A 143,050-nucleotide genomic window follows, 5' to 3' on the forward strand; every position below is an offset into this window, starting at 1 on the left:
CCTTCTAGCCTCTTCAGGCTTCTGCATACATGTGGTGCACACACATTTGCTCAGGTTTACATTAAATAAATACTTTTTAAAAAGGAAGGAAGACAAAGCACTGGTTTGTGTGTTTATAAAAAGGTAAAGGGGGGGGGAATGTTCTATGTAGGCGTGGCAAGGTATCGGGGGAAAGTGGTGCTTCATTGGGTCCATGCTGAGGTATCCCTTACCCCTGGAGGGACCAGCCACACTATGGTATAGTATAGAATACAGTTTATTCAGGACATGGGGAAGGGAGAGTGTGAGAGAGAGAGAGAGAGAAGGAGAGAGAGAGAGAGAGAGAGAGAGAGAGAGAGAGAGAGAGAGAGAGAGAGAGGAAGAAGATGGAGGAGGGGGGAGGAGGAGGGAAGTGGAGGCCAGCCATGACACATGGAGAGAGAGCAGGTAAGGAAATGGGGACAGGGGAGCAGGAAGGGAAGAGCAAGAGAAAGAGAGTAGCAGGAGCAAGAGAGCAAAAATGAGGCAAGCAGTCCCTTTTATAATGAGTCAGGCCTACCTGGCTGGTGCCAGGTAACTTTGGAGCAGAGCACACCTGGATGTTGCCAGGTAATTGGGGGCAGAGCTTGCACAGAATGCTAACACTGGTTACTTGTGGGAAGGTTCGAACAGACTTGCCTGAGTCAGTATATCAGATTGCATCCTTTCTGTAACCTCTAATAATATTGAGTTGATATCTTCTGTTATGATTGTTACCCACTTGTTCTTCCTTTATATTAAAAGGTCAATGTGGATGAATTGACTCGTCTTCAATTTAAGAAGCAATGTGCCCACCCAATGGCTAATTTTCAAAATATATAAAGAATGAAAAAAGTAGATATCAAGAAAACAGACAACTCAATTATACAGATATAATCAGAGAATTCTCACTAAAGGAATTTCAAATGGCTGAGAAATGCTTAAATGTTCAATATCCTTAACCATCAGGGAAATGCAAGTCAAAACAACCCCGAGATTCCATTTTATACTCATCAGAATGGCTAAGACCAAAAACATAAGTGACCACTCATGCTCGTGAGACTGGAACACAGGGAACACTCCTCCATTGATGGTGAGAGTGCAAACTTGTTCAACCACCTTGGAACCCAATATGAGGGTTTCTCAGAGAATTGGGAATAAATCTACCTCAAGATCCAACTATACCACTTCTTGGCATATACCCACAGGATGCTCCATTCTACCACAGAGATAATTGCCCATCCATGTTTTTTACTGCTCTCTATATAATAGTGAAAACTTGTAAAGAGCCTAGTGATGTTTCTCAGTATAAGAATGGATAAATAAAATATGATACATTTATACAATTGATTATTACTCAGTCTTTAAATAATGAAATCATGAAATTCACGGGTAAATTGATGGATCTAGAAAAAAAAAGTCATCCTGTGGGAAGTATCCCAGACCCAGAAAGACAAATATGATACATATTTAGTTACATGTGGATATCAGCTGCTAAATGAATGACAACCAAGCCACAATTCATAGAACCACAGAGTTTACATATAGAGTAAGGGACTTGGGGAGTACGGATAGATCTCAATAGGAAAGGAAAATAAATTAATAGTTATACATAGATGCAGGGGCTGGAATTAGGGGATCAAGTGGGGAGGAGTAGGAGAGGGGATGTAGGAGGGGATGTGGGAAGAGAGAACTCTAATTAAGGGCCATTTGAGGGGTAGTATGGAGAACTAATAGAGTTGAAGCTTCCTAAAATATATACATCTATGGAGGAGATCTAAATGAAATAATATGGGAGACAGAGCCCCAACTGAACATCTCTTGTCTCCAAATGAAGCTTCCAGTCCCAAAATTATGTCACATCTAAGTGAGTTGTTGGACAAAGGGGTCCCACAGAAATCCCTAAAAAAAAACCCAAGATACTGCCAAGATTATATAGTTTGCTTTCCACAAACTGATGGCAAGACTCCTCTGCTGGAGGCAATACCTACACAACTCACTGAACATGGAGAAGCCTAGTTGGTGCCTACCTGGTGTCTTCATCATTCCTACGTTCTAGTGTCTTCAGTACAGAAAGGTACTTGCACACTACCAAAGGAGAAATGTAAACACCACCCCTGCACACTACTAAAAGAAATATAAATATCAACCCAGCCACAAACCCTTTGATCTACAGTGGGTCCTGCCTACAAGATACACTAGGGCAATGGTGGCACAAAGCCTGTGGGACTGACCAACTAGTATATGATTTGACTTAAGGCCCACTCCACAAGATGGAACCCATACCTGACACTGCTTGGGTGACCAAAGACTTGAGACTAGATAGCCCAGAGACCTAGGGTAAAACTCAATGCTACTGTTCTAAAAATAAACAAACAAAAATAACACGCACACACACACACAAACCAAAAACACACCAATAAAGGCCTTACTCATAGATTAGTGCCTTGCTCAGCCATCATCAGAGAAGCTTCCTCCTGTAGCAGATGGGGACAAATACAGAGAACCACCCCACCCCACCCCTATCCCCAGCCAGACAATATGCAGAGATTGAGAGCCCCTGGAACTCTCAGTTAAATGGAATGTCTCCATCAACTCCCTCTCCTCAGGGCTTAGGGAATTTCGTGGAAGAGTAGGCAGAAAAACTTTAAAAGGCAGAGGCTCAGGATGAAGGACACCAAGAAAAGAAGACCCTCCAAATCATTGTGATCGAAGCTCATATGAACTTGCAAAGATGGAGGCAGCATGCACAGGGGCCGCAAGGGGCTGCACCAGGTCTTCTGTGTGTGTATTATGGCTTCCAGTTTAGTGTATTTATAGGATTCCTGAATGTGGGAACATGTAGGTCTCTGATTCTTGTGCCTCTCTTGGGCTCTTTTTCTTCTGTTTGTTTGTTTTCTATTCTCATATAATATTTTTTTGTTTTCTCTCTATATATTATATATATTTTCCCTAGGTACCAAAGTAGCTCTGACTATACTATGCCATTTAATCACCAGCATTTCTGAAGTGGAAAAATTAATATTCTTCACCATGTGAAGGCATGTCCAAATGAAAATAATAATTAGCTATATCTACTTGATACGTTTCTGATTCATATTAATTAATACCCTCCCTCATAGTTAGAAATCTTGAAATTAGCAATTAGTTCATTAGTCTATAAGAAGAGATTTTTTGCGGGCTACAATTATTAGCTCTTTTCAGGTCATATTGATCAATTTAAGTTACAGGAATATAGAATTAGAGGAAGCCAAAGCCAGTAAGAGTATGTATTTCAACATCATTGTGTTTGAAGGGGTCTTTTATATTTGAGTCCCAATCCAAGTTTGCCTACATTCTAGTCTGTATGATTGCACATGCAAAACTCTTATAAGTCTGTTCCTTTTTCTGCAACATTAAGAAAATAGGATTTAATTCTCAGGGTTATTGAAAGGATGCATATCTTATACAATTATCTAACAGAGATGGTACTTTCCTATACTAACTCTGAAAAGCTTCTGTAACTCAAAGGACACTGTTATTAGGACAAAATGGCAGCCTACAGATTGCTTAAAAGTCAGCACCCCTAAAAATAGCTTCTAATTACCCACTCCCACTATTTTAACAGCACTTTTTGATTTGTTATTTTACATACTCCATATTTTAGCTCCTCTCTCTCTCTCTCTCTCTCTTTCTCTCTCTCTCTCTCTCTCCCTCTCTCTCTCTCTCTCTCTTTCCAAATTGATAAGATTTATAATCTGGTTCTGAGTATGTGTGGATCCTTCATATCAACAGGTTACTTGGAAAATGCTTAAAATTAAACAATATTTACAAAATGAAGTTGTGTGTCTCTCAATAAGTAATAAAGCCATTAAAGTAAGTTTTGTAATTAATGTTTTCAGCTCTTGTTCGTTTGTTTTTTTTAATTTTCAATTCTTTGCTAGTTTACACCTGACTGTGTGCCTGATGTCTTGTAGAGACCCAATTCCTGTTTTTTCCTTCCCATGTGGAAATTCAGTTTTCCAACCTCATTACTTCCACATCATTAGTACATTTAGTTTGCGGAGACAATTTTGGGTGTATGATATATATGTATGCATGTCTCTGTGTATATACTGTGTGTGCGCCATGTGGGAGAACATATATGAACGGTGGACCACATGTGGTCAGAACACAACTTTGCCTTCCATCTTATTTAAGAGCATCTCTTTCTTGTTCACTTCTGCATATGTTAGAATAGATGGCCCATGAGCTTCTGGGGAAGCTCTTTTCTCCATCTTACATCTTACAACAGGAGTGATACAATTGCAGGTGCATGCAACCATACTCAGCTTTGCATGAGTTTTGGGTATCTGGGCTCATCTTCATGTTTGTGAAGCAAGCACTTTGCCCAAGTCCCCATCCCATGTTTAGTTTATTTTTTAAAAGTCCTCCTGTTTTTTACAATTCCCTGATAATATGAAATAGTATGTAACTTATAATACCCTAGAGTCACTGGTATCATTTAGTCAACTTCTAGATTTTTTTTCCCACGTGCTATCCTGTGTTTGTCTTTGTGCATTTCAGAAAAGACAGAGATTAAATTCTGAAGGTTTATGGGTATAGTGTGATGGCTTCTTGAGAAAGAAAACAAGATACTCTAGTGGTTTGAATGAGAATGGCCTCCATATGCTCATAGATTTGAATATTTGGTCCCTAGGTAGTGGCACTATTTGAAAGGATAAGGAGGTGTGGCCTTGGTGGAGTAGACATGGCTTTGTTGTTAGATCAAGCAAACCAGATTCATTCAGGTTTACTTTGAACAGAAAGTGTGTCACTTGGGGTGTGCTTTGAGGGTCACAGAAGCTCGACACAGGCCTTGTGTAGCATTTACTTCTGATGCCTGCAGATCCAGATGCAGAACTCTCAGCTTACCTCCCCAGCTCAGTGTCTGCCTGCATGATGCCATGCCTCCCACCAGGCTGATAATGGACTAAGCCTTTCAAACCATGAGCAACACCTCCCCCATTAAATGTTTTATCTTATAAGAGTTGCTATGGTCTTGGTGTCTGTCTCTTTACAACAATAGAACATTGACTAAGACGTACTATATTAAGTATATTAAGTAATTAGTTTCATTGAGGTATTTTCAAAATTCTTTGTTCTTATTCGTCTCTCCTTCCTTGCTGCTCCTCATCAAACCCTGATCTCCTTCAAGCTGTTCCCTCCCTTTTCCCTAAGAGTCTCTTATTGTCTTTCCCATGTATTCTATTACCTCTTACTTTCCCCTATTTTCCCCCTAACACTTTCCTTTTACCTCAAATGCACCCCTTCTAGTTTAATGACCTACACACATGTACATGTGTGCACACACACAGGCACAGAAACACATATATGCAAATGCAAATGAGTTCTACATATGGTAAATGGGGCTTTTGAATCTGGTTTACTTTGTGTAAGGAATGACTTCCAGTTCTATCGACTTTTCTGGAAATGTTACTTTATTTTCCTTCTGGATAACTAAAATCCCATTGTGTTTTTACACATTTCTATCCATTAAACTGTTGGTTGATATCTATGCTGGTTCCAGCTTGTGGCTAATATCATTAATGTAGCAATAAAGATTTATGTGCAAGTATTTCTGTGGTGGTAGGACTTAGAGTCCTTAGATGTATATTCAGGTGTCATAGTGGAACTCTAGTAGAATCATTACATCTAGGGTAAACATTAGAATGAAATAGTTTTTCACTGTGTCTAGGATAAACATTGGAATGGATAGTTACTTTCTAGAAGTACTTTGACCGTGAAGAAATCATTTTAGAAAACAGTGATTATTTTCTGTTATCTATAGAGGTGTTTTTCTGAAGGGGCTTTACAGAGTTTGCATGACTTTGGTCACAAGACTGGCCTAGCACATTTGGGATGTCTTGCATTATTGGGTACTGCAAACAGTGCACAATAAGGACTAATGTTGCTGGGCTGTAATGTTTTCCTTCGGGAAACATGTAGCTTAGATTAGGGGCTTTGGTATGAAGAACTTGTTCTATCTCTGCCCCCAAACAACTTTTGTGTAACAATCTGCCACACCAACCCCAGTAGAATCTGCGTGACAAGTTCCACAGACTGAGGAGAGAATTACAAAAGAAGGAGGCCTCCTGGAGCCGGTTGTGGAGCTCTTGGCCAGAGCAAAATATTGAGCCGTAGTTTTCATGGCAATCTATCTGTTTTATTTTCTCTTATTCCTTTTCTTCTTTACAACATGTTCCTGGTAGCCTAGGCCACGATCTTTAGCAAGAATAATGGGTAAGAAACCATCCCTTGAGATGGGGTCACTAACATGACCTTGTCTCTGGGGAAACCAACGCTTTACTTTATAAATCATTTACAAAATTATATAATAGTATTATGCTAGATAAAAACTCTCCCAACAATAAAATTTCATATGACTACACGTGTGTCATCGGAAGTGGGCTTTGGTATATGGTAAAGAAAGCCTTAATTAGAAGGAATTAAAATAGTTTACATTTATGCGTTGAAGATTTATTTTAAAAAGTCAGGCATTAGATGTTAAACAACAATTGACCATAAAGATTTACTAACCTGCTCTCAGAAATATGCCACTAGCCTTGGATGACTGCCTGTACTGGCTAGTTTTGTGTCAATTTGACACAGCTGGAGTTATCACAGAGAAAGGAGCTTCAGTTGAGGAAATGCTTCCATGAGATCCAACTGTAAGCCATTTTCTCAATTAGTGATCAAGGGGGAAAGGCTCCTTGTAGGTGGTGCCATCTCTGGGCTGGTAGTCTTTGTTCTATAAGAGAGCAGGCTGAGCAAGCCAGGGGAAGCAAGCCAGTAAAGAACATCCCTCCATGGCCTCTGCATCAGCTCCTGCTCCCTGCCCTGCTTGAGTTCCAGTCCTGACTTCCCTGGTGATGAACAGCAGTATGGAAGTGTAAGCCGAATAAACCCTTTCCTCCCCAAACTGCTTCTTGGTCATGATGTTTGTGCAGGAATAGAAATTCTGACTAAGACACTGCCCCACTGAATACATCCTTTTAGAGTTGTAACGCTTGGATGATTCCTATTAATAATGAATGATGTTACCTGTTCTGTTTGTGATTCACTGAATACATCTTCTCAGAGTTGTAATGTTTGCTTGACTTTTGTGTGCTACTGTGCCAAATGATAATGATGGTATTTGTGACTGTTTCACTGAACACATCTTCTAAGAGTTGTAATATTTGTTTCCTTTATGTATAAAAACCCCTGCTTGAGAGCTGCAAAATAAACTCAGATTCAAATTGCCTCTGTGTTTGTTTCTGTTTGTCACCGCCAAATCCTTACCCACCTAGCTTCGAGGATCCTCATTCCAGAGACACCCCCCTACACACCCGACTGGGGTGGCCCGTGGCAACAATCAATAAATATACTTTTGTGAGGCTGTTTGAGGTTCAGTTCATTGAGACTGTTCCTCGCTGGTGCTTAATTACATCCTAAAGTGACCCTCTTTCTTCAATCAACCCACATCATTCAGAATATAGATAAAGTATCATATTGCTAGGTCCTGTGACAGAGATACTTGTACGTTTTTTAAAAACCTCCTTACCAACTTTCATAGTGGTTAAATGGTGAACAGTAGTGTATATATGGTCCTCCTTTCCTACATTTTCAACATCATATGCTGTAATTTATTATTTTTTTCTTGTTTGTTTAGGTGAAATATCAATTAACAACATAGGCCGAAATATCCATTAACAACATAGGCCACCAACAGCAGAAGAAGCTGGGATAGGATATCCATCCAACAAAACCTTTAGAACAAAGGAAAGTCCTTACCTTTATAGACTTTAAAAGGGATGGTGTCTGACTAGGCACAAGGCCTTACTAGAAGGAGCATGTGTTTTGGGGCTGTTACATGCTAGGAGCTTAGCAAAGGTATTACATAGGATATATGGCCATTAATCTGATTACCTTGAAACTGGGTGGCAGGAAGCTGATCTTGTTGCCGTACCTTATCTGAGAGCTTATCTTCAATACCTGGTAGGAGAAAAAAGCTGCAGAGGGGTTTAGCTAACACACCCTGCAACAGCAGCATCTGTGACCTGGCTTTTCTTTTTTTGCTGCTTCCTCCCGAATTGGAGCATTTTCAAGCCTTCTTCCCACTTCATCTCCTGAAAATTGGTCAGTTGCTGATTCTTGAGTCATGAGCTGGTATTTTGTATTCATAAAATAGGTGATCCACACGAGTCTGTGGAGCATGCTGGACATTGTTCTGGTTGAATTGAATTAGAGGCAGATTAGAAAAGGGTCTAAGATGCAAGACTCAAAATAGTTAATGGTGTGACAATAGATATGATCAAGGAGATCTTATAAGGACCTTGAAACCCATCTGTCTTGACTCTAATAATGTCTGCTGTCTAATTCTTGAGGCATAGTCAAATAGTTTCTTTGCTGTGTGTTTGACCAGAATGTACTGATTGTCACAGAAACAACATTTACCTTTCCAAATAAAGTTGAAATTCCCTTTTTCTGATGTCTAGAGATCTAGCTTTCTCCTATTTTGGAGTTTGCCTGCTGCTAAGTGTTGGGTTTCAGACCCTGGACAAACAGCTGAGGTGCATATTTAGCATACTAAAGTGGACCTGGCCTCCAAGTTCTCGCAGCATCCCTCAGTCCGTACCTGGTATACCCTGCTCTCTACCCTGAATGTTTTAGACCAGGGGCTGTGATTCCCCTCCCCCAGAGGCACTTTCCTATATAAGCCAGACATTTTTGTCTCTCTTCCCTTCTCTCTTCTCTCCCTCTGTGTGCATGCTCTCTCTCTCTCTCTCTTCCCCCTCTCATCTGTCTCCCTCCTCATGGTGACTTTCCTGGCTTCTTTTCTTCAGACCAGTGAACACAAGCAGGTTGCCAATAAACCTGCCTTTATGTGTACACTAATCTGGCTTAAATGGACTCATTTTACTGGCAAAGAAATAACTTATCACTAAGGAGTCTTGTAGTGATAATGTATAGTAAAGCCTTTATGTCTGGCTTTGAATGAAAATGGTTCCTAAAGCCTTTGTGCCTGGTTTTGAGTACAATGTTTCAGCAAAAGTTTGGATCCATTAGTAGAGGCTGAGAAATCATTTTGAGACTTTTTGAACCTCGATGAAGTGTTGCCTTATAGAGAATATGCACTTGGTGCTACTTGAGATCTTGCAATGCACTAACCTTGTTCCTAAAACACTCCTGGCAAACCTGGAGTTCTTACTTTTGATTATGGCTTGCCATGGCCAAGGGGTATTGAGATTGTGTTGTTGTCTGCTCTCATGGACAGCAAGGGCAAGAAAACTTTGGCAGCTAGAACTATTCCTAGCCCCAATTAACATTGTATGATATTTGAAAAAAGTGACTAGAGTGAGCTAGCTGGGTGTCAGTCTTTTCAAGAAGACTGAACCCCTCTGTCCCTTTAGAAAATGAAGGCTTGTCCTCTTAGTGAACTCCTCTCTCTCTCTCTCTCTCTCTCTCTCTGTCTCTCTCTGTCCCTCTCCGTCTCTCTCTCTCTCTCTCTCTCTCTCTCTCTCTCTCTCTCTCTCTCATCTCTCTCTCCTGCAACACCTATGACTGACCTGATTCTTGGATTTTTTTTTTATCAGAGTCTGAGAGCTTTTATTGTGGCTTAGAATAGAGAATAGTAGTTTACAGGGATGTTCAACTCTGCTAGTTCTCTCTGTGTTTTGATACTGAAGCATTGGAAGCAAGGGAAGTAAAAGGAATAGTCTTAGTCAGGTATAGCTTGGGGATGAGTTTGTGAGGCATAATAGGCTATCCTAGTAGCAGCACAGAATACAGCAGTGCTTAGTGCAATATAGACTATGCAGGACCAGTTTAAGAGGTTCAGAGAGGAACAATAGCATATGCTGTGGAGACCATTCTTGATATGTTGGCAAAGAGTGTCACAGCTTTCTGCCCTTGTCAAAAAAAAAGTACCAGAGGATAAATTGAGGGGTTTTAGACTAACATTCTTGCCAGAGGAGATTTCAAGGTAACCTAGTATTGACTGTGATATGTCATTAATAATCACTGGTATACAGATCTACAAGGAAAGGGAACAAGCAGGACTAAAAGAGACATAAAATGTACAGTTTGAGGAGAAAAAGATCACCAAGAAATTTAATGTTAGAGCCAAGTCCTGTGCTCAGGGAGGTGAGAAGTCTTAGTTGTTGTTGTTGTTGTTGTTCTGTTGCGTGAAAGCAACCCACACTAGCGCTGGTTGTGTTCTAGTAACACCGTTTCCCTGCCCCCAAGGTCTCCATGGTCCCCCTGCATCGACCACCCAACATCTCTTGCTGTGGATTCTGCTCCTATTCCCAGCCATCACCCCCTGGTTAGCTGTCACAAATCCCAGTAATCAGGTAAAATCAAAACTCACATAAACGAACATTTATACACACACACACACACACAAACACACACACACACACACACACACACACACAGAGAGACAGAGACAGAGAGACAGAGAAATAAAATAGAATTCAACACTGGAGAAACACTATGGACAGTATCCATATATTGTAAAGATAGGCAGAATATTTTAAGTAGGAGACATTCAAAGCTGCTAATAATACAACATATTATTATGATTATTAATGATTATTAAAGAAATAATACTAAAGGCCCACAGGGTCACAGGTAGTTTGCACAAAGGGGGAAGTTCTTCTAGATAATGCAAACTTTAGACAGTAAAATGATCCCAGCAGGGAAGCCCTCATTCAGTCTGGAGGAATGCAATTCCACTTGGAGAAAATGGGGGAGGCTGAACACAGCCTGTTTTCAATGCTTCTACACAACGGGACACAATGAGACAAGTGGCCTGGACTACACTGGCCCCATGCAGGAACACAGGTGACAGCACACCTCCACATGGCATGGGGCCATGTCTGTCTGAGAAGGGGTGAAACGTCAGGGATGTCAGAAAGAGAATGCAATTAAATGACTCATGCCAACAAGTCTGAAACTATTTCATGTTTATTAAATCAAACGTTCCCAAGTAAGGATTTCCCAGGGTATCCATACAGGAAATCACAGGACACGAGCTTTAACTGTACACGAGACCTCATATATAATATCCCTGATGATCCCATACTACATGTGCGATAAATTCCACAAACAAAACATTCTAAGTTACTCTTATCCATACAAGTGAGGGATTAATAAATGATGGCGAATTAAGCTGTATTCATGTTCAGAATCACCTCTTAGTGTGACAGATTCATTTAATTGAAAGACCTTGTAAATGTTGTCTGCAAATGGCATTTCCACTGATTCAAGCCACATTACTCACATCTTTCTTACTCGGGAGGTTTGATGAATTCTACTACTTTAACTTTTAAGAGCACACTGCCTTTGGAGGCTGAAGGTCAGTTTCATAGGCTCCATCACTGAACACATTTCAGAGCAGAATGTCAAAGAAAGCCTGTATCTTCTCTAATTATTTATCTGGACACGACAACAATAGCCCACTTGTGTGCCTTCCAATTTGGGGAGATGATGTTCAGGTATGATAATCTACTGTATCAACACCAATGTGTGCTAACCAGTAATTGCGATGCTACCAAGGAAAGCCTGCCATCTCTACCTGAGGGCTGGAGTTCCCTACAGACATATTTGCACTGCTGTCACACAAATCCCAGGGTTTATTTGGATTTAACAGAACGGGGCATCTTCAGGAACAGGAGGAAGACAGGAGAAGATCCAGGCACCAAAGCTGCAATCATCAGCACTAGCAGCTTCACCCAGATGATTATACTGCTCCCCTCATATCGGCTTTTGTGCTCCAAAGTTTTATGAGAATAACACATCCAGGAGAGACTGTGGAGGAGCAGCAGTCTTTTGCTGGTTCTGTTAAGTAATGAAAATATTAAATGGATGTAAAATAAATAGCACTCAAGGTTGGCCTTATCCCCATTTTCTATGGGAAAGGCTAGGTACTTACATGCAGCATCAGAAGTTTGATTTCCAAGGTGGCTATAAGACGTCTCAGCTCTTCAGCGATGGAATTTCCCCGAGAATCCCTCAGTACCTCCAGTTTCTGAAGCAAAAAACATGTGAGGAAATCAGCCCTGGTCATCTTGTCTTTCAAATGGGAACATCAACATTTCAAAGGGAGCAAGTGTGGTAAAAAAAACATGGTTTAATTACTCCAAAAATTACTCCAAAAGCAGCGAGCACGCACCCTGTACAAGAAGAAGATCAAAACATCCACCAAAGTGACACCGACTTTGCCACGTCTCAACCCACTGCTGAATGGTCAAATTGTGAGGGATTAGCTATAGGGGTGGCCCAGGGGAAGGGTGCTTGCCTACCATGTCTGAGAGTCTGGGATAACTCTCCATGCACAGCACAAATGAAAGCCAATGAAGCCAAATGCAAACAGAGCATGAAGCATGAGCCCATTCATTGCCACTCGCCCACTTCTTAGCAAGATGGAATAGCTTGTCCCGTACTATGACCACTGTGCACCAGGAACTTAAAACTCAAGGTTTCCACCTCCACATTCCCTTTGGCACTGAGTGAAACAGCACACACTACAACTACAGTCTTGCTAAATACTGTGGAGGCATTATAAAACTTGGCAGGACCTCTTCCATAATCTTGTTCAGTGACCACAGAAACTGGAACAACACAGAGATCTTAACATTGGAATGGCTGAGCAAGTTTCTAGGCTACTGAGTACTTAAAGAATGATCTTTCATCAGGAACACACACTGGCCCCTAACCCCTGCCCCGTGTGTGCGTGTGTGTGTGTGTGTATGTGTGTGTGTGTGTGTGTGTGTGTGTGTGTGTGTGTGTGTGTGTGCTGGGGTAGGGTTTTTTTGTAGGAGATAGGCATTAAGAAAGCAAGGATGAATTCTGTCAACTTGGTTGTTTTGGGTCATCTGAATTACTCTGGATGAACAAAATTTTAACTGCAACTTGAACAAGCCAATTCACATTGAGTCTGAAACAAAAGTAGAGCGTCCAGTATTTAATTGTCTTGTAGAGAGCTACAAACCTGAAGACGGCATAGGACATTCAACGTGCCTAGCAAGAACTTAGAGAGACTATTATGGAGGACAACTCTCAATTCACAATCTCTCTGTCTTCCACTTACTTTCTTACTGAGGGCTATACCTGGCAGCTGTCTTATGGTTCTAATTGGCCATATGAAGCCATGTTTCAGTCCTACAATGATAGGAAATGAAAATGGATTGAGCAAGGGAAGTAAGTGCAAATATTCTTGTAACTAGTCTGCTTAAAGATGGAACGAGAGGGTCTAGGACGACAGCTGCTGTGTGTAAAAGTAATTCTTGGGGGGTAAGAATGCAGTAGTAGTGGAGGAGCTTGCTCCATAAGCATAAAAGGCCAACGTAAGCCCTTCAGCATAAATACTAAAAGTCAGGCATGGTGACACATCGACCTGTGGCAGCAAAGGAACTGCTGAGCAGCCAGCCAGCCTAGCCATAGTTCCAGGTCCAGGGAGTCATCCTGTTTCAAAAGGGTATCATGGGAGTCCCGCACAGTGGTGCACACCTGTAATCCCAGCACTCAGGAAGCAGAGGCAGGCAGGTAGATCTCTGTGAGTTTGAGTCCAGAATGGTCGACATAGTGAGTTCAGGACAGCCAGAGCTACACAGTGAGACTCTGTGTCAAAATTAAAACCAAACAAACAAAAAGCTAGAGGTAAGAAAAAAAGGATATGATGAAGTGTGTCTGTAAGAGTTGTCTTCCGACATCTACACACCCATGCACAGACAAGTACGCATGTGTGCACATACATACCCAATGAAAAAATGTACTGTGAGTCAAGATGGGATGAGCTGAAGAGCATTAGTGCCCTGTACAATATGAACAGCTCCAGATGAAATGACCAAGGCAGCAAGTCCTGCTTTGAATGATTCTCCTAACCATGAGTGAATGCTAAAATTAAACTGACTTTGTACTTAGGATTACATGGAGCATGAGGAAATGGTGGGAGGTGTTTGCAGGTAACTTTCATAAGCTGTTATCCAAAGCACAGAAAGAATACCAGGATATTCAGTGTCCCCTGTAGAGGTTGTTCAACATACCTCCAAGTATTTTTCACACAGTGATTTAAATTCCTTCATTCTGTTCTTCTGAAGAGTGAGACTTTCATGAATAAACTTCTGTTGCTCCATAAACATATTCTACAAACAAAGGCAGTGTAAGATGTAAGAACAAGTGAGGGGGGGGACAGGAAACTCATAAAAGGCAATTTTTTATTTTATTTATGCAAAAGAGATGGAGTGAAAAACATTTACAATTGTTTTCAATTAAAACAGTGACCACATTTACAGGAGTAACCTAATAGTAGAAAAATAACCTTCATTATGTGAAGCTCACTCATTGAATGGGGAGGGTTCCTATTTAACAGTACTCAAAACATTGCTAGTAGTTCCTGTAGTCTTGAAAACCTACCTACTAGAGGCCTTCAAATCTGCTGGACTCTCTGTAATTTTAGAACCTACCTTGAGTTATCCCCATCATTTGTCACTCCTCCACATAGGGACCCACTCCACTTTGGCCTTTCCAGTAAGAGTAGAGCACACAGTGCCACACTAACAGGGTTATATTCTTTAAGACTGACTTCAGATACTGCCCTGTACCAATATAAGGATACACATCTAAAACAAATCTTTGACAAAATTCTTTCAGATACGTATGGACTTCTTCTCTCCTTCCACTCCCAAGAAACTAAGGCACAGATGTAAATTATTTTTCTGAGTGAGCATAACTAGCAAGAGACTGGACGGTGACTGTGATCCACTTGGTGGGATTCCAGAGTCCACGCTCCTGACCTGAGCTGGGCTGGACAGCATCTCCATACCCCTCAGTAGTTCCCCTTCTGCTTCCCCACCTTTGGAAGTCAGAATCCCCAGGGAGCAGCTCCATCCTCCACCAAGAAGATAGAGCCACCAGAGACAGCACTGAGTCCAGTTACCAGTCCCCCAAAGCCCATTCTCATCTCCAGGCTAAAGGTGACCCTGTCACCATCCCAGGTCCATCCATCACTGCATGGGAACCTTTCCCTCTTCTCCTCTGGGACAGGGACGGTCTGAACTCCAACCACACTGGCAGCTAAGTCTCCACCTGCTTCTCCACAGCCCCATGAACTGCTCTCACTCCGCATCCCTGATCACTGTGTCAGAAGGCTAGGTGGGGCCCTCCTACTCTTTGGCATCTGCACTTGTCGATCCTGAAGGGTCCCCTCTCAGGATACAATCCAGTACCTTCTCCTGCACTCTGCAGACAGAACCTGCTCATCCCCCCACACCTGTACCATGCGGGCTCCTAACCCATCATTACCCTTGTCATCTTCCCACAGAAGGGGGATAAAAAACCAAGTCAGGGAGGATGGCCAGTCTCTCCCCTCCACATCAACCACCCTCCTTGTCTCCCAGAGCTCATGTCCTGTCCCTTCCCTCCAGACCTGCTGCAGGAAGCCTGTGTTGCTACCTCTGATGCTGAGGAAATGGACTCCTTTAAATCTAAGCCTGATACTCACAGAGAGTGTTTCGGCATGTTTCTTGAGTTTGTATGCATCCGAAGTTAACTTCCTATTCAAATTTGTAAACTGAAGAGAATAGTCCTGACAAAGTTTCTGCCTGTAAAAGACAACGTGAACACTGTGATATTCCTTCTCGACATGAAGAAAGCCCATTCAAACACAGCACGACTGACTTTCCTTCACTAAATGCAAGACTGGGAAAGGAGATCTAAAATATTCTGACAGGGAAATGGAAAATGAGGTGGATTAGTTCCTACCACCCTAATAGCATGTGTTCCTCCTTGGCCGAGACAGGAGTCACTTCACAGCTCTTAGTGCTAGAAAACTCAGGATTGTCTTAGTAGCATTCCACAAGTATTAGTCTCTCTGACGAGCACAACCCCTGCTTAATTTTCCCATTATAAAGATAGGTCCAATGAGGATGCACACCCTCGACCATCAGAGAATTCTGTGGACGCCTACCCACTCTTCATCACTGTACCCGTGAGGATTTCAGCATACCTGCATGGTGAACCGGGCTCCTCCGGAAACCTGTACAACATTGGAGGCTAGAGATTTTCATTTCATTTCACACTGAAGAGATGAAGGACTCCAGGATGGATGATTTGAGGATTTCAAGCTCAATGTACCCAGAACTTTCACACAACGCTCACACCTTACTTACTGTTACACTGATTCAACTGCCCTGTGTCAAAACATCTTAGTTCATCCTTAGGAAACGCAGTTGACTGACTTCAGTACAACGGGAGGGTATAAAACAAAACAAAGTCTGTCCTACAGAAAAATCAAGGCAAGTTCACTTGCCAACAAAGCTTCTAGCCAGTGGGGCCACTGGCTATTCCCCCTTCATTGTGCTCACAAACCAACTGTCAACAGCTCTGGGATCAAAGTGACAAGAAGCAACAACCCTACCTCTCTTCACAGTGGGTTTTCAGAACATCCTTAATTTTGACCTCCATGGCACTGAAAGATGAGGTCATGATCCTTGAGAATTTTTCTCTGTTTTCCTGAAGAACTTTGTTACGTGGCTCTGTAAGGGGACATAATCTTGTAGGCATTACTGTGAAAGTCCCTCAAGGTTACTGGAAAGACACTTGCTATCAATAGGTGGAGATGATCTGACGATGCAATGGTTATTTGCCTCCTTTCTTTCCGTTAAGAATTTCAGTGGCTCTGACCTGACCATGAAATTGGACAGTTGGACTTCAGTGTCTAGATATTACATACAAAACATAACAGAGGGGCCTTAACAAGACTTACAAAAAGGTTATCAAGTCACTGTGTAATTTCTTTATTAGATGTCATTTATAAAGTATGAATGTAATCAATGTACTAAGAGTGTTCCAGTCCTAGAACATGCTAGGAGGAACTGTTGGGCTGCTTGATGCAAAGTACAAATGTCCATTTACAACTATCTCCAACGGCTCAGAGATCACTGGACAGTGAGATGAAAAATACAGTAACCATTGTAGCGCTTGAGGCTATTTGACAAATTTGATAAGGTAGACATCATGAAATTTTTTTTTTTTGGGGTTTTTGGGCCAGGGTTTCTCTGTGTAGCCCTGGCTGTCCTGGAACTCACTCTGTAGACCAGGCTGGCCTTGAACTCAGAAATCCACCTGTCTCTCCCTCCTGAATGCTATGATTAAAGGCTTGGGCCACCATGCCCGGCTACATCCTGAATAATTGAAAGGGAAAACTTGACTCATGGAAAACTCTGTGGTATTGGGGATGGAACCCAGAGCCCTGAACAATATGAGGCAATGGCCTCCACATGACTACAGCCCTATCCTGAGGTTCAGGATAGTTTCTAGATGTAACTCAACATCAGAAAAGCCTGCAGACCTCCCAGCTGTTTCTCGGGTTGATAAGTTTGTTTAACAGTTCATGTGACTAACCTCTGACAGCAATTTAATGCAGGACTCAACTGATCATACTAGAGCCACAGGCTAACAGCACTGACTTCAGCTTTCCACTTCCTGTGCTATCTCTTTGCATTGTAAATTGTGGGCAGCTATTTAACCAGGATTGGCCCTCTTCAAGCATTGCCGCCCCCAACCAAATATAGAAGAACAGGACTAGAATACAAATGAGAGAAGTAAAATGTGGTATCAAAAACAGATGCATCACTTGTGTGAATCAAAAACTGGGAGACGGATACTTTCATCCAATTTGTAAATATCTCACAGAGAGTAGGCATGGATCGTCCCACTGCAGGTGCCAGGATCTTCACATGGACAATTAAGGTGAAGTAGAGACTTGGTGAGTAATAAACACTATTTCCACACTGTGTGTTTGAGAACTAGGCAGTAAGCCCACTTCTCTTCTCTGCCAAGTGACAACTCCCTTGCCTTGCACTTCTTTGGCTCAAACAATTTTCTCAAATTTGAATTGTCTCCTAGAACATACCTTCGAATTCTTGGACCAAGTCCTGTTTTTCCTTCCTGCAAAGAAATCACATAAACTCTTTAATTCAATGTATACAAAAGGCCAACTTTGTTGCATGAGCAGGGAAGTAGAGTGTGCCCCACATAGCCTCAATACAGTTCACAGTTCAAGAGCAGACACTGATTCTTCTCGATTTCTCTGTATGCAACAGAAATGCATGTGTATAAGTGTGCAGCCATCAGAGGTAGTAATGTATATGTCTGTATGTGTGGAGGGGGTCCTCCTCTACCAATTTCCACCTTATTCCTGTCAGACAAGTTCTGTGACAGAACTTGTAGTTTGCTGGTAGCATGAGATTTTCATTTTGTAACACACTGAACATCTGATGGACTGCAGGACAAATGTGTTGTGGCCTTTATACTCAATGCATCCAGGACATTCCTGTGATTCACACACCTTACCCACCACTGCATTTGTTTGTTTGTTTGTTTGTTTGTATCTCAGTTTATTTTTAGTAGGTTGGCATGCAGAAAGAAGTTCTCTGCCACACCTCAGCCCTCAGTTCTGGGCTTCAAAGGTGTTAAGTGGCCACGTGTGGCCTTTTCTGTTGGGTCTGAATATGACCTCAGATTCTCGTGTTTATACATAGAGCACCCTTTCACTGAGCCATCTTTCCAGCCTGAGTTTTCTAAACATAGTTTATGACTGGGCACAAAGAAAGAAAGAAAGAAAGAGAGAGAGAGAGAGAGAGAGAGAGAGAGAGAGAGAGAGAAAGAAAGAGAGAGAGAGAGAGAGAAAGAGAGAGAGAGAAGGAAGAAAAGAGAGAAAGAAGTAGAGAGAAAGAGAGAAAGAAAGAACGAAAGAAAGAAAGAAAGAAAGAAAGAAAGAAAGAAAGAAAGAAAGAAAGAAAGAAAGAAAGAACCAAACAAACGTGATCACCTGGCCTGTTGCCTCTCTGTTCCTGAGGAAATAATGTCCTCCCTACCAGCATCAAGGACTTCTCTGTTAGCTGTATTTAAAGAAAAAGAGGAAAAAAAATGTTTTGAGACAAAGTGAGCTGCTCCCATCATCTCCCACTGAAAACTGAGTCACGGTGGGGTTTCTAGAGCCAATAGCCACCTACAGTAACTTACACTTTTAAAAGAAGTCATGCACATGCACTCCCATTCTTATCCATGCATGAGACAGAGAGTCACTAAAAGCATGCACAGACAGAGAGGGAGGGAGCGAGAGGGAGAGGGAGACAGAGAGGGAAAGGGAGAGGGAGAGGGAGAGGAAGAGGGAGACAGAGAGGGAGAGGGAGAGGGAGGGAGGGAGGGGGAGGGAGGGAGGGGGAGAGGGAGAGAGAGAGAGAGGGAGAGGGAGAGAGAAAGAGAGAGAGATTGAGAATACCACACAGAATTACAGACACAAGCACAGACACACACAAAATTCATTAGGCTTGAGTGATTCTTGGACCAGATGTTGGAGGCATCTGCACTGCCCTTCCACATGTGACCCATGTGTTCCCAGAGAGGCACACTGCATATTGCCTGTAAAGAACTGTTTTATGAGCCTTGCAGGATTCTTGTGTGGTAGGAATTTCAGGTGGGGAAAGCAAAAGCCACAAACAAGCTTGAGTAGCAGTTAATTGCATCTGAACCTCCCCACCCCCACTAGACCAAGAAGAAAATGTCCACGCACCACCACATCCACTCAGTGTGTCACATGCCAAGGGATTTTAGGATGTCTGCTGGGGGTGGACACAGCCCTCTGAAAGCCCCTCTGGTTTGTTTGTTTGTGGGTTTTTTCATGATGTTGTTTTGGTTTTGTTGTTGTCTTCTGTTTTTTACCTGCTGCGACTGCACCTGGGTTCTGGCTGTCATCTGAGGAGAGATTTGGATCCATCCTTGAGTGCCTGCCAGCAGTGTCAGTGGCCTTCCTTTTTCTGCTTGACATAGCTAGAATCTTCTTGTGTTAGATAGGAGTCCTGGAAGTAGAGATACCGGGAAGAATTGGAAGAAGGAAATAGGAACAGGGAACAGGACACCATGGGTGTGGCTGGGTTTCCTGGCACTTGTGCTGGAGCAAAATGAGGACAAGAGCATGCCACCAATGTCCTGACCTGCCCCATTTCTGTATCGGGACTTGGAGCTCCCAGACACACTACCTCTCAAGATCAGTACCCTCTGCTGCTCTCCTACCCCTATACCCTCACCCTGATAATACAAGGACCTAATGATGTCTGTTTGGGAATTCCAACTCACTAAGGTCCTACTCATCAGTCAGGGAGGCCATGTCTCACAGCCCACTTGCTGTCCCATTTAGCCCTCCCAATCCATGCAGCCCCATGACTGCTCTCTTGCCTTGCCCTCTGTGGCCTTGCCAGGCCTCCTTTGGAAAGTGAAGGTCCTAGGATGGTCCCACCGGTTTGGTTTGGACCTGCCTCTTTGTGATCCCACTGCCCTACCACACGAGCTAAGGCTCCTTTCTGAACCCTGTATCAACTGGAGAGCCCCTAAACAGAGTTCCCCAATAGCCAATCATCCACCCAGGGTACTCTTCTACCCCTGGAGCCTCCTCCTTTTCAGAGGGTGGTTGGTCATACCTATGTAGGAACCACCTCCCAGTGCACATCTCTCTGACTGGCTGGGAAGGTGTGTATACCCAGGGTTAAGTGATTTCAGCTAGTATAGTACTTGTGGGATTTGGATGGAGATGCTGCCCTTTGGTGAAGGGGACCAGTCCTGGCCCATCCCCTTCAACATTCAACACAGATTTTAGGAATACCTCCTATGGCCCACCAATATTCTAGATCTTGACCAAATCTTGACACTGAGAAAAACATACAAAAACACAGGCATTTGTGTTGAGGGAGGCAAGGCCCATGGCTGCAAAGAATCAGGACCCCGATGTGTCCACTGAGGACCCCCGGAGGACAGGGGAGAGTCACTACTTCCTTTTCTCCACGTCACTGTCCCAGCCAACTCTCTTCAAACCTGCAACCCTCCTGGAACCCTTTTCATCCACTGGTCTCACTGGTCTATTTTACTACCAGGTGCAAAGTCTTCCAAACATCTCATCACAGCTAAACCTGGTCCCTTCTGCCTCAAGACCCCACTTTGCTCCCCAAAAGGCCAGATACACCAGACTGACTGAGCTTTCTCACCATCAGAGGCTCAAGACTGACTCTGCTAATTCCCTGTCACTCACCCAGGTGACCACACTTCAATACATTCCTCTGAGAGGCTATTTCCCCCGCCCCTCAGATAGAGGCCCCACATTCTGGAGTAGGTCTCTGATTATCAGAAACACAACTGTGCAGGCATGCCTGAGGCTGCCTACAAGTACTCCCAAAGGTGTGAGGCCTGCCAATCAGGTACCCATTCCCAGCTTGGTCCCTGTCGTTGCCCATGTGTTTGTGCAAAGTGCCCAGGGTTTCCCCCTTCCGCTTCAGACTATCCTGCTCAGATACTGCTTATGGAAGTGTCACAGGAGGATCCAGGTGTGCAGTCAGGAACCAACCAACCAACCAAAAAAACAACCAAAACAAACAAACAAAACAAATGAACAACAAAAAAAAAACAAAAACAAAAACAAAAAAACAAAAAAAAAAAACCACCACCACCACAAAAACTAACAAAACCAAAGAACAAGGAAAAACAACCCCAAACTGGGAGTTTTTCTCATTCTCGGTTTCTCATTTTGGGCTCTGGCGCCTCTTACAGTAAAAGAAAGCTCCGGAAGTCACCTCACAGGCTTCCCGGGACCCTCATGTTCTGTGACCCCACTGTCCCACTACAACGACGACGAGGACAACAAGGGTGCCTCCTAACCACCCCCGGAGTCCCACCGTGGGACGTCCCCCCCGCAAAACTCTTCACCCACCTAGTCCCCTCGTCTCCACAAGGCAGCCTCCTTCCACTCCCACTTGGTCGGGCCTCGGCTGATATAATGTTCTCCGATTGGCTGGTGTACCAGCTTGCACATGCGCACTGGGTACCAGCACTCTGCGCATAAATCAAGGGGCCCAGCATGCCTCATCCACTCACATTTGCTTTCCTGGTGATGGATGGCCCGTGGCTTCATTTCATTGGGCCACAGCTACAGTCCATCTCCATTTTGCCCATCTCCTTATGTAAGTATCTCTGATTGGCTGCAACAGAAAGAGGCCTAAATGTGCATCAGCGAGAGGTCCATTGGGTCCTGTGAAGCAAAAGAATTTTCATGTGCAAAGATGAGATGCTCCTGTAAGCTTGCGCAAACAGAGCTCAGCCAATGCTCCAGGGATAGGAAAACCTACCAGTCCCAAGTGTACACTAGGGTGCATGCCTGAAGGGTCCTGTGTCCTTTTCTCTCCGATTGGTGCTCCCATTGCAGGATGCCCTGGGCTGTATCTCAGAGGCCTTGGGTGTAGAGTCTGGCCCTAAACAGTACAAAACGGGCAGATGTTGGATACTATGAGCCCATACCTTGACCGCAGTGTCCAGCTCAGACATCCCAGGCTCTCTATCTCTGCAACTTCTGCACTGACTCTCCAGGGGTTACTAGTCGAGTCAGAGGCTAAAGCCAGACTCAGGCACATTACATCACAGGCCCTCTTAGGCAAGTCTCCTTGTGATCCACACCATCCTCTCCCAAAGACTGTGGTCCCAGCATTACTCTTCTTAACTCAGCTTAGCTGAGGATGCCCTTTCACCCAGTACTTCACCTCGGCAAACCAAACCCACCACACCACTGAGCCACTGACTGCATCCTTCCCTTGAGAGAGCAGTCACAGCTACTTAGTCCCAGCCTTTCCAAAGAGGTGCATCCTTTCCGAGGATGTGGCTGACCCCTACAAGTTGGGGCGATGAGAACAAGACAGTATTGGGAGACTTCTGGTTTTCTACAGCCAGGACATTCTAACATCTACACAACAGGGGATACAGTATTCAAATGTCCGAGTCAATGGGACACATCTCACACAAACCAGCACACAGGTGAAGCTGTAGAGGAAATTCCACAAAGGTCCCTAAACCTCTGCCTCAACCCTGACGGCCCACCCCCACATTGGCAGAAAACTGCTATTTCTCCTTCAAACATAAAAACCGGTTAACACAGTAACCAGTAAATACCACCTATGCTGACTGACTGAGCTTAAAACCTGCACTCATGCTGCCCTCTAGTCCATTGCAGGATACTGTGAAAGCCTTGAGGATGCAGGAATGCTCTTCAAAGGACCTGCATTCTCTTTACTTTTCTATCATAGGAAATACCTTAACACCGGGGGCGGGGGGGGGGGGACAAAAAGAAAAAACAAAAACCTCATATTGGAAAAATATAGGCCCTCTATAAACCCACTATAATAAAACTCACCAGAAGCCAAGTGGGCCTTCAGCCCCGTCTGATTCCTCACCCCAGTCCCCAGTGGCACAACAGCATTCTGCCAGAACACTGCCAAAAGGCATGGACAGGGAGGAGAAAGGTCCTCTCAAGAAAGCTCAAGTGCACACACATTCCTGGGCCCAACAGGGATGTGCCCTGAGTCTCCCAAAAAAAAAGTGACTTGGCCTGGGGCAGGGGCACCAAATTTGACAGCTGAAGTGAGTGGCTGGAAACCACAGAGCGGGCCAATCCCCCAGGCCAGGCATGGGTGGCAGTAGGTCATCAAGTTAAAGCTCCAGGGCAGAGCTGGCCAGAGTGTGCCTACTTGCTGCTTAGCAGCTTTTCAGCTAAGGGCCACACAACTGCAAAACCTGAATTACAAGAATAATGGGCAGAGTTTTGCTGATGAAGATGCAGCTCGAGATGACATAGCTTAGAACAATGCAGCTGGCCAAAAACTTAGAGTTTTCTTGTTCCTTTGTATGGATGTGTTTAAATGGTTTTTTGGTTTGTCCCTAATAGCAGAAACAAGCAACTGTCAATGGTCTCCTTATGACACATATTGACTAACTGGTTGCCGCCCACAATCAGATTAACCATTGGAAAGCCAAGTAATTTATGTCAAACCTCACTAGGGGATTCACACTCAAAAACACCAAGAAAGTTATCACCTGAGCCTAAAAGAGAATTGTCTTTGCAGGAATAGACATTACAGAGGACACAGATGGGTCACATGGATCCAGAAATCAATTGTATTTTGATTTTCTTCCCTGCACTCTGTCTTTACTCTTACAAGGGTACTTAATGTTACAATATCACATTTAGGAGATTTTAAACATCTTTAAATTTAAAAAAGTTTATATCATTAGAAGGGTTAAAAATCAATGGCTTAAAATATATATATATATTATATATAATTCCTTTTTATAATATTCCACAAATATTTATTTGCTAATGAAATTATTCCAAAATTTTATCAAGAATCAAAACAATAAAATTAATTTTGTTTCTTCTTATGTTTTTTAATTATTAACATAATATATGTGTATGTTAATACATAAAAACATGTACAGATAAAGTACTATGAGAGTAATATATTATGTATTAATAAGAGTTAACAGGTTCTTTATTCAGAGAATAAACCTTGTTATCCTACTCTTAAATTTTCCATACATTCTATTTGTAATTATACTTATAAGATTATGTTGAGTGCTGATGTAGCAGAATAAAACAGATTTATATATTTAAATATATTAAAAAAATTCTTTTTTTTTTCCATTTTTTATTAGGTATTTAGCTCATTTACATTTCCAATGCTATACCAAAAGTCCCCCTTACCCACCCACCCCCACTCCCCTACCCACCCACTCCCCCCCTTTGGCCCTGGCGTTCCCCTGTACCGGGGCACACAAAGTCTGCGTGTCCAATGGGCCTCTCTTTCCAGTGATGGCCGACTAGGCCATCTTTTGATACATATGCAGCTAGAGTCAAGAGCTCAGGGGTACTGGTTAGTTCATAATGTTTTTCCACCTATAGGGTTGAAGATCCCTTTAGCTCCTTGGATACTTTCTCTAGCTCCTCCATTGGGAGCCCTGTGATCCATCCATTAGCTGACTGTGAGCATCCACTTCTGTGTTTGCTAGGCCCCGGGATAGTCTCACAAGAGACAGCTACATCTGGGTCCTTTCGATAAAATCTTGCTAGTATATGCAATGGTGTCAGCGTTTGGATGCTGATTATGGGGTGGATCCCTGGATATGGCAGTCTCTACATGGTCCATCCTTTCATCTCAGCTCCAAACTTTGTTTCTGTAACTCCTTCCATGGGTGTTTTGTTCCCACTTCTAAGGAGGGGCATAGTGTCCACACTTCAGTCTTCATTTTTCTTGAGTTTCATGTGTTTAGGAAATTGTATCTTATATCGTGGGTATCCTAGGTTTTGGGCTAGTATCCACTTATCAGTGAGTACATATTGTGTGAGTTCCTTTGTGATTGTGTTACCTCACTCAGGATGATGCTCTCCAGGTCCATCCATTTGGCTAGGAATTTCATAAATTCATTCTTTTTAATAGCTGAGTAGTACTCCATTGTGTAGATGTACCACATTTTCTGTATCCATTCCTCTGTTGAGGGGCATCTGGGTTCTTTCCAGTTTCTGGCTATTATAAATAAGGCTGCTATGAACATAGTGGAGCATGTGTCCTTCTTACCAGTTGGGGCTTCTTCTGGATATATGCCCAGGAGAGGTATTGCTGGATCCTCCGGTAGTACTATGTCCAATTTTCTGAGGAACCGCCAGACTGATTTCCAGAGTGGTTGTACAAGCCTGCAATCCCACCAACAATGGAGGAGTGTTCCTCTTTCTCCACATCCTCGCCAGCATCTGCTGTCACCTGAATTTTTGATCTTAGCCATTCTCACTGGTGTGAGGTGGAATCTCAGGGTTGTTTTGATTTGCATTTCCCTGATGATTAAGGATGTTGAACATTTTTTCAGGTGCTTCTCTGCCATTCGGTATTCCTCAGGTGAGAATTCTTTGTTCAGTTCTGAGCCCCATTTTTTAAGGGGGTTATTTGATTTTCTGAGGTCCACCTTCTTGAGTTCTTTATATATGTTGGATATTAGTCCCCTATCTGATTTAGGATAGGTAAAGATCCTTTCCCAGTCTGTTGGTGGTCTTTTTGTCTTATAGACAGTGTCTTTTGCCTTGCAGAAACTTTGGAGTTTCATTAGGTCCCATTTGTCAATTCTCGATCTTACAGCACAAGCCATTGCTGTTCTGTTCAGGAATTTTTCCCCTGTGCCCATATCTTCAAGGCTTTTCCCCACTTTCTCCTCTATAAGTTTCAGTGTCTCTGGTTTTATGTGAAGTTCCTTGATCCACTTAGATTTGACCTTAGTACAAGGAGATAAGTATGGATCGATTCGCATTCTTCTACATGATAACAACCAGTTGTGCCAGCACCAATTGTTGAAAATGGTGTCTTTCTTCCACTGGATGGTTTTGGCTCCCTTGTCGAAGATCAAGTGACCATAGGTGTGTGGGTTCATTTCTGGGTCTTCAATTCTATTCCATTGGTCCACTTGTCTGTCTCTATACCAGTACCATGCAGTTTTTATCACAATTGCTCTGTAGTAAAGCTTTAGGTCAGGCATGGTGATTCCACCAGAGGTTCTTTTATCCTTGAGAAGAGTTTTTGCTATCCTCGGTTTTTTGTTATTCCAGATGAATTTGCAAATTGCTCCTTCTAATTCGTTGAAGAATTGAGTTGGAATTTTAATGGGGATTGCATTGAATCTGTAGATTGCTTTTGGCAAGATAGCCATTTTTACAATGTTGGTCCTGCCAATCCATGAGCATGGGAGATCTTTCCATCTTCTGAGATCTTCTTTAATTTCTTTCTTCAGGGACTTGAAGTTTTTATCATACAGATCTTTCACTTCCTTCGTTAGAGTCACGCCGAGATATTTTACATTATTTGTGGCTATTGAGAAGGGTGTTGTTTCCCTAATTTCTTTCTCAGCCTGTTTATTCTTTGTGTAGAGAAAGGCCATTGACTTGTTTGAGTTAATTTTATATCCAGCTACTTCACCGAAGCTGTTTATCAGGTTTAGGAGTTCTCTGTTGGAATTTTTAGGGTCACTTATATATACTATCATATCATCTGCAAAAAGTGATATTTTGACTTCCTCTTTTCCAATTTGTATCCCCTTGATCTCCTTTTGTTGTCGAATTGCTCTGGCTAATACTTCAAGTACTATGTTGAAAAGGTAGGGAGAAAGTGGGCAGCCTTGTCTAGTCCCTGATTTTAGTGGGATTGCTTCCAGCTTCTCTCCATTTACTTTGATGTTGGCTACTGGTTTGCTGTAGATTGCTTTTATCATGTTTAGGTATTGGCCTTGAATTCCTGATCTTTCCAGAACTTTTATCATGAATGGGTGTTGGATCTTGTCAAATGCTTTTTCTGCATCTAACGAGATGATCATGTGGTTTTTGTCTTTGAGTTTGTTTATATAATGGATTACATTGATGGATTTTCGTATATTAAACCATCCCTGCATCCCTGGAATAAAACCTACTTGGTCAGGATGGATGATTGCTTTAATGTGTTCTTGGATTCGGTTAGCGAGAATTTTATTAAGGATTTTTGCATCGATGTTCATAAGAGAAATTGGTCTGAAGTTCTCTATCTTTGTTGGATCTTTCTGTGGTTTAGGTATCAGAGTAATAGTGGCTTCATAAAATGAGTTGGGTAGAATACCTTCTACTTCTATCTTGTGAAAAAGTTTGTGCAGAACTGGAGTTAGATCTTCTTTGAAGGTCTGATAGAACTCTGCACTAAACCCGTCTGGTCCTGGGCTTTTTTTGGCTGGGAGACTATTAATAACTGCTTCTATTTCTTTAGGGGATATGGGACTGTTTAGAAGGTCAACTTGATCCTGATTCAACTTTGGTACCTGGTATCTGTCCAGAAATTTGTCCATTTCGTCCAGGTTTTCCAGTTTTGTTGAGTATAGCCTTTTGTAGAAGGATCTGATGGTGTTTTGGATTTCTTCAGGATCTGTTGTTATGTCTCCCTTTTCATTTCTGATTTTGTTAATTAGGATTTTGTCCCTGTGCCCTTTAGTGAGTCTAGCTAAGGGTTTATCTATCTTGTTGATTTTCTCAAAGAACCAACTCCTCGTTTGGTTAATTCTTTGAATAGTTCTTCTTGTTTCCACTTGGTTGATTTCACCCCTGAGTTTGATTATTTCCTGCCGTCTACTCCTCTTGGGTGAATTTGCTTCCTTTTTTTCTAGAGCTTTTAGATGTGTTGTCAAGCTGCTAGTATGTGCTCTCTCCCGTTTTTTCTTGAAGGCACTCATAGCTATGAGTTTCCCTCTTAGAAATGCTTTCATTGTGTCCCAAAGGTTTGGGTACGTTGTGGCTTCATTTTCATTAAACTCTAAAAAGTCTTTAATTTCTTTCTTTATTCCTTCCTTGACCAAGGTATCATTGAGAAGAGTGTTGTTCAGTTTCCATGTGAATGTTGGCTTTCTGTTATTTATTTTGTTATTGAAGATCAGCCTTAGTGCATGGTGATCTGATAGGATACATGGGACAATTTCAATATTTTTGAATCTGTTGAGGCCTGATTTGTGACCTATTATGTGGTCAATTTTGGAGAAGGTACCATGAGGTGCTGAGAAGAAGGTATATCCTTTTGTTTTAGGGTAAAATGTTCTGTAGATATCTGTCAGATCCATTTGTTTCATCACTTCTGTTAGTTTCAGTGTGTCCCTGTTTAGTTTCTGTTTCCATGATCTGTCCATTGGTGAAAGTGGTGTGTTGAAGTCTCCCACTATTATTGTGTGAGGCGCAATGTGTGCTTTGAGCTTTACTAAAGTTTCTTTAGTGAATGTGGCTGCTCTTGTATTTGGAGCATAGATATTCAGAATTGAGAGTTCCTCTTGGAGGATTTTACCTTTGATGAGAATGAAGTGTCCCTCCTTGTCTTTTTTGATGACTTTGGGTTGGAAGTCAATCTTATCAGATATTAGGATGGCTACTCCTGCTTGTTTCTTCATACCATTTGCTTGGAAAATTGTTTTCCAGCCTTTCATTCTGAGGTAGTGTCTATCTTTTTCTCTGAGATGAGTTTCCTGTAAGCAGCAAAATGTTGTGTCTTGTTTGTGTAGCCAGTTTGTTAGTCTATGTCTTTTTATTGGCGAGTTGAGACCATTGATGTTAAGAGATATTGAGGAAAAGTAATTGTTGCTTCCTGTTATTTTAGTTGTTAAAGGTGGCATTCTGTTCTTGTGGCTGTCTTCTTTTAGGTTTGTTGAGGGATTACCTTCTTGTTTTTTCTAGGGCGTTGTTCCCGTTCTTGTATTGGTTTTTTTTCTGTTATTATCCTTTGAAGGGCTGGATTCGTGGAGAGATAATGCGTGAATTTGGTTTTGTCGTGGAATACTTTGGTTTCTCCCTCTATGATAATTGAGAGTTTGGCTGGGTATAGTAGCCTGGGCTGCAGTTTGTGTTCTCTTAGTGTCTGTATAACATCTGTCCAGGCTCTTCTGGCTTTCATAGTCTCTGGTGAAAAATCTGGTGTGATTCTGATAGGCTTGCCTTTATATGTTACTTGACCTTTTTCCCTTACTGCTTTTAGTATTCTATCTTTATTTAGTGCATTTGATGTTCTGATTATTATGTGTCGGGAGGAATTTCTTTTCTGGTCCAGTCTATTTGGAGTTCTGTAGGCTTCTTGTATGTTCATATGCATCTCATTCTTTAGATTTGGGAAGTTTTCTTCAATAATTTTGTTGAAGATGTTTGCTGGACCTTTGAGTTGAAAATCTTCATTCTCATCCACTCCTATTATCCGTACGTTTGGTCTTCTTATTGTGTCCTGGATTTCCTGGATATTTTGAGTTAGGATCTTTTTGCATTTTCCATTTTCTTTGATTGTTGTGCCGATGTTCTCTATGGAATCTTCTGCACCTGAGATTCTCTCTTCCATCTCTTGTATTCTGTTGCTGATGCTCAAATCTATGGTTCCAGATTTCTTTCCTAGGGTTTCTATCTCTAGTGTTGCCTCGCTTTGAGTTTTCTTTATTGTGTCTACTTCCCTTTTTAGGTCTAGTATGGTTTTGTTCATTTCCATCACCTGTTTGTATGTTTTTTCCTCTTTTTCTGTAAGGACTTCTACCTGTTTGATTGTGTTTTCCTGTTTTTCTTTAAGGACTTGTAACTCTTTAGCAGTGTTCTCCTGTATTTCTTTAAGTGATTTATTAAAGTCCTTCTTGATGTCCTCTACCATCATCATGAGATATGCTTTTAAATCTAGGTCTAGGTTCTCAGGTGTGTTGGGGTTCCCTGGACTGGGCGAAGTGGGTGTGCTGGGTTCTGGTGATGGTGAGTGGTCTTGGTTCCTGTTAGTAAGATTCCTCCGTTTACCTTTCGCCATCTGGTAATCTCTGGAGTTAGTAGTTATAGTTGACTCTGTTTAGAGATTGTTCTTCTGGTGATTCTGTTACCGTCTATCAGCAGACCTGGGAGACAGATTCTCTCCTCTGAGTTTCAGTGCTCAGAGCACTCTCTGCTGGCAAGCTCTCTTACAGGGAAGGTGCGCAGATATCTTGTATTTGGACCTCCTCCTGGCCGAAGAAGAAGGCCCAAAACAGGACCTTTCTCAGACACTGTGTTGCTTTGGCAGTTCCCAGGTGGTACAGACTCTCACCTAAGCAGACTAAATTCCTAAGTTCCTTGGAGTCCCGGGACCAAGATGGCGACCGCTGCTGCTGTGGCTTAGGCCGCCTCCCCTGCCGGGTGGGCACCTGTCCTCTGGTCCGGAAGGTGGCCGGCTGTCCCCGGCCCACACAGGGTGCTGCCTCAGCGCCTCTGTGCTTCTGCCTGTTCCAGAAGCTGTCAGGTTCTCTGGCGCACCCTCTCACCTGTTCAGACTAATTTCCTAAGTTCGGCGGGTCTCGGACCAAGATGGCGACCGCTGCTGCTGTGGCTTAGGCCGCCTCCCCAGCCGGACGGGCACCTGTCCTCTGGTCCGGACGGTGGCTGGCTGTCCCCGGCCCACAAAGGGTGCTGCCTCAGCGCCTCTGTGCTTCCGCCTGTTCCAGAAGCTGTCAGGTTCTCTGGCGCACCCTCTCACCTGTTCAGACTAATTCCCTAAGTTCGGCGGGTCCCGGACCAAGATGGCGACCGCTGCTGCTGTGGCTTAGGTCGCCTCCCCAGCCGGGCGGGCACCTGTCCTCCAGTCCGGAAGGTGGCCGGCTGTCCCCGGCCCACACAGGGTGCTGCCTCAGCGCCTCTGTGCTTCCGCCTGTTCCAGAAGCTGTCAGGTTCTCTGGCGCACCCTCTCACCTGTTCAGACTAATTTCCTAAGTTCGGCGGGTCCCGGACCAAGATGGCGACCGCTGCTGCTGTGGCTTAGGCCGCCTCCCCTGCCGGGTGGGCACCTGTCCTCCGGTCCGGAAGGTGGCCGGCTGTCCCCGGCCCACAAAGGGTGCTGCCTCAGCGCCTCTGTGCTTCTGCCTGTTCCAGAAGCTGTCAGGTTCTCTGGCGCACCCTCTCACCTGTTCAGACTAATTTCCTAAGTTCGGCGGGTCTCGGACCAGGATGGCGACCGCTGCTGCTGTGGCTTAGGCTGCCTCCCCAGCCGGACGGGCACCTGTCCTCCAGTCCGGACGGTGGCTGGCTGTCCCCGGCCCACAAAGGGTGCTGCCTCAGTGCCTCTGTGCTTCCGCCTGTTCCAGAAGCTGTCAGGTTCTCTGGCGCACCCTCTCACCTGTTCAGACTAATTCCCTAAGTTCGGCGGGTCCCGGACCAAGATGGCGACCGCTGCTGCTGTGGCTTAGGTCGCCTCCCCAGCCGGGCAAAAAAATTCTTATTATACATCCCTGTAGACTAAGAAAGCAACAAGTCTCAATACTTTACCTGACAATGATAGAAATCCAGAATTATTTGCTACAACATACTATATAAAGTTCAGAGACTTTATCCACCATCAGTGGATTTCTGATAATATCTTATTCACAGGCTCCCTTGGTTGCCTTTTAAGTATAGACCCATGATGCTTCTCTTTATTCTAAATGTATATACACCCAGTCTTCTGGATAGAGAAGAGAAAAGCCCTTCCTTCATGGATTGCAGTCAAACTAAAGAATGTTCCTGCTGTTAACCCCAAACTGTTTCCCAAGCTGCTACTATGCAACAAAGGTTTGAATCTATTGCCTTCTCTAAGCTGTGGGTTTCAATAAACTTAAAAAAAAAATTCTTGTAAGCTTCAGAAAATCATCTTGGATCCACATCTCACTGGGTCTAATGTCATACAGATTGTGTACCTGTAGAAATTCTATACATCAGCAGCTAGGATTTAGGTCTGTCTTTAAGAAAGGACTGAGTAGCACTCACATTAATCTGATCAGTACACCTTGGTTAATATGAAACTGACATTTTGCCATTTGGAACTAAACTTACTAGCGCCCATGTAAAATTAACCAACTAGCTGGTACATGTCCCCTTTTCCAAGTGCAATGTATAATTTCTGAATTAACAAAAGCACAGAATTATGATTGATAAAGGGTGCCAAGTTTCTATTCCACTCCATAATGCTCTTGGGAAACTCTCTGTAAGCATGCTGTTATAAATAGGTTTGCTTCTGGAAACAATCAACCTAATTAAAGGTCTCTGTTCTTTAAAAGTGCAATTTAATAGAAGGAAAATGTAAACTAAGTATAATGGTATATTTTCCAGTAAGCACATTGAAAGCTAACAAAAAAGATGAAAGACATTTTCGTACATTTCTTCTTCTTCTCCTCCTTCTCCTTCTCCTTCTCCTTCTCCTTCTCCTTCTCCTTCTCCTTCTCCTTCTCCTTCTCCTCCTCCTCCTCCTCCTCCTCCTCCTCCTCCTCCTCCTCCTCCTCCTCCTTCTTCTCCTAATTATTATTTTTTTGGTTTGTTTTGTTTTGCTTTGCTTTGTTTCGTTTTGTTTTGTTTTGTTTTTTGAGACAGGGTTTCTCTGTGTAGCCCAGGTTGTCCTGGAACACACTCTGTAGACCAGGCTGGCCTCAAACTCAGAAATCCTCCTGCTTCTTTTTCTCAAGTGCTAGGATTAAATGCGTGCACCACCACTCATACATTTCTATTTGACTCACCAATCAATATATCTGATGTGTCATTTCAATAAGAAATAGGTACAAAAATGAATAGGGCGGTGTAGCCATAAGTTTTTTGCAACCTACTTTTCATAAGGGTCTAAGCTGTCCTCCATCAACAGTAGTCGAAGAGAAAAGTCATTAGGATAAGGGGGAAGTGGACGTGTTTAGCAATACTTCTTTGGGGCAAGCTCCATCTTCTTTGGCAGCAGTTCAGTCTTATAGCAAACAATAAATATCACCCAGCAGCTGCAGACCAGTCCTTTCTGCAAGCAGACACCAGGCCTGAACCAGCAGCTACAGTCCAGTACTGTTGGCAGGCAGACACCTGGCAGGAGCGACAACCACACTGAGGCAAGGCCACAGAAACTGGAAGCTGCTGCAGGAACCTCACAAGCAGTTTCTGGGCGAGATTCCTCTCTGGCGTCACCACAAGTGAGGATCAACAACTCTATGTAAGGCGAATGGACACATGCTTGTTATTAGTGGAGAATAGCCAGGTGGAGAAAACCAAACCAATGCTCAGTGCTCGTCTCCCGCCATCTGTGCGGTCATATTTATACTCCTTCGTCCCAGGTCCTATCACGTGTTTGCCATATGAAAACATCCTTTCACCTGTGTCTGCTTCAGGAAAACATTCTTCCCTGTGACTGTAGGACCACGAACGGCAGCCTGGTGCCTGTCTGAGCCAAGGCTAGAAACCCCAGTGACCCTAAAAGGGATGGGAGGCATTTTCGTCCAGCTCCCAGGGAACCAGGCTCCTGGCACAAGGCTTTCTGTCATAAGGGCAACACCCTGAGCCCCTCCATAGCCTCAAGACAGATCTCCATTTTCATGAGGTACCTAAAGGCCTGGAGGCTTAGCCAATAAACTCTCCTTCCAGACATTCCTCCCTGCAAAAGATATTTAACCTCAGGCTTGCCCTGAGAAATGGGGTACAGTCTTACTCATCCACTTTCCTCCATGACAATTAATGCCTTAAAACCACTGACTGTCTGTCTGTTTCCATCAAAATCTGCCATGGTGAGCCATGGAGAAGGCCTTTACTTCAAGAGCTGCTGTCTAATCTCCAGTAGAATGCCTCTCTGCACTCCCAGCCACAGCAGCCAGCCACCAAGCCCAAGCCAAGCCAGCAGCCTGCCAATGAGCCAAAGACACTCCTGGAGGGATCCAGCCAGCTGCCAACTACCATCCTGAGCTCTCCCCTCTTTTGATTCTCTAGATCCAGCCCAAGTGGGGGAGGGGAGAGGAGAGAGGGATGTCACTCCATCCTCAGCTCTTCCACTGCATCTACCAGTGCCTGGGTATCCCAGAGCCTGAGAACCAGATGGCCCCAGCCTCCTTGCAGGCCTGAGGGGCACCCGTGCCATCTCTGTCTGTCCTGTGCCTCAGACTGCACTCTGTCACCCCCAGACAGTGTGGGGTAAGCACAGTCAAAACTCCCATGTGCATCCTGCCTCCCCAGGTGGCTGAGCTTGGTGGTGGAGCAGACACAGGACCCTGTGCTTTTAGCAAGACATCATTTCACCTGTGTGCCCCAGCAAAACATCATTGGACATAACTGTGTAAAGAAACTAGAAGTTTCCACTTCAGGGAGATATGTTTTGCCCCTTTTAATTTGGTTTTTATTATTTAATCTTCAATTGATGTTAAAAAAAAAAAGAAGAGAGGTGAAAAGGCCGTGTATTTGAGACAGTTTATTTTACACAGACAAGACATTACTGACTATTCCAAAAATATTGTATATTGGCATCTTGCCATCTCTCGTATGAAAAATGTCTAATAACTAACACTGCCTATGACATGTCCTAGTAGCTAGCATAATCAGACTAATATATTTCCTTCATGGACGTGAAGTTAATTCCAGGGACTTAAGTTTCTAAAGTGTCTGAGTTTTGTGCACTCAATTTTAAAGGATTACCAAAACCCACCACCACTCCCACAAAATGTTGCCTCTTAACTAGGCCTCTCCAGGATTCTATAAACAGGTCACACAGGTTGGCACGGTGTTTCCTTTCTCAGCCACTCTAAGCAGGAGGGTCAGTTGATGCTTTATTGACTTCGTATGTTCTTAAGTGAGACAGGTAACACAGCTGCTAAAATTCACTGGGTTTTTAGAAAGGACTGAGGAATTAACTCAGCTAACATACCTTAAGGATGTGTTAACCTCAGAATCAAGTCAAGAAACTTGTTGCTTTAGGGAAGAGAGTTTGTTTTTTTCTTCTGTTGTCCCAATGGGAAGTAAAGGGCAGCAGATCTCTTCAAAGCTAATAAAAATTAGATTTAACCAGGAGGGACCTCCTGAAAATCTCGGCTACAGACAGGAAGATATCCAGACATGCAAACAAAACCCAACAGGTGATGTAAATACTGTTATTTCTACATGGGAACAGCTCGAGAGACCCACTGAGACATGAATGCCCCTACATAGCCAACAAATCCCTTCGGCTGCCTGTCCTCATGACTTTTTATATATGCCATCCTTTCAAATAAGGCACAGATAGAGATTTATAGTACAGTCTGCTTATGCAGTCCAGTGGACTCATGGATTTTGATACCTTGTACTTCTTCAAGCACATAGCAGAGAATCATCATTAGCAGAACTGTGCATACTGTACATTCCATACATGTGCTAATGCAGAAATGTACTTACAATGTTACCTTTAAAGTTTGTGTGTTTCAGAGCAAATGGACCAGACACAACACCTGGCCGACAGCTTCCAGGACAACAAGCTTCACCGGGCCGTGGCTTCCCCCGCAGACAGCCCTGAGTCCCTCCAGCAACAGAACACCTCCCTAGAGGGGGTTGCTCTACAAAATCAGAAAGCTCTGCACTTCACTGATTGCAGAGGGACTTGCATTTGGCTGGGGGATAAATGATGTTTCTATGCCAATGAACCTGGGCTGGTGGAATAAAACATACAAATGCTCAGAGATCTCCAGTGAGATCTCAGGGCTCCAGGGCAAGGTCTGCGACTAACATCCCTACCTCATGGTACTAAAACCCTCTGGTGCATTGGTATCTCCCTCCTTGGCCCATAACTGGTTAAGGGCGCCCTATTCCTCCAGGCACCCTGCCTCATCCAAATTTCTAAAAGGGCAGATAAGTAGCATTGAAAAAGAATCACTGCCAATCAGTTTCTGGTTCAGTACCAAGCCGTTCCCAGCATAGAGGCTGGTGTGTAAGATGCTACTTTCTTCTCTATAAAACCAAAGTGGGGAGGTGTGGGGCCGGAGAGCCTTTTGACTGGGGGAGCCAGTCCATAGTGAGGTGGAGACATGTCCAAACCCCGAAAACCTGGTCCTGAGACCATGTGGAGCAGGACTGTCTTCCTCCTTGCTCTGGGCCTGCATGTCCCAGGCGATGGAGACTGTGTGACCCCCTACCTTCCCCACCCTGGAGGTAGTCACACAGCCAGCAGGCCAAAGTTACAGGTCTAACTTCCTCTCTCCCTATAAGTCCATGTCCAGCATGCACCTGGAATTACTCTTCATGCAAATGAAGCATTTCCAGCACCTCAGACAAGGTTGTGCACTCAACCCCCAGACCCCTACCCACTCCCCAAGGTTTATATAATCTGTGTTGTTCACTCAACCCCCAGACCCCTACCCACTCCCCAAGGTTTATATAATCCTTGTTAGCCCCCAGTAAAGGAGAACTGCTTCACTGAAAAACTTCTCAGAGAATGCTGTTTGTGTGTCCATCCGGCACTCACAGCTGCTGACCGACCAGTTCTTTTCTGCTGAAATCCAACTGGCCCAGCTAGATAGACTTCATTCCTTCCAGTTCTGCCCAGTGCACAACACCTGCAACATACTGGTCATTTGTGTAGGTGTATGATGTGCCATGAAGGCACAAGTGCAAGCCCGTCTGGTCTACCAGGCCTGCATAAGTGGTGTGAGAGCTTCAGTCATTTCTCCTCCAACAAACAGATTTAATTTAAGGCTGCTGTGTCTGCTTTTTCCTGTTCCCTCCTTTCCACAGAGTTCCATTTGTTTTTCCTTTTGTTACATAAGCATTCTTGCAGGAAAGCTTTCTGGGATTCATGAAATGCTTGCACACCCAGTCATCTCTAATTCTACATTCACCCATGTTTCTCCATTTCTAAATGTTTCACATTCTCACTTAAGAAAAGACTGGAAAGTTGTGCCTCAGCTAATAATGAGCAGCCAAGAACCTCCTGTGAAGGAAGAGAAGAAGCCACCTAGACCATGTCATTTCTTACTGTCTCCCCACACCTCACAAGCACCATCCTGCACGTCACTGCCTACTTTGAGACCTTGGCATCACTATTTTAATTTATTTATTTTACAGAAAGAAATTGCCTGCTAAGGTACATTCAGTTCGCTCCTTTGTTCCTTTATGAGATACCAGGATTATTCTATTACAAATGGCGGGCCCCCGTTTCTGTGACTGTGTGGTTCTGGCCCACCTGGACCTGCAAGGTGCCTGTGTGGCAATGAGCTTGCATTCGTTCTTGCATTAGGTAGATCTCTCCAGAGATCTCTAACATCCCCTGTTATGTTACTGAGGCATCTTTCTGAGGCCTATGTTTCAGCCTCCCGAGGCCTGGGCAGGTACTTGGTAGGCTTTCACAATTCTCCTCTGGGTAGTTAACCCTGGGATCAGGAGAATGTGACTGGCCCCAGCCCCCACACCTGGCACGAGAGCTGAGGTGAACAGCAGGACAAACCACCTCTGGACTCTTATCATATGCCATCCTCAGTCTCGGTCCCTGGACTCTTCTACAGTCCCTTTTTCTTGGCCCCAACAAGCTTCAGATGCACAGAGCTACCTGCATCCAGTCACCCTTCTGGGCGATCCTACATAGCCATATTCCCCTTTGAGCCTCCTTCTCTCCCTTGGGGTGAGCAAACATACCTAGTTATACTCTACCTCCCTGGGTGTACATTTCTGATTGCCTGGAAAGAGTTGAATGAGCACTCCTGAGGAGCTTACCAGTGAGGTGGGCCCAGTGGCAGGCCTGCATTCCTGACATGGTCCTAGCATAACCCTTAGCATGAGGTGGCCCCAGCATGGGGGCCTGTCAGGTGTAAATGAGCAAGTAAACAATAAACATGGTGCAAGCTCCAGGTCCAGATGAAAGTGAAGCTCTTAGATATCACCTAGGAGGCCAGTGTGGGCTCTGCTTACTTCTGACCCCACTGTCACCTCTGAAAATTTTGGACCCATCTTGGCCTCTTGGACCCATCTCTGAAACCTCAGCACAGGGTACCCTGATATACAGTTTCCCACTTACCATTCTCACTCTACTGCCTCACACAGAACCTTCGTCCTCAGAAAGGGAAGATATGCAACCAGTCCCTCTCTACCCCAAGAGTGTATCCCTCTGACTGGCTGGAACAGGGTATATCTGAGGATGCTCTAGCAGGTGGGGCTATCCTTGTTATGGGCCTAGCACATGGCCATGTGAGTGGCTGCGAGCGCAGGCATGTATGACAGAGGCTTATGTGTGAGCCATTCCTGAGAGAGGCCTACCAGGTGTGGACACATGAGGCAGACCAGATGAATGTGTGAGGGTTCTCCATCAGGTGCTCACAAGGAAGGCTGTCTAGCATGTGCTTACATGCATGAAGCAGGGACCAGCAGGCTCCATGAATTAGACCTTGTGCAGGCATTCTGAGGCTTGGCTTTGAGAGTTTAAAGCAGCAGTTCTCCACCTTCCAAATACAGTTCCTCAGGTTGTGGTGACCCCAGCATCCATAAAATTATTTCCATTGCCCCTTAATAACTGTAATTTTGCTACTGGTATGAATAGTAATGTAAATCTCTGTGTTTTCCAGTGGTCTTGGGTAACCCCAAGAAGTGTCAAAGGCTCCTTCGATCCCCGGTGGGTCATGGCCACTCTCAAAGGGTGCCATCACCAGTTTCAACTCCCTAGTCCAGGCACCAACATCAAGGGCACCAAGTATCATCTACCACCCTGCCAGCCCCACCTCCCTCTTGCTGAAAGTTCCTTACATTCCAACACTCTCTGTAGTGACCTATATGACAACAGCTATCATCTGGCTCACAAGTCACAGAGCATTATGAAAGAAGTGTTGGCTCTTAGGCTAGTGAAAGGTTCTTGAGTTCCCCAAACATTTCCCATTCAAACTCATAGAATGGGAGGAATCCTCTTGCATATTCAATCACATGCCTGCTCCTAGGGATGCAATAATGTTGTCATTCTGAGAAATGAACTCACTTGCTGCTGTTCCAGAAGACCCAAGATCAGGTAGCATCACCCACTTTGGGTAGCTCAAGACCACTTTTAACTCAAGGCCCAGGGGAAATCAGGCCCTCTTCTGGCCTTCAGGGTACTGACACACACATGGGAAAGTGCTCACAGAGACTCAACAAGTACACACATTACAACAAAACCCCAAATACCTCATATGTGCTGAACACAGACTCTAAGCATTCATTTTAATAAATACAGCATAGGGCAAGGATAAGAGAATGAATGACTAAGGCGTTAGACAAACACACACATACAGGCAGAAGGACTTGATGAATAGTAGACTCTCTAAGGAGAACCCTAGAAAACACTCATGTAAAGACCCCTCCAAAACACTGGAGCCACAAATGCTTACACAGATACAGGCTGATAAAATGCTTTCAATCCAAAGGTAACCAGTGTTGAAGACAGCTTTGAAAATGAGTCTGGGTGTCTTTGGGAAATGCCACAGCCCCACAACTAGCACAGAGTCAACACATTAGGAATGGCTCTGTCGTGGGAATCGTGTTAAGAAGATTTTTTTTTAACACTTCTGAGCACACAAACATGAGTGTGTTCAGCAAGTCTCGGTGGCATGTTGGGTTGATTTTCCCATTGCAATGGAACGGTCTCTGTGACCTCATGAGAAATGAAAGCATGCACAGAAAAATGGGTCCCATCTTTATTCACTTCTTCCTAAAATAAGTATGGTAACATTCACTTTGGAACAGTGACAGAGAATCAACCACAAAGTCAAATGACATTTGCTTCCAAAATGTAATTGCCACTACTGGGCAGAATGAATCTCCCTTGCTGTCATGGGCCTGGATGATCCACACTTAACTGTCCTCGCTACTCACAGAGCTGCTGGGAGTTCACTTAATGATTAACAGTGTCTCAGTCTCAATTGTAACAAACAAAGTAAAGAGAAAGATGCTGCACTGACTACTACCAACATCTTCTTAGCATGGCTAACGCTTCCTTCCCTGTGTATCCTATGTGTGATCTTCAGATGGTTTCTTCAGAGCTTTCATGGATCAGGGACTGAAGGTATGTTTCAACCATGGATATGTCTTGATCTTGCTGTTTGAAAAGAAAAAGGAGATTTAGAGGATCTTCATTACATCTCTGCTAATAGGAAGGTAGCCCAGGGCGTAGTGTTACAGACACACGACTTACGGTTTCCATGATTACTCTGTTCTGCACCTTGGAGATTTCCTTCTCCACAATAGTCTGCTGACCACCAATAAAGGTTTTTTGACGTTTACTCAAGTCGTTGGCTTTCTGGAACAAACCACAACAAAAGAAGGTACTTGAGCAGGAAGCCCCAAGCCCCAACTTGACACCTCACCTCATTTAACTTAAACTACGGACTTTGCGTATCCCAAAGGATCCTTGTTTGGAATCAAAGTAAGTAACAGTGGCTACTTCTTGTGCATCTATATGAACTCTCCACCAAAAGATGCAGTTCCACATTTGAGCTCACTATCATTATGAGAAGAGAACACCACCTAAGGCACTTATCTCAGAATATGGACAGATGGGCAGGTAAAGGCCATATAGACCAGGCATGGAAAGAAAGAGGCACAGGCATGTGCTGGAGACCCCCAAGGTTTCCCAGGGGAAGGAGCCATTCATTTGCTGTGTCCATGGAATGCAGTTTTCACAGAGAAGACAGAGCATGCAATCACATGCCCTTTTAAGCTAAGACAAGCTGAAGTGAGGAATGTGATCACATCTCTCAAGGAATGCTGCAGTGGTGGATACAGAGGAGAACAGACTGTGTCACCTGTCCATACACCACAAAATGCCTGTCCATTCTCTGCCCTATTGCCAGGGCCCAGAGGAGTTTAAGAGCATACGACATGTATGCTGGCTGAAAACGGGTGTGCAAGGGGAGCCTGCTGGCTATGTGACTGAAGAGGACACCCATGGCAACTTCCAGCGATGAAAACAGAGGATTTCCATAGGGAAGACAAGGCACGGGGATCTATATCTGGGCCAAGAGCAGAGGCACAGCATGGACAGGGGACAGGAGTCGCTTCAGGGGAAGCTGGTGCATGGCGAGGAGGGAAGACAAGACAGAAGCAGCCAGAGGAGCTTTTGGAGGAGGGGTGTTTGCAGAGGACAGAGCAAAGAGGGAGAATTAAGAAGGAAGGCCACTGGGAACTATGGGAGAGGGAAAGGCCCTGTTTGAGGACAACAACTCCTCAGCACTGAGGTCTAGGGAAGTACAGAAGCTTGAGAGAAGCGGCAGAGGGAGATCGAGAGAGCAAATTCCCAGTCAGCAGCTCCCATGCTACAACACTCTGCACTAAACATCATCACTTTCCCAGGCTAAACAAAACCTAGCTTTTTTCCTACGTGTGGGGAAAATATTCCCATGAGAACGTGAAATTACTTTTCCCACAAACTGAGAAAGGGCCATTTATTCTGTCTCCTGCTTTTAGAGACACATAGTGTGACATAAATATGTGCTCTGTTCTCAAGTTCAATCTACCAGACCTTCAAAAATGTGTCACACATATCTTTAGCGTTTTTGAGCTTGGTTTCATGGTCCTCTATAGCCGTCTGTAAAATCTTCATTTGCTGCTGGGTTATAAACTGAAATAGAGGAAATCAATGATAAGATGTCAGCAAAACTGGACATCCAACCCAGCTGCTTACAGCAGTTGCTTCCCGTGCTGTTTTGTGGGTTCTATCATTCAAGATCGAGGTTGAAGACATGGCCTTCAATACCAAAAACAACCTGACAATGTCTGACGGGTCACAGAGGGAGACATTCTGTCCCATCTGGGCAAAATTCCCATGAAAGAACTACTCATTTTGAAATTAATCTAAGATCCATCCAATCTGTAGATTCCCACCTCAACAAAATAAAGTAAAAAATTAAGGTCTCTTGTGGCTCAGTTTTCTTAAAGGATGAATCTTCTTGTCCAACTCAATGGGCAGGTAGATTAGCTTCCAAGGGAACAACACCTCTTTCCAAAGGAGTTTTTCACCTAAACCTCCCTCATCAGTCAGTGTCTCCCTACATTGTGACACCCCATGACTACAGTATCAACCAAATGAGGACAGAGCAGACCAATAGCAACCATATATCAGCTCCTGCTGTTGAGCATTCCACAGCAACAAAAATTTCAAGAGGTGAAACCATTCAATACACAGGTCTAGAAGGCAGGGTTTCTCCACCAGTCTGACTTTACTTCTACGAAACTGAGGCAGACAAGTTAATGATTTTCCTGAGTTTTCAAAATGAGCAAGCCTCAGGACTATGGCTGCATCCTAATCAGTGGGTTCTGGAGAACATGTTCCTCACCGCCAGACTGGAATCTGTCTCCATCTCCATCAGTCAGAATCCCCAGGAGACAGCTCCATCCTCCACCAGGAAGAAAGAGCCCCCAGAGACAGCACTGAGTCCAGTTACCAGTCCCCCAAAGCCCATTCTCATCTCCAGGCTAAAGGTGACCCTGTCACCATCGCAGGTCCATCCATCACTGCATGGGAACCTTTCCCTCTTCTCCTCTGGGACAGGGCCTGTCTGAACTCCAACCACACTGGCAGCTAAGTCTCCACCTGCTTCTCCACAGCCCCATGAACTGCTCTCACTCTCCATCCCTGATCACTGTGTCAGAAGGCTAGGTGGGGCCCTCCTACTCTTTGTCCTCTGTACTGGGTCGATCCTGAAGGGTCCCCTCTCAAAATACAATCCCATACCTCCTCCTGAACTCTGTAGACAGAACCTGCTCTTCCCCCCACGCCTGTACCATGCGGGCTCCTAACCCATCATTACCCTTGTCATCTTCCCACAGAAGGGGGATAAAAAACCAAGTCAGGGAGGATGGCCAGTCTCTCCCCTCCACATCAACCACCTTCCTTGTCTCCCAGAGCTCATGTCCTGTCCCTTCCCTCCAGACCTGCTGCAGGAAGCCCTGCCACTAGGGAAACTGACACAGCAGAGGATCTGTTGCTAGCTGAGACTGCTACTCACACTGAAGTATTCTTCTTGGTCCCTTGTTCTGTCCATCTCAACCAGCCAATTGTGGTACACCGACCCAAATCTTTCACAGTACAGAGACTTAAGCTCCTGCCTGTAAAACACAGTACTGATTACAAGCATGGTCACACTGGTTGAGGGTAAGGGAATGACAAACACTCATAATTATGAAACAGGGACTAGGAGCAAAAGAGAAAAGGGGCATGAATTACACGTGACTCTCAACCCAAGAACTTTGTCTTAAGCTGCTACTAGAGACATTGTTTCACATGTCTTCCCTCTCAAACACTGAGGATGCATTTGTGCATACCTCACCCGAGATCGCACTTCTGCCTTAAAATTAGACTCATCCTCCCTTCCCTTATGGAGTAACCTATAAATTCTGAGAGCCCAAGTCCTTGTCCTGAAGGCAACATACCCTACAGTGTTTTACAGACAGAAAGTGTGCACAGAACACTTTCCACGGTGGGACTTGCATGAGAGAGCTCTGGTGATATCTCCTAATAGGTACAGTTTTGTAGACCATAAAGGACTGGCCTTCTGTTATCCTAGAGGGGAGAAATGGCTGTCTTGCCAGTCTTGCACCTGACACATCTGAGTTCCATAAAAGGGGCGGGGGTTCCCATTGGTTATGAATAGGACCGGGTCATAGGGAAAAAGGCAGTGCTCCAGAGATCCCATCAGCTATTCCATTCTGTGCACGATCAAGATGGCAGACAGGAGTGACTCGGGAAGAAGAGGAAAGGCTCTACGGGTGCTCAGAATGTTACCTTGAATTCTGCTGAGCTTTCAAAATGCTCTGGAGGTTTTCATTCAGACTTCTGAAAGAGGCATTTACATCCTCTTCAAACTGTTTCCTCTTTTCCATAAGAAGTCCTGTACCATCATCACCTGTGTGAGAAGGGAAAAGGCATCATTTAAGTCAAATATACAGAGGAAGAAGAAGAGTTGGTTCATCCCAGACACACCACCTACAGGACAGCACGAATAACTATGCATCTGCATCGGTTGATCTTTTTTTTCTTTTTTAAGATAGGGTCTCTTGTAGCCTAAGCTGGTCTCAAACTTGCTAGTAACTGAGGCCAACTTCAAGATCCTGATTCTGTCTCTACTCCCTAAGTGCTAGGAATACAGGAGGAGGCATCCTGCTTGACTAAAGAATGCCACTGACAAACAATTTTCTGGACATGTCAAACCCAAGCAGTTCCTCTGCAACCAGAAAGAGCAATGCTGTCAGACTTCCTTGCTTGTATGAGCTGGCTCTACACTCTGGCTAAGAATTGATGATGGCTCTCTAGTAATGCTGTCTGGGTTCGCCTATAGAAGTGAATAAAACCTGCCTCAGTTGGAGGGGCATGTGGTACACTGGGGTTGTTACCGTGGACGACAGAAAACAAGCTAGTGTGGCATGCATGATGTGCACAATACAATCTATCTCGCTTTTCTTCCCAGTGCTGCCTTCAGAGTTCCCTGACAGGTTCCTAAATGTCTACAGACTAAAGGCTATTTTACCAGCTCTCCTTTTGCAGGGGTTCCTGGAGGAGAGCAACTTTGGAAAGGCATAAGAAATGACTTGCTTCAGAACTTGAAAGAAAGCTGTAGAAATCTGACATACCACTCCTGCAGTAAGTTAAAGAGCAGAGATATATCTGCTTGCCCATCATCTCTAGTGACAGTCTCCAGCCATGCAGGAAGCAGGAAGCAGCCTGGGCTACAGCTCCAACCTTTCCCCTGCTCACATCAGCATGTTAAAGGTAAAGGAAACCCCCGAAGGCCAAAGGACAACTTAGTCTTCAGAAATAGCCTCTGAGCCACAGAACTGTTCCAGAGTTCTCTTGTCTCTCAGCGACCACATTCTCACTGTGCGTAAGTCAGAGGGTTGGAAAGAAAGTTCTGGGACTACCAAGGTCTGCTCAAACCTACCTTTGAAATCCTGCATCTTCTTCTGAACAGGCTCCCTGTGGGTAAAACAACACAGAATTATTTTTTTTAATTAGGTATTTATTTCATTTACATTTCCAATGCTATCTCAAAAGTCCCCCACCCACTCCCCCATCCACTCCCCCACCCACCCACTCCCACTTCTTGGCCCTGGAGTTCCCCTGTACTGAGGCACATACAGTTTGCAATACCAATGGGCCTCTCTTTCCACTGATGGCCGACTAGGCCATCTTCTGATACATATGCAGCTAGAGATATGAGCTCTGGGGGGTACTGGTTAGTTCATATTGTTGTTCCTCCTATAGGGTTGCAGATCCCTTTAGCTCAGAATTCTTAATTGAGGACAAGCATCCTAAGTTTGCTTTGAAGGAAAAGGAGAGGCGTGCCGTTTTGCAGAGGCTAGAGCTCATGTGGGGTAAAGTCGGGTTTTCCTCTCTGGGTCAATAATTTTATTACTTTGTCCTTGTTTTCGTACTGAGCCAAAGCGTCCTTTTAGATAGATACATATGGGTGCATGGCTAAGGGTTACTTCTTGTAGCACAATTGACTGAGAGCCTACTGTAGTCCCAGGAATCCCACCCCAGCTGGGTTTGGGTGACTCATGGGAAATCACACCCCAGGTGTTCCCTGCCCAACTGCAGGCAGCTGCACAGAAGTAGGGGATTTTATAGTAAATGTTCACCAGGATCCTTTCACAGTGCAGCACAGGGTTTCATAAAGGCATCTTCACCCATGTGTCCTGCACTCCAGCCTCATTCACTCTCCTTCTTCCTCAAGCCCCTCCTGCAGCTATTCCTCCTACATCACCCAGACAGTGTCTCCTTAACTTTTATCCCAGGTGACCGTGTGCCACCCCCAGAGTCTGCCTCGAACCACCTCCCCTCAACTCCTGCAAACCTTCCCCTCAACTGGGTATTGCCTGCCTCTTGCCACTCTCCCCTCTGAGTTCAGGTTGTATCATTTTAGGGACCTACTTGTAATCCAGGATCCTCAGAGGAGAGACAACAGGAGGCAGGAGTCTCTCTGATGCTGGCCTATTTCACTTAATAGCAGACCCCGCCGTACCCCAGCCCCCGCCACTTAGATCCACTTCCTGGGAGAGGGAACTTTTTGCTTTCTGTATCTGCATACAACCACACTGAAACTACCTCACGTGGGGAAAACTAACCCTTGAAGACCTCACCTGGCCTCTTGCATGTCTGATCCTGAAGAATGGCTGCCCATCCCACTGGTACCAACTGCTGGTTTGTCAGCTGCACGGAGGGGGAAGGAAAAACCATTGCAAATGAAGCATGCTGCTCTCATCATACTGCATGGGAAACGGCTCCACTCAAGAGTTGGTTGAGCCCAGATCCAACACAAAGGTTTAGAAGCAGTCTTCCAGGAACTCACACCATTCCCCCACCCCCACAGGTGACACTCGGCTTGGCCCCAGTCTAGGGACAGCAGATACATGTACGTGCATGAGCCTTACAAGAAAATTCCCTGTGACCCCTGGGCTTATTCAGAGGCATGTTGGTGTCTGTGAGCCTTGTATCTATCTCTGCCACGGGCTGAGAATGTCACGTGGGGACCAAAACCCAGAGAATGCATGAGAATCAGAGGTCAGAGTCTGAATCGCCCCACGCCCCACCCTGTCCTCCATGCCCGCCCAGCTTCAATACCATGGAATGGCCTGATGAGTATCGGACTGCCCCCATGTTCCCTGTGCCAAGTAGTAGAGTGTCCCCACGGTGGGGCCCAGCCCCAAAAGCCCCATATCAGTTGTTACCAGGGTTAACTGCATCTGAGTTCTTGAAGTCATCTGATGGGAGGGTCTTATGTACCCTCTGGTGCTTGCCACTTTTCTTCATGTCCTTCTGTTCCTTGTTTGACATGGCTGGAACCTTCCTGGGTCAGACAGGACTCCTGAAAGTAAAGACACTGACCAGCATGGGAAATGGCTCCACTCAAGTGTTGGTTGAGCCCAGATCCAACACAAAGGTTTAGAAGCAGTCTTCCAGGAACTCACACCCCTCCCCCCACCCCCACAGGTGAAACTCGGCTTGGCCCCAGTCTAGGGACAGCAGATACATGTATATGCCTGAAAATTTCATGACCCTAAATGAAAACAGGGACCAGGACTCCACAGGATGTGACCACGTGTGCTGAAGCAAAGAGGAGGTGGGAGTGTGACATCAATATCCCGCCAGGTCCAATCACATCCTGCCCCATTTTTCTGGCTGAACGCAGATCTGCCACAAGCCAGTAGCCCTCAGTCTCAGCTCTTTCCCCTGATTCCTTGTCACCAGGTTAGGACAAGCTGGACTAGACCCCGAGATCCAATGTTGGTGTCTAGTCACAAACACCAATCCACTGGTGGCCAAAGAGGTCACTGGAGCCGTGCCCTGGCAAGCAATGGTTGAGCCCTGCTGCGCAGTCAGGTGAATTTCGAACCACTCTCAGTCTAGATGCTTTGGAAGAAACTCAGGGACCCAAGCCTCCAGGAGAGACCCAAAAGAATACACCAGAGGCAAATGCAGAGATTCCCCGATGCAGTCACCCAAGATGACACACAGCCTGTGGAGGGCATGAAGTCTCTGTGCTCACAGACAAGGAATATAGAAACCAGGGATGTGAAGCATGCAGGCAGGCTTGTCTCTTCAACAGAAGGAATGTATATGCCTGTTTTCCACCCAGAAGGCTGGGAGTGGATTTTGTTAATAGCCTGGTGGTCTGTGCCACCTGTGTGGTCAGGTCACACCCAAATCCCCCTGACTTTTACATTTCTCTCAGCCTCTCCCTCCCCCACCCCCACCAGACCCTCATCCTTAGTTTTGTTTGTCAGTCAGTAGAGTCCTGTGGGACATGTGGAGCTGTGTCACCGGACAAAAACTGGGAAGGCTGAGCGCATACAGAAGCCCCTGTAAATTCTCATGTAGGAGAGTGGGAGGCGTCCACCGGGTTCCTGTACTGGAACAGGTGATCACAACACCCCCACGTGGATATCATGAGCACTAGTCCCATAGCCCAGAACACTCAGTGCTCCATGCTAACGAGGTATCCAGATGGACAGGCCTCGGAGTGTTCAGCCAATAAGCTGCCCTTCACCAACATTCCTTCCTGCGAGATGTATTTAATCTCTGGTCCACCCTGAGTGAGTTGCATGCACCCATCTTCCACAATGAACAGTGAATAAACAGTGTGGACAAGCAGAGATCGTCTCATCAGGAAGGGCTGTGGGTGGGGGGAAGCCTTCTTCATACAGAGTCCTTGCCTTCTAAGTCTCCTGCAGAAGGACCCTCTGACCTTTGGACAAGGATACTCCGTGGCCCTGGCCCTGGGCTCATCACTGGCTTGTGCAGTTCCCTCTTTCCAGACTCTAAGATGTTCTCAGCAGTGACTTGATGACTGGGATTTGGGGGACCCCTTCTCACTGGCCTCAGCCTCACAGCAACTCCCACCCCCCTCCAACCCCCCTCTTGCCCTCGAGGGTCCTCACAGCTGGTGAGATGCCACTTTCTGGAGTGTATCACCATGTGTCTCGGGATGCAGAGACACTAAGGAAGGGAAATAGGCTCAAAGCAGTGCCCGGGAAGACCCTCTTCCCCTCGAAGGTAGTAAAAGCTAAGGAGACATCTCTCCTGGAAGGGTTCTATCAGAGGTCTCGCGATACCTTGAGTCTCAGCTGGGAAGAACCTCCCCAAGGCGGTCTGTGTCAACCTTGATACCAGCCAGGGCAAAGTCACTTGCAGAAGTGACTGCTGAGGGTCCCTGATACCTTGCCACCCTAGGGAAGTACACCTCCTAAAATCCCCCAAACCAAACCCGTTACCCTCCAGAGTAGGTAAAGACATTGCATGTTACTTCCGGGAGGGTCTACCTTGGGTCTCGAGACATCTCCTCGCTCAGCTGGGGAATTAAACCTCCTACAATCCTCCCCCCACCCCACCCCACCCCGCCGTCAACCCGTTTCCCTGGAGACTGCTTGCAATGCTCCTCCATCACTTAAGGAAGGGTTACCTCCCATGGGGCCTACGATAGATACCTTGTCGCTCTGCTAAGGACATACACCTCTTCCAACCCCCTCCCCCCACGTCCCTTTGACCCTCCAGAGAAGGCTGACACATTCCAAGTCAATTCCGGAAGGGGTTTCCCTTCACTGCTGTGATACCTAGTCACTCAGATATGTAATTACACCTCCTACAATCCACCCACAATCCTCCCCTCCTCCCCTCCTCCTTTCCTACCCTCCTACCCTTGGGCCTCTCCTGGAGATACCTGGCCGCTCAGCCAGGGAACTAAACCTCCGAAGATCCCACAAAGCCCACTCACCCTCGCGGGTGGGCACGGTCATTGGACATCACTTCCGGAAGGGTTTTACCTTGAGTCTCGCGATACCTTGTTCCTCAGCTAGGGAATCGCGCCCCCCACAGTCCCAAAGAACCCCTCTTACTCTCCAGGGTGGGCGGGCCATGGCATGCCGGGGAGGGGAGATGATGCTTCCGGAAGGGCTTTACCTTAAGTCTCGAGATGCCTTGTCGCCCACCTAGGGAAATGCACCCCCACAGTCCCACCGAAGCCCTCTTACCCTCGAGGGAGGCCACAGCCAGTGCAAAGTCACTTCCAGAAGTGCTGTGCCAGGATGGAAAATGTGTGCACAATGCAGGAGACTCGCCAACTTGGTTCCAGGCAGAGGCCCGTCCAGCAATCATGCATGTGTGACTTGGGGCTTGGGGTTACGCGTATGTCCACCAAAAAAATCCGCTGTCTTAAGGTTTTCAAGGGACCCGAAGAACCCACACTGTTTTCAAATAGCCCAACTGTAGACACGCGGACCCAAAGAACTTGTGCAGTACCCAAAGACCCCAGAGAGGCCCATGCAGAAGGTCCCAAGTCTTTCCCCATGCATCCCTGCTGCCCGGCTCACTCCTCTCAGTCACTGCGACCCTCAGAGGACATTGTTAGACAGTCCTCCGGGGGCCTCGGCCCCTCGCTGTGGAATTCGGGCACCAGACATTACCTCGCAGAGGCTATCCTGGGTCCTAATATCTGCTCACTCGCCTAGAAGACACACACCTCGCCACGGTTGCCCAGAGCCCTGCTTCCCCTGGAGGGTGGTCACAGCTGGTTGGCCCTCATTTTCAGAGAGTATTCGCCCTCTGCAGACAAGCGTGGGCACATCCGTGCTCCTGTCCAGTCCTTGTCCTTGGTTAGGCTTGTTGGAGTTCAAGAATCGGCACACAAACCACGTGAACCACTGACCTCAGTTAAGTAAGAATAGTTTACGGAAAGCACACCACAGTGCTGGTCAGACCAGGGACATAACTCAGGGTTATCTGAACTATGACAACGGATATGTTTTTCTGTCAGCTCATAAAGGAAAAGAAAGCACACAAAATCCACAATGAGTTCATATGCAGGTGCAGGAAGTGCTGCCTGGTGGTCAGCTCTGACTCAAGATTTTTCACATAACAGTTCATATTGACCTTTGATTTGATGGGGCCTATGTAAAGCTTTGTGGAATTTCTTCAGATTAGCGGATCTCATCCAGAACATCCAGAACAAATCTGGCTATGTGGCCAGCCTGTCCTTGCTCTGAGCCGAGTCGCTCCTCCGTGTCAATGACTGGCAGGCATGTTAAAGCCACAATATGAAATAGCTGGCAGGCATGGAACAAAATGGCTACAGCTATTCTGGGCATGGGGGATCAGGCCATAACAGTCCCACCGACCACCGCGCATGCGTGCGTGGACAGGAAACGGTGCCCTTGAGGCCTGGGAGGACCTGAAACACCCACACACCTACCTGTTTTGAGTAGGCCCAACTGTGGAAGTGTGGACCTGGATGAATGTCTCCTGTGCCCAAGGACTTCAGACAGGACCATGTGGCAGATCCCTAGTCCTTCTGCAAGCACACGGGCTGTCCTGCCCACCCTTCTCAGTCTCTGCTTCCTTGTATCAAAGCTTTCCCACACCACCCTTCCCGCCTCCTCCACTCCTCCACTCCTCCACTCCCTGTGGAATTCAGGCTCCAGAACTTGACCTCAGTCAGGACTCTCCTGGCTCTCCATGTGTGATCATTTCACCTACTTCATCTACAGGGACACATGTAGCTCACCACAATATCTAAGACCCTCTTTCTCCTCCAGGGTGGTCCCAAGTATTCCTCACTTCCTCTTGCCCTGTGGAAAACCATGTCTGCCCTGTGTGAGCCTGGCCAATGTGCACCTCTGCCATAGCCGGCACGGCCTGTAATAGCGCACGAGTGACTTGGAGCTTTCAGTTGTGCATGCATAAACCTGGAACTCACCTAGGAAGAGCCTAGTGTGTCAGGAACATCTCCGCTCCCTGCTTTCAGTCACCCTTAAAGTCTGACTTCATGGAACTTGTGTTCTGAGCCCCCAAGCTTCGTGCGTGTGCATCCCATGATGTGATGATGAAGCATGATGCTACAGATGCTACACGGATACCCTGGTTTGTGGGCTTGAACACATACTTGGTATTCCCAGGTATGCTTTCTAACTGAAATTAGAATTATTTGGGGCTGAGAATGAATTATGTGGGGCTGAGAATGCCCCACGTGAGGGAAGCAGAAGCATGTGCAAGCCTGAGAAGGGTAGAAGGCGTAGTGTACTCGATAGGTGTGCCTCGGGCATCTGTGGTTTCCAAGTGTACCCTGTGAGGGGTGGGTGGGCTCTCACGTGTTCGAGGCATGATGCCTGGATGGTCGAGAGGCATGGTTGGACTTGATGGGGGTTCATTTAGCCTTGCTGGAAAGCATGCGCAAGGAAGGTCCAGCAGAAGGCAGCCTAAAAGTAACTGAAGCGTTCATGTTTTCCTCCGTTTCCTCAGGAGATATCCGTGTGACAAGGCCCAGGACTCCAAGGGTGCTGGATCTGATGAAACCAACACCAGGAGATGACACAGCCTCCTAGGATGAAGAGCCACTGTCTCTGTGATCCCTAAGTTTAACTCCATACCTCCACAGTACACGTGTGCTATTGCATCATCCAGAAGGTGTGCCCTGAGACATTCCTAGACTGCTTTATGTAGAAAGCCACTTTAGGCAGTGTGAACTCGGATTTGAAGTCAGTAAGACATGGGTGGGAATACAACAGAAGGGACACTGCACGTTTGTGGAGTGAATTGGGAGCTAGAGTGTACCAGCAGGTGTTTGTGGATACAGAGGGAGGGAAGGGAAGGACCGAGGGGATCACGAGAATATCATCTGTCCTCCCCGCCCCCATATTTCTGTATGGTTGGAAATTCCCACAGATAAGGTCTGGAGTCCCGTGATGAGCTCCGTTGGCCCATGCTCACGGAAGGGACAAGGGTAACAGGAGTTCACAAGAAGAGCAGCGTCCTTAGGAAGCTGTTTCAGGAGGCCAGAGTCCACCAGTGCTCTGCCTCACTGTGCTTGCTGGGGCCCAGGTCATGACCTGGATCGCTTGCTTCCTGGCATAAACAGTGAGCAGCGGTGGCATGTGAGCCCACCCTGATCCTTCCTCTGTGTTGTAGTCCATACTTATCAGCAAGCACAGTGGGCCTCTTTTGAGGATCAGACAGGTGAGGAAATTGTTTCACACAGGCATGCATGACATACACACTGCTGATAGGAACCAGACTGGTTCAAGGCAGAGGCAGTCAGTAACACAGTAGCCAACCTGCCCTTCACACCCCCATACAAACCAGACACAACACACACACACACACACACACACACACACACACACAAAACACACATCACAAATACACAAACACACAAAACACAGACATATACGCAAAACACACCACACCAAAAAGACACACAAACATCAAAACACAAACATCACACGTATGCAAACACACAAAACACAGACATATACGAAAAACACACCACACCAAACAGACACAGAGAGAGAAAGAGAGAAATGGGCCAAGGAGAAGAACGTAATGAGATTCCCCTGAGATGGCTGTGGAGGAGGAACTCTGTTGAGAGGCAGAGTATGGGGAAACATGAACAGAAGAGCTATGTTACAGATGAGTGTGGACACTACTGGACTTAGGGATGGGCAAGGTACCATCCAGGCCATTCATTTTCTATGTGTTTAAGACCGTGTGGATTAAGATTAGGCCACAGAGCTCGTGTGCAAGAGAGCTCTGTGGTCTGGGGTCTCTTGTTAGAACAGTGCCCATCACAGGCAGATAGGGATGTGCAGGGTCTCCTGCAGACTTGAGGTTGCAGCATGCGGGTGCACAATTCCAACAGAGGCACTGGCTTATTCTGTTGAGCTCCACCTGATCCTGCTGAGAATGCCAATTAGTAAGCATTTCTCCACAATGAAGTGCTTTCTCTTTGGGGCTCTCCCCGGGTGTGCCCTGCGAACACTTGATCCCATAGTGAGGTCCATGCTGGAGTAGGGAACAAGAGCTCTGACCAAAAGATTGGCGTCACAGGGGTGGGGATTGGGGTCGGGGACTGGGACAGAAGGAAGCCAGCAGCTATGACAGCAGCCACACTTACTTGCAAATCACCATGAACATTTCCCCAGCCCCATTGCTCTTTAACCTGCTAACACACTGGCCTGGAAGGCAAGTTCCCTAGGAGTCCAAGGGCTCCTGGTGTCAGCAGCACAGGGCTACCTCCCTAGGAAAGAAAACAGTGAGGATGGCTCCCCCACCCCCAGGGAATCCCAGTGAGCCCCAAGACACTGACTGGGTGGGCAAGAAAACACACAAGCCTTGTAAAGACACCCATCTCTCTGGGAGGATGTTCGCCACCCCAGCCTCAGGTCGAGGAACAAAATTGTTGTGACTGTCTCCCACAGATGCTCTGGAACCTTCCATACCTTCTCCCACATCCTCCATTCTGTAGAACAGACTCTGTCAGCTCCCTTGATTTCTCATGCCTTGCCTCACTGAGGTGCTGCTTCCTTGTCCACTAAAGGCGATCTCCTTCCTAATGCAGCTCTGCTTCCCTCTCCCACCCTACAGGATAAGCACGCACCACCCTGAGCGACTTCGGTCAGTTCAAACTTCTCTACCAGATTCTGGAGGGAGAGCAGCGCCACAGGCAGGAGAGCAGAGCCAGAGAGGACCGGCGGGCAGTCACAACAGTGCCCAGAACAACCAAAGGAGTCACCCTGTCCTGATCAGCACAGCCCCAGAGTTCAGTCACCATGGACTCTGCAGAGTATGTACTCTGTGGCTGGAAGGGCCAGCTGTGGCCTGCAAGGGTGTTGTCCAGACCCAGGACCCCAGCCAATAGTAAGAGGAGAGGGGCGCCCTTCCTGGAGGTCCAAATACTGCCTGTGGGTGAGAAGATGAGAGTGAGGAGCTCTGAGGTGAGGCCCCTAGACAAGTCTGAAATCATAAGCATCGCCTCCTTGGCAGGAAAGGAGTCACGGGGCAGGGGCTCGCCAGGTCAGACCAGGGCATACAGGAGAGCCCTCAAGGTGGCCCTGGATGTTCTGGGCGAGGGAACCAGCTTGTTTCAAGGAGGAAGAGCAGGTGGCCAAAGAACCAGCACCGTGGCTCCAAAGGTTCCAAAAGAGCAGGCCAGCTCCAGCAGCTCCAGCCTAGGTCAGCGCCTGCGCCTCCAAGGGCGCAACCAGAAAGGCCAAGGGCTCTCCCAGAGGAGTCCTGGGAAGCAGGGCCGCCCAGGTCAGGGTCCTGCGATGATGGGCTCCCAGAATGTGCCTGCAGTGCGAGTGGGGGAAGCCCAGGACCACACTGCTGTAGGCCTCCCGTGCTCTGAAATGCAAGGGGATGTGTTTAGAGGCACCAGAGTGTGGCCAAGTTACTCGGAGACACCCTTGGGAAAAGCTGGCGGTAATCCAGGGAAGAGAAAGCCAGGCACATCCAAGCTCAGATCTTTGAGTGCCCCAGCCTCCAGGGAGGGTACCCGGGCTAAAAACGAGCAGCAGGCTGCCTCTGGACCACTGAGGCACATCTCTATCTCACCCAAAGCTCTCAAAAAACGAGTTCAGTGTGCTGGCCTAGAGATCCGGGCAACTGGAGCCCAAAGGAAGACCGCCCTCGCAGAGAACAAGGACCATCCTGGCCCGGGGACCCCGAAGCCAGACTCAAAGGGGGCATCGGCAGCCTACACGCCTCCAGTCCCGAAGCTACGCAGGTCACTCCGCATAGCTAGTCAAAAAAAGAAGCCCTATGTGCTGTGTGCACTGTGCGGGCTCCCAGAACGGGAACCCCAAGTGCATTCAAAGGTGACCAACACCAGGTTCAAGAGGAGAGGGGCCCGAGTTCAAAAAGATGCCAAAGCCACCAACGTGGCTTCTGCCCAGGGGCCCAGCACCATTGAGCGAGGAACGCTGGTCTGGTTCAAATTTCAGGACCTTCCTTTCTGGCCAGCGGTGGTCAAGAGTGTCAGCGAAAATGACAAGATGGCGAGGGTGCTGTTGATCGAGGGCAACATGCAGTTTGAGCGCAGGGGTATCCGTGTCCCTCTCCGCAAGTTGAAGCACCTGGACTGTGGGGAGAAAGTATCACTCGTGAGGAGAGCCAGCAGACTGTACGCCCAGGGCATCAACTGGTGCTTCTCAGTGATCGACCACTACAGAGAGGGCCTTGCCCATGGCTCCTTCCTGGGCTCCTTTATGGACTACTACACCACCCAAGCCAGTTACCCGCTAAGGAGAGCCGTCCAGGAGGGCGACCTGCATATCGATTTCCCCAAGGTGAGCTATGCTGAATTGGAAGATTGGGAGGAGGAGACCGCCCTGGGTGGGAAGGGGCCCTACAAGAAACTCCTGCCCGACCGCATGAGGGCCGCTTGGGACAGAGCCAACCAGAAGCTCGTGGACTTCATCGTGAAGAGAAAGGGGGCCGACCAGCACCTGCTGGACATCGTGAAGGGCAGAAAACCGTCCAGGTGGCTGGACGATCTTTGGAAATCAAAGAGGGAAGTCTTCTGCATTGAGACCTACCTGGAGGACGAGGACCAGCTGCATCTCGTGGCCAGACATTTGCAAGAAGTGGCCAAGGAAGCAGACGAGGCCCTGCTCTCGCTGGCAAGAGGAGACAAAGTGAGGTTTACCATGGAAGTTCTTTTTCCAGAAGCCATCATCTGCTCCATCGCTGCCCTGGATGAGCTCACCTACAAGGAGGCAGAAGAGAAGTACCTGCGTGGCCCACCCGTGCACTACCGTGAGAAAGAGCTATTCGACAAGACCATCTTAAAGGCGGCCAGGAAGAGGTCAGCAGCCAGGATTCGGGCTGCCAGGGACCCTCCTGTGCCCACTCCTTAGAAGGGATCGTCCTCCTTTCAGCTGTCACCCCTGAGTCTCCCAAGACAGGAGACAGGAAGTGCCTCCAAACTGGAACATCTGGGAGACCGTGGGGGCACACAATGGATGCTGTCAAAGCTCCTCACTAAGTGTTTCTTTTTTTTTTTTTTTTTTTTTTTTTCCATTTTTTATTAGGTATTTCGCTCATTTACATTTGCAATGCTATACCAAAAGTCCCCCATAGCCACCCACCCCTTCTCCCCTACCCACCCACTCCCCTTTTATGGCCCTGGCGTTCCCCTGTACTGGGGCATATAAAGTTTGCGTGTCCAATGGGCCTCTCTTTCCAGTGATGGCCGACTAGGCCATCTTTTGATGCATATGCAGCTAGAGTCAAGAGCTCCGGGGTACTGGTTAGTTCATAATGTTGTTCCACCTATAGGGTTGCAGATCCCTTTAGCTTCTTTGGTACTTTCTCTAGCTCCTTCATTGGGGGCCATGTGATCCATCCAATAGCCGACTGTGAGCATCCACTTCTATGTTTGCTAGGCCCAGGCATACTCTGACAAGAGACAGCTATATCAGGGTCCTTTCAGCATAATCTTGCTAGTGTATGCAATGGTGTCCGCATTTGGAAGCTGATTATGGGATGGATCCCCGGATATGGTAGTGTCTACATGGTCCATCCTTTTATCTCAACTCCAAACTTTGTCTCTGTAACTCCTTCCAAGGGTGTTTTGCTCCCACTTCTAAGGAGGGGCATAGTGTTCACACTTCAGTCTTCATTTTTCTTGAGTTTCATGTGTTTAGGAAATTGTATCTTATATCTTGGGTATCTTAGGTTTTGGGCTAATATCCACTTATCAGTGAGTACATATTGTGTGAGTTCCTTTGTGAATGTGTTACCTCACTCAGGATGATGCCCTCCAGGTCCATCCATTTGGCCAGGAATTTCATAAATTCATTCTTTTTAATAGCTGAGTAGTACTCCATTGTGTAGATGTACCACATCTTCTGTATCCATTCCTCTGTTGAGGGGCATCTGGGTTCCTTCCAGCTTCTGGCTATTATAAATAAGGCTGCTATGAACATAGTGGAGCATGTGTCCTTCTTACCAGTTGGGGCATCTTCTGGATATATGCCCAGGAGAGGTATTGCTGGATCCTCCGGTAGTACTATATCCAGTTTTCTGAGGAACCGCCAGACTGATCTCCAGAGTGGTTGTACAAGCCTGCAATCCCACCAACAATGGAGGAGTGTTCCTCTTTCTCCACATCCTCGCCAGCATCTGCTGTCACCTGAATTTTTGATCTTAGCCATTCTGACTGGTGTGAGGTGGAATCTCAGGGTTGTTTTGATTTGCATTTCCCTGATGATTAAGGATGTTGAGCATTTTTTCAGGTGCTTCTCTGCCATTCGGTATTCCTCAGGTGAGAATTCTTTGTTCAGTTCTGAGCCCCATTTTTTAATGGGGTGATTTGATTTTCTGAAGTCCACCTTCTTGAGTTCTTTATATATGTTGGATATTAGTCCCCTATCTGATTTAGGATAGGTAAAGATCCTTTCCCAATCTGTTGGTGGTCTTTTTGTCCTATTGACGGTGTCTTTTGCCTTGCAGAAACTTTGGAGTTTCATTAGGTCCCATTTGTCAATTCTCGATCTTACAGAGCAAGCCATTGCTGTTCTGTTCAGGAATCTTTCCCCTGTACCCATATCTTCAAGGCTTTTCCCCACTTTCTCCTCTATAAGTTTCAGTGTCTCTGGTTTTATGTGAAGTTCCTTGATCCACTTAGATTTGACCTTAGTACAAGGAGATAAGTATGGATCGATTCGCATTCTTCTACATGATAACAACCAGTTGTGCCAGCACCAATTGTTGAAAATGCTGTCTTTCTTCCACTGGATGGTTTTAGCTCCCTTGTCGAAGATCAAGTGACCATAGGTGTGTGGGTTCATTTCTGGGTCTTCAATTCTATTCCATTGGTCTACTTGTCTGTCTCTATACCAGTACCATGCAGTTTTTATCACAATTGCCCTGTAGTAAAGCTTTAGGTCAGGCATGGTGATTCCACCAGAGGTTCTTTTATCCTTGAGAAGAGTTTTTGCTATCCTAGGTTTTTTGTTATTCCAGATGAATTTGCAAATTGCTCCTTCTAATTCGTTGAAGAATTGAGTTGGAATTTTGATGGGGATTGCATTGAATCTGTAGATTGCTTTTGGCAAGATAGCCATTTTTACAATGTTGATCCTGCCAATCCATGAGCATGGGAGATCTTTCCATCTTCTGAGATCTTCTTTAATTTCTTTCTTCAGAGACTTGAAATTTTTATCATACAGATCTTTTACTTCCTTAGTTAGAGTCACGCCGAGATATTTTATATTATTTGTGACTATTGAGAACGGTGTTGTTTCCCTAATTTCTTTCTCAGCCTGTTTATTCTTTGTGTAGAGAAAGGCCATTGACTTGTTTGAGTTAATTTTATATCCAGCTACTTCACCAAAGCTGTTTATCAGGTTTAGGAGTTCTCTGGTGGAATTTTTAGGGTCACTTATATATACTATCATATCATCTGCAAAAAGTGATATTTTGACTTCCTCTTTTCCAATTTGTATCCCCTTGATCTCCTTTTGTTGTCGAATTGCTCTGGCTAATACTTCAAGTACTATGTTGAAAAGGTAGGGAGAAAGTGGGCAGCCTTGTCTAGTCCCTGATTTTAGTGGGATTGCTTCCAGCTTCTCTCCATTTACTTTGATGTTGGCTACTGGTTTGCTGTAGATTGCTTTTATTATGTTTAGGTATGGGCCTTGAATTCCTGATCTTTCCAAAACTTTTATCATGAATGGGTGTTGGATCTTGTCAAATGCTTTTTCTGCATCTAACGAGATGATCATGTGGTTTTTGTCTTTGAGTTTGTTTATATAATGGATTACATTGATGGATTTTCGTATATTAAACCATCCCTGCATCCCTGGAATAAAACCTACTTGGTCAGGATGGATGATTTCTTTAATGTGTTCTTGGATTCGGTTAGCGAGAATTTTATTAAGGATTTTTGCATCGATATTCATAAGAGAAATTGGTCTGAAGTTCTCTATCTTTGTTGGATCTTTCTGTGGTTTAGGTATCAGAGTAATAGTGGCTTCATAAAATGAGTTGGGTAGAGTACCTTCTACTTCTATCTTGTGAAATAGTTTGTGCAGAACTGGAATTAGATCTTCTTTGAAGGTCTGATAGAACTCTGCACTAAACCCATCTGGTCCTGGGCTTTTTTTGGTTGGGAGACTATTAATAACTGCTTCTATTTCTTTAGGGGATATGGGACTGTTTAGAAGGTCAACTTGATCCTGATTCAACTTTGGTACCTGGTATCTGTCCAGAAATTTGTCCATTTCATCCAGGTTTTCCAGTTTTGTTGAGTATAAGCTTTTGTAGAAGGATCTGATGGTGTTTTGGATTTCTTCAGGATCTGTTGTTATGTCTCCCTTTTCATTTCTGATTTTGTTGATTAGGATTTTGTCCCTTTGCCCTCTAGTGAGTCTAGCTAAGGGTTTATCTATCTTGTTGATTTTCTCAAAGAACCAACTCCTCGTTTGGTTAATTCTTTGAATAGTTCTTCTTGTTTCCACTTGGTTAATTTCACCCCTGAGTTTGATTATTTCCTGCCGTCTACTCCTCTTGGGTGAATTTGCTTCCTTTTTTTCTAGAGCTTTTAGATGTGTTGTCAAGCTGCTAGTATGTGCTCTCTCCCGTTTCTTCTTGGAGGTACTCAGAGCTATGAGTTTCCCTCTTAGAAATGCTTTCATTGTGTCCCAAAGGTTTGGGTACGTTGTGGCTTCATTTTCATTAAACTCTAAAAAGTCTTTAATTTCTTTCTTTATTCCTTCCTTGACCAAGGTATCATTGAGAAGAGTGTTGTTCAGTTTCCACGTGAATGTTGGCTTTCCATTCTTAATGTTGTTATTGAAGATCAGTCTTAGGCCATGGTGGTCTGATAGGATACATGGGACAATTTCAATATTTTTGTATCTGTTGAGGCTTATTTTGTGACCAATTATATGGTCAATTTTGGAGCAGGTCCCGTGAGGTGCTGAGAAGAAGGTATATCCTTTTGTTTTAGGATTAAATATTCTGTAGATATCTGTCAGGTCCATTTGTTTCATAACTTCTGTTAGTTTCACTGTGTCCCTGTTTAGTTTCTGTTTCCACGATCTGTCCATTGATGAAAGTGGTGTGTTGAGGTCTCCCACTATTATTGTGTGAGGTGCAATGTGTGCTTTGAGCTTTACTAAAGTGTCTTTAATGAATGTGGCTGCCCTTGCATTTGGAGCGTAGATATTCAGAATTGAGAGTTCCTCTTGGAGGATTTTACCTTTGATGAGTATGAAGTGTCCCTCCTTGTCTTTTTTGATAACTTTGGGTTGGAAGTCGATTTTATCCGATATTAGAATGGCTACTCCAGCCTGTTTCTTCAGACCATTTGCTTGGAAAATTGTTTTCCAGCCTTTCACTCTGAGGTAGTGTCTGTCTTTTTCCCTGAGATGGGTTTCCTGTAAGCAGCAGAATGTTGGGTCCTGTTTGTGTAGCCAGTCTGTTAGTCTATGTCTTTTTATTGGGGAATTGAGTCCATTGATATTAAGAGATATTAAGGAAAGGTAATTGTTGCTTCCTGTTATTTTTGTTGTTAAAGTTGGCATTCTGTTCTTGTGGTTGTCTTCTTTTAGGTTTGTTGATGGATTATCTTCTTGTTTTTTCTAGGGCGTGGTTCCCGTCCTTGTATTGTTTTTTTTCTGTTATTATCCTTTGAAGGGCTGGATTCGTGGAGAGATAATGGGTGAATTTAGTTTTGTCGTGGAATACTTTGGTTTCTCCATCTATGGTAATTGAGAGTTTGGCTGGGTATAGTAGCCTGGGCTGGCATTTATGTTCTCTTAGTGTCTGTATAACATCTGACCAGGCTCTTCTGGCTTTCATAGTCTCTGGTGAAAAATCTGGTGTAATTCTGATAGGCTTGCCTTTATATGTTACTTGACCTTTTTCCCTTACTGCTTTTAGTATTCTATCTTTATTTAGTGCATTTGGTGTTCTGATTATTATGTGTCGGGAGGAATTTCTTTTCTGGTCCAGTCTATTTGGAGTTCTGTAGGCTTCTTGTATGTTCATGGGCATCTCTTTCTTTAGATTTGGGAAGTTTTCTTCAATAATTTTGTTGAAGATGTTTGCTGGTCCTTTGAGTTGAAAATCTTCATTCTCATCCACTCCTATTATCCGTAGGTTTGGTCTTCTCATTGTGTCCTGGATTTCCTGGATGTTTTGAGTTAGGATCTTTTTGCATTTTCCATTTTCTTTGATTGTTGTGCCGATGTTCTCTATGGAGTCTTCTGCACCTGAGATTCTCTCTTCCATCTCTTGTATTCTGTTGCTGATGCTGGCATCTATGGTTCCAGATTTCTTTCCTAGGGTTTCTATCTCCAGCGTCGCCTCACTTTGGGTTTTCTTTATTGTGTCTACTTCCCTTTTTAGGTCTAGTATGGTTTTGTTCATTTCCATCACCTGTTTGGATGTGTTTTCCTGTTTTTCTATAAGGACTTCTACCTGTTTGGTTGTGTTTTCCTGTTTTTCTTTAAGGACTTGTAACTCTTTAGCAGTGTTTTCCTGTTTTTCTTTAAGGACTTGTAACTCTTTAGCAGTGTTCTCCTGTATTTCTTTAAGTGAGTTGTTGAATTCCTTCTTTATGTCCTCTACCATCATCATGAGATATGCTTTTAAATCCAGGTCTACCTTTTCAGGTGTGTTAGGGTGTCCTGGATTGGGCGAAGTGGGCGTTCTGGGTTCTGATGATGGTGAGTGGTCCTGGCTTCTGTTAGTAGGATTCTTACGTTTACCTTTCGCCATCTGGCAATCTCTGGAGTTAGTTGTTATAGTTGTCTTTGTTAAAAGATTGTTCCTCTGTTGATTTTGTTACCCTCTATCAGCAGGCGTGGGAGACAAGCTCTCTTCTCTGAGTTTCAGTGGTCAGAGCAGTCTCTGTAGGCAAGCTCTCCTCTCTCAGGGAAGGTGTACAGTTATCTGGTGTTTGGACCTCCTCCTGGCTGAAGGTGAAGGCCCAAAACAGAATCTTTCCCAGAAGCTGTGTTGCTTTGGCCAGGAAGGTGGCCAGTTGTCTGGAGTCGAAGATGTCGCAGCCTCAGAAGCTCTGTGGCTCTTGCCGGGAAGGTGGCTGGTTGTCTGGAGCTGAGGATGGTGCCGCCCCAGAATCTCTGCGACTCTCTCGCCCGTCCCAGAAACGGCTGGCACTCTGTATTCCACACGGTCACCCGTGCAGCCTGCCCTCCGCGGAGTCCCGGAGCCAAGAAGGCTCCCGCCGGCGCCTGTGCCACAAACCTCTCAGGCCAGGCAGACCCCCGTGCTCTCACCAGGAAGGTGGCCGGCTGTCTGGAGCTGAAGATGGCGCCGCCCAGAAGCTCTGCGACTCTCTCGCCCGTCCCAGAAACAGCTGGCACTCTGTATTCCACACGGTCACCCGTGCAGCCTGCCCTCCGCGGAGTCCCGGAGCCAAGAAGGCTCCCGCCGGCGCCTGTGCCACAAACCTCTCAGGCCAGGTAGACCCCCGTGCTCTCACCAGGAAGGTGGCCGGCTGTCTGGAGCTGAAGATGGCGCCGCCCAGAAGCTCTGCGACTCTCTTGCCCGTCCCAGAAACAGCTGGCACTCTGTATTCCACACGGTCACCCGTGCAGCCTGCCCTCCGCGGAGTCCCGGAGCCAAGAAGGCTCCCGCCGGCGCCTGTGCCACAAACCTCTCAGGCCAGGCAGACCCCGTGCTCTCACCAGGAAGGTGGCCGGCTGTCTGGAGCTAAAGATGGCGCCGCCCAGAAGCTCTGCGACTCTCTCGCCCGTCCCAGAAACAGCTGGCACTCTGTATTCCACACGGTCACCCGTGCAGCCTGCCCTCCGCGGAGTCCCGGAGCCAAGAAGGCTCCCGCCGGCGCCTGTGCCACAAACCTCTCAGGCCAGGCAGACCCCGTGCTCTCACCAGGAAGGTGGCCGGCTGTCTGGAGCTAAAGATGGCGCCGCCCAGAAGCTCTGCGACTCTCTCGCCCGTCCCAGAAACAGCTGGCACTCTGTATTCCACACGGTCACCCGTGCAGCCTGCCCTCCGCGGAGTCCCGGAGCCAAGAAGGCTCCCGCCGGCGCCTGTGCCACAAACCTCTCAGGCCAGGCAGACCCCGTGCTCTCACCAGGAAGGTGGCCGGCTGTCTGGAGCTAAAGATGGCGCCGCCCAGAAGCTCTGCGACTCTCTTGCCCGTCCCAGAAACAGCTGGCACTCTGTATTCCACACGGTCACCCGTGCAGCCTGCCCTCCGCGGAGTCCCGGAGCCAAGAAGGCTCCCGCCGGCGCCTGTGCCACAAACCTCTCAGGCCAGGCAGACCCCGTGCTCTCACCAGGAAGGTGGCCGGCTGTCTGGAGCTGAAGATGGCGCCGCCCAGAAGCTCTGCGACTCTCTTGCCCGTCCCAGAAACAGCTGGCACTCTGTATTCCACACGGTCACCCGTGCAGCCTGCCCTCCGCGGAGTCCCGGAGCCAAGAAGGCTCCCGCCGGCGCCTGTGCCACAAACCTCTCAGGCCAGGCAGACCCCGTGCTCTCACCAGGAAGGTGGCCGGCTGTCTGGAGCTAAAGATGGCGCCGCCCAGAAGCTCTGCGACTCTCTCGCCCGTCCCAGAAACAGCTGGCACTCTGTATTCCACACGGTCACCCGTGCAGCCTGCCCTCCGCGGAGTCCCGGAGCCAAGAAGGCTCCCGCCGGCGCCTGTGCCACAAACCTCTCAGGCCAGGCAGACCCCGTGCTCTCACCAGGAAGGTGGCCGGCTGTCTCACTAAGTGTTTCTTTACCCCCTCGAAATAAATGTTCACGTTCCTGCTTGACAGTGTAGATGTCTAAGACAGCTCTACTGATCCTGTAAGCTTCAGTCCAGGCCTGGCCTTTTGGCTCTCTTTCGCCGGTGCCCCAACACGCACAAGTCCCGTGGGGGTGCCTCTCTGGAAAGTCATTAGCCCTGTGTGGAGTGTTGGCGAGCTAGAGCACAGGCTGCCGCCTCTCTGCACGGACCCCATGCACCTAGACAGCACACCAGGTTCCTGACGACACTGGGTCTCTGGCACGTGTTCCCCTCTCCAATCTTCTTTCTCTCTAGGGTGCTGCTATAGATGGGGCTGGGCTCCACTCTTTTCTCCATTACTTCCTCCTTCACTCACTCATGCCGAGGAAGAGAACAGATGTGTGTTTTGAGGCTGTGCTTTGAAGTCATAGAAGGGGTTGGAAATGTTGTGACCCTGGAACAACAACAATGCAAAGAACAAGAGGCAACAAAACGCAAGAAAACAGTCTATTGTGCTTTACAATCTCTCTCTCTCTCTCTCTCCTGTGTGTGTGTGTGTGTCTGTCTCTCTCCCCCCCAACTCTGTGTGTCTGTGTCTGTCTGTCTGTCTCTCTCTCTCTCTCTCCTGTGTGTGTGTATTTGTCTCTCTCTCCCCCCAACTGTGTGTGTGTGTGTGTGTCTGTTTTTCTCTCTCCCTTTCTCTCTCTGTATCTCTCCGTATTTATGTACAAGTGTGTGCATGCACAAGTGTGCGGGAGTCATATATCAAGATCTGATGTCTTCTTCAGTTATTCTCTCTAGTTTTTGAGACAGGACCTCTGACTGAACCTGCTGCTCGCTGATTTTTCTAGAATTATGGCTTGCCAGGCTGCTCTTTTGATCCCCCTGTCTCTGTTACCCCAGTGCTGAGATTAAACATGCCTGTCTGCATACCTTTTTTCCCCCTTTTGTATGAGTACTGGGTAATGAACTCAGGTTTTCACCCCATGCAGGAAGCACTTTACATTCTCAGCCATCCTCCACATGCCAGAGACTTCATACTCTTAATGAGAGAGAGAGAGAGAGAGAGATTGATTTGCCGACCTTGTGGGCTCTGCACCAGGCATTGGCATCTCAGCTTTTCTCACATTTCTGAGATCAGAGACTTCTGGTGTCTGCAGGAAAGGGAAAAGGCCTGCCTTTCTTTGGAGTCACTGTTCCTGGGGTGTACTGATGAGAAGCAGCCCTGACATGCCTCCCAGAAGGTCCTGTTTCCTCCTCTTTTGATCTTTATGTTTGTCATATTTTGTTGATAGGGTGCTGAGTTCTTTCTTCTATGAACTCTGAAGTACATCTTTATAAGCACCTGAGTCCACTCTCCAGTTGTTCTCTGCTGAATGCCTGTGAAATATCTATGTGTTCTCCAGCCTGAGTGTCCGAATTTACAATACTTCTTCCCCTCCTGTTGATTTCGGGGAATGGTTAATGTTAGGTTTTGATGCTAACTACTGGCTTTCCTTTATGCACACATTGGGTTCTTACATGTGTACATAGCCAAGCATGGTGAAGATGATTGTACTCTTAGTAGTCAATCTATAGAGACAAGAACAAGGGTCTTCCTAACCAGCAGGTATAGCTCAAGTGGCAAGTGCCTGGTTTAGTGAGAGACCTTGTCTAAAACACTTTGTGGAAAATAAATGTGGAAGGAACCTGATGTCATCTCACTGTCGCATTTAGTACATTTGTGCTGATGAGAAGCAGCCCTGACATGCATTAGTAGCATTGTGTACAACCATACACAACGATAACCATGTACACACCCTAAATATTAACAATGTATAGAAGAATTTTAAATTGAACCAAATTTCCCTCTGTGCTGTGAACTGTCTCTCTGTAAAAGCTACCAACGCAGTATAACTCAAGCCTTCCTTTAAAAATATATAAAGCACTGATACCACCTTTCTTTCTGCTTTCCAGTCTGCCTAGGTTAGGAATTAATAATTCCAGTCTGTTAATGGCTTTTGCAAGAGAAGGCCACACCTAAAGTAATTGTGTTCTATATACCCAAGCACCATCTTGTGCAATAGTCAAGAGGCTACATGTCAGACATATTCTCACCTGAATACTCAGCCTCTCCTATGACTTTAACTGTCCCATTGTGCATATGTTCTGACAACAAAACCCTCCCTTCTTACCATCTGCCAGGCATGGGCCTATTTGCCCCAACAGCACCATTTTCCCTATGTACAGCATCCTCTTCAAGAGTTAGAAGACAATTTATCCTTCACATTTTGCAAGTGAACTTGCTCCCATTTTTCATATTCTGAGTGCCTGCCATGGAACAAGAACAGGTAAGTTTCCTAAGTGCCACATTAATCTGCTCATTAGCCTGTTATCTCCTGTCCTTTGTCTTTTCCACCACTACTTCAGTCTTGGCTTCTTGAGACTCTGGAGTCCTCAAACCCTATGCAATCCAGAATGGACCTGAACCCTCCATTCCTTCTTTTTCTCAACTCCTCAATGATTTTCCCGAAATTCAACCTCTGTCATCCACTCTCATAGCTAACTTTTCACTTCTTATTAGCAACAACTGGTATATGGACCTTGCTCTCTGTTTTACCTTAGCTAAACAGATCTGATCTCCACCTCCCTCTTTATCTCCATTTTCAGCAGAAGCTGGACATCTTAATTGTCATTCAGTGTTAAAGGGGTGTCCCACATGTGAGTGAGGGTATGAGAAACCCAACCTTGGCCAGCACAGCACTGACCACCAGCCATGTCTGAGAACTGATGTAAGTCTAGAATAGTCTGTGGCCTGTGTGAGCTGGGCCCATGGATGATGCTTGGGACACTCAGATATGGCAGCAAAAAATGGTAAGCTCATGGGTAGCATGATCTTATGCCCTTTCTTAGTTTGGTTGTGAAGAGACACTATGACCACAGCAATCTTATAAAAGGAAACATTTCACTGGGGCTGGCTTACAGTTTCAGAGGTTAGTCCATTGTTGTCATGGCAAGAAACATGGCGACAGGCAGGCAGACATGGTGCTGAAACCGAGTTCTACTTCTTGATCTGCTTGCAGCAAGGAGGAAGCTAGATTCCATACTGGGCAGAGCTTGAGCATAGGAGACCTCAAAGCCCCCCCACTTTACCCCTTCATGGTGTCCTATCTGCAAACTTTCCACACTTTTTTTTTCCTTCTCATCTCAGCCAGTGATTCTAATACTCTATCACCCTGCTCTTGTTTTCCTATCTACTTCTAACTGCTCCTTTTCATGCTCCTAACATTAAAATCTGAACTTCATGTGCCTTCTGTTCCTAGCTACATTCAGACCCAGGAGTGTGGAACCTGCAGTATCAACATTTCCCAGGAACTTTGTGAGAAAGATCTTGACCTGCTGAAAAGGAGCTCCAAAGAGAGGAACCCAGAAGACCATATTTTCACAATCCTTTTCTTTTCATTCTGACGAAACTTCAAGTTCGAGAATTGCTCTGCTAGACCATATCAATCTCCTGGCTTTAGATACCATCACTTGAAATTGAACTTGGTTGCCATCAACAGCAAACTCATCAAGAAAGCTTCTTTAACTTTATAAATGCGAACAGGTACTTAACAAATTTGGAGGACTGTATTCCATTAGAAATGCATCTAACTGGCTAGTTTAATTTACTATTTGCCTCTTTTTATAAAAAAAGATTTATTTATTATTATAATTAAGTACACTGTAGCTGTCTTCAGACACACCAGAAGAGGGTGTCAGATCTCATTACGGATGGTTGTGAGCCACCATGTGGTTGCTGGGATTTGAACTCAGGACCTTCGGAAGAGCAGTCAGTGCTCTTACCCGCTGAACCATTTCGCCAGCCCCTGTTTGCCTCTTTTTATCTCTACTTCTTTATCTATGAATCAGGAAGTACTGCCTATACATTTCATATATTTGAAATAAACTCAAAGGGTCAATGTAAGTTAAAAATAAAAAGATACTGTATGTAAATAATTTACCAGAGTACAGAAAAAACAACGCTATAGTTTGGGGAGGTAAAGGAAGTGAACTAATAGCTCCCAGCCTCATCAGCTTTCTCCAGAGGAGTCCAAGTAAGAAGAGGGCAGAAGTGTGAAACAAAAAAGAGACAGTGCACTGGAACTAGGATATTTTTTACATACATTAAGACTTCTGTATTTTTAAAAATGAATCCTGAGCTTCGTTTGGAAGTTAAGTCCATCTTAGTGTAGATTAGAGATGGTTGGTGGCCTGTGGGTTGGAGAATGTGGCCTGAGTAAGGCAGCCTGGTATCCTTTACTTAACTGGTACTGAGACCAAAGGAAAAAAAAAGTGACCCAATAAAACAAATAGTACAGAAGATAAGCCAGGAAGTGCAGCAGATATTCTGACAGCCAGCAGTTTCCAGTCAATTGGTGACCCCCAAACTAAGCCCACATCACAAAGAATAGGGGCTTGACTTTGAAGGGGAAGTTATGTTCGTCCTTTCTCAGGGATGACTCGGGGCAGAAGGACTGATTCAGGGACAAAAACAAAGCAAATTTGGAAGCCTAAAGAATCAATCCATAGACACCATGATTCTGTTTTCTGATGAAATTAGATTAGAAAATCTGATTTCTGTGTACTAATCTTCAGTGGCAAGCCTGGGAACAAGCAAGGGAAAGAACCCAGGAATCATAAGGAATAGAAGATATCCCTGGAGACTGCAGAGACTCATACACACAGAAGCAGCAGCTAAGAACAACCCACACTCCTGATAACCTGAGGGCCTGTCAACACTCAGTAGGTCTAAAGGGGGGTCTAAAGAGGGTGAGAAGAACTTAGCTCGATGGATTCTCAAATGTTTCTTTCAGGAGGACTGAGGGAGATTTCACTGAGGATATGTGCAAGGGATAGCATAAAGATGCAAAGAGATGAACATAGTGACCAAGAAACAAGAACATCCCCCACAAAGGAGATGGTAAAAAGTACACAAAGAACTCAAAACAAGATACCAGCATTGAAGGGTTCACAAAGTCAACAGAAGAGGGCGCTCCACATATGTGAACAGAGATAATCAGCCTGTGCTGTACTATTCTTCCCTAAAAACAGGAAAACAAGTTTCACTTCGTATGAAAATGAACTAACAGAAGATAATCAAAGACATATCTTATGCAAAGCACTAACAGGGGAAAGGAATAAAAGCAGAAAAACACCTTCCTAGACTCCCTCATTTTAAACTAGAGTAAAGTCATTGAAAAAATAATCCAAGTCGTGTGTGCTCATCGAACATATGAAATCTCAAGTACTCTGGAGGCTCAGTCAGGAGGATCACACATTCAAAGCTTGCTGAGGCAACAATGAAACTATTTCTCAAAAATTAAAATTATAGTAATAGCCTATTAAAAATAATCACCGTGCCCATGCCTCCCACCCTTTCTCCACTTACCTCACTGGTTCACTGATGGCTCCAGTCTCTCCTCAAAGCTAATCACAGGCCAAATACACTAGCTTTCAGACCATTGCTAACCTCAAGCACACCTGCATTGCCATCAAGTCAGAAGGCATACAACACAGGCTAGTGGACAAGATCATCAAAGGTTTCAACCAGAAGGGATTCCTCATAATGACCATGAAGCGCCTTTGGGCTTCTGACCAGCACCTGAAACAGCAGCACTACAATGACCTGAAAAACAATCCTTTCTTCCCCAGGCTAAGAATTTAGGGTTTGTGGAGGCCATGGGAGGAGCTCAGTGTGATAAAGCCTGGCCAACTGATGTTGAGTAAGACCAATCCTGCCGATTCTAAAACGGGCACCATTAAAGGGGATTTCTACATTCAATTTGTCAACAATTCAGAAAAAAAAATGCTGAGAAAAAAAATCACTGTATGGTTTAAGCCTGAAGAACCAATTGACTACAAGTCTTGTGCCCATGACTGGGACTATGAGTAGATGTGGATAAACAAGGTCCTTTCCAGCATTATTCATGAATATACCCCACTAAGCAGATGTGTCGGTTTTTGGTTACTTTGTGTTGAGCCAAAATGAAAAAACAACCCCCATGAAAACAAACCTTAAGTAATACGTTGTGAATAGTGGACTAGGAAAAGATTGAGGAAGAAAATATATATAGAACAGAGAAGGGTAGAAACATAGGAAGGAGCAGTAAGGCAGACTTGCCTGAAAGTAGACAGAAAAGGTATACAACCAACCAAATGATATATGTTATTCTTAGCTTTGAAGAGAATAAGCTACTGAGATCCAACAACCTGGCTAGTCTATGTTCTTTGGGAGAAGAAAAAAAGGCAAAGAGTAAATACACATACACACACACACAGAGAGAGAGAGAGAGAGAGAGAGAGAGAGAGAGAGAGAGAGAGAGAGAGAATTTTTAGACAAATTAGAAGCAAAATTGTCTAGGAAAACTAAGTGAATAGGTAGGGTAAGAAAGGGGAGAATTTGTTCAAAATACAATATGTATCAGTAAGAAATGGCTAGATACCTGTGAGCACAGATAAGACCACCACTTCTGCTCTGGGGGACTTTCCTAGAGCCCTCAGGACACAGGAACCAAGGAATTACCAGGGACAGGATCCTTCAGGTTTCTATCTGCTCTGCAGAGCTGACCCTGTGCCACAACACTCCATACCCAAATTCCTCCCGGAGAGAACTAGTCTACCAGGAATACTGACACACAGGCCATAGTCAGAGACAGCAAGACCAGCTAACACCAGAGATAACCAGATGGTGAGAGGCAAGGGCAAGAACCTAAAGAAGAGAAACCAAGGCTATTTGGCATCATCAGAAACCAGTTCTCCCACCACAGTAAGCCCTGGATACCCCAAAGCACCAGAAAAGCAAGACTCTAATTTAAAATCACATCTCATGATGATGATAGAGGACTTTAAGAAGGACATAAATAACTCCCTTAAAGAAATACAAGAGACACAGGGCCCCCAATGGAGAAGCTAGAGAAAGCACCCAAGGAGCTGAAGGGGTCTGTAACCCTATAAGTGGAACAACAATATGAACTGACCAGTACCCCCAGAGCTTGTATCTCTAGCTGCATATGTAGCAGAAGATGGCCTGGTCTGCCATCACTGGGAAGAGAGGCCCCTTGGTATTGCAAACTCTATATGCCCCAGTACAGGGGAACACCAGGGCCAAGAAGTGGGAGTGGGTGGATAGGGGAGCAGGGCAGAGGGAGGGTATAGGGAACTTTCGGGATAACATTTGAAATGTATATAATGAAGATGAAATAGATGAAGAAACCAGGTCAACATTTAAAATAAAATGGCAAAGAGAGGAAGAGGACTTGAGAGAGAGGACAAATATAAAACTATGCTGTAAATAGTACTTATCGCCGAGATGAAAAATAAATAAATAAAGCAAATGAAAAGGACAAACATGAAAATGCTTAATTCAATGAACATTTCCTGTGCTTTCAAAACCACAAACAGAAAAGAAACAAAAGTTACCTAAGAAAACTAGTTCATAACAAGCAAAACCAAATTGTATTTTAGTGAAATTCTTGAACTTTAAAGGAAAACAAGTCTGGCTATGTAGCCAAAGAGGTTAAGGGTATAATAAAAAGAAAATTAAATTCCCCTTAAAGTGCCCAAAAGCAATGCTCTTGGACAGAATGAAATTTTAAAAGGCGGTCGGGGAGTCATAGCAAAGGATTTCAAATCCAACCAAGCTCACCTTCAGAGTGTGAATGCAGCAAAGCCTCATGGACATGCAATGACTTGCAGAATGGTGTTGTCATGACACCTTTCTTGAGAACCTGTACAAGAATAAGCTTCAAGTGAACAGAATGACTGGAAGGAAATTGGGAAACTATATGTTTCCCTGAATCAACAAATCCAAGGCTAATGAGGAAGTTTACAGTATGTACCTCAGGGTAGCTCTATACAACACATCCTACAATGAATAAAAAGCAAGAAAAGGCCAGATGTGCAAACACTCTTTATATCATCTTTTCATTACTGTGGTGGAAGATTACCTTTGTTATTATTATTTATTATTGTTGTAAGTTTTATGTAAGTTATACTCTAAGGGCTATGAGACAGCTTAATCTTTCCAGTGTGTATGTGATTTCTAGAACTGGACACTATAGAACTCTAAAAGAAATAATGAACGCAGCAGCAAGGAACTTCTGAAACACCCAGATTGTTCTAGAAATTATATTCCCCACATTTAAAAAAAAAAAAGGTTTTGAAGGAAAACTCAGCAAGGGTTCCCTAGGGGAGATGGTTTCAGATCAGGAGGAAAAAAAAAACAGCAAAAAAAGTAGAAACAAACAAGAAAAAAGTAAGAAGAAACAAAAGATAAGCAAAACCCAAGGATAACTTATTTTTTTTTTAGTTTTGTATATTTTATGCATATCATATGAATGTTTTACCTGCATGTATCTATGTTTATCACATGTGTGCCTGGTGCCTGTGGAGGTCAGAAAAACAGAATTGGATCCCATAGAACTGGAGTTACAGTGAGACACAATGTAACAGTCCTCTACAAAAGTAGTAAATAATTTTGACTATTGAACCATTTCTCCAGCTCCCAACAATGGCCAGTTCAGAGGTCTTAGGAGATAGCTATCTCAGCTAAAGAACTACAATTCAGTTAATGGAATATATTAATGTGTATAATTGGTATTTGTCTAGAAAATCATCCATTTCATTTACATTTTCCAATTTTCCATCCATTTCATTTAGATTTTCCAATTTTCCATCCATTTCATTTAGATTTTCCAGGCTTTTGAAATAAGACCTAATGATTCTTTGGATTTCCTCGGTGTCTGTTGTTATATCTCCATTTTTATCTCTGATTTTGTTTATTTGGGTACTGTCTCTCTGCCTTTTAGTTAGGTTGACTATGGGTTTGCCTACCTTGTTGATTTTCTCAAATACCAACTCTTAGTTTCATTGATTTTTTTTTGTATTGTTCTCTTTGTTTCTAATTGATTGATTTCAGCCCTGGTTTTGATTATTTTCTGCCTTCTACTCCTCTTTGGTGTGCTTGCTTCTTTTGGTTCTAGAGCTTTCAGGTGTGCTGTTTAGTTGCTAGTGTAGGATCTCTCCAGTTTCTTTATTAAGGCACTTAAGTGGTATGAATTTTCCTCTTAGTACTGCTTTTTCATTGTGTTCCATAAGTTTGGGTATGATGTGCCTTCATTTTCATTGAATTCTAGAAAGTTTTTAATTTCTTTCTTTATTTCTTCCATGACCCAGTGATCATTGAGTAGAGAGTTGTTCAGTTTCCATGAGTATGTAGGTTTTCTACTGTTTCTGTTGTTGAAGTCCAGCTTTAATCCATGTAATTTGATAAGATTCATGGGACTATTTCAATCTTCTTGTATCTATTGAGGCTTGCTTTGTTACCAATTATATGGACAGTTTTGGAGAAGGTTCCGTGCATGAGGTGCTGAGAAGGTATATTCTTTTGTGTTTGGATGAAATGTGGGAAATGTTCTACAGATTATCTGTTAAGTCCATTTGATTAATAACCTCGGTTAGTTTCATTATTTCTCTGTTTAGCTTCTGTCTCAATGACTTGTTCATTGGTGAGAGTGTGGTGTAGAAGTCTCCCACTATTAATGTGTGGAGTGTGATGTGTGATTTAAGCTTTAGTAACGTTTCTTTTATGAATGTGGGTGCCCTTGCATTTGGGGCATACATGTTCAGAATTGAGACGTCCCCTTGGTGGATTTTTCCTTTGATGAGAATGAAATGTCCTTTCCCATGTCATTTGATAACTTTTAATTGAAAGTCTATTTTATTGGCTATTAGAATGACTACCCCAGTTTGCTTCTTGCTTCCATTTGCTTGGAAAACCTTTTTTCCAGTCCTTTAATCTGAGGTAATGGCTATTTTTGTTGCTGAGGTGTATTTCTTGAATGAAGCAGAATGATGGACCCTAGTTATGCATCTACTCTGTTAGCCTGTGTCTTTTATTGGAGAATTGAAACCACTGATGTTGATATTACTGACCAATGATTATTTGTTTCTGTTATTTTGATGGTGGTGGTACTGTGTGTGTGTGTGTGTGTGTGTGTGTGTGTGTGTTACTTCTTTTGATTTTGCTGGTATGGAATTACCTATTTCTTGTGTTTTCTTGGGTGGAGTTACCCTTCTCCTGTCAGAGTTTTCCTTCTAGTATCCTCTGTAGGGGTGGATTAGTGAAAAGTTATTGTTTAAATGTGGTTTTGTCGTGGAATATCTTGTTTTTTTCCAATCTATGGTGATTGAACATTTTGCATGGTATGATAGTCTAAGCTGGCATCTATGATGTCTTAGAATCTGCAAGACATCTGCCCAGGCCCTTCTGGCTTTGCAGTAACTATTGGGAAGTTGGGTAATTCTGATAGGTCTGCCTTTATATGTTACTTGGCCTTCCCCCTGTGCAGCTTTTAATATTTTTCTTTGTTCTATAAATTTAGTGTTTTGATTATTATGTGGGGGAGGATTTTCTCTTTTTTGTCCACTCCATTTTGTGTTTTATAAGCTTCTATATTTATAGGCATCTCTTTCTTTAGGTTAGGGAAATTTTCTTCTATGATTTTCTTGAAGGTATTTTCTGGGCCTTTGAGATGGGAATCTTCTGTTTCTTCTATTCCTAGGTTTGGCCTTCTCATAGTGTCCCATTCCTGCATGTTTTGTATTTTCTAGAAAGACACCAATAGCCAAAGTTAAATCAAGTTCATGTAAACCATGTAAATAGTCCCATAGCCCCTAAGGAAATAGAAGCAGCCATTAAAAGTCTCCCAACAACAACAACAACAACGTCCCAGGGCCAGATGGTTTTAGCATAGAATTCTACCAGACTTTCAAAGAAGAGCTAATACCAAAATTTCTCAAACTATTCCACAAAACAGAAACAGAAGGAACACAGCCAAACTCATTCTATGAGGCCACAGTCACCCTGATTCCTAAACCATACAAAGACTCAACAAAGAATGAAAATTTCAGACCAATCTCTCTCATGAATATTGATACAAAAACATTTAATAAAACACTCACAAACTGAATTTGAGAGCACATTAAATACGTCATCCACCATGATTGAGTAGGCTTCATGCCAGGGATACAGGGGTGTGGGGTGGTTCAATGTATGAAAATTCATCAATGTAATACACCATATAAACAAACTGAAAGAAAAAAATCACATGATCATCTGATTGGATTCTGAAAGAGCCTTTGACAAAATCCAACACCCCTTCATGTTAAAAGTCTTGGAGAGATCAGGGATACAAGGTGCATACATAAACACAATAAAGGCATTATAACAATTATCACTTGAATTGCTTTAATTTTTCTCTCCATTTAATTTGATATTGGCTATGGGCTTGTTGTACATACCTCTAATGGCTATACTTGGGAGGCAGAGGCAGGAGGATTAGGAGTTCACAGTCAATCTTAGGATAGCAAATATGCCTAAAACTGCCTGGATTATGTTATTTTTTGACGTTATTAAATTGTATATTTTTGGGTTGTATAATTTATATTACAAATAAAATATGTTAAGGAAAAATATAGAGAGGGAGTCAGTTTGAAGACAGTATTCTACAGTGAATGGAAGAACTGAAAAAATATAAGAAGGAAGTGTGGATAAGGCTGATCAGTGTCTATGGTTAGCAAGAATTTTGGTGTGCTACTGCACAGGAAGGTGACTATAGATAGCAACAATGTACCATATATATATTTTGCTAATTAGTGAGGGCTTACTTAACAAGCATGTGGACCTGACTGCAGATCTCCAGCATTTTCAAAGCTGAGCACTGTGGTGTGATCCTGTAATCCCAGTACTGAGAAGCAGAAGTAGAAATGTCCAGGGGAAATGCTGCATAGCCAATCTAGCTAATTGGTGAACTTTGGGTGCAATCTAAGATCTTGTCTCAAAAAGTACTATCTCTGAGTATCAAAGGGAGGGATCACCCAAGTGAAAACACCTACCTTAAATCAGAATGGTGGTAATCAACCTTAAAGCTTAGTGTTTGTGGTAGCAATTGGAGAGGCTGAATCTGCAGCAGGTGTTGTTGAGTAGATGTAGGTGTGAGTGCAGCAAAGGAACTGAAGGGGCTGAACAAAGATACATTGGAGCTCATTCCTGCCCATCCTTTAGAGGTTTTGCTCCATTGTCAAGATGTATAAATAAACTTTGGAAATTATTTTACAACAGAGTTAAGTCTGTGGAGGTGGGAACAGGAAAAGATAATGGGAGTCAGGGGTTGCAATCAAAGAATATTATATACATATGTGAAAATGTTATGATGAAGGCTATTGCTTTCCACAATAAATATGCTAATAAAAGTCAAGGGGAAAAATAAACAGACAAACAAAAGAAAAATCATGGGAAAAAAGGAACAGGAGAATCTAGTTTGATACAAGATCACACTTTTCAAGAAACATTACTAGTGTAAGGCAAAATGCTGATTTTTGTTTTGTTTCTGCCAGAAAACCATAGCCCTTACCTAAAAGAAATAATTAATACTACCACCTAAGGCTTACTTACCATTCTGGTTTCCACTGCAGGAAGTACTTTGTGGTCAGTCGGATGATACTTACAACACACCTTCAAAGGTGTCTGTGTTCTAATCCCTGGAACTTTTCAATATATTATTTTACATAGCAGAAAACTCATTGCTGTTGTAATTAACTTCACAGTTTTGAGATGGGATATCATCTTGGAGGATTCTGGTTACCAAATATGATCGAGAAGGCCTTAAGTGGTGAAGGAGAAGGCAGAAAGCACTGCGTCAGGGAAAGGGTAAACATAAAAGTACAGGGCTGGAGAGATGGTGAAGTGGAAACTTAAGGGGTCTTTGTAAAGTCAGTTGGATGGTGTTTTGTTAAGGCAAACATATGAAGGAACACTTCCCTGAAGTGGACAGAGGTGAAAGAATAAGGCAGACTCTTTTTTTTTTTTTTAAAGATTTATTTATTATTATATGTAAGTACATTGTAGCTGTCTTCAGACACACCAGAAGAGGGAGTCAGATCTTGTTACAGATGGTTGTGAGCCACCATGTGGTTGCTGGGATTTGAACTCTGGACCTTCGGAAGAGCAGTCGGGTGCTCTTACCCACTGAGCCATCTCACCAGCCCTAAGGCAGACTCTTGAAGGAACTTTTAGGTGAAGCAGACACAGGAAAGAGGATGTTCTGCTAAAGCAAGCACATGAAATGGCATATGATGAAGGATTCTTTGCTAAGAACACACATGTATTGGTCTGCCTTACATTATGTAGTTGAACTGCATTTTCTGGGACTCCACAGAAAGAAATGCACCAAAAACCTTCTGGTGGTGTGCTGCAGTCTCTTGCCTCTTCTTCAGACTCAGGGTGATTGGCAGAATGATATCAGCTAAGACAGACACACTTGCTGAGGCAAGACATGTGGAAGACATGTGATGTTTGGAGGGTATAAATAGGACTCACCAGACAGTGAAGGAGGCTGAGCTTAGCTTACTTATAGAGCTAGCTGTGCAATGTTTGTGGATCTGTCTTTGCTGATCTTCCCTTCCCTCAGAGAGGGACAGCTGAGAATTTCTGGTATTGCTCCAGGTCCCTCCTTCTGACTCTAGCTGAGGCTGAGGCCCAGCTGTCTCAGCTAGGTCATGTCACAGATGTTGCTATCCCAACTCTACCAAACTGGACTGCTGGTGTATCCCTGAAACGTTTGTGAGTGGATCGGGCTGCCGCTGCCTGCTTATCTGTGAACTGAACTGCCAATTTCCAGACAACACAGACGGGAGTTGCTCCAAAGAACCTTTCTAAGCAGGTCCACTTCCCTGTATCCTTTCTTTTCCACTGCCTCTGGTGGGTGGTGGGCTACAAGGGAGGTTAAAATATTTAAGAACCATCATTAAAAATAAGAGTCAAAGAAATTAAACTTATACTGGTTAAATTATACCAGTTACAGTGATGATGCTGTGAAACGAGGAAAATGACCTCCAGAATTGTAAGACTAGTCAATGACCCTGCAGTCCTATACTATAGCAGCATAATGGATAATTTTGGTTGTCGACTTGATTTCGTCTGGAATCAATTAAGAACCCAGTTCTGGGTGGTCTGTGAAGGTATTTTACTTTTGGAAAAGACCTGTAGAGTTGGTAGCCCCGAAATAAAGGGTCCTGAACAAACAAACAAACAAAAAACAATGCTGCTTTTGCCTGCCTGTCTTTTTTATTTGTCTAATGGATTTATGCTGCTGCTGCTGCTGCAGTGGTGGCAGCAACTGCCACCATCACTGCCACTTCAACCATCCTTTGCTGACATGGGAACTCAGCTTCTTTGGTCTTCTAAAGTCAACTGAAGAACAGCAGTTCTCCAGGAATTCTTCAACCTGTGTCAGCCTTGTGGACTGAGCAGCTACCAGGTTCTCATGGAGTTTAGTGCCATGACTCCGTGCTCTTGGTCAGTGGCCAGGGTCAAGAATAATGCTTTGGTCAAATTCAGGTCCCTAGAACATAATATAGTGCCAGGCACCATATAAATACTAAAGAGATTGCTAATCCAGAGAAAGAAAGTCATGCAGGTAAATATGTTTAAATCATTAACAAAAGTCAAGAAGATGCAAATGCACAACATTGGAGGAGCAATGCAGCTGAAATATCAACCCTTCTTAAAAAATAGTAACTTGTAGATTCGATGCAATCCATGTCACTAAACTTCTTAAGACTTTGCTAGACAGATTCTAATACTCATGAAAAATGTAAAGGGGCTAGAAAATGTGGGAAATATTCTATACCAGCAACTTAAAGTCATGGTAAATCCTATGAAGAAATTTTAGGACTGTGGGCCCTAGTGGCATCTGTTCATCTCAGGAGGCATCTCAGAAGCAAACTAGGAGGACAATGCTACTGTATCAACATCCTTGTGTAGGCTTTACCCATAATCCCATGTACAGCCATTTAAACTCTAGAAACCAAAAAGAAAGGCTCTTCCACTGTTCCATGAATTTTCATGCTCTCTCAGATTTCAGGAAGAGGCAGTGCCACATTATGGAACAAAAGTGATAAAATATGCAGCATGCAGCTGTTTTGAGAAGGAGACGTGTAGTGGGACATTGAAGAGGGAAGTGTTCTCTATTTGCTTGCTCTCTCTCTCTCTTTCTCTTTTGCTGGCAAGTTCATTCCTTCACTGGCATCAGAGCCCATTTCTCTAGGAATCTGTGTATACTGAAGACCAGCTGATACATTCAGCCTTGTGGACTGAACAGCTACTGGATTCTTGGACCTTGCACATACATAGGCAACCATTATAGGATTAGCTGTACCACAGACTTAAGTCATTCTAATAAATTTCATTTACATATATATATTCATTCTATAGGAACTGTTGTTACTCTAGAGAACCCTGACTAATAGAGGGAGTCATATTATGATCTTCATATCAATTGACATATATTAGCCAAGTATGGGTGAGGGAAGAGAGTACATTACATACAGTACAGACAGGAAGGGTAGGGAAAGAGCTGTGTGGTTCAGCCTCTCCAGGCTTAATTTATGAGACAGAAATCGAGGGGAAAACCTTCAGGATGTGTTTTTAAATGTCTGATTTTACTTTTAGCATATAATAAAAGATGTGTGGGAACATATTTCATCTAAAGAGAGAGAATTGGCATTTATCCTATATGTAGTTAAGTAATCCAAAAGTAGGCCAAAGATGCCCTTTTCTAGGGGACAGAGGAAATACCTCTTCAGCTATTGTTTGTTACTGACTTTAATCTGTTTGTGGCTTCAGACTCTTGTGGAAACCTAGCATATTGTTGGTAGCTGCTTGTGAGCCACATGGCACAACTGAGTGATTGTAATCAAGGATCTGAGCTGTTCTCACTTTAAGGTAAAGAATACTAACACCTGCATTTTCATGTCTCATGAAACAGTGGTTAAACTCTGGAAATCAGTCTGGCGGTTCCTTAGAAAATTGGACATAGTACTACCGGAAGATCCCGCAATACCTCTCCTGGGCACATATCCAGAAGATGTCCCAACCCGTAAGAAGAACACATGCTCCACTATGTTCATAGCAGCCTTATTTATAATAGCCAGAAGCTGGAAAGAACCCAGATGCCCCTCAACAGAGGAATGGATACAAAAAATGTGGTACAATTACACAATGGAGTACTACTCAGCTATTAAAAAGAATGAATTTATGAAATTCCTAGGCAAATGGATGGACCTGGAGGGCATCATCCTGAGTGAGGTAACACAATCACAAAGGAACTCGCACAATATGTACTCACTGATAAGTGAATATTAGCCCAAAACTTAGGATACCCAAGATATAAGATACAATTTGCTAAACGCATGAAACTCAAGAAGAATGAAGACCAAAGTGTGGACACTATGCCTCTTCTTAGAATTGGGAACAAAACACCCATGGAAGGAGTTACAGAGACAAAGTTTGGAGCTGAGATGAAAGGATGGACCATCTAGAGACTGCCATATCCAGGGATCCACCCCATAATCAGCATCCAAACACTGACACCATTGCATACACTAGCAAGATTTTGCTGAAAGGACCCAGATGTAGCTGTCTCTTGTGAGACTATGCCGGGGCCTAGCAAACACAGAAGTGGATGCTCACAGTCAGCTATTGGATGGATCACAGGGCTCCCAATGGAGGAGCTAGAGAAAGTACCCAAGGAGCTAAAGGGATCTGCAACCCTATAGGTGGAACAACATTATGAACTAACCAGTACCCCGGAGCTCTTGACTCTAGCTGCATATGTATCAAAAGATGACCTAGTCGGCCATCACTGGAAAGAGAGGCCCATTGGACACGCAAACTTTATATGCCCCAGTACAGGGGAACGCCAGGGCCAAAAAAAATGGGAATGGGTGGGTAGGGAAGTGGGGGGGAGGGTATGGGGGACTTTTGGGATAGCATTGGAAATGTAATTGAGGAAAATACGTAATAAAAAATATATAGTGGAAAAAAAAAAGAAACAGTGGTTAAAATGCCCATTAGATCAGAACACAGATGGCTGAATTGTCTGTCAGAGGATTTCTTTACTAATCACCTGTGTATTTCTCACTCCTGTCATGTGTTAAGATTAACTATCCCAGGGGCTGGAGAGATGGCTCAGTGGTTAAGAGCACTGACTGCTCTTCCAAAGTTCCTGAGTTCAAATCCCAGCAACCACATGGTGGCTTACAACCATCTGTAATGAGATCTGGTACCATCTTCTGGTGTGTTTGAAGACAGTTACAGTGTACTTATATATAATAAATGAGTAAATTTTTTTAAAAAGTTAAACAAAAAGATTAACCGTCCCAAGCAACATCAGGGTGACTGAACACCAGTGAGAAACTGCTGATAAGTGGGACACCAGTGGGTTGCACAATGGGACCACAGACTCCCAAGTTCTCATGCAGTGGCCAAATTACACATTTTCTCTGTTTTTCTAAAATGAAAGAAAGCTCTTGTGGTTTTACTGCCTCCTTAGTATTGTCATAGTTTGAGAGATCTCTGAGGTCCAAATTAACTGAAGCTGCTGTTCCTCCTACAGGCTTGCCCTTCTCCTCAGCTTCTTTCAGCCTTCTCTAATTCAACAACAGGGGTCAGCTGCTTCTGTCCATTGGTTGGGTGCAACTATCTGCCTTTGATTCTTTTGGCTGCTTGTTGGGTCTTTCAGAGAGCAGTCATGCTAGGTCCCTTTTTGTGAGTGCTCCATAACCTCAGTAATAGTGTCAGGTCTTGGGAATCCCCTTGAACTGGATCCCACTTTGGGCCTGTCGCTTGACCTTCTTTTCCTCAGGCTCCTCTCCATTTCTATCTGGGTAATTCTTTCAGACAGAAACAATCATGGGCCAGAGTTGTGACTGTAGGATGGCCCCCCATCTCCCTCATTTCATGCCCTGTCTTCCTGCTGGAGGTGGGCTCTATAAGTTCCCTCTTCCTACTGTTAGGCATTTCATCTAAGGTCCCTCCCTTTGAGTCCTGGGACTCTCTCACCTCCCAGGTCTCTGGTGCATTCTGGGGGGGGGAACCTCCAAATCCCTCTCCAGGGGTTTAGGAATAGGAGATGAGTTAAAGAACACCAGCACCAACAGACTGCTACTAAAATAGAGGAGAGTGCTGTGTGTTTGCTAAAGCATCCGTCTGCTATCACTTCAGTTGGCTCCTGCCACAGGACCTTTGTCTGTTCTATGCTTTGGCTAGACTACTCTTCTACATATGTGCGGATGTCGATCTTTCCTCTGGCTCTCTGATCATAGGCATGTTCTCAGGAATTTTTTTTGCTAGTCACTGGTTATAAAGTATAGCAAAAGCAGTCCATTACCTTGTGCTTCTTAGCACTTGGTTCTGCTCTCTGTTAATTCAGAGTACTACTTTGCACTAAAATTTTTAGTTCAGATTTGCTTCTTAATGCCTATTCTTATGTTTGTATGGCATTAGCTCTGGGAAGCAAAGAAACATATTTTCCTGGTTTTGTCACTTCTGGATCACCTACATCATACATCTTGAAAGAATTGAGATGCTCCTTGGATTCAGGGATTTATTCACTAGCACCACTCCTAAGAACTCCCCCTGTACTGAGGCTCCATCCATTATTTGTGTCATTCTAATCTCTGCCTCCACCTCTACTTGGCCAGTCATCTGTGCTTCCATTTAAAAGACATTGAAAGCTTAATAACTAGCCTCAGACTGTTCCATCTCTTCATTTCAAGCCCATTAGAAGGCACTACCTTCGGAATGTCTGTTAGAAACCTAATTTGTTTAAATTATCTTCATTACTTCCCCACAAACCTGCCATGTTGCCTGACTTCCTAGAGGCAGAGGATGGTGATCTTGTCTGGAGCTTTCCTGACTAGAGCTACTGAAATCAGACCCTTTGGCTCTCTAGCTTTGTGACCCTAAACCTTAGTTTTCTCATCCTCAAAACAGAAGCCATAGCTTAGAACCTCAAGCATGGTTTAAAGAATTGTAAAATCATTCATGTTTGTGCCTAGTCCCATCAGAAGCAGTTGACATACGGGAGGTGTCAGTATCCCTGAATTCTTCCTCATTCTACCCATTCAATTCAGACCAATTTTTGCTGACCTTTCCTATCAAATTGTTATAGAAATAGCCATCTGTTCACAGACCTACCAGTTTAGAACAGCCACAAGCATGTAAATATAAACTCTTGAGAAACCCAAAGAGGTTTCTCAGATTCCACTTTCTCCCACATCAATCCTGTCTTCCATCTGACTGTCAAACTGAGAGTGATTGTTATTCTTCCTTATCAACCTGACTGGATTTTGAATAATCTAGGTGTGTGTATGAAGGTTTAACCACAGACAGAAGACTCACCCTGAATATGAGCCATGCCATCCTATGAGTTGGAGTCCAAGAATGATTTCTAAAAAGGAAACAAGAAGCCAGTTGATGACCAGTGTTCACTTCTATTTCATGACAAAGGCTATAATATGACCAGCTTCTTTAGGCCCTCACCTCCATATCGTCTCCAACATCATTAACTTAATTTCTCTGAAATATGGGTCAAAATAAGTCCTTCTTCCCTTAAGTGACTCTTTGTCCCAAAAACCAAAAAAGCAACTAAGGTATTACACATTCAAAAAAAAAAAAAAAAAAACCAATATAGTTGACACATGACTGCTTCAAAGACTTCCAAACACTTCTCTTGCCTACAGCGCACAAACCTGAAGTCTTGAAAAAGACCACTAAGTTCCTCTGTGATCTGGGTTCTCCAAAGCTGTACCCAGAAGCTCTGTTGCTTTCTGATATCACCATTCTGGCTCAACCCCAAACCTGAATTAGAACTGTTCCATTCAGGGCACTGCTGAATACCTATTCTGTGATAGGCATTATGTCAGCTGAAGGAAAAGGTTAGGGTGTGCTAGGGCACCACAGAAGAAGATCTTCCTTATTAAACAACGTGCATCTTCAGCACCAGAACTAACAGGTGAGAAGGGGTGGGGTCAAGCAAAAAGCATTAGGTAACATCATATCAGTATTTCCTCATAGTCATTGCCACAAAACGTCACCCTGGAAGATGCTTAAGCTAAGCGTGTCTTCCTTTTTTGCTTGCACATGCCCATCACAGTTCCCTCTTCATTTTTACATAACCTTTGTCCCTTCTAGGTAGTAGTGCCTCTTTGGAGGAAGCCATGATGTTTGCCAATAGTGGATAATTTAGGAGTTGGGAAGACTTCAGAGAATGGATAAATGGAAGGTAGACCCTTGATTCATAACACACTTTGTATATCTGTGTACTGATATGGCTGACAAAGTGTTTAGAACTGCAAACATGGGCCAGATCTTTGTATACTCACCCCCTACTGCCCTGAGAGCCTCACTGTTTTATGGCTGGAGCTGTAAATTGCCTTATATGGTTATCTGACTAACACCAGTTGTCCCTTTGACAACACAAAGGACTGTGGTTTTATGCTTGCTTTTTCTCAGAGTCTGACACTATCTGGATCTTGAAAGAATCTCATGCAGAAATGCTTGCAGATAAATAAAAGTGGAACAGGTTATATCACCCATTACTATTACATCTCCCACAGTGCTGAGAACTAGAATAAGCATTCACTAAGTAAAGAGTGATAGAGTTGAACTTGTTGAATTGTATATATTTCAACTTGGCCCCAGTGGAAACAATTTCCAGAAATGAAGTCTGGTAAGAAAACTCTTGATTATATAGCTATGCTCCACTCAGTACCCTGAGAGCCCCACAGACCATTCCTAGTCAGAATCCCATGCTTTCTAGAGCTTACAGGAGATTACACAGTGCCACTCAGCCAAACATGGGCCATTTAGACTGAATGACAGGAGAGTTTCTCACTGCTGCTTCCCACAGTTGACATTGTTCACTGAGAACAGTGTGTAGTGCAGAAAAAGAGTGAGAATGCTGTTCAGTCCCAGAGAAAGTTCATGTAGGCAAAACACTGGGCCATATAGAAGAACCACCATAGTAGCTAAAAAAAGGAAGGGAGGAAAGGATATCCTCTGTAAGCAGTAGATGTTTCCTGAACTCATTCCTTTTATTACTGGATATTATTAATTATTTAATTGATATTATTAATTATATATTAAATATAAAATCTCTGTGTGGTCATGTAAGTACAGGAGCTCATGGACATTTGTGTGGAAATCAAAACACTATCTAGGGTATCAATCCATACCTTCTACCTTGTTTCAGATAGGGTATCTTGTCTGCCTTTTTTTTTTCTCCAGGATGTCTGGCCCATGAACTTCAAGAGGTTCTCTTGTCTTCTGCCTCCCATCTTTCTGAGTGATCACCAGTGTTACAGATGCATTCTAACAAGCCTAGCTTTATATGTTCTAGGGATCTGAGGTCCGAGTTTTTTCATTCTTGCACAGCAAATGTCCTAAGTGCTGAGCCATTCCTCTAACCCCTAGGAGCAAATTCTATAATCCCCATCCTACAAATGAGGAAACTGAGGTGCCAAGAAAAGGAGAGAATGGTAATCATTGAGAAAAACTACACAATAACTCAAAAGCAAGTAAACTGAGGGATAATGGATGTTCTCTATTCCATATCAACAGCAGTAATGTGGGTTCAAAGGAAGTGCTTCTCAGAGTAACGAAGGATTAACACAAATGTCCATGTGGAACACTGAATGCTTTATGCACATTGCCCCATTCACAGTCCACACATACCCACCATGTCTTCATTATGGTCATTCTATAGATGGTGAAAATGAGCTTTTAAAGTTGGGGTAGGGAGGCTGGGCTTGGAATAAATACTTTTGTTGGACTGCAGCAGCTCTGAAGCCTTCCATAACAACTTGGAGAGACTCCACACTTCTGAAGGTTCAAGGGTGATCCTAAGGCTGTTGTTCCCAGCTCTCTAACTCCTCTCTGGTCATACTATCAACATTGACCCAGGCAGGCCTTGTTGCTGAAGGCCTTCTCTTGTCTGTGTGCTTTAGGGTATCTCTTTTTTCCATATCTGGAATGCCCTGTCCCTTAGTCACAAGACAGTCTCTCCTTGTTCTATCTTCCCCAGCAACCTTGACATCTGTTGCTACTATAGTGACAATGATCCCCATTTTTTGTGAATACTCAGTATTGTTTTTATCTATTCTCTGTGATAAATTTTTACTTTCCCATGGGTGGTGACCTTGTCCTATTTACTTTTTATGCCCAATTACAAATAGAAGTTTGTAGAGATGTTTAATAAGTGCCATGTTTCTCTACACCTCTGGACTAATTAATTTAACTCTGAGCTTTCAGTATTATATTGACACACCTACATTCCTGCCTATTATTCACAAATTAGCAGTATCATATAGGACATATGGGCCAACAAATATCTACAAATACAAAATGCATAGTTAACGATAACAGTTACTGGGGACAGTTCAATATGCACAAAAGCTGAGAAGTCTGGAATAACAATGCAGTTCTCAAGGGATTCTGGAAAGCCCTGAGCACAGACCTTGTGACCTTCTGAGGTAGGGTCTAGAAAATTATTTCTTTGTAGTGAGGCTAAGATAGTTTTGCCTTATGCTTTCTCCTTCTTTCTCAAAGGTATGAAGGAATGTTCTGAAGTTTATTCAAGAAGGTTGGTTATTCAAGGTGATATCATGGTAGCCTGAAGTCAGAAAATCCAACTATGTTCTTAGACATCAAAAGGAACCACAAACATGTAAAAGGGGAGCTAAGGAGATGGCTCAGCTGAGTAAGTGCTTGAGTGAGAGATCTGGTTTCAGTTGACAGACTTTGTCTCAATGAATAAGATGAAGGGAAGTCAATGAAGACTCCAAATGTCAGCCTTGGGCTCCCACATGCACCTCCTACACATGTGTGTCCATATATATGTGAACACATACACATGTACATCAAACACATACACAGTTGCAAAATTGAAAAAAGAATTGTTCTTACTAAAGTTCATTTTATATAGTTTTTATAAAATAATATTGTCAATATATTTTAATAATGACATTTTAAAATGAATAATTATTTTTATATTTCTTTACATTTACTTTTTACTTCAATGTAGTAAATTTTATCCTGTATTCAGACATGCACATGCATACATATCCAATATAAATAAGACTTCTTCTGGGTTCTCTTTTTTGTTGTTGTTTTGTTTGTTTGTTTGGTTGGTTGGTTGGTTTTTTGTTTTTGTTTTTGTTTTTGTTTTTGAGACAAGGTTTCTCTGTGTAGCCCTGGCTGTCCTGGAACTCACTCTGTAGACCAGGCTGGCCTCAAACTTAGAAATCTGCCTTCCTCTGCCTCCCAAGTGCTGGGATCAAAGGCATGCGCCACCACCGCCCAGCTTCTTCTGGGTTCTCAATAATCTATACAACTTCACAAGGGGCTGGTCATGGTGGTACAAGCCAGTAGGGTATTCTAAAGAGGTAGAAGTAGGAAGATCCGGAGTTTGAGGTTATCCCTGGCTACACTTTTAGGTCTGGCACAGTGGTGTGTGCCTTTAATACCAACATTCTCTAATCCCAGCACTTCAGGAGGCAGAGACAGGCAGATCTCTATGTGTTTGAGTCCAGCCTGGTCTACATAGCAAGTTTTGAGCCAGCCAGGGTTACAAGTGAGACCCAGTCTCAATTTAACAGCAACAAAACAAGAATGCAAAGGAGTTGTAAGTTATAAGTTAAAAGTTTTGAATGTGTTGGTTTTAAGAATTGGTAAGTTAAAATTGTTTAATTTGATGCTCCAAATTTATATTGGTAGAGCCTGTTTTTTTCTATGGGTGCTCTTGTAAAAAGTATCTGTCCCATGCCTCTCAACTCCTCCCTTCTGGTAGGTACATGGCTTGCTCCCCCTGCCCCCGTGTGTGTGTATGTGTGTGTGTGTAAACAACACTTACAAAATGTTCTCTCCTTACAAGGACACCAATCCTATTGAGTTCAGGACCACCTTAATGACCTCAAAGGAACTTGACAACCCTGTTAATATTGGATCTGTAAAGATTATACTCTGTATCCAAAGTTTCTGGGCTAATATCCACTTATCAGTGAGTACATATTGTGAGAGTTCCTTTGTGATTTGGATACACAAGATATAAGATACAATTTGTTAAACTCATGAAACTCAAGAAGAACGAAGACCAAAGTGTGGACACTTTGCCCCTTCCTAGAAATGGGAACAAAACACCCATGGAAGGAGTTACAGAGACAAAATATGGAGCTGTGACGAAAGGATGGACCATCTAGTGATTGCCATATCCAGGGATCCATCCCATAATCAGCTTCCAAACGCTGACACCATTGCATACACTAGCAAGATTTTGCTGAAATGACCCAGATATAGCTGTGTCTTGTGAGACTATGCCGGGGCCTAGCAAACACAGAAGTGGATGCTCACAGTCAGCTAGTGGATGGGTCACACGGCCCCCAATGGAAGAGCTAGAGAAAGTACCCAAGGAGCTAAGGGGAACTACAACCCTATAGGTGGAACAACAATATGAACTAACCAGTACCCCGGAGCTCTTGTCTCTAGCTGCATATGTATCAAAAGATGGCCTAGTCGGCCATCACTGGAAAGAGAGGCCCTTTGGACTTACAAACTTTATATGCCCCAGTACAGGGGAACGCCAGGGCCAAAAAGGGGGAGTGGGAGGGTAGGGGGTGGGGGGTGGGGGTGAGTATGGGGGACTTTTGGGATAGCATTGGAAATGTAAACGAGGAAAATACCTAATAAAAAAATAAATTAAAAAAAAAAGATTATACTCTGAGGTACCAGGGTTAAGATTCTAACACTATTTTTAAGTAAAATCCAACTGAACTCATAACAAAGCTAAAGAACTTATAAAGGAGAAAGAAGAAGGAGAAAATTAGGGGCTTATGTTGAGGAATCCAATTTCACACTTCCATCCATGGTAATGAAGAACCAAGAAAATTTCCCTGTGGAAAACCTTACAAATACTTTGCTGTGTTTTACCTGTAAGTGTATGAAAATGTTCAGAGATCCAGGTCATGCTCTGAAGCTCTTTGCTTAGCTCGAGGCTGGCTGAATAGAATGTGCTATGCTGAGCAGGAACTTCATGTTCTTTGAAGATAGCCCTGATCAAAGAACAGTGGATAAAGAGAATAATATACAACTGAAAGTTTTAGAACCAATCCAAACATCTTTGTGTCAGAGGCTTGAGAAATCCATGGAGGAGGAAGAAAAGGGTCTTTCTAACACTTTAAAATCTTCTATGCTAATAGCTTGCAATGACAAGAAATGTTTCTAGGGAAAAATAATTTTACTTTGTAAATTTAGAGAAATAAAAGACAAAGCAAGGCTGAAAACATTACTGGAGTTTCATTGTTGCAGCCATGCTAGCCAGTTCAGCAAGGAACCCAACATGATACTGTGGGACACTGAGCCCTACACCTCATGGTCTTAGAAGTAATGAGAAAAGCCACATGCATTAGAAGAATCCTCACTTTAAAGGGAATACCATGTCACCTACCTGATCCAGCGTGACATAGCCAATCACTGTGAACTTTGAAGCTTAATTCAACACCTATTTAGTAATTTCCACTTGTCCCAAGTCATGAGTGCAGCCTGTATTAAATGGGTTCCTTCGGTTCTGGACTCACAAAGCTGCAGTTAGGGTGTTGCTGGCTGGATTCTGATCTGAAGGCTTGGGGGAGTCTGCTTCCAGAGTCACTCAGAGTATCTGAGTAGTCAGTTCTTCAGGTTGTAAGATTTCAGTCTCTGCTTCCTTGCCAACTGCTGCCTGGGAGTGGTCCTTCAGCCATTCCAGATACCTCTTTCCATTCTCAGTCAGCAACTGTGAACTGAGTGAGTCTTCTCCCACATCTAAAGTCTATGATATCCTCTTTTGTTCCCACTTACTACTTACCAGGCAACCAAAAATCATCTCCATAGTTTAAGCATAGCTGATAACCTCCATTACATCTGACAAATCCCCTCTGCCACACAGCCTGACAGGTGTGGCTGTAACATCAGGCCATGCTGTGTCTCTGGAAAGCCCATATCTGGAGACTATATATTCCATTCAGCAGAAGGTTTCTCTCTGCTCTATTTTCAAAACCTCTTACCCCTTCTAAATTGCTTCCTAGCTGCTCTAAATGATTGCAGTGGTTCCCTTAGCAACAGCTGGAGCTGGCAACCTCTTTTATAGTGCAGACCACTCTAGTGTACTTTTCCACTGAATATGCTTCCACAACATATTTAAAGACATCCCCCTCTCTACTTGCTGTGCAAACCCTTCACTCTTGTTTGTCTATGTGCATTTCCAGCCTGGTGCCTCATTGTTGTATTCTCTCTTTACTCTACCTCTACACTTTTAGGCTAGCTGAGTCTGTTTTTACCAATCTCAAAACAGTATTCTCTATTTCCCTTTAAGTTCTATAAAATGAGTTTTGTGCCATTGTGTTGCTCTCAGTCTAGTCCAGTGCCCAGTCCCACCTGTGTTGGTTAGGGTTTTTTCTTTTTCTCTCCTCTCCTCTCCTCTCCCTCTCCTCTCCCTCTCCTCTCCCTCTCCCTCTCCCTCTCCCTCTCCTCTCCTCTTTCTTTTCTTTTTCTGTCAACTTGAAACAAGCTAGAGATCATTTGGGAAGAAGGAACGTCAACTGCAAAAATGCCTCAATTAAATTGCCCTGTAGGCAAGTCTGTGAGGACATTTTCTTGATTAGTGTTTGATGTAGGAGGGCCCAATGCACTATAAGAGGTGCCACACTGGGTAGGTGGCCCTTGGTTATATTTTCAAAAGCAAGCTGACTGAGCTATGAGCTGGATGAGCCATAAAGAGTAAGCCAGTAAGCATGGCTTCTCCATGCTTCTGGTTTAGTTCCAGCCTCCAGGTTCTTTCATTTTTGTTCCTGCCCTAATTTCCCTTCAAGCCAAATAAATCCTTTCCTTCCCAAATGTGTTTTATCCCAGCAACAGAAAGCAAACTAATACACTACCCTAGGCAGACTCCATGCACCCCAAAGAACCAAATACTTGCCCCAACAAAGTATACAGCAAGCATAAATATGCAGACTCCTCTGAAGACCCAGCAAGCAATGAAAGCTAAGCAAGGGCCATTGGACAACTATTCAAATTCTAAAGTCCCTCAAAGGACAGAGCCTGTGGTTGGGGAGCCCGAGTGGAAGCTGTAAATCTGGAGCTCCAGGAAAGGGAGGAGCTATAGGAAAAGCATAGGCATATGCTGGGGACTGCTACACAACAAGGGTGAGGACCTGCAATAGCAAGTTGGCTTTGGGCCCAGGAAACATCAGGTAGTTGCTGTTGGCTGTGGGTGGGTGGTGGATGGTGAGTGGTAGAACTACCTGACAGGGCCCCGAGGATATGGATGTCTCTTACACGCGTTCTCGAGACCGGCCAGGAAAGACGCAACAAACCGGAATCTTCTGTGGCAAAAGCTTTATTGCTTACATCTTCAGGAGCCAGAGAGCAAGAGAGCAAGAGAGCAAGAGCAAGAGAGAGCAAGAAAGCAAGAAAAAGAACAAGAACAGGAAAGCAAGAGCAAGAAAAAGAACAAGAACAAAAAAGCAAGAGAAAGAATGGCAAAACCCCGTCCCTTTTAAGGAGAATTATCCTCCGCCTAGGACGTATTACTCCCTGATTGGCTGCAGCCCATCGGCCCAGTTGTCATCACGGGAAAGGCAGAACACATGGCGGGAAAACTGCCCCTGCACGTGTGCAGATTATGTTTACCACTTAGAACACAGCTGTCAGCGCCATCTTATAATGGCAAATGTGAGGGCGGCTTCCCACAGATGTCACCTGGAAAGGTGGCTCTGCTGCTGTGTGGGACATTCCCCAGGTACAGTCCAAAGGCAAACCCCGAGAACACTGAGTGGATATGGTCAGATGCATGCTGGGCCTTCATGGGAAAGGGATGTCTTTGTCCTCTCATGCAGCTTTATCTCACTGCTTTTCTGCACACTCTGGGGCCCTCTTCTTGAGACTCCACTAGTGGCCATGGGGAAATGAGTCTCCCATGATATAGAATACAGATTAAGGATATAGTGGGGTACCCATCATATGACTAATTCTCTTTTAGACAAGTTGCTGCTCATTTCTAGTAGTGCAGCTCCTCTTCCTGCCTTACTTGTTCCTTCCTTATCACTCTTGCCTCATTTGTGGCTCCTTTCTCAGCTGTTCCTCCTGCCTCGCCCACAACCCCTGTCTCATCTATGTCTCCTTCCTCAACTACAGCCCCTGACCTGCCCGAGACCCCTGCCCCACCTGAAGCCCCTTCCAAAGCTTGCCCATGGGCCTGTGCAGGGAAATTGAATGTATCCTGTGACTCGACTTCAGGGACCGGAGGCAGGAAGATCACACTCCAGGACCCCCTATTATTTGGTATTTGTTGGGGGATCAAACTTTGGTTTAAATTGTCGGCGAATTCAACCAAAGCGACCTTTGCTCCAATCTCCTTTCTGAAGACCTTGCCAAGCACTCGGTACCTGCCCAGGGGCCTGAGGGCAGCCTCCACTGCGTCCTGAAATTCTTCTTCTTCACAGTCATCGGGGATGCCCAGGATAAGCAGTGAGCGCTGGGCATTGACCCCCATCCACCCACACCAGTCCTGCAGAATCGCCAGTGCCATAGCAGTGAACTTAGGAGGTACCATGACCAGTCAGGGATGTGTCTGATTGTACTAGTCTCTTCCTCAGCCTGTGAGTGAAAACAAAATAAAACAAACAGAAAGGCATGTTAGTGTCAGGCAATTCAGCACCCACCCTACACACACACACATAGCTGGCATCTCATGATCCTTTTATGAAGCCACTGCAGTATCAAGGGGCCCTTCCCTCTTCTCCAGCATTAATACTGTTGTCTCCCACCCACCCCAAAACTGTATATAAGAATCCTATCCAGAAGGATTAAAGGTGTGCAAGAACTACTCTGTAGTCAGAGAGCTTCTGTCCTAAAAGTTGTAACACTTGGGAAGAGGTCTGCTCTCCCGAAATGCTGCCTGAAGCTCTGCTGCACTCCTCACTGGCTAGTCGGTCTCTGTAATCTCAGACCAACAGGACTCAGTGCAGGACGGCACTGAGTAACCTAGAAAAGAGAAGGCTCTAGGCAGAGACTGAGGTGGGGCCAACTGCAGCAGAAGCAGCAGAAGAGACTTCCCATCCCTGACTCACTCACTTACCTTCGCTGGAACTCTCGCACCAGGCTGGGCCAGAGATCTCGGTGGAAAGCCTCTGGTAGGTACACAGACCCTCAGAACAGATCTCAGAGTGCTACTAAAGTCCAGGAGTCTTTCAGACCTTTCCAAGCTGGGGCCAAATGAGTGTCTAAACTAGGGGCAGATAACTGTAACCAACTTAGTTACATTTGGTGATGTATTTCTGAGCAGTCAACAGGGCTAGATAGAAGAAGGTGTCATTGTTGCCCTGGGGACAGGATCTGTGTTGTAAAGGCTTAACATGGCAAGATTTGGAGCTACCAGGAGCAACAACAAGCACACTTAAATACCTTCCACTTCATAATTGTGGCAAATAAATGCGAAAGAGTAAAGAATCCCAGGTTTCCATGCCACTGCACTCACAGCCTGTATCATTAAGACTGAAATCACAACAAAGGGAAGACTGTCTGTGTTTCTTATCACAGTCCTTCACACTACATAGATAGCCTGCAACCTCCTAGCCAAATCCAAGAAAAACTCTAGTCAGGCAAAGCTGGGGTACTCTTCACCTTCTTCCTTGGTCCTGCTAGCCTAGCAATACTAAGGGAAGGTTCAAGAATCCAGTAGTTGCTCAGTCAACAAGGCTGGATATCTCAACTGGTCTTCAGTACACACTGGAATCCTGAAGAAGTAGGCTCTATGCCAGTAGAGGAATGGACTCTCTTTATTCCAGCCAGAGAGAGAGAGAGCAAAGAGATTCAGCTTCTATTTTGTCCTTTATACAGGCTGCCAACAGAAGGCATGGCCTAGACTAAAGGTGCCTCTCCTTACCTCAAAGATACAATACAATTTAAAGTGGTCTTCCCACTTTAAATTATTTAATTAAAAAAAAAAACTTGATTCCTAACAGCAGAGGGAGGGGCTGTCTCTGACTCTGTTGTCTGCCTTTGGATCCTTGTCCCCTAAGTGTGCTGCCTTATCTAGCCTCTAGAGGAGACATGTCTAGTCATACTGCAACTTGATATGCCAAAGCGGGTTGATATCCATGGGAGACCTCTCCTTCTCTGAGGAGAAAAGGGAGAGGAGCATGTGGTAAAAGGAAGTGAGAGGGAGGGATTGGGAGGAGAGGAGGGAGGGGGAGCTGTGATAGGGATGTAAAGTAAATTAATAGAAAGAAAGAAAGAAAGAAAGAAAGAAAGAAAGAAAGGAAGGAAGGAAGGAAGAAAGAATCCCTCACAGGCATGCTGAGACATTTGGGTTTTAGTACATTCCAAATATAGTCAAGTTGACAGCCAAGAACAGGCACCACAGGCGGTAAGTGCTTTTCTCCATTGAGCTATATCCCTAGACTCACCAGATGGGAAGAAAGAATGAGAGAGGAGAGAGAGAGAGAGAGAGAGAGAGAGAGAGAGAGAGAGAGACAGAGAGAGAGAGACAGAGAGAGAGAGACAGAGAGAGACAGAGAGAGACAGAGAGATAGAGGAGAGAGAGACAGAGAGAGAGGAGAGAGACAGAGACAGAGAGAGGAGAGAGAGAAAAGCACTGAATCTAATTTCCTCTTGACTACTAATAAACTGCACCCCCCCTTGCAAAGACCCCCAACCCCACCTCTCAGGGCCCTAACATTTATATACCCTCTGAAAGTTCCCAGAATTCCAAATGTCACACAATCACAGAAACTATTTGCAGGTGGCAAAACCATGCCCCTGCTAGAACATGAGGCAAATCAGTCAGCTGCTATGAACAATCTAAAGCAGCACCATTCCCCACACCTGGGACTAAAACCAATATATATATATATATATCAATATATATATATATTCTTATAATATTTCTGAGTTTTTTTAAGAAACCAAAATTTCAGAATTCTCACTACATCAAACTTTTTTAAAATTAAGTTTGTTTACAAACTCTAGGGCTATTCATATTTTGTTATGCTTCTGAGTTTGGAAAATTGACTTGTGTCCATTTTATCTAACTTCTTAAATGATGGGTGTGAAACTTCTCATTATATGCCCTCTTTCTTCTCTTAATACCTACATGATCTGTGGTAATGTATTTCTCATTTCTGATACCAATGATTCCATATATCACTTTTTTCTTATTTAACCTTCCAAGGGTTATGTATGATTTGCTCATTTTATCCCCAGTTTGTCTTTTTCTATTTCTTTGATCTCTGCTCTCGTCTCTAATACCTCCTTACTTGTACTTACTTATGTTTCACTTACTTTGCTATTCTTTTTTTCTAGTCTTGGTAGTGAGCTTCTGCCTCATAAAATGAAAAAAAAAAGACAACTATAAATCAACATGCTTTATGAACTCATACATAAAACATTCTAAAAAACATTTTTAGCAATGTGACTTTTAAAGTGTTAAAGGGTTGCACACCATGACGAAAGTTGCTCAAGGAAATACAAATCAAAATGTAATTCAATTTATTAACAAATGAAGAAAGGAAGAACTGGATAATTAGCTCAGTAATTGCAACATAAACATTTGAGAAACTCCAACATCCACTGCAGATTTTTTTTATTTATTACATATTTTCCTCAATTACATTTCCAATGCTATCCCAAAAGTCCCCCATACCCTCCCCCCACTTCCCTACCCACCCATTCCCATTTTTTTTGGCCCCGGCATTCCCCTGTACTGGGGCATATAAAGTTTGTGTGTCCAATGGGCCTCTCTTTCCAGTGATGGCCGATTAGGTCATCTTTTGATACATATGTAGTTACAGAGACAAAGTTTGGAGCTGTGACAAAAGGATGGACCATCTAGAGACTGCCATATCTAGGGATCCACCCCATAATCAGCTTCCAAACGCTGACACCATTGCATACACTAGCAAGATTTTGCTGAAAGGACCCAGATATAGGTGTCTCTTGTGAGACTATGCCGGGGCCTAGCAAACACAGAAGTGGATGCTCACAGTCAGCTATTGGATGGATCACAGGGCCCCCAATGGAGGAGCTAGAGAAAATACCCAAGGAGCTGAAGAGGTCTGCAATCCTACAGGTGGAACAACTATAATATCCAAGGAGCTAAAGAGATCTGCAACCCTGTAGGTGCAACAACATTATGAACTAACCAGTACCACTGCAGATTTTTTAAAAAGATTTATTGTTATATGTAAGTACACTGTAGCTGTCTTCAGACACCCCAGAAGAGAGCATCAGATCCCATTACAAATGGTTGTGAGTCACCATGTGGTTGCTGGGATTTGAACTCAGGACCTCTGCTCGCCCTGGCCCAAAGATTTATTTCTTATTATATGTAAGTACACTGTAGTTATCTTAGGGCGTCAGATCTCATTACATATGGTTGTGTGCCACCATGTGGTTGCTGGGATTCGAACTCAGGACCTTTGGAAGAGCAGTTAGTGCTTTGCTTTTAGCTGCTGTGCCATCTCTCCAGCCCCACTGCAGATTTTTTAAAGAATTATTTTAAACTCCCAGAAAACAAGATGGCAAACTTCTTAACATGCCAATGAATAGCTGTGAGAAACTCTTAAGTCATAGCATGCTTAAGATCAAAAGGTGGATGCTTTCTTTCCAAAATCAGGATGTCTACTCTCATACCTTTTGTTCAATATTTTATTGGAGATGATAGCAAGAAAAATTAGCAACAAACAAACATCTTTGATTCATGTAGCATCTCTTGAAATTCTCACTTCTTAATATATTAGATCAAATTGACAATTTCTGGACTGTTTTATTGTAGACGCACAACAGACTAAGAATATCATCACATTGTTGACTGAAGCCACCAAACAGGGTACAATGTACAACTCTAGGAAATACAAACAACTTTGGGAACACTAAGCAAATCATTGGCTACCTGGCCATAGTGGAGAAGGAGAAAGTGATTAGCAGGGGCTGACGAAACTTTGAGGATAATAGAAACACTATTGACCTCATTTAGATGAAGACTTCATAGTTGCATGCATGTTTATGAAACCTTACCGAAGTATGGTGCTTAAATCACAGTTCAATTACCGTAGTTTAAACATGCAATTTCTTGTATGTCAAATTCCAGCACATATGGTTTAATTTTCAAACACACACACACACACACACACAAAACTGTGTAGAGTTAGGCAAATGATTTGAGCAGCCACATTACAAAGAAAGATACAGAAATGAGCACTTCAAACATAAAACATATTTAATGTAATTAGTCATCAAGGAAATGATCACAGAAATCACTCACACCCACTTGAATGGATAAAAATAAAGGCTGGCAACCCAAATGTTGATGAGGATGAGAAATAAAATGAACTCTCACACATTTCTGGTAGGAGTCTCAATTGTGTATCCACTTTGAAAAACATTCTGGCAGTTGCTAATAATACATACAACTACCCTATTATGTAGCAAATTCTCCCTTTCAGGTTTTTACTCCAGAAAAAAAAAACAAAGCATATGTTCACTCAGAAATATACACCACTGTTCATATAGTGAATAACAATTCCAATTAGGAACAGCCCACATGGTAAAGTACAATGGCAAATGACTCAGCAATGAAAGGAAAGGAAATATATTTCAGCAATATAGAGGAATTCCAAAAGCATCAGAGTAAAGGAAAGAATTCAGACAGAGTAGTAGATAATAGTACATACTATATATTTCATTCCCATGCAACAGGAATTAATTACTCAAATAGGCTGTCGATAGTGAGAAATTTTAGAATAGTGGCGTTCCTGTGGAATTGTGCTGAAATAGGATGTGTGCAATGGGACTGGAAATTTTCCAGACTTCTCATCATGGTTTGTGTCTGGAGGGGGGTTTAGGAAAGGTATTTGTCAAAACTTACCATATAGATTTATACATTTTACTGATAGCAAATTTTGTCTCAGAAAATTAAAAGGACAGTAAAAAAAAAAGTGGACTTCTCGTTTTTGACATGGGTACTGGGAAGTGAAGTTCCTCACAGGTCCTCAGGTTTGCAAGACAAGTACTCTACAGGCTGAGTTATCTCTCCAGCACCAGACTTTCCTTTCTTACACTGGATATGTCAAAATTATAGATGTTTATCTTTGATGTTGCTTTTGCCCACAGATACTGCAGTGTCACAGAAGCATACACACACACACACACACACACACACACCTCCACACCTCCTGGTCATTCCAAACATCACCTGGATGGATACTGAGTGAAGTTCTCATCACTCTTCTCGGGGCGGGAGATGTTGTATTGATCTTTGTTTATTAGTGCCTCCCTCGGGAAACCAGACAGTATATTTAAGAAAACAGTTACTTGTGCTGCCAAGGATGCACAAATGCAAAGCAGTGAAGTTGAATTGGCAGCTGCTTACAACACATCTGAACCAAGACGCTTGTTTTGGGATTCATGGTATAAACTGCCATTCTGAAATTCAGGTTACTGTTTATTTATTGCTGTGTGGTCCCTAATACGCTTACAGTACTCTCACAGGAGCTCTGGAGTGCCTGGTGTGTGGCTCTTAAGATAGGCATTAGGGTCTAGTTTTGTTCACTGTTGTATTCTTGATGTCTGGCATAGACAGGGCTCAGGTCTGACTTTAAGAAGGACTCCGACCCCTGCACTCTTTTCTTGAGTGCCCTCCTCCAGCCCTACCATCATTCTAAAGGCCCTGGCCTTGTCAATTTCTTCATTGTCTTCACCACTAACAATTTATTTTGCTCATTTATTTATTCATTATTTGTTTTTACATTCGTTCCACACTCATCACTTAGGATTCATGAGTTTTACTCCCCTAGTCTCATCTATCCCACCTCCTCTCCTCACCCCGCCCCAGACATGCCCCCTTCTGTCCCACCCCCCTCTCAGGCCAATCGCAGCCGACAGGCCGGGCGGGACCGAGGCCGAGGCGGGGCTTCGATCTCAGTACCCCAGGCGGCGCCCCCGGCTCCGGAAACGCGCTGCCGGGCTTCTGGGCTCCGCCAGGCACTGGCGGCTCCGTGGCGCTTCCTGCCACGCCGGGCCTGCTTACAACGCGCCCGCTCTTCTTCTGCAAGGGCCCAGAGTCAGGCGCCGTGGGCCGGGTGAGCGTGCGGACTATGGGAGGGATGTGCAGCTCGAGTGATCATGAGATTGTGTGCGTGAGCAAGGATGTGTGGCCGAGAGAGCGTGTGGGGCGGCAGGAGGCTGTGCTGGGAGGCCTGTGTGAATGCGTGGACCACGGAAGAATATAAGGGGAAGGGAGCGTTTCGTAGAGTGGGATGCTGCTGGGCCTTGGAGCAAACCAGGGGTCAAAAGAAAAGGTCTTTGGCGGTGGGTGGGCATGGCGAGGCCCGGAGGCCTTCTAGTGCAGGGCTGGGGGCAGCGGTCCAAGGCGGGAATCGCGGATGTGTTGAGGCCTGTGTTGCTCTTTGGAGGATGCTAAGCACTGGGGACGGGTCAGGAGCTGGGGGTGGACACACACACACAGCCCCCAGCGACTCGGAGTCCTTGGGGCTGTCTTTAGGGCTGAAGGGACTTTCCCCTAGTGTGGGGGGAGGGGTTGGGCCTCTGGGGCCCTGAAGAAGGATCTGCTTAGGGGCTGGGGGGAGGGGAATCTACCTTTCCATTTGAGTGGTGACTGCACGGGAGCAGGTACGTTTCCTGGGGCAGAAATTTGGGGGTGTAGAAGGGAATTCTCGCCAGATGAAGAGACCTTTTAAGGTGGCCCTCCTTGGAACCACATTTTCTGGCACCACTCCATTGCCCCCTTCTAAACTCCTTTGCTGGTTGCTCCAGTCTATATTTGGGTGATTAATTACATGTCTTTTTTTACACACATGCATACTCCCACTTGCCTGCTGCCCAAAGCCCATGGTCCTTTTCAGTGCCCCCACCCCCATTTCTGGCGCTCTTCCCAGAGGGCTCACCCTGTGCAGCTGATACCCTCTAACCAGATTTGGACTCAGAGGCAGGCAACCCTCTCCAGTCTCCTTGGTCAATGGAACATTTCTTCTTAAATCTCGGTCTCTACATTTTCCTTTAGGAGAAAATTTCAAATGGGGCTAATGGAATAGTACCTCTCCTGGTAGGACTTACCTTACCTTACCCCCTCTCCCATTGGACATTATTATAGAAACAACATTCAGTGTCTGACAGTCTGGTCCATTGCCCCATAGTGGCCTTGAATCTGTATTTAGAATCACATAGAGCAGTGATTTCTAGCCTCCTGTTAATGATAGACCCCTTGGAAAAATCAGCTAAATAGTGTGAGTTCTCTTGTCAGAAATCTAACCACCAGCATAGCCTGAGAAGGAAGTTCCTGGGTAGGAAAGCTGTCTGATATGAGATGTGGGGGCGTATCCAAATTCTAAACAGGTTCAATCTATGTCTGCATGTTGAAAGATAGTAATTCTGTACAGCCACCCAGACCTGTGGCTCTACCACTAGAATTTTCACTGAATCATTAGCCTGGTTTCTAACAGTGATCCAGCCCTTGTAAAACTATCTGGGCCCCTTAGATGGCCCAGTGCAGCTGCATAGCATCTCACCACACTCCCAGTTTGGGATATTTTAAATCCAGATGGTGTACCCTCAATGATTCTAAATTTTATTTTGAATTTTAGAAAGATGTCACGGTATTGGAGAAATGGGAACATAAACCTTCCCTCGATTAAACATAACAAACAATATAAAATCCCCTTCTGCTCTACTTTCTGGCTTTTTATAGAATGGAATAAAGAGGGAAACTTCAACAGAGACAGGTGCCTAGGCAAAACAGAGAAAGCAGATGCCTTCCCACCCACACATACAGAAAAAGATACACACTGACACAAATATTCTAAGAGAAACAGATTTTCCTGGTAAGACAGTCATCCCTTTTGGCCTTTTAGGATTCTGCACTTTTGAGTAGCAGCCAGATTTCACAGCACAAGATGGGGCCATGGGCCTCTTGCCCACTTTCTGGCCTGCCACGTTCCTTTGGGAACATAAAGGCCAGGAGCACCTGTAGCCCCTGGGTCCACTCAGTACTTGCACCCTGGACTCACTGAGGCACATCCAGACCTTGGCAGTACCATTTCAATTACACAGCTTGTCTTGCCCTTGAGCACTCAGTATGAAAAGTACAGGTTCCTGGAAGGTACACCTATGAGCTGCTTCTGTTCACCCAACTTATTTCAATCCAACAGGTGAGACCTTCCCTACAGGACTAATCTCTTGGAACTGCTCTAAACAAGATGAGTCATCCCTGTGTGTCATTTTTAGGTAAGTCTAGGTGTTTATAGCCTGTCTGAAGGTGGTAAAGCTGCTGTGCTGCTGGAAGGCCCATGGGTGGGGATACAAGATAGTGAAGAAGTATTGGAGTTCTTGAAGCTTATATATGCTAGTGCTGCTGAACTACCTGCCCAGAAACAATTCTGACAATTTTAGACACATATAGCACCAGGGAAAGGGGGCTAAAAGCCCCCGTTGGGACCAGATCTCTTTTGAGTGTGCATAAGCTTAAAGCACATTTACTCTGTCCCTAAAGGGAGTTGAACAGCACAAGCTTTATGATATGTTGTAGTTTGATTTTCTGTTGGTATGATAAAACACCCTGAGCAAAAGCAACTAAGGGAGGAAAGAGTTTATGGGCTTACACTTCACGGTCATAATCCATCATTGAGGGAAGCCGGGGCAAGAACCATGGAGGAGCACTACTTACAGACCTGCTCTCTGGTTCACTGCTTAGCTAACTTTAGCCCTCCTGCCTAAGGATGGTCTCCTCCAACATCAACCATCAACTGAGAAAATGTCTTCTAAACATAGCCATGGGACATTTTGATTGAGACCACTTTTCAATTAAGGGTCCTCTTCTAGGTTTGTGTCAAGTTGATGATAAAACCTAAAAAACACATGTTCTGAAGATATTCCTACTGCAGGTTCTCATGTCAATACTTGAGGCATTCTAGGTGTTTGAGGCACCCTAGAAAGCTTCTGGAAACTTCCAGATGGGTCTTATTTGAGTGGTATTCCTGCCTCTTCTTCCCCTACAGCTGCAGAAAGATAATGCCTGTCTAGGGAAGTACAAAGACGCCAAATTATTTCCCAGTTTTTATGATATAGGTTGTTTTATGTCTGCTAAATTCAACCCTCAATTTCTGTTCTTTCAGGTAAAAAATAAAATGGTTATATTGGGTTTCTTAGTGTTTATAATTCCATGCAGTAAATTCAAAAGTTGCTCAGTTAAAACTTATGTTGTAACTGGATAAAATTCTATTGTGGCTGGATACCATGTTTTATTTATTTATATGTTGATGGATACTCAAGATGATTCTATGGCTGGTACTGCAGAAAACACATATGTGGAAGTATCAGTGACTATAGGTTAATTAATTTTAAAAAATTACATATTGTTCTGAAGCAGGAAGATTTGCTCACCAAATGAGCTCTGGTGTTGTAAAATTTATACTTGCCCAGCCCTGCAATTGACACGACTGCTGCACATGTATTCTCACAGCAGATGTTTATTAAACAGCTGCAGCATACACAAACTTGGCAAGGCCCAATATGAATTTCGCAGTTAACCTTGGTGAAGCCTTTGTGCTCTGGGCATGGATAGTCAGGGCCTTTGTTTCCTTGGTAAAGAAAGACTGTTTGCCTTAAAAGTTGAAGGTTTGTTTTCCTGCAGTGGTTCTCTTAGCTTTCTCTCCCAGTTAGAGGTATTAATATACTATGGGAAAATCTTTAGGATTCGGGCTACACTTTTGTGTTCTGAATGAAAGTGGACTTACTTATGTTCAAGGCTACACTACAGTCTGTGTCCTTTGGGTGCACTGCAATGACTTTCATGTTCTGTATGGAATTGCTTTGATTTTCATCTCCAAAGATCCACTTCACCTGCAATTGGCAGTATTGTCACTTCTTTTCTAGATTAATTCCACCATATTAAAGTAGAATAGTTGTGCAACACAGAGGTTAAGTTATCCAATTGTCTTCAGGATCGATGGTAGTTTTATTTTTAACCACAATAGGGATTCATGTGTAGTAATATTTTTAAATGATTTTCCTACACTTAGCTAATTGGGCAGAGCTTAGTTTCCTTTGTGAAAGCAGGGCCTGCTTTTTTCCCTCTTGTTTCCATGAGTACCTTCTAAATTATCTGTGTATTCAAGGGCTCTGTTACTGTGGGTGGCCATCACATAGCCAGCAGGAGCTAAAGTGCTCTTAAGCCAAATCCCTGGGGTGAACTAGCATAGGAAAGGCTACTCCTATTGCTCAATGGGAAGGATAATTATCAATTATTTGGGAGTTGTAGTTCCAGGGCTTTTAACAGTTAATCATGTCAATTAAGAAAAAAACACTTCAGCGGTATTTGTTCCATTAAAGGTAGATGATTTGGAAGATCTCTGCTTGTGTGTGTGTGTGTGTATAAGAGAGAGGAAAATATATAATGTATTTGTGCAGTGACACTCGGAAATGACATGTTGATGGTATGCTTTAAATGTAGCTTCCAAACATATATCTACTCCATGAAGCCTGCACTGTGATCACTATTTTCTGGTTCTAGCTTGGATACTTGGGGTTGTACATTATTTTCTAGAAACTGTTGTGACAACAACCAGTTCTAGTTGTGATAGTGACATTATGTGACAAGCAGCTCCAAGCATTCATCCCATATGCTCCATAAAAGGAAGCTTGCTCCATTCAGCATACTACTGGCTTACATGGATTGTTCCACACTATTATCATGTCCTACATGGTGCCAGTATCTGCTACATACACCATGAATTTAGGAGTAACCAATGGAGAGAAGGTCCTGTCCTATTGGATCAGATTTTTTTTTTCTGAGAAAAGCAGCTTCAAAAGAGAATTTTTCGTTGTGAAAATGTTTGGAAATAAACTGCCAGGGCTAGAGAATAAAGAGGTTCTAAGGAAGTGACATTTGAGTTAAGGCCTGAATTCTTAGAAGAAAGCTCTTGTGATAAGAAATGGTGTTCTCCGCAGGTCCACGGGCTTTGAGGGCCATAGCCTTGGCATCTTATATCTGCATGAAGGTCAGTGTCTGAATGGTAGGCTAGGCAATTGTGTGCTAGGCAAGAAAAGGTTTATAATAGACCATCTTTTTCCAGAAGTGCATATGTGCTATGATGACCCTCTTCCATGTATTTCATTTGGTAACATCAATGTCAATTGGAAGTGAATTGTTTTCAAAACAAAATCATGTAATAAGTTTATGACCAGTTCATTGTGTTTGTATAGGAAGCCAAAATCAAACTAGACATTGAATGCCTAGCAGAAAGCATTAAGCCAGAGGAACTCTGCTTTGTCCACTGAATAACTGAGGATGACTTCACACATTTGGAGAATCCCTTTTGCTAAACAATCAGCAAAAAAATGGGTAGGAGGTCTTTCCAGGACTTTAGGATCACATTAGTTAGACCTTCTGTCCATACACCTTCAAGAAATCTGTACTTAGACTATCTGGTCACCCCTCTTCACATACTGCCTATAGATTCCCATTGGTCCTTTCTCATTTCCCCATATGGGTATGACAAGAAATACTGGTCATTTTAGCTGACCTCAAGAGCCATTCTCCTGCCATTTCCCTGGTCTCAGCCCCATTCTCTTGCATGCTAAGCATCTGTCTTATCCCAGGTTTGCCTACCAAAGTTATCTAAAATTGGTATTTTTTTTAAACTAGTGAAATTCACCTTGGTGTCTAAAAACCAATTTAAAAAAATAGATCTTTCCAGATCTTGTCTCTCTCCTTGTGTCTCCCTGTATACAAGCATTGAATCAATGTGCTTATTCTAGCTACTGGTCACTCTCAGTATTTTCCTTATTTCTACGAATATGTGTATTGTTTTTTCTCCTCTCTTATTCTCCTCTTTGAATTTTCAACCAAATGTCATCCCTACCTGTTTCTTCTGTAAAGAATTCACAGTTTTGTAATCTGCTGAAATGTTATCTTGGTTAGACTGGCCACCTATTTTTTTTTTATGCATTGAGTTCTATAACCTTGCATTAGAAACTTTAGAACTGTGACCCACCTTGGTCATTCACCCTGCACATATTTTTTTTTCAGTATATTGGTTGCAGTATATTATTTTCTGTGTTTTTACTTTTAAAATGTCTGTATCCTTAGCATTGTTTTTAGACAGTATATAGTCTTCTGTTTTAATACAATCTAATAGTCTCTACCTTCTGATTGAAAGTGCTTGGTCCATTATATTTAACTTAAGTATTTGCATAATAGAGTTCAAGTTTGTCATCCTGCCACTTATTTCCATTTGTCCCATATCTTTCCCCCTTTTCTTCTTTTGGAGTATTAGCATTCAGCACAGTCGTGGGTAGCTTGATAAAAACACATGCTCATATGTTTAGCTACTGCTTATTCTTGAAATGCTCACCTAAATTTTAAATTTTTTGAAATGCAGAAGTTGAAAGTCTCATGTATTTTATGCCTTTGTATAGCTCTAAGTGTGATTTAATTTCCTTCCACCTGAACATAAACTTTGGTATATTTTACGGGTACAGAACTGCTAAGGGCAAGTTGTCTAAATATCAGCTTTTGTCTAAAATATTCATCTATCCTTTGTTTTTGAATATTAGTTTATTCTCCATTTTTGATAGATTTTTCCTGACTATAAAATTCTTGGTTGACAGTCTTTTATTATAATACTTAATTGTTTTCTTTCTTTCACAAAATTTTTCCCTCCAGCTACTTTTAAGATATTCCTCTTATCATTTCAGAAGTTTAATTATGTTAGCTTTCTCTCTGGCTTCATTTTAGATAGTTTCTATTACTATATCTCATGTTTTCCACTATGTCTTATAGTATCTAATCACAGCCACTGAAATTTTTATTTTTACATATATTTAATCTACAAAAATTCCATTTGGTTCTTTTCCTATCTCTGTTTAACCTTGTATTCCCATTTCTCCGTCAGTAATGAAGCATAGTTAAATGATCCTCTTCTCCTATCTCTAAGTTATATTATTCATTTCTGGATGCTCCTGTTGGCTGCTTATTCTCTTTGCTGTAGGTCACACTTTTGTCTTTCTTGGTAGTTCAATCATTTTTTAATGGAAGGTAGATCTCATCCTTGAGTGTCTAGACTTTGAGGGTCCTGAGTAGTTATTTGTAAGTCAGTTCAATGTCCTTGGACCCTATAATTAAATGTTTATAGGGCAGATCTTTTGTAGTATGGGCTTTAAGAATAGACCATGGAACCATGTTCCTTCTGTGTTGGTTTCTGAATGTTCTGGAGGAACATTAGGATTGTATACGAGTTGATTAGACCTTGAACATCCCCTTACCTCTGTGTGTCCTAGGAACTCCTCAGCTTACAGTCCTTGGGAGTTTCATTCAATACTTGCAGTCAGAAACGATTCAAGGGAAGCCTTATGATTTTTTCCTACCTGGCACTATGCTTTCTGAAATCTGCTCTGCAACCCCATCTGGCCTACCACCGGGAATGCTAGCCTCTGAAGCTTCTGATGAGGTTGCTAAGCTCTGTTTGCTTTTACCCCTCCTACACACTCAATCTGGAGGACTTTAGCTCAAGGTAGAACACTGAATAGATAACAGAACTCACCTCATTTATTTATCTGGGGATCTTGATCCTGCGCTTCCTACTGCCCTAGTATTAAAAACTATTATTGAACACAGGCTTGTTTGTGAATGTTAAATCTGCTCCTTGTTACTCCTTCATGGCTATACATGGGAATTTCCATTCATCCCTTCTAAGATACCATATTTAAGTCTTTCTGGAGTGCGTGAGTTTTTGTAGTCCTTGAACTAGTGCTAAAATGTTTCCTTATCACCTAATTATGAGTTAAATTGAGTTGATATCAGAACATGAACTATGTGTCTGTTTCTTTGAACTCACTGAAGTTGGAGGCCTATACTGCATAGACATCTGTGGTAAGATCTTACAATAGCTCACAGTCTTTGCAATACGGAGGACAAGGTAACGCATACACACTCACTTGGGATCTTTGCTTTAACAATATAGTGTCTGAAGAGCTTTCCTTAGAAGTATTTTTCTCCAGCTGTTTTTCCAATTTACCATTTGACAAGAGGGTTCTTCGTGGTTTTCAGCCAATGACTTGTGATATTAGGGTGTGCTTTGAAAGGCTCCACCGCTGGTGAAGAAGTCCAGGTCCCTGCTGTTTGTCACCTCTTCTCCTTTCAGTCGTCCCATCAGTTTTAGATATGCATAAAAAGATACCTCGTCTGAGTTATTTCCTCTGATACTCTCTTTAGTGTGCTTTCTCCCTCAATAGTACGAATTTTGACCTCACTCAGGCTTACTTTAAAGGAACTCTAGAGTCAACCAATGTCTTGTCGCTAGTCTTCCTGTCCGCAGCCCTCTGTAGCTATCTTCAACTCAGCCTGGGCTAGCATTTGTTTGTCTTATCTTACCTCCCTTTGGTCTACCTATATTAATTCTTTTCCAGCCTACTTTCCTACTGTTTCAAATATGTTTCCTCAGGCATACTCATGCTCTCCCTTGTCATTCAGCCAGCCTGAGAGAGAAGACTCTAAGATTTAAAGCTAGGGAAATCACTAATGTCATCCCAGGGGACCAAGAAACAGGGCTGTTGTCACTCACAGCTTTTTTCACTTTCCTTAGCTCCGCCTGCTCCCCAAGGTCTTGCCCTTCCCCAAGACGGAGCCCCAGGAAACCAGGTCCTGGCAGTCCCTCTTGAGATGCTGGAGGCCCAGGTGAGCTGTGCTTCCCTCTTGCCTTGCTTGAGATTTTGTCACTGCTCCCTGATTTTGGCCTCAGCCTCTGCCTCTTCCCCAGCATGACATGCTGCAGGGTATGAACCCTGGCCACTGCCTTCCTTCCTGTCCTCTGCTTCTCTCCCACAGGCTGCCAAGGAATGAATCCCCAGTGTGCTTTTGATGCCCATTGTATACATAAGAGAGCTGAGTCTGTGTCCTTTGGGAAGACAGTGGGAGTCCCAGGGCCAGGCAACCCAGGTCTCCTTTTTTTGTGGTCATGTTTTCTTTCTAGGACTCCTTGAGATTGTGGCTAGATCTCCACATTAACAACATGCACAGATGTGAATACTTCAGGCCCTAATTTCTTGCCCCTGGCATCACTGATGCCATCCTACCTCATTACAGATTAGGTAAAAAGACTGACTGTCAATGTGATTTCTTTCAGGATTTGGTGTCATTTGATATTGTACCGTGGCACCTCACAGAACAGGAGTGGCTGGGTCTCAGTTTGAACCCGGAGCAGCAGGCACTGGCATATTCCAGGGCTGTGACCTCCATTGGTAAGAATGACTCCAGAACTTCTCACACTCACAACCTACTGAAAGTGGGGTTGCAAGTACATGGGCTACCCCTTATAACCTCACTTTGACCTTCCTTATTGAAAGCACTCAATAGCAGCTCCCCAACTCCTTGTGGCATGGAAAGGTCTCCATTCCAGTCCTTCATTTGAAAGAAATTAGAACAGCAGTCAATTAAATGGCTGAGTACATAAAGATGCTTGCCATAGAACCTGCTGACCTAAGTTTAGTCCCCAGAACCCACAAGGTAGGAGGAGACAATCAATTTCTGCAAGTTGTCCTCTGACTTCTACAAGTACACCATGGCATGAACATGCTTACCGAGTCACATACATAATAAATAACTGTAAAAAAAGAAATTAGAGTAATTTTGTTATGATAATTTAGAGTACTGTTAACATTTAATATACTGTATTTAGATAAAGAGTATACCATACATTAAATTGATCAGAATAGATGCTATATTTGATTTCAACCTGAGAAAACATATTATACCGATTATATCAATATATACATATATGAATTTATATTATAACAATCATGGCCAGTTGATTGGGGCTCATTGTTGAGAGTTTTTATCAGATGTTTGCATGGGGTAGGGAATTTTCAGAAGAAGCAAGTGTTGAGAGTTTGGATTGAGAGCTGTAGAGGTCTGGGAAGAACAGTGTTCAGTGGACAGGAGTGGACAATGGGGTAAGTTCATCTGGCCAAGATGCTACCTCTTGTGTTTCTGGAGCCTGTGCTAAGAGGGCCCAGAGCCTGCCTTCCTACCGTCCCCAGAAGGCGCTTGCCCTTGAGAAGTGCATTTGTATTGCATATCTGACTTATAATACAGTAATAGACAGCTCTTCCATAGTGACATCATCAGTGGCTGCCTTCTTCTTCCATTAACAGGAGTTCCTGTTGTGAGTCCTGCTTTGGTATCTCACCTGTCACAAGGACAAGTTCTGTTGGTATCTGATCCAACCCTCAACACAGATCACACTAAGCACCCTGGTGAGCATAAAGGGAAAGGAGAGGAAATTTGGGAGAGGGACTCTGATTTGGGTTAAAGGCAGCTGCTGAGCTCTTAGGTTTGAAATTAGACTCAGTCCTCTCCCACCATCCCTCCGGTGCTTGCCTCTGATGGCTTCAAGGCCCTTCCTGGTGCTCAGCAGTTGGGGGAGAGGGGATAGACTGTTGTGTCTCATTTATGGGGCAGAGGGGATAGACTGTTGTGTCTCATTTATGGGGGAGAGGGGATAGACTGTTGTGTCTCATTTATGCTTTATCTTTGTAGAAAGCACCTCTGCGACTTCCCACCAGAAGATGGGTGAAGAAGCCCAGCTGCAAGAGATGGCGTCCACGAGTTCCCCGAGGGCCAATGACCCCAGCGCTGAGGTCAAACAGAATGGGGACTCTGGGGGAAGGGGAGGGAGCCCACAAAATCTGCCCATAGAACACCATTTTGCATGTAAAGAGTGTGGGGACACCTTCCGCCTTAAAGTGCTCCTTGTTCAGCACCAGAGGGTTCACAGTGAGGAGAAGGGCTGGGAGTGTGGCGATTGCAGGAAGGTCTTCAGGGGGGTGTCAGAATTTAATGAGCACAGGAACAGCCACGCAGCTGTGGCCGCTCAGCCCCGGCCTGGCCCCAGTCGGGCTCTGGAAGATGCCTTGGAAAAGAGGGAGCAAATGGAGAGGGAGGCGAAGCCCTTTGAGTGTGAGGAGTGCGGGAAAAGGTTTAAGAAGAACGCAGGCCTTAGTCAGCACCTGAGGGTGCACAGCAGAGAGAAGCCCTTTGATTGTGAGGAGTGTGGGCAGTCCTTCAAAGCCAACACCCACCTCTTTCGACATCAGAAGCTTCACACTTCGGAAAAGCCCTTTGCGTGCAAGGCGTGCAGCAGGGATTTCCTGGACCGCCAGGAACTTCTCAAGCACCAGCGGATGCACACAGGCCACCTGCCCTTCGACTGCGATGACTGCGGCAAGTCCTTCCGTGGTGTCAACGGCCTGGCAGAGCACCAGCGCATCCACAGCGGCGCCAAACCCTACGGGTGTCCTCACTGCGGCAAGCTGTTCCGGAGGAGCTCAGAGCTCACCAAGCACCGGAGGATCCACACTGGTGAGAAGCCCTATGAGTGCAACCAGTGCGGCAAGGCCTTCCGCCAGAGCTCCAGCCTGCTGGAGCACACACGCATCCATAGCGGTGAGCGGCCTTATGCATGCGGCGACTGCGGTAAGGCCTTCCGAGGGCCTTCTGACCTCATCAAGCACAGGCGCATCCACAGCGGACTGAAACCCTATGAGTGCGACAAGTGTGGCAAGGCCTTTAGGAGGAGCTCAGGCCTGAGCCGCCACCGTCGGATCCACAGTGGGGTCAAGCGCTGTGAGTGCAGTGAGTGTGGCCGCGTGTTCAAGAGGCGCTCGGCACTGCAGAAACACCAGCCCTCCCATCGCGAGTAAACACTGCCCTGGGATCCATAGCAGGTGTCTGCAGAGGCTATGGCTCAGTCAAAGGAGATGAACAGTTCTGTAGCGCTTATCTACTTTATTTTGTGAGAGGTTGAAATGATTTATACTGCCACCAGCAATTTATAAATATCAATGTTTCCCAGTACATCTATTGAGAGTAACTTTTACCACTTGAACATAGATTGGCTATTTTTCCAGGCAGGAAGTACTATCAAGGTATTTCAATCTTCACATCTAGAATGAGAAGAAAAATCTGCAAATGGGGGGGTCTAGTACAGAGCTGGGAGGTCCTTGCCAAGCTCTATCCCTGAGGGAAATGTAGTATTGTTCAATGGCATCAATATGAAAGGAAAATTGCCCCAAGGTGTTAGCCTACTTGAATTTAATTTTAGGGATGTAAATAGAATGCTCAAATGCCATAATATTTAATTTATTAATTTAGTAATGCATATGCATTGTAAATCACATTATATGAAATAATATATTAATTTAGAGAATAATCCATTTTCACCATACTCCCTTTGTTTCCAAATACTCCATGTGCATTTTTGACCTTACTAACATGGGAGCCTGTTTGAGTGATCTGAGCTATGGTAGCACTGTGACAATCCCTGTGTGAGGCTCTCACCAGAAGTCTCCTCCCAAGCCATAACAACATATTAGTATTATTCTTTGTGTGTTTTTAAATTAGCACTGTACCTACAGCATCACCACCTAAAGTGGTGATTTTTCAAACATCACTCCTGGGTCATACTCCTAGTAAAACTTACTGGGCTGGAGATAAACTTTTTTCCTTTCATTTTGCTAAGCCAGTTCAGTCCAGTGACCCCTATGAACACCCCAAACAAACATCAGTTGGGGTTTTTCCTCACACAGTATCATTTTATTCAAAAGAAAGTGAGAGAGCACCCCCAAATGAAAGGGACATCTTCAGGACATAAAGGTAAAATGACACCTCCTCCTTGGAAGATCCTTACAACACTCCCTCCATTTGCAGCTTTGACGTGGGGAGTAGTCACAATCCCTACCTCCTAAGAGTCTCCTAAGGAGTGTGCCTTGCATGTAAGGATACTACCTGGCAAGGAAGTGTATGTACTCAGTGAAGGTCACTTACTGGCATCCCATAGCTCATTAGCACCAGAAACAGGGACGGACCCCTCAAGCCTCCTGACTGCTAGTCTCATCTTTCATGCAATGACTACAATAGTATTTCGGGTTCCTTGCATGCAAATTATTTGTTCATCTCCTTTGACTAGTTATCAATTTACCTTGGATATATTGACTTTATATAGTAGTTCTTTCTATATCAATTGTGATGTTATTTTCTAATTTTTATTGCTTTGGGTTTTTTGTACTTTATTACAGTTTTGTTGTGTAAGTTTTAGATTTTTTTTACATATCCTTGAATTCTTTTTTTATGTTAACCTGTGACTTTAATTGCTTCCATACTTACATATGATGATGTTTTCTTTGAGAATTTATTTACAGAAGAAAAGTTAAATCGACTGCCCACCAAAAAAGTGACCATACAAGGTGGGCAGGTTGGATGAGAGTGGGCCAGAGAAGCATGCCCAAGCCACATCCAAGATGCAGACTCTCTGTGGGCAGCACTTGACTATACAACCTGGCCACTGAGGCACACTAGAGACATGTCTGTCACACATTGCTCAGAGCACTCTGTGACTGCTCATCATTATAAGCCCCAGCCACTAGCAACAGGGCTCAGCTTCACCTATACCAACAGAATGGTCCCAGTGTGGCAACAGCTAGCCATCCTTCAAGCTGTCGGGAGCCTTGACTATTTTGGATTCACTGGCTGAGCAGCAGCTCCATCTAAGAAACATCTCAGACACAGAAGATTGACCTGACTGGTAATGTTATGTAACCTTCATTCTCCTCCCAACAAGTGACTCTGGAATGAGAGAACTTTGTGGTTTCTGCTTTGGGCAACTAGATTGAGAAATTTGCCCATGTGTTCTGGCATCACTTCCTACCGTCACATCTAAGAGGGGTGACATATAGGCCTGGAGAAAAATGGAGCTATGTTCTTCCAGTAGCCTGCACACCATGCCACAAAAGCTGGTTGCACCAGGTCTGGTCTATGACTTGGAGTAGCCATGCCCAAGAGGGCAATAAAACAAGATCAGAGGACAGGAAGCCACCTGACATTCATGTGGCACAGAAATTGAAACTGATCACACTGCAGTTGGGCCATTGCTTCAAGCAAGCCCCCTCAGGAGAAGAAGCAGCAGGTGAAGAAGGTGGCCACATCAGGGCTGTGGCCTGAGTTTCCAGTTGTGCCCTGACAGATGTTGTAGGGCCAGAAAATGTGCCATTATTGTCCCCTAGTTAGGGAGGTTGGGCTCTCTATGGGGCATAGCCTGAAAGGGCTTTCAGCCCCATCCTGGGAAGCAAGATCTAACTGACAGTGACCTCTGATCTTGGTTAGAAGGGCCTCTCGAAAGCCCCAGGCCACCACAGTGGCCCTGTAGACCTTCTCTATGCTGGAGAGAAGCCAACAACAGTTGCTACATAGCAACTTCTGTTGCTCTGTGGGCTCAGTTCTGGTGGTTTCTTGTAAACCAGTCTGAACCCACTTCTTTCTCTAATTACTTTTCTCATTGTGAGCTGTTAGGACATGCTTTTTACAGCTATTATTGGGTAAGGAATGTTAACATCAACAAGGGAGCAAATATGGCACCTTTACCTTGAAAGAATGCCATTTCTTGCTCAGTCACTCATCAATTGTCAAGGTTGACAAAAGATATTATTGAAGTCTAGAATAACACTAACTTGGAAGGTAGCAGTGTGAGATGCCACAGATAGGGCGTGGCATCTCTTCCCATCCCTTCCTACCCTCTTTTACTCTTTTCTAGTTTGGGTTCTGTAATTTTTTTTCTCTTTAACAAAACCTTTTTCAGAGTTAACACTAAAAATCGGTGTCTTTTCCATGACTGTTGTCAGATCAGCTTTTAAATGGTGTTGGCAGTGAAATCCCCACTCTCTCCAAATGCAGTCCGTGTTGTGGCTTTAACATGTGGCCCATAGTTGCATCCTTTGCCTTGGGTAATGTGGGGGTGGATTTCCTTGGATCCTCTAGGTGTACTTCTATGTCCAATGCAAACGTGAGCAAGCTTCTTGCAGTGTGTGCTTGTCTATGCATTCGTGTATCTACCTCATTGCACTTTTCTTTCTAACCACATGTATTCTTGCAAGGGATGGAGAGCAGCTGGATTACCTAATATTCTGGCTGTCTATAGAGATCTATCCCTTTACCATATTAAGAAAGAAATACTCTGTGGCTTTTATTAGTTTTTTAATACTTGCTGAAGTTTTTAAAAAGCAAATGTTTACCATTTTGCTGCTTATTATGATTAACTGTATCAATCGGTTGTATCATATCCACTCTTGGATTTACAGAACAATCCCCACCAGATCACCAGAAAGATGGGTGGGCATTTTTCTCCCATGATATTGCATTCTGTGTGCTTGATTTTGTGCTTGAAGTGGCATGACACCTGCCCTGCCTGCAGTCCTAGGCTGTGGCCCTGTTGTATGCCACGTGACTTGCCACCTCACTTCTGGACCACACTAATTAAGCCAACCCCAGACACCTGACCCAAAGGCAGCAACAAGCAGTCAGACCTGATTGAAGAAGATGGACTTGGCCTTTTAGGGCTATGAAAAGCAAAAGAGGAAACTGATGTATCTAGTTGGTATTGGAGGCATGGAGGGACGCACAAGGTATTTCAAGGAGTTGCTCCTGGAAGTAGAACCAAAGAGATCTTGCTGGCCTGCCCAGAGCTGCTTGGGTCCTACCATAGCAGGCCTGGCTGTATGTTCTTGGATTGCTGGCAGCTGTCTTCATCAGTCTATGTGTGTCCCCAGCATAGACGCCTCCCCTCCCCTGCAATGCCGTTAGCCAACTTGAATGAACCTTGTGCTTTTTTTTTTTTAATTTGTCAAGAGCCAATTGCATTTGACAGTTGGGCTGCTTCCCGAGAAGATTCTCATTGCTGGCTTTTCTCACATTCTACCCATCCAGAATTCCTGGCCTAAATCCAGTTGATTGACATGAACACCTATTTAAATGTGGTACTGTACTCTGTTCACTAAGATGGGTATAAATCTATGCCTTTTAATTTCTGGGTTTAACCCATGATCTGTATGAGTGTAGTTCCTTTTCTGAACAGCATTTGACTCATAACACGAGCTCATTATAGCCCATTTTATTCTATTTTTGGAAGTGTTTTACTATTTTCAGCAAACCCGCTAGATTAGGGGATTGGTGACACCTCTATTCCTAGTGTACTTACATTCTGTAGTTCACATTACGTTGATTTGAGTACTTTCAAAAATAGAAGTGGTATATTTGAACATGATCCTCAGTGCTACTTGCGTATCTCTGAGAATAGTAGTTGTGTCCTGCCCAGTTTGTATTCAGTTTTAGAGGCATTCTTGTTCTTCCCTAGTCTGATTCTCTTGTTGTTTTATGGCACTCACTATAATCAGCCTTGCACTAGAGTTGTTTGTGGACTTGGCTTCTCCTCCCCTTTTTTCAGCCTTCCCCAACCTATTAGATTGTGAGCTCTTAGAAGACAGGGGTGGCCCTTTATGTCTAATCCCCTACCAAATCTAGCACAGTGCCTTGCATCTAGTAGATTTTAATAAATATATGTTAAATGGCATAGGTCTTTCTTGACTCATTTCATCCTTGCTTTCTTTAACAGCTCTTTCCATTGTCTTCACCATGGGGTAGTTCCACATGGAGAATCATCCTTCTAGCACTGAACGCAGCTGCCAGCTTGATCTCTGCTGGGATTGGTGATCTTTACACTTACTGTACACCTGGAGGGAACAGGCAGCACTATGATGGGGGGAGGAAGGTTTGCCTGAAGTGGAGAAACTTTTCTCCATCTCTGACTGGCTCCCCAGCTCTGAATCTGAGATGAAAGTCAAAGTCCAGACTTTGACTTGCTCAATTAGAGCCTGAGAATGAGGTGGAAAATGGGTTGTGGTACTTGACAGTATACCTACTTCTTAAGGCTGAGAAAGAACAGCCGTGAGAGGTCCTGTTGGCAGCCAGTGGCACCCTCTATCTGGTAAACATTGCCTCAGAAAGGGGATCAGATACAAATGTCTCAGATTGGAAGCCGCTGCCCAGTTGGGGAGAGAATGGGAGACCCAGTGGAAAGCAACGCTTTGGAAAAAAAGCATGACTCCCTAAAAAGTTGTGTCCCTAGATTCTGGCAAGGATTCAGGGATGCGTAATCATTTTTCCTCTAGCATCCCATCAGCATAGCCAGTGACTTTTTTTTATTTTTAAAGATTTATTTATTTATTATATATACACTGTATGTAGCTGCCCTCAGACACTCCAGAAGAGGGAGTCAGATCTCGTTATGGATGGTTGTGAGCCACCATGTGGTTGCTGGGATTTGAACTCCTGACCTTCGGAAGAGCAGTCGGGTGCTCTTACCCACTGAGCCATCTCACCAGCCCTGCCAGTGACTTTTAATAGAGTTAGGTGGGACTGGCATAACACCTACCTGAGTCTCTCCTTCCCAATGCCCCTGCCCCAAACCTAGCTTAGCTATTTCTGCTTACAAACCAGTTGAGAAAAATGGAACTGTCATTTTTGCCTGGTTTTGTGTATTACTAATAATTCCATCTATTTTTCCTTAAGTGTATACAAGCATGATTCTAGCAAGCTTGAATTGGCATGAGACAAAGCCACAGATCGTTTAGACAAGCTAACCCTGGACTTGCTTGGGGAGAGAGGGAGGGAGGGCACAGCCTAGAACTCCCCTGTCTGTCTGTTTGTCTCTCCCTCCCCCCTCTCTCTCTCCTAGTGCCCTGCCTTGCAGAACCTGGTAGCTTCTCCATCACCAACTTCTCCAGAGCAAATCAGAAGGCATCAGATAAAGCAAGGATGTATGTTGTGGCTTTCTCTTTAGTGGAACATTCAAATACCCAAATGTCTTGGAGAGATGCCAAACCTCAGCAGTTTCTGGTTGTCATTTTATGTGCTGGTGTAAGCACTACCCTCTTCCTTCTGTCCCGGGTGCCCATCACATCGTCTGTCTTGGCCCTCTTGGAGCTGGAGGCCCACCAAGCGAAGACAACAGGCTATAGACAAAGTGGCGTCTGCTTTGGTGCTTACTACAACTTAGCTTCCTTTCCTCAATGTCTCCTGGCCCATTTTTCTAACGACTCAGAATCTGTCTCTGTCTACCCATCCTACCCTCCCAGGCATACACTGGAAATGCATTTCTTTAAAATGCAAAGCCAGTGGTGTTGCACTCGTGTAATCCCAGCACTCAAGAGGTGGGGCAGAAGGATCTAAAGTTCAGGGTGACCTGAACTCTAGAAGAAGACCCTGTCTGAAACATGAAGTGCTAATCACAATACTATGACTCCAGACTTTTCTGGCAATAGGTACCAGAACTATCCCCTGACTTCCTCACGTCTCATCTTTTTTCTAACATGTATTCAATATACATTTATTGGGTGCCTGCTATGTGCTTAACCCCAGATGCAAAAGCAAATGGAAAGGTCCCTGCAAGAGACATGAGGTTTTCTGTAGAAAAAATATCATAAGACAAGTGTCCACTTAACCTTTAGAATTTATATACTTTAGTGATGTACTAGGTGGGACACAAGCTAGAGTCATGAGAAAGAAAGGGGCCTTGGTTGAGGAAATGCCTCCATGAAATCCAGCTCTAAGACAGTTTCTCAATTAGTGATCAAGGGTGGGAGGGCCCAGCCCACCGTGGGTGGTGCCATCCTTGGGCTGGTGGTCCTGGGTTCTATGAGAAAGTAGACTGAGCAAGTGAGTAAGCAGCACCCCTCTACATCAGCCCCTTCCCCGATGAGTTCCTGTCCTGACTTCCTACAGTGATGGACTATGATCTGGAAGTACAAACCAAAGAAACCCTTTCCTCCCCAACTTGCTTTTTGGTTGTGATGTTTCATCAGAGCAATAGCACCCCTAAGACAAGTGGGCACAATTTACACTTCACACAAAGTAGCTTTAGGCCCACCCCTGCCCTGTACCTACTTCTGTTAGTTTAGCTTCATTGGCATCGCTGCTTCTGACTCTGCCTGTCCCAGGCAAAACCACTCTGAACCAAGGTAAAATCAGTTGTCAGGTGTAGAAATCCTGGTCCCCAAACATTTACTGACCAGTAGAACATCCTGTGCTCCAAGGAGATGCTACTAAAAGGTCATCACTCCAGCATTTCCAAAGGCAGGCACCAGGCTCAGCTACATCCTGTATGGGAGATCTGCTTCTACTTCTCCGTCCATCCCTGCCCTCTGTCCCACCCATGCCAATTCCACCCAAACATCTAAATTCTTTCTGTGCTATGTCAATTCTGTAGAAGCATGAGCTCCTGCTACTGGGTCCACAGTCTAGAGGCTTTTGACAATTCCTCCTACTATACTATATTGTCATCCTATCTGTGCACTATCCCCCACCCAGAAATTTTCTTCACCTCAGCCCTATCTCCCATACCACCATCATTGTCCTGTAACCAACTGAAAGAGGTACCTTCCCTCCTTCCAGGGCCCTTTGTGTTACCAAATCACGATCAGATCTGTTATATGTGGCCTGTGCCCAAGAGCCACCCCCAGGCAGGGTAGGGTAGATCTGCCTGACCTCTAGTGCATGGCTGTAAAGCTGTGTTTATATAGCAGCAGGGAAAGCAGATGTCTTTGGAGTACACAAAGGACCACAACTATCCCTCCTCCACCGAAGGCTAAGTCCTGAGTCCTTGGAGTGAGGTGGCTGGGATGGGGTATACAGCCTCTGCCTGGTCTTGAAGCTGTGGAGATGATGAACCAGATCATCCACTGGTCATGGGAGGATCTGCTGGGCTGAGCCAGCCTTAGCTCTTGGGGACACTGGACATAGAAACCATGGTGGTGCTCATGGAATGGTTCAGTACATAGTTAGGGTAAGTATTCCCACCTCATTTAACTCAATCTAGAAACTCCCTCACAAACATGCCAGGGGCTAGCCTAACATAGATAATCCCTTATAGATATGACAGGGGCTTGTCTCCTACACAATTCTACATTCTGTCAAGTTGACAATTTTAATCATTACACTAAATATGCCAGGGGTAGAGCTGGATAAAGGAGAGTAGGATCAAGGTAGAGGAATGCTAACCTGTTTGGAATTGGCAAAATATGTCAGATTCTTGAAGGAGGAGTGAACCCTCCTTTGACTCAGAAGATTCCTGCTATGCTTTGAAATTTTTATTTTACATTTATTTACTTTTTTAGCATGTGTACCCATCGCTGTGGAAGAGCATATGAGTGGCAACACACATGGGGAGGTCAGAGGACAATTGTCAGGAGGTGATTCTCTTTCCACCATGTAGATCCAGAAATAGAACTCTGGTCAGCAGCTTGGCCCGAGGCTCCCAATAGGAGCCTCTTAAACCATGAACCAAAATAAGCTTTTCTTTGTAAACCTTAGTAAGTAGCCCTAATAACTCTGTAACGGCAATAGAAAATGGGCTTTAGACCTTAAAGGCCAGGAGTACTATACAGTTTGGTGGATTAGTAGAAGGGACTGAATGGTAAAGATTAGGATCTATTGACTTGAATCTCAAGAAGTCTCAACTCCAAGCCCTCTTTGGAAGGGCTTGAAGATAACAATTTATCCAAAACTAAATGGCCAAGGCCAAAGTCCAAATTTCACCACCAAGGAACAAATGTAAAATTTAATAATTTAATAATTTAATGAATTCTAGTATTCATTTTCATACCCTGAGTTTCAGAATTGCCTCAGACCTGTCAACTCTGTTTGGCCCTTGGCATCCATAAGCTACACTCTTGCCCACTGCCCACCTGCTGCTGATGGTTTTGAGGCAGCTAACTTCAAAAGAAAAGTTTTAGCAACATGTTTGCCAGAAGGAAATTTGTGCCTAGAATTAACAATGTAGTCTTGTGCTGGCTACTGTTTTGTCATCTTGACACAAGCTAGAGTCATCTTTAAAAAAAAAAAAAAAAAAAAAAAAAAAGGAACCTCAGTTGTGAAAATGCCCCCACTAAATTGGCCTGTGGGCAATCCTGTGAGGTAATTTCTTTCTTGATTAATGATGTGGGAGGAGCCAGCCTATTGTGGGAAGTGCCACTATTAGGCAGTGGTACTGGATGGTATTTTTTTAAATGCTGGCTTAGCTAGTCATGAGGGAGGCAGTAAGCAGCATTCTTCCATGATTTCTACTTTCAGATCCTGTCTCCACATTCTTGCCTGTCTGAGTTTCTGCCTTGACTGCCTTCAGTCAAGTGGTGGACTGTTACCTGGAAGTGTCAATGAAATAAATACTTTCTTCCCCTGGTTCTTTTGGTATTTTATCACAGTAGTATAAACCCTAAGTCACATTCAATCTTTATGGAAATTAGCTAGCATTTGTAGTAGTTTCTTCAAAATGATTGTTTTCCTGAAGCATTTTGGAAAGCCTGGTTTGAAGTTGCCTTAATTTAACATAAAAATCTGTTCGAAAGCCTTTTTCTCTGCTTATTGATTTCTTCATTCATATTCTTTAATTATTTTGGGATCAGATATGTCTTATCAAAGACATAATGGTACATAAGTTTATACATCTTTCCTTCTAGGCATTATGCTTGCTTTCTTACAAGATGAGAATTCCCCAGGATATTTTTTCTGAACACACTCATGACCTAAATGGAATCAAGCAACTAAATAATTCCATTCCTTTATTTAACCCCATAAATCCCAGTATTTAGCCAAGCTATTGAGTGACACAGTTAGTGTCTTACATTATTATGAGAAATTCACAAACATTCTTTTACAATTCACTTTCATTTGCAAGTAAGCCATGAATATACTTATATTGGTGGCACACACCTTTGATCCCAGCACTTGGGAGGCAGAGGCAGGCAGATTTCTGAGTTCCAGGACAGCCAGGGCTACACAGAGAAACCCTGTCTCAAAAAAATCAAAACAAAAAAGATAAAAGATAAAAGATAAAAAATAGAAAGTAAAATATAAGTAAAATGAAGCCCCTTAGTCATTCTTTGGCTCCTCCCACTTTATCCCCTTCTGAAAGCATCTGTCCTGACACTTTTGTACATGTGTACATGAATATACACACTAGAGAATTGAACACACTATCTGCTCATTCTGCAATTTAAATCTTCGTCTAACTAAGAATGTTAAAAGAAAAATCTTCAGTGCATCTTGGCATTCCACAACATGAGTTGTTGAGCTTCACGGACCTTTCACTGACTCGAGCTTTCTTGACCATTCAGGCATTTCCAGAGTTTCTTCTCATGGAAACAGTGCTTTCACAGGCGTAGTCCAGACACTTGCATGCAGCAGGTCATAACTATAAGGATAGGTGCTGAGTTTGGTAGAGGCAAGCCACCTGGCTTCAACAGAGAGTTGTACTATTGTAGTGGATGGGAAAATGTGGGTTTGTTTTTAATTTTGTGATGCTGGGGTGAGACCTAGAGCCTTGTGTGTGGTGGATGGATGCTCTACCACTGATGTACAGCTTTGGGGAAATTGATGATTGAGTTGTTGAGGGCAGCTCCAGTCCATGCAGTTATTTCAGAAAGCCTGGTTCCTTACATCCCATGTCTTTTCTAAACTGTCTGTGATACTCAGTTTATTTCCCCAACCCACTGTAGACTTGGCCTTCTGTAACCTGCAGTAAAGATAGCAGGGTGGCAAAATGATATTAGAAAATCTATAGAGCACTCCCTCTCTCTTGATCTCTGAGATGGCCTGATGATCATAGAGTGCTAATACACAGGGCCCACTCAGCTAGAGAGTACTGCCTTTATCACAAGGTCATGTTCTGGCTTTTTCAAGTCCAAGAGAAGGAAACACATCCAGGGCAAGCACACTCCTAAGCAGGACAGGCACAAGTTGAATACATCAATACTATTCACATATTTAAAAGTATATTATAGCCAGGTGGTGGTGGCACATGCCTTTAATCCCAGCACTCAGGAGGCAGAGGCAGACGGATTTCTGAGTTCAAGGCCATCCTGGTCTACAAAGTGAGTTCCAGGACAGCCAGGGCTATACAGAGAAACCCTGTCTTGAAAAACCAATATATATATATGTGTGTGTGTGTGTGTATATATATATATATATATATATATATATATATATATATATTACATTCTTTTGTGTGTGTGTGTGTGTGTGCATGTGGTGGGGGTGGGGCTACAGTCGCCCCAGCATGTGTGTGGAGGTCAGAGGACAAGTGGTGGGAGTCAGTTCCCTCCTTCCAACATATGGGTCCCAGGACTTGAACTCGGGTTTTCAGCCTTGGTGGCAAGTACCTTTACCTGCTGAACCATCTTACCAGAACCTGAACTCTTATTTGTAAGATACCTACCTACAACATGGAAGAGCAAAGCAATTGTCTACCTGAGCAGTCTGCACCAGAGAAGCAGCTCTCAGACAGAGAGGCAATTAACAGATGTCAAGATGATGTCACAAGGTATAAGCTGTTCATTTCAGCAAAATATGAAATTATGTGAAAAAACTTTGATCTTAAAAAAGAAAATGCAGGACCCCCCCCCAATACACAAACCATTACTTCCTGTAACAGGAAACAAATTACTTGGGTTTTTTGTTTGTTTGTTTGTTTGTTTGTTTGTTTGTTTTGTTTTGTTTTTAAGAAGTTTCCATTCAGGAATTTGGTCGAAGCAGATATATCTTTTTTGGTGTTTTGTTTACAAACAATTTTCTTTGAATCAGAATCACTTCTTATGTTTCATATAGTTGCTATTTTCTTCATCACATTAGTGATGAGAAATGAGGTGTAACTTCCCAGCCCCTTCCTGAAAAAGCTAAATAGGATCTTACTGTAAGTTGAAAGAAGTTCCACCCTAACTGAGGGATTGTGAAAAATGAACTATGGGTTTTATTGACTGTCAGTGGATTATAGTATGGCATATCCAGAGACTATTGAATGCAAATTAAACAATCTTTATACTTTTAGTACCAAAAAAAGGCTGTTTCCATTTCCTAGCTGTTGTGGCTAGAGTTGCAATGACCATGGCTGAGCAAGCATGTGTAGAGTAGGATGTTGCATCCTTTGGGAACATATATGCTGAGAATTGTTTAACTGGGTCAGATGACAGATTTAGTTTTTGCTTTTGAGAATTCTTTATACTGATTTCTATAGTAGCAGTCCCAGGTGGTAATCCCACCAATAGTGAATGGGGAGTCCTTTTCACCCACATACCCTGTAGCATTTGTTGTTAGTCATTGTTGGCTTAGATTCTTTCAGAGCCTACTTTAATAGGCGCTATTAAGTGCTTCAACCTCCATTCTAGCCCACCACCCACTAGAGGTAGTGGAAAAGAAAGGTTATGAGGATATGGGATAAGTAGAACTGTTTAGAAATAATTCTTTGGGGAGATTCCAATCTTTGTTGTCAGTAGTCTTGTCCTCTAGCAAACACCAACATGAATCAGCAGCTGCAGTCCAGTTCACTTGGCAATCACCACTTATGAATCAGCAATGCCAATTCCATCCAGAAGAAAGCACAAGGTTCCGCCAATCAGGCCTAGTCTGTGAAGGTGGCAAGAAGCACCAGAATATCATGAAAAGGTCGTTGCTGAGTTACTCTCTATGAAGTCATGATAAGCAAAGATCAGCAACACAATGCAAGACAAACCAAGGCCAGAGCATCATCATCATCAAAGACTAGCAAGGCCAAGCAGAGCAAGGCAAACCAATGCCTGACCCTCCTCCCATTGTCTGTGGGGTCGTATTTATATTCTTTCTAAACATCACATGCCCTCTCACCTGTGTCTGCTTCAGCAAAACATCATATTTCATAACTGAGTTTCCAAAGAAAGCAGAAATTTCCACTTCAGGTTATGTTTTTATTTTTGCCACTCTTGCAGGGGTACGGTAAAACTCAGTGTTTTTTAATTTGCATTTGCCTAATTGCTAGGGATGATGAACAGTTTTTAAAGATTTTTTTTCTTAGTCATCCTTTTTATTCTTTTGAAAACACTCTGTTTAAATCTGAGACCCATTTTTTGAATGGGCCATTTGTTTATTTGGTTGGCTTTTGGATTCTTTATATATTCTGGATTATATCTCTGTCAGATGTATAGTTAACAAATATTCTCTCACAGACTATGGGCTTCCTCTTTACCTGGTTAATTGTTTCTTTAGGAAAAACTTTTCAGTTTTATGAAATCCCACTTGTCTATTGTTAACCTTATTCTTAGGCAAATGGAGTCCTGTTCAGAAAGCCCTTTCTTATATCGTGTAGAGTATTGCCTATATTTTCTTCTATCAAGTTCAGATTCCGTGTGTAGGTCTTTGATCCATTTGGAGTTAATTTTTGTGCAATGTGGTAGATACACTTCTGAATTCATTCCTCTGCATATGGCCATCCCATTTTATATGAGCATTATTAGAATGACCTACAGGCTGTGGTCCATCTAGGCCAGCTAGTCCAATAATGGGTGACTATTAAGGGAAAGTCCAAGAATCCAGTGGTTGCTCAGTCTATGAGTCTGTATGTCTCAGACAGTCTTCAGTATACTTTGTATTCAGGAATTATGCTCTAAATGGCAGAGAAGGAATGGATTTGTTAGTGAAGTGTAAGGTATGGGCACGTGAGTGCCAGAGAGCACATGTGCAGATAAAAGGACGACATAAAGGAATTGGTTCTCTTCTTTACTCTTTGGAGCCTGAGGATTGAACTCAGGACATCAGGCTTCCTTGCAAGTGTCTTTACCCACTGAGCCATCATACTAGCCTGACTTTCCTTTTTAAACCAATGTTTGTTGGACCTGGTTCTAAATCAACATTAATTTCTCATTGTCACCAATGCTCATCTAATGTTGTTTTATGTCCTAATACATGTGTAAGTAGATCTGTAGAATCAACTCCTTGATGTAGAGTAGCCAAGTCAAAAAGGTATAGACATATGTAATTTTCTTTTATTTTCTCAAATTACCTCCAGAGAAGTTTGTACCAGTTTCAACTCCCATAACAATGAGCGTACACTCCTGCTTGTTCATTACTCTGTGAAACATTGCTGCCTTTATGAAACAGATAAAATGAATGTGTCACTTCACCCTGAATTTTGTTCTCTTACTTAGAAGGCACATTTTCTTTCATGTGAGCTATCTTTGCAGCTTTTGCTCATCTTCCTATCACATTGTGGATTTTTCTTACTATTTGATAGGATTACTAGCCTCCTTATCTTTAATCTGATTTACAAGTAATTTTTCTAGTTGACCATTTATTTATTTTTTATTAGATATTTTCTTTATTTACATTTCAAATGCTATCCCGAAAGTTCCCGATACCCTCCCCCTGCCCTGCTCCCCTACCCACCTACTCCCACTTCTTGGCCCTGGCATTCCCCTGCATATAAAGTTTGCAAGACCAAGGGGCCTCTCTTCCCAATGATGGCCAACTAGGCCATCTTCTGATATATATGCAGCCAGAGACATGAGCTCTGGGGGTACTGGGTAGTTCATATAGTTGTTCCACCTATAGGATTGCAGACCTCTTCAGCTCCTTGGGTATTTTCTCTAGCTCCTCCATTGGGGGCCCTGTGTTCCATCCAATAGCTGACTGTGAGCATCCACTTCTGTGTTTGCTAGGCCCCGGCATAGTCTCACAAGAGACAGCTATATCAAGGTCCTTTCAGCAAAATCTTGCTAGTGTATGCAATGGTGTCAGCGTTTGGAGGCTGATTATGGGATGGATCCCCAGGTGGGGTAGTTTCTGGATGGTCCATCCTTTTGTCTCCACTCCAAACTTTGTCTCTGTAACTCCTTCCATCGGTATTTTGTTCCCTATTCTAAGGAGGAATGAAGTATCCACACATTGGTCTTTCTTCTTCTTGATTTTCTTGTGTTTTACAAATTGTATCTTGGGTATTCTAAGTTTCTGGGTTAATATCCAATTATCAGTGAGTGCATATCATGTGTGTTCTTTTGTGATTAGGTTACCTCACTAAGGATGATATCCTCCAGATCCATCCATTTGCCCAAGAATTTCATAAATTCATTGTTTTTAATAGCTGAGTAGAACTCCATTGTGTAAATGTACCACATTTTCTGTATCCATTCCTCTGTTGAGGGGTATCTGGGTTCTTTCCAGCTTCTAGCTATTATAAATAAGGCTGCTATGAACATAGTGGAGCACGTTTCCTTTTTACCGGTTGGAACATCTTCTGGATATATGCCCAGGGAGGTATTGCTGGATCTTCCTGTAGTACTATGTCCAATTTTCTGAGGAACCGCCAGACTGACTTCAAGAGCGGTTGTACAAGCTTGCAATCCCACCAGCAATGGAGGAGTGTTCCTCTTTCTCCACATCCTCGCCAGCATCTGCTGTCACCTGAATTTTTGATCTTAGCCATTCTGACTGGTGTGAGATGGAATCTCAAGGTTGTTTTGATTTGCATTTCCCTAATGATTAAGGATGTTGAACATTTTTTCAGGTGCTTCTCAGCCCTTCAGTATTCCTCACTTGAGAATTCTTTGTTTAGCTCTGTATCCCATTTTTAATGGGGTTATTTAAATTTCTGGAGTCCAGCTTCTTTAGATCTTTGTATATATTGGATATTAGTCCCCTATCAGATTTAGGAATGGTAAAGATCCTTTCCCAATCTGTTGGTGGCCCTTTGGTTTTATTGACAGTGTCTTTTGCCTTACAGAAGCTTTGCAATTTTATGAGGTCCCATTGTCAATTCTTGATCTTACAGCACAAGCCATTGCTGTTCTGTTTAGGATTTTTTCCCCTGTGCCCATATCTTCTAGGCTTTTCCCCTCTTTCTCCTCTTTAAATTTCAGTGTCTCTGGTTTTATGTGGAGGTCTTTGATCCACTTATACTTGTGCTTTGTACAGGGAGATAAGAATGGATCAATTTGCATTCTTCTACATGATAACCTCCAGTTGTGCTAGCACCATTTGTTGAAAATGCTGATTTTTTCCCCCACTGGATGGTTTTAGCTCCCTTGTCAAAGATCAAGTGACCATAAGTGTGTGGATTCATTTCTGGGTCTTCAATTCTATTCCATTGATCTACCTGTCTGTCGCTGTACCAGTACCATGCAGTTTTGTTTTTTTTTTAAATCACAATTGCTCTGTAGTACAGCTTTAGGTCAGACATGGTGATTCCACCAGAAGTTCTTTTATCCTTGAGAAGAGTTTTTGCTATCCTAGGTTTTTTGTTATTCCAGATGAATTTGCAGATTGCCCTTTCTAATTCGTTGAAGAATTGAGTTGGAATTTTGATGGGGTTTGCATTGAATCTGTAGATTGCTTTTGTCAAGATAGCCATTTTTACTATATTGTTCCTGCCAATCCATGAGCATGGGAGATCTTTCCATCTTCTGAGATCTTCTTTAATTTCTTTCTTCAGAGACTTGAAGTTCTTATCATACAGATCTTTCACTTCCTTAGTTAGAGTCACGCCAAGGTATTTTATATTATTTGTGACTATTGTGAAGGGTGTTGTTTCCCTAATTTCTTTCTCAGCCTGTTTATTCTTTGTGTAGAGAAAGGCCATTGACTTGTTTGAGTTAATTTTATATCCAGCTACTTCACTGAAGCTGTTTATCAGGTTTAGGAGTTCTCTGGTGGGATTTTTAGGGTCACTTATATATATATACTATCATATCATCTGAAAATAGTGATGTTTTGACTTCTTCCTTTCCAATTTGTATCCCCTTGATCTCCTTTTGTTGTCGAATTGCTCTGGCTAGGACTTCATTATTTATTGAATAGGTAGGCAGAAAGTGGGTAGCCTTGTCTAGTCCCTGATTTTAGTGGGATTTCTTCGAGTTTCTCTCCATTTAGTTTGATGTTAGCTACTGGTTTGCTGTATATTGCTTTTATTATGTTTAGGTAAGGGCCTTGAATTCCTGATATTTCCAAGACTTTTATCATGAAGGGGTATAGTATTTTGTCAAAGGCTTTCTCGGCATCTAAGGAGATGATTGTGTGGTTTTTGTCTTTGAGTTTGTTTATATACTGGATTACATTGATGGATTTCCGTATATTGAACCATCCCTGCATCCCTGGGATGAAACCTACTTGGTCATGATGGATGATCGTTTTGATGTGTTCTTGGATTCAGTTTGCAAGGGTTTTATTGAGTATTTTTACATCGATATTCATAAGGGAAATTGGTCTGAAGTTCTCTTTCTTTGTTAGATCTTTGTGAGGTTTAGGTATCAGAGTAATTGTGCCTTCATAGAATGAATTGGGGTAGAGTACATTCTGTTTCCATTTTGTGGAATAGTTTGAGAAGAGTTGGAATTAGGGCTTCTTTGAAGGTCTGATAGAACTCTGCACTAAACCCATCTGGTCCTGGGCTTTTTTTTTTTTTTTTTTTTTTGTTGGGAGACTATTGATGACTGCTTCTATTTCTTTAGGGGAAATGGGACTGTTTAGATCCTTAATCTGATCCTGATTTAACTTTGGTACCTGGTATCTGTCTAGAAATTGGTCCATTTCATCCAGGTTTTCCAGTTCTGTTGAATATAGCCTTTTGTAGTAGGATCTGATGATGTTTTGGATTTCCTCAGGTTCTGTTGTTATGTCTCCTTTTTCATTTCTGATTTTGTTAATTAGGATACTGTCCCTGTGCCTCTAGTTAGTCTGGCTAAGGGTTTATCTTGTTGATTTTCTCAAAAAAAAAAAAAACAGCTCCTGGTTTGGTTGATTTTTTGAATAGTTCTTTTTGTTTCCACTTGGTTGATTTCAGCACTGAGTTTGATTATTTCCTGCTGTCTATTCCTCTTGGGTGAATTTGCTTCCTTTAGTTCTAGAGCTTCTAGGTATCCTGTCAGGCTGCTAGTGTATGCTCTCTGTAGTTTCTTTTTGGAGGCACTCAGGGCTATGAGTTTTCCTCCTAGGACTGCCTTCATTGTGTCCCATAAGTTTGGGTATGTTGTTGCTTCATTTTCATTAAACTCTAAAAAGTCTTTAATTTCTTTCTTTATTTCATCCATGACCAAGGAATCATTGAGTAGAGTGTTGTTCAGTTTCCACGTGAATGTTGGCTTTCTTTTATTTATGCTGTTATTGAAGATCAGCCTTAGTCCATGGTGATCTGATAGAATGCATGGGATAATTTCAATATTTTTGTATCTGTTGAGGCCTGTTTTGTGACCGATTATATGGTCAATTTTGGAGAAGGTACCATGAGGTGCTAAGAAGAAGGTATATTCTTTTGTTTTAGGATAAAATGTTCTGTAGATGTCTATTAAATCCATTTGTTTCATAACTTCTGTTAGTGTCCATGTGTCTCTGTTTAGTTTGTGTTTCCAGGATCTGTCCATTGGTGAGAGTGGGGTGTTGAAGTCTCCCACTATTATTGTGTGAGGTGCAGTGTGTGCTTTGAGCTTTACTAAAGTTTCTTTAATGAATGTGGCTGCCCTTGCATTTGGAGCCTAGATATTCAGAAATGAGAGTTCATCTTTGTAGATTTTTACCTTTGATGAGTATGAAGTGCCTCTCCTTGTCTTTTTTGATAACTTTGTGTTGGAAGTCAATTTTATTTGATATTAGAATGGCTACTCCAGCTTGTTTCTTCAGACCATTTGCTTGGAAAATTGTTTTCCAGCCTTTTACTCTGAGGTAGTGTCTGTCTTTTTCCCTGAGGTGGGTTTCCTGTAAGCAGCAAAATGTTGGGTCCTGTTTGTGTAGCCAGTCTATTAGTCTATGTCTTTTTTATTGGAGAATTGAGTCCATTGATGTTAAGAGAAATTAAAGAAAAGTAATTGCTTCCTGTTATTTTTGTTGTTAAAGTTGGGATTCTGTTCTTGAGACTGTCTTCTTTTAGGTTTGTTGAAGATTACTTTCTTGCTTTTTCTAGGGTGTAGTTTCCATCCTTGTGTTGGTGTTTTCCCTTTATTATCCTTTGAAGGGCTGGATTCATGGAAAGCTATTGTGTGAATTTGGTTTTATCATAGAATACTTTGGTTTCTCCATCTATGGTAATTGAGAGTTTTGCTGGATATAGTAGCCTGGGCTGGCATTTGTGTTCTCTTAGGGTATGTATAACATCTGTCCAGGATCTTTTGGCTTTCATAGTCTCTGGTGAGAAGTCTGGTGTAATTCTAATAGGCCTGCCTCTATATGTTACTTGACCATTTTCCCTTACTGCTTTTAATATTCTTACTTTATTTAGTGCATTTGTTGTTATGATTATTATGTGTCGGGAGGAATTCCTTTTCTGGTCTAGTTTATTTGGAGTTTTGTAGGCTTCTTGTATGTTCATGGGCATCTCTTTCTTTAGGTTAGGGAAGTTTTCTTCTATAATTTTGTTGAAGGTATTTGCTGGCCCTTTAAGTTGAAAATCTTCATTCTCATCTACTCCTATTATCCGTAGGTTTGGTCTTCTCATTGTGTCCTGGATTTCCTGAATGTTTTGAGTTAGGATCTTTTTGCATTTTGCATTTTCTTTGATTGTTGTGCCCATGTTTTCTATGGAATCTTCTGCACCTGAGATTCTCGCTTCCATCTCTTGTATTCTGTTGCTGATGCTTGCATCTATGGTTCCTGATTTCTTTCCTAGGGTTTCTATCTCCAGAGTTGTCTCACTTTGGGTTTTCTTTATTGTTTCTACTTCTGTTTTTAGGTCTTGGATGGTTTTGTTCAATTCCATCACCTGTTTGGTTGTGTTTTCCTGTAATTCTTTAAGGGATTTTTGTGTTTCCTCTATAAGGACTTCTGCCTGTTTAGCAGTGTTTTCCTGTAATTCTTTAAGGACTTCTACCTGTTTAGCAGTGTTCTCCTGTATTTCTTTAAGCGAGTTATTAATGCCCTTCTTAAAATCCACTACCAGCATCATGAGCTATGATTTTGATTCCGAGCCTTGCTTTTCAGGTGTGTTGGGGTATCCAGAACTGGCTGAAGTGGGAGTGCTGGGTTCTGATGAAAATGAGTGGTCTTGGTTTCTGTTAGTAAGATATTTACGTTTGCCTTTCGCCATCTGGTAATCTCTGCTGTTAGATGTTCTAGCTGTCTCTGGCTGGAGCTTGTTCCTCCTGTGATTCTGTTAGCCTCTGTCAGCAGTTCTGGGAGTCCAGCTCTCTCCTGAGTCTCAGTGGTCAGAGTACTCTCTGCAGGCAAGCTCTCCTCTTGCATGGAAGGTGCATAGAGGTCTGGAGTTCAGACCTGCCTCCTGGCTGAAGATGAAGGCCCAAAACAGGGCCTGTCCCAGAAGATGTGTTGCCTCTGCAGTCTGTACTCTCACCTGTGCAGACTGGTCCCCTAGGGACACGGGACACAAGATGGCTCCCTCACCTGCTCTGGCAGTCAGAGCCCTCCCAGGCAGACTCCTCTCCTCTGGCAGGGAAGGTGCCTGGATGTCTTGATCCCGAAACGGAGTCTGTCCCAGAAGCTGTGTCACTTTTGCAGTCTATACTCTCACCTGTGCAAACTGGTCTCTAATTGACAATTTACCTTGTACTTTGGTAATGGACAATTTTTGCACTGATAAAACTTTCTCTTTGTACTAAATTGATAGTACTTGTTGGCTTCTTAAGTTTATATTATGCTCTAAAAGGTCTTTATTTCTCAACATGTTTTAATTCCCCATAGTTTCTTATAGTATTTTTATGGCTTCTTTTTATCTTAAATTTGATCTATCCAAGGTTGAGTGGGTTGTAAGTCATAAGAAGAGTTGTAAATTTGTCTTCTTCCCAGATATCCATCGCTTCTTTTTAAAAAGGATTATGCCGATTTTCTTATTTCAGTTCATAATGTTTAATAATTTAAAGAGTTTTTTCCCACTAAGTTAAAGCCAACACTTCTTAAATAATCTATTCTCCCACATGAAGCTGAAGCAACCTTGTATCATATAATAAATAGATTGTATCTTGGCATTTTTCAGACCTTCTAGTTTTCCTTCCTGTTTTGTTATTGTATTCATGTACTAGTATAGCATCATTTTCATAAGTGTAAATTTATTATGTTTTAAAACCTGACAAGAGTCCCAGTAAAGAGTGGACGGAGTTAGGCATTAACTCCTACCTCTAGATATTGTCAATTGATACCTCCTAGGAGATAGTCAATTTTCCTTAGGAGTGTGGCCACTGATAAATGACCATGCTCCAATGGAAGCTCATATATCCAAGACTATATGGATAGCACAAATTGAATTGGATGGACTTGTTTGCTAAAACACACACACACACACACAAAGATGGTTGGGGAGGGAAGGGGTGGATCTTGGATGAGTTGAGGAGGGGTGAATATGATCAAAACATGTTGAACACGTTATTAGAACTAACCTATATATGATTGTCTTAGTTAGGATTTTACTGCTGTGAACAGACACTAGACCAAGGCAACTCTTATTAAAAAAAAAAAAAAAACATTTATTTGGGGCTGGCTTACAGGTTCAGAGGCTCAGTCCATTATCATCAAGGTGGGAGCATGGCATCATCCAGGCAGGCATGGTGCAGGAGGAGCTGAGGGTTCTACATCTTCATCTGAAGGCTGCTAGCAGAACACTGGTTTCCAGGCAGGTAGGATGAGGGTCTTAAGCCCACACCCACAGCGACACACCTATTCCAACCAGGTCACACCTATTCCAACAGGGTCACACCTCCAAATGGTGCCACTCCCTGGTCCAAGAATATACAAACCATCACAATGATAGAAAAATTATTTATGTAATTTACAGGTTGTGCCAAAAATACTATATTTTTATGAAGTTAAATTTCTGTGCCTAAGAATATAATCAACCTTTCTACTCATTTGGGACATTTTATGCAAGGCCACACTTCCTAGGCCTCCCCAAACAACACTACCAACCAGAAACTAAGTGTTCAAATGCCAGAGCCTATGAATATTGTCATTCAAACCACTGCATGGAGGAAGCTTTCTAGCTATCTTTTTGTTATAGCTGTCAATGTTCTTATGTCAAAACCTCACAGAGCCATGTCTGTGTGAATACATTAGTCTTAATCCTCTTTGTAGTGATGGAATACACATACCCATGAGATTCGTGGAGCAGCTCAGAAAGAGCTTGTTAGAAGACTTGAACTTTGGATGGGTATTCTCTGGGTAAAATTCAGGGAAATTAGGGCCTGATTCAGAGGTTGTCCGAAATGAGGACAATTCTGTGAGTGGCTATCCTAATACATATTCTCTCTATAGAGGACAGGCGATAGCTGCTACAGCTGTGGTCAGTAAAGTAGCAGCAGCTCCCCATTTGAGGGAAGCAGGCAGGCAAGAGGATGGTATTATTCAGTCACACACTGACCTTAGTTTTTATCTATGCTTAGGCAAAATTACAATGTGGGCTTCCTTTGTCTCATTTTCTCATGGGCTCATGATAACTTTGTTTGAGGTTGAATTCTGTGAGATCTCTTCTGCTTGTTCTTCCTTTCTCATGGGTTCCAAGCCTATTCATACTGTGCTCACAGACAGCACTCTGAATGACTAAGGCCTGCTTTAAGGTGAAGTATATGGTTGGATTTTAATGTTTCATGTGTGCCCTCAAAGACTGTATTGCCCAGATCAATGTATTTTAGAAATGTCTGTTAGCACAGGATACCAGTTGTGATTCAGATCATATCTTTACTGACATTTTTTGTTAATTCTGCCAACTCATTTTTTCCTAATGACTGAGGGAGATGTTTATTAAAAATGTAATAACAGATAGCTTAAACACTGGCTGGCTATTTAACAGTGTTAAATAATTATTGCTCAGCCACCAAAGCTTTCTCAGTAGGTGAAGGTGCTTGCTATCAAACCTCACTGCCTGAGATCAATCCCCAGGACCCAGAGAGTGAAAGGAGAGAATCAACTCACAAAACTTGCCCTCTGACCTCTGCATTTGCTGTGGCATGCACACACATATGCTCATGCACACACATATATGCTCATGCACATGCACACACACCCAGGAGTGAGGGTAGGGAGAGTAAATATATTGATAGAAAACTGTTTATGGTTTCCAGTTTAGTGTTTTTATAGAATTCCCGAGCGTGGGAATGAGTGAGTCTCTGTTTCTTGTGCTTTCTCTTGGTTTCTTTTCCTTCTGTTTGTTTGTTTTGTTTAATCTAATGTGTTGCTTTTCATTTGATCGTATTATATTTTATTTTATTGTTAGCCCAAAGAAGCCTGTTTGTTTTCTGACGGGAAACAGAAAGGCAATGTATCTGGATCAGAAGGGAGGTGAGGAGGACCTGGGGAGAGTAGAGGCATGGGAAACTATAGTCAGGATATATTAGATGAGAAAGAAATCTATTTTCAATAAAAGGAAAAAATGATTGTAAGCTTTAAATTAGTATCAATTCATAGTAGTTTGATGGGGTTGTAGCTATATTATAAGAAAAAAAAAAAAAAGTATGTGGAGGACTTCAGAGTTTGAGTGCTTCCTGCTTTTCCAGATGACCCCACTTCAGGGAGCTCACAGCTGCTTATAGCTGTAGCTTCAGGAAATCAGATGCCCTCTTTTGTTCTCCACAGGCATATGCCTGCATGCACACACACATACACACACATACACACACACGCACACGCACACACACAGAGACAGAGACAGAGAGAGACAGAGACAGAAATGTAATTTTAAAAATAAGGTGGAGAAAGATTGAGGGAAATATGCAAAAGTAACCTGCGACCTGTAAGCAAATACACTCTTGCATATGTAATCATGTATATGTATAACATAAAAATCATCGATTTAACCTTTGTGAGAATTCAAACCTCTTGCTAGGTTTCTTGCTAGGGTAATAAGTCCCTATATGAAGGAGAAACTTTTAGAAAGAAGCTAAAATGAATACAATACAAACAACAGAACTTTATTTTTATTTTCCAATTAATCACATTTTTATCATCTTTGTGTTTTCTAAACTGTTTTGAATTTTTTCTTCCTAATATATTAGCAGATTTTATCAATTATGATTCAATGTGCTATTTCTAGAAATAACTTTTGAATTGAAAATTAAGCTGGAGGTGGTGGCACACACCTTTAATATCAGCACTTGGAAGGCGGAGGGAAGTGGGTCTCTGTGAGTTTGAGGCCAGCCTGGCCTACAGAGTGAGTTCCAGGACAGTCAGCTGCAGAGAAACCCTGTCTCCAAAAGTCAGAGAAAGAAAGAAAGAAAGAAAGAAAGAAAGAAAGAAAGAAAGAAAGGAAGGAAGGAAGGAAGGAAGGAAGGAAGGAAGGAAGGAAGGAAGGAAGAAAGAAAGAAAGAAAGAAAGAAAGAAAGAAAGAAAGAAAGAAAGAAAGAGGAAGGGAAGAGAAGAGAAGAGAAGGAAAGGGAAGGGAAGGGAGGAAGGAAGGAAGGAGAAAAAGAAAGAAAGAAAGAAAGAAAGAAAGAAAGAGAGAGAGAGAGAGAGAGAGAGAGAGAAAGAAAGAAAGAAAGAAAGAAAGAAAGAAGGGAGGGAGGGAGGGAGGAAGGGAGGAAGGAAGGAAAGCAAAAACAAAGGAAAGGAAGGGAAAGGCTAGAAAAGGAGGGAAAGAAAAGAAAAAAGAAGATTAAGCTAGAAAAAAATCACGATGTTTATGAACGTGAGAAAATGCACGGGGTGAAAATGAGGAAAATCTTAAACACAAAATGATGTATAAATATATGAAATATTTTAGATCAACAGACAAATGCAAAAGAGAAGTAGAGAAGACTAGCAACGGGGTGTTAAAGTACATGGTACCCAAACAAAACTGCCATTATGAAACCCCACCTTTTGTACAGTGAACAGATGCTAGTAATTGAGATGAAAAAGAAAGGATCAAGCTTTTAAAACTAAACTAAACTAAAAGTTATAATCTAATGAAATTTTCTGGAAGTAAAATAGACTTGAAGTTATATAAAACTATGTATTAAAAGAGCAGAATGTGGGGCTGGAGAGATGGCTCAGCGGTTAAGAGCACTGACTGCTCTTCCAGAGGTCCTGAGTTCAATTCCCAGCAACAACATTGTGGCTCACAACCATCTATAGTGGGAACTGATGCCCTCTTCTGGTGTGTTTGAAGACAGCTACAGTGTGCAGCCTAGCTCAGCCTCCATCACTCAGCGCCAGTCTTGCCTCAGCACATGCATCTAATTAGCCCTTGGAAGCAGCACCAATCTACAGTAAACCACCAGAAGTTTGTTGGTGCTTTTTCTCTCTGTGGAGTCCTGACAAATGCAGCTGAAGTCTGCAATGTAAGGTGGACCAATATGTTGTGGATAGGCCTGGTGCTGTTCATGTGAACCAATCACCTAATGAATAAAGGAGCCAATCACTGAGCGAGTAGGCAGGACTTCCCAGTTGGATGGAGGAAGAGAGGAAGAAGGAGAGTTAGGCACTTTTTGAAACAGGGACAGCAGACTGGTAATGTGTAGCTGCTAGAGTTTCCCAGTATCATGGTAGATCCGCGAGGATTCTCCACCTGAGGAAGCAGATTTAATAAGGCTTACAAGATTAGGTTTTAGTTGCTGTGCCCAGAGATTGAGTTACCATTGTTTCTGGACTAAGTTTGTGTTGCGTTTTCCTTCACACTGTGGCTCATCTGGGTTCAAGAGAGAAACGTATGGCAGCCAAGCATGGGTTTGCCTGAGGTGCTCCACAAAGGCCGTGGGAGACTTGAAGCATGGGGCTGGCATGGTAACGACTCACCAGTGGGAACCTAGAGAGGTGGGTGGAGAGATTGTGGAGTTCAGAGTCAAAATCTCCACGAGATTAAAAACAGGTCAGCCATTGCCTGCCAGTGCGTGGCCGGCCAGGCTGCTAGGCAGAGGCACAAGCACGGGAACAGGCTGGGTCTGTCTGTCTTTCTTTCTTTCTTTCTTTCTTTCTTTCTTTCTTTCTTTCTTTCTTTCTTTCTCTCTCTCTCTCTCTCTCTCTCTCTCTCTCTCTCTCTCTCTCTCTCTCTCTCTCTCTCTCTCTCTCTCTTTCTAATATTTTCCCCAACACCAATACATGCGTGTTGTTAGCTTGCTCTAGCAGAACATCCCCTCTCCTGTGTCTGTTTCAGCAAAACGTCCCTTCACAAGTCTGCCTTAGTCTTTCATACCTGTGTCCACTTTAACGAAACATTCTGTCATGTGTTTGCCCCAGCAAAACACCATCAGACTGACTTTCTAAAGAGCCCTTAAGTTTTCACTTTACTAATGCAGTGAAGCAATGCAGTGAAGCAATGGACTTGCCAATAAGGAGTAGACTTGTTAGCAAGGTGAGGGCAAGCAGGCAAAGAGCAAAAGCTTCCTTTTTTCCATGTCCTAATACAGGATTCCAATAGAAGACATGATCCAGGGGCTGGAGATATGGCTCAGCAGTGAAGAGCACTGACTTCCCTTTCAGAGGTCCTGAGTTCAATTCCCAGCAAAACATGGTGGCTCCCAACCATCTGTAGTGGGATCTGATGCCCTCTTCTGGTGTGTCTGAAGACAGCAATGGTGTACTCATACACATAATAAAAATAAATAAGTCTTTAAGAAGAAGACATGGCCCAGATTAGATCTGAATTAAAGGTGTGTCTTCCCACCTCAAAGATCTAGATTAAAAGGGGACCTTCCTACTTCAAATTAAGCAGAAATTTTTCACAGGTGTGCACCTCCATTTGGGGGTTTTAATTAATCCCAGATGTAAAGTTGACAACCAAGAATAACCATCCAAAGCCCCTATCCTGCCCACTCTAACAGAGAGGTCAAAGCAAGCAGAACAGGTTCCAATAGCTTCACTGCCTCCCCTACCATCACAGGGAGCTAGGACACCCTTGGACATACCTTGCTTCACTTTTGGCATTCAATGTCTTCTTTTCAGCATCAAATCCCAGTTGATCTCTTTCCTGAAACCTTCCCACTCAAGACTCTGATTGGAAACCATCCTTCTTCCCTCCCTCAGGTTCTCATTAGGCTTGCTTTCTCTGCCAACAAGACACCACTGGTTATTCATTCACTTAGTGCATTCATATTATTTGGTGTCTACAACAAAAATAACACAAACTGGGCAACTTGAGGCAATAGAAATGCCCAAGAGGTGATAGTCCCTACTCAGGCTCTGGAGGAAGATTCCAGCTGGTTCTTTTGGCTTTGGGTGGACTTAGGCATGCCTTAGAATGTGGTCCTCATTACACTGAGTGAAATCAAGGCCTCAGCCAATAATGCCTTGATGGCAGTCAAGTAGATCTTGAGATAAACCTGTTTCTGTAACCTGGAGAAAGAGCAGACAACAAATGTGTACAATATAAAGTCACAACGCTCCAGGTCCCCTCACTCACAGGGTCTGTAAGATCAATGGGGCACAGGGAAGGAATTGTTTATCCATTCTTCGTCGCCAATTGTTAAGAGTGTACTCTCCCCCTTTTTTCTCTGTGTGTGTGTGTGTGTGTATTTCTCTGTGTGTGTGTGTGTGTGTGTGTGTGTGTGTATGTGCATGTGGAGCATGTGGAATCTAGAGAACAATCTCAGATACTATATTTTTTTAAATGAGACAGAATCACACACTGGCAGGGAATTTACCATGTAGGTCAGGCTAACTGGGAGCCCCAGGGACCTATCTGCCTCTACTTCCCATTGCTGGGTGTCTCAGTCACTGTTCTGCTGTAAAGGGACACCATGACCACGGTGGCAACTCTTATAAAAGAAAGCATTTAATTGGAGCTGGTTTAAAATTTCAGAGGTTTAGTCCATTGTCATCATGATTGCGAGCATGGAGACATGCAGGTAAACAGGGTGCTGGAGAAGGAACTGAGAGCTCTACATCCAGATCCACAGGCAGCAGGAAGAAAGCAAGCCACTGGGCCTGACTTGGAATTTTAAACCTCAAAGCCCATTTCCAGTGACACACTACCTCCAATGAGGCTGTACCTACTCACCCTACCAACAAGGTTATACCTCCTAATCTCAATAGTGCCACTTCCTGATGACCAGGCACTGATGAGCCTATGGAGGCCTTCTTATTCAAAAACATGCTGGCATTATAAGTGTATCCCACCATATTGGATATATATGATTTAGGTATATATCATATATATAGATATATTAGATTTAGATATATATCAGATATATATCAGATATGGTGGGATATATATATATATATATATATATATATATATATATATATATGATTTAGGGATTGAACTAAAGTCCTTGTGCTTACAAGACAAGCACTTTACCTACTGAGCCATTACTCCAGCCCTATTTTTCAGTTCTTTTTCCAATGACCACGTCGCCGGGCAGTGGTGGCGCATGCCTTTAATCCCAGCACTTGGGAGGCAGAGGCAGGCGGATTTCTTAGTTCGAGGCCAGCCTGGTCTACAGAGTGAGTTCCAGGACAGCCAGGGCTACAGAGAAACTCTGTCTTGAAAAAAAAATCCAAAACAAAAAACAAAAACAAACCAATGACCACGTCACCCATCCCCTGAATTTTCCATAGCTTCATCTTCCCAGTTAAACTCAATTTCCTAGGCCAACATAGGAAACTCAGTGAGTTGCTAAAAGAGGTGACTTGTAAAGAGGAAATGAGGTAAGGTAAGAAAATGTGCCTCACACAGACACTGCAACATAATATTTCTGGAATTTCCTTAAACCATGCGATCCAATGTAAGTTTAGAGAAATTGCTAACCAAAGCTGTACAATAAAGCTGTGAGTTACCTAGCAGGCTCTTAGCCACTGTTCTAGTGCTGTGAAGAGACACCATGACCTAGGCTATTCTTAAAAAGGATAACTTTTAATTGGGACTGGCTGTAAGGTTCAAAGGTTTAGTCCATTATTGTTATGGTGGAAAGCATGGCAACATGCAGGCAGATGTAGTGTTGGAGTGTTAGCTAAAAGTTCTGCATTCATATCTACAGCAGCAGAAACAGAGAGATCCTGAGCCTGGCTTGAGCTTCTGAAACCTCAAAGCCCACCCCCAGTGACACACTTCCTCCAACAACTCCACACCTCCTAGTCCTAGATAGTGCCACTCACTAATGACCAAGAATTTAAACATATGAGCCTATGGGAGTCTTTCAAACCACCACATAGGTCAAGTTTAATTCTTTCCTATGTGACCTAAGCTTGCCTCTGATCTCTTTGGCCAAAATGCACAGACAGGTGACTCTGGCTCAAGTCACATGTTTTTCTCTGATAACAATGGAAGCCCATTGCCATCATCATCACTAGCCAATCTTCCAGACTCAGTGTTTCAGCTCAGCTAGAGATGAGAACCAGTTCTCAATCTTGAGGCCTCAGAGATTAAATAAAGGCCATCAAACAGGGCCTTGGGAAATTCCTCGGATAGAAGGGAGGTTGTCTAGGCTTCCAGTATATCCCTCCCTAACACACATACCCAGGGAGTTTCTTGGACCACAAAATGAGAGCAAGATGGCCAGCAAGTTCACCAGAAGTTAAGGTGGGAGAGCCTTTAAAGAGCCTTTCAAAGGGGGGAAGTTTTATGGCACAAGAGACTGGTTGAGACTGTACTTCCTCTGTGGCCAGTGGGAATCTTGTTAGGCTGTTTGACTCTTGAAAAACTATGACAAACTATGTTGGTTGGCTTTTGGGGCCTCAAAGGAGTGTGAGGAAGTAGAAAATGATATCTGCCTCCTTTGTGGCTGTATTCTTAGTTACATAAACAAGATGAAGGTACTCTTAAGATTATTCTTCTGGTAACGCCCCACCCCCAAGGCACCATCACCTACTGTCACCTGAAAGGGAGATGTGACACAGACCCTGAAATCTCTTTCTCTTATAAGTCAACAACAGGACCTGTTCTCACTCTGATGGAGGGGCAAGTGGGTTGGAGAGATACAAAGTAGATGGCACTAAGCAATGTTCACTTTCATGAAGACCTTACCCCACAGGCTTTTCCTTTTGAGTTCCAAGAAAAGAAGGTGGCTTACTTGGTCACACAGTGAGCATAGCAGTTGTTGAGCACTTAAATTGATTCAGAGCCTCTGCATGACTTGTTTATACCAAAAACTGCTCCTGTATAGATTTATGAAATTAATTAAAGCCCCGAAGATGTCTTTTTCTGTGACCATGTTTGCTTAGTAATGGCACCATCTGTTTGTCTGGCTCTGTTGGTAAATTCATATATCAAACTACAAGAGACTCTGCCTTTTATGGACACAGATTTCTGATTTTGTGTCAAACCTATTTCATGGTGCAGAATCCCTGGGCAACTAGCAATGTGCGTGCGGTTTTCATTGTGATTTCATCTCCCATGTCAGATGAGTAGTCTGCTGTTGCCATGGTGAATTGGTATTATACTGTGACCTTGATTCTGAACAGAAATGTACGTCGCCTTGACCATGATTACACAAAATTCGTTGTCTAGGAAACAGTGCAGTTCCGGGAACAGGAAGAGCCAGATAATTCTTAGCTATAACTGGAAGCCACACAGGGTTACCTTGTACTCAGCAGTGTCTCAGTTTTCCTCAGGGGGCCTCTGGGCTTCATGTTTCCATGTGTGACACAAATTGAGAGAAAGGGGCAGGAGCAGTGGTAGGAAGAGAAAAGTGAAGGCAAGAATAGGAGGAGTGCTCAGCACCTCTCTCCGTGGTGGGGAATTCTGAGGCAGAACAAGATCTTGCAGCTGTTGAAAGTGTCCAGAGCTTACTGAACCCTCTCATTGATTACTGGGATCTACTAGGGAGGGAGTGGACAATACTTCTCCAGGATACTACATTATCCTAGTCTCATCTATAAGAAATACACACCACCACCAATACCTGAGCCAAGGGCATATTGACAGGACTGGAATCTATCAGTTTCCTTATACACAGAGCACACATAATGTCAAGCTTCTGTAAAAGTCACTTGAAACGAGCATAGAGGAGGCTTAATGGCAGAGAGTTATATTACATCCCAGCAGACATAAGGTGGAACCAAAGAGACACTAGAAGAGGCTGCCCACAGGAGAAACATTACAGACTTTTATGCATTAGGCTTCCAAGCCAATTACTTCCTCTCCCCCCACCAAACCCCAGTTGTTTAAGTTGGATACTTCAGCCTCATACACAATACCCACCTTTCCTCAAGCATGGGTTCTAACCATTTCCCTGGACAGCCTATGAAGAACATCTATTGTCTTCACACCTCAGCAGTTCCTAACCACCCACCACTCCTCCCTATACTCCTTTGCCCCCTGGACTAGACTTACCACCCACAGTGTGCATGTAGCACTGCACACAAGAGTATCTAGCAAATGCTTCTTGAGTCAATAGCTGAAGAAGAGAGAGAAATCACCATGATATAAGTAGCAAAGAGAGAAGAGAGAGCTCATGCCCACTGGCAGCAGTTATGAATTACAGAAATGTTTAAGGATGTTACAGAACCCACTCCAAAGCCTAGCACCCAGCCGTACCTGTCCTTAACTATGCCCAAAGCCCAGAGTGTGAAAAACAGAGTAGACAGAAATAGGAGCGGGCAGGTGAGATTACTCCTGATGTAATTATATAATACACCAAATGAGTGCAGGCAGAAACATGAGTATAGGATTCCAGTTCTATGAAGATTGAGAACAGACAAATCCTAAAATCAGAGAGCAGATGGGTGGCTGCCAGTGGCTAGGGCAAGAAGAATTAGAAAATGACTTGCTGATGGGGACATGGACAAGGACTACTAAAGGATCAGAATTTCTCTTGGAGTGGTAAAAATATAAGTACATTAATGACGGTAGTCTTAGAACTTTGTAAATATACTAACAACCGTGAGATGGTACAAATTAAAATGGTGACACATAGGGTTCTTTGAGTTACAGCCCAGTAAAGTGTAATCATTGTGAGTGCATGGTAGTTGGGGGTTGTACTGTGTTCAACTGAAAATATACATTTTCATGGGTAAACAAAAAGAAAGTTAAATACAACTGGAAGAATTGTTGACATACAAGAAGCACCAGTTCCTAAAAGTGCACTTGGATGGAATTTGTGCCTTTGGCAATTTTTACTGTGGTTTTTAAACTTACATGACAAACCAGACAGATTCATAGTGTATTGAGGGATGTTGTACTCTTCTTTCTCTGCTTCTCAGCTACTGTGAGAAGCTTCCTCCACCATGTACTCATCTCTAGTATAATGCACTGCTTCACCACAGGCCCCAAAGTGATGAGTAATCAACCATGGCTGAAAAGTCTCCGGAACTGTAAGAAGAAATAAGCCTGTCCTTTAAAATTGATTAAGTTAGGGTTTTTTTTCATATTAGTTCTTTTTAAAGGCATTTTTATTAGATATTTTCTTCATTTACATTTCAAATGCTATCCTCAATAAGTTAGGTATTTTGTTATTAAGATAATAGGCCACTTATCATGTCATTAATCTATCCATC

At 43.6% G+C, this 143,050-nt stretch overlaps 3 protein-coding genes, 1 long non-coding RNA gene and 3 pseudogenes across 16 annotated transcripts; 4 read left to right on the top strand and 3 right to left on the bottom strand.

Annotated features, from left to right (window-relative positions):
- Window positions 1-10,950: 10,950 nt before the first annotated feature.
- Window positions 10,951-21,989, bottom strand: Xlr3c (X-linked lymphocyte-regulated 3C). Of its 4 annotated transcripts, none has more exons than XM_006527945.3 (9): window positions 21,928-21,989; window positions 19,729-19,865; window positions 18,836-18,905; window positions 17,918-17,952; window positions 16,421-16,538; window positions 15,506-15,605; window positions 14,049-14,147; window positions 11,936-12,031; window positions 10,951-11,841 (listed from the first exon to the last, which is right to left on the bottom strand). In XM_006527945.3, exons 2-9 carry the CDS (start codon window positions 19,832-19,834, stop codon window positions 11,785-11,787), a joined length of 681 nt encoding a protein of 226 aa, XP_006528008.1. In that variant the 5' UTR covers window positions 19,835-19,865; window positions 21,928-21,989; the 3' UTR covers window positions 10,951-11,784. The 4 variants fall into 4 exon arrangements, with proteins under 4 accessions (XP_006528008.1, XP_006528010.1, XP_006528009.1 ...); XM_006527947.2 differs by lacking the exon at window positions 21,928-21,989 and adding an exon at window positions 21,764-21,832 and having other exon boundaries at window positions 19,744-19,865; XM_006527946.3 differs by lacking the exon at window positions 21,928-21,989 and adding an exon at window positions 21,602-21,684.
- A 17,784-nt stretch (window positions 21,990-39,773) lies between these two features.
- Xlr5c (X-linked lymphocyte-regulated 5C) lies at window positions 39,774-50,276 on the bottom strand. Of its 7 annotated transcripts, none has more exons than XM_006528067.3 (9): window positions 50,054-50,276; window positions 46,823-46,959; window positions 46,235-46,304; window positions 45,034-45,068; window positions 43,881-44,001; window positions 43,105-43,204; window positions 41,619-41,717; window positions 40,293-40,397; window positions 39,774-40,196 (listed from the first exon to the last, which is right to left on the bottom strand). In XM_006528067.3, the coding sequence occupies exons 2-9, from the start codon at window positions 46,926-46,928 to the stop codon at window positions 40,122-40,124; spliced, it is 711 nt and encodes a 236-aa protein (XP_006528130.1). In that variant the 5' UTR covers window positions 46,929-46,959; window positions 50,054-50,276; the 3' UTR covers window positions 39,774-40,121. The 7 variants fall into 7 exon arrangements, with proteins under 7 accessions (XP_006528130.1, XP_006528127.1, XP_006528128.1 ...); XM_006528064.3 differs by lacking the exon at window positions 50,054-50,276 and adding an exon at window positions 49,289-49,399; XM_006528065.3 differs by lacking the exon at window positions 50,054-50,276 and adding an exon at window positions 49,281-49,399.
- Window positions 50,277-54,022: 3,746 nt separating this feature from the next.
- On the top strand, window positions 54,023-56,392 carry Gm5639 (annotated as a pseudogene).
- A 10,056-nt stretch (window positions 56,393-66,448) lies between these two features.
- Window positions 66,449-70,047, top strand: Gm8501 (annotated as a pseudogene).
- A 6,963-nt stretch (window positions 70,048-77,010) lies between these two features.
- On the bottom strand, window positions 77,011-90,533 carry Gm32150. 2 transcript variants are annotated; one of them, XR_878125.2, is made up of 4 exons: window positions 89,498-90,533; window positions 88,981-89,102; window positions 83,398-83,446; window positions 77,011-77,260 (listed from the first exon to the last, which is right to left on the bottom strand). It is a non-coding gene; the product is annotated as a predicted gene, 32150 (long non-coding RNA). The 2 variants fall into 2 exon arrangements; XR_386957.3 differs by having other exon boundaries at window positions 77,011-77,257; window positions 89,498-90,099.
- Gm7028 (predicted gene 7028) lies at window positions 92,092-92,737 on the top strand (annotated as a pseudogene).
- Window positions 99,006-115,493, top strand: Zfp275 (zinc finger protein 275). 3 transcript variants are annotated; one of them, XM_006528055.4, is made up of 7 exons: window positions 99,006-99,164; window positions 101,250-101,325; window positions 107,682-107,773; window positions 108,222-108,336; window positions 109,249-109,350; window positions 109,634-109,734; window positions 110,191-114,565. In XM_006528055.4, the coding sequence occupies exons 2-7, from the start codon at window positions 101,298-101,300 to the stop codon at window positions 110,794-110,796; spliced, it is 1,044 nt and encodes a 347-aa protein (XP_006528118.1). In that variant the 5' UTR covers window positions 99,006-99,164; window positions 101,250-101,297; the 3' UTR covers window positions 110,797-114,565. The 3 variants fall into 3 exon arrangements, with proteins under 3 accessions (XP_006528118.1, NP_113682.2, NP_001153701.1); NM_031494.2 differs by having other exon boundaries at window positions 99,033-99,164; window positions 109,634-115,493; NM_001160229.1 differs by lacking the exon at window positions 107,682-107,773 and having other exon boundaries at window positions 99,034-99,164; window positions 109,634-115,492.
- The last annotated feature ends 27,557 nt before the right edge of the window (window positions 115,494-143,050 follow it).

The sequence above is a fragment of the Mus musculus genome, chromosome X, assembly GCF_000001635.26.
Source record: "Mus musculus strain C57BL/6J chromosome X, GRCm38.p6 C57BL/6J".
NCBI classification, from domain to species: Eukaryota; Metazoa; Chordata; class Mammalia; order Rodentia; family Muridae; genus Mus; species Mus musculus.

What these genes read in the sequence shown, in the direction of transcription:
- Xlr3c (XM_006527945.3), bottom strand. Translation starts at nt 19,834, where the DNA reads ATGTCAAGCAGAAAAAGGAAGGCCACTGACACTGCTGGCAGGCACTCA. An exon ending in ACAGAGAGGCAACAGGCCAG is followed by an intron (nt 17,953 to 18,835) that starts GTGATCACGTTT and finishes ATTTCTTTGCAG; the next exon opens with GAAGGAAAAACAGGACTTGG. An exon ending in AAAACCCACTGTGAAGAGAG is followed by an intron (nt 15,606 to 16,420) that starts GTAGGGTTGTTG and finishes TGTCTTTTACAG; the next exon opens with GCAGAAACTTTGTCAGGACT.
- Xlr5c (XM_006528067.3), bottom strand. Translation starts at nt 46,928, where the DNA reads ATGTCAAACAAGGAACAGAAGGACATGAAGAAAAGTGGCAAGCACCAG. An exon ending in GAAGATGCAGGATTTCAAAG is followed by an intron (nt 44,002 to 45,033) that starts GTAGGTTTGAGC and finishes CTTCTCACACAG; the next exon opens with GTGATGATGGTACAGGACTT. An exon ending in ACAGAGTAATCATGGAAACC is followed by an intron (nt 40,197 to 40,292) that starts GTAAGTCGTGTG and finishes CTTTTCAAACAG; the next exon opens with CAAGATCAAGACATATCCAT.
- Zfp275 (NM_031494.2), top strand. Translation starts at nt 101,298, where the DNA reads ATGAGTCATCCCTGTGTGTCATTTTTAG. An exon ending in TTGAGATGCTGGAGGCCCAG is followed by an intron (nt 107,774 to 108,221) that starts GTGAGCTGTGCT and finishes GATTTCTTTCAG; the next exon opens with GATTTGGTGTCATTTGATAT. An exon ending in CAGGGCTGTGACCTCCATTG is followed by an intron (nt 108,337 to 109,248) that starts GTAAGAATGACT and finishes TTCCATTAACAG; the next exon opens with GAGTTCCTGTTGTGAGTCCT.